General features: G+C 32.9%; 1 protein-coding gene across 3 annotated transcripts; it reads left to right on the top strand.

Moving 5' to 3' along the window:
• The first annotated feature begins 16347 nt into the window (after window positions 1-16347).
• Window positions 16348-64313, top strand: LOC118195091 (leucine-rich repeat-containing protein 14-like). 3 transcript variants are annotated; one of them, XM_035366326.2, is made up of 8 exons: window positions 16348-16452; window positions 22936-23227; window positions 23366-23608; window positions 30354-30425; window positions 41034-41212; window positions 48622-49070; window positions 57747-57866; window positions 61583-64313. In XM_035366326.2, the coding sequence occupies exons 2-8, from the start codon at window positions 22978-22980 to the stop codon at window positions 61788-61790; spliced, it is 1521 nt and encodes a 506-aa protein (XP_035222217.1). In that variant the 5' UTR covers window positions 16348-16452; window positions 22936-22977; the 3' UTR covers window positions 61791-64313. The 3 variants fall into 3 exon arrangements, with proteins under 3 accessions (XP_035222217.1, XP_035222215.1, XP_035222218.1); XM_035366324.2 differs by lacking the exon at window positions 16348-16452 and adding an exon at window positions 16546-17045; XM_035366327.2 differs by lacking the exon at window positions 16348-16452 and adding an exon at window positions 17553-17998.
• Window positions 64314-110077: the final 45764 nt, after the last annotated feature.

The following is a 110077-nucleotide window of genomic DNA, read 5'->3' as shown; positions in this document are numbered from 1 at the left end:
CTCAAAAACAGCAAGATTGCAAGAGAGGATAAGAGGTATAATAACAGTGACATCAGAGAACTGATTAGAAGACGGAACCACGCACGTAAACAGTGGCAAAAATTCCGATGTCCTTCTGATAAAATATTACTAAACCAGCTAAATCAACAAGTCAGGACTCTATTAAAAAAACATGCACAACTTGACTGGGCCATACATTTAGAATCGCTTTCAGCGGATGATAATTCGATCTGGAATGCTCTTTCTAAATTTAAGAGACGCAACACCAATATTTCGCCCATTAACGGCCCCAACGGGATCGCATACACTGATTTTGAGAAAGCTGAGTCTATTGCAGAAAACTATGCTTCTCAATTTCGCACACACAACATCTCTCACCCACAAACAGAACACTTAGTTTCCTCCCTCAACACACAATTCCAATCAAGAACACGCACAAACAACACACCCTTAATTATGCCTTCAGAAATTAGTAATTATATCGAGAAGAGAAAAAATCGTAAAAGCCCGGGATTGGATAAAATAAGCAACAAAATGATAAAAGAAATGGGACCCAGATGCTCTGCAAGTTCACGAAAATCATCAATATTATGATTAAAATACAGAATTTCCCGACCAATTGGAAGACAGCAATTATAGCCCCAATTTTGAAGCCGGGTAAAGATCCAACCTGCGCTGCCTCCTACAAACCGATAAGTCTCTTATTGACTTTAAGCAAGATTGCGGAAGCTGTTATCCTGGCAAGAATTCATGATTTTCTGCAAGAAAACAACATCTTAATTCAAGAGCAGTATGGATTCAGACGGAAATACTCTACCACACATCAACTATACAGAGTTACAGAGTTGATTGCAGATGGATGTCAGAAAAAATTAATCACTGGAGCTCTCTTCCTCGATATATCGAAAGCTTTTGATTGTGTATGGTTACAGGGCCTCACTTACAAACTAATCACTCTGGGTTTCCCAGATTACATCATAAATATCATCAATTCCTATCTTTACGATAGACACTTTGTCGTTCGTTATAACAATACCCACTCTACACGTAAAGCAACCCTTGCGGGCTTACCACAGGGAAGCTTACTCTCACCCACTTTATTTTCAATTTATACGAACGACATCCCACACAACCCCCTCACTACACTAGCACTTTACGCAGACGATACTGCGATCCTTCACCAAACAGCATCTATGGCCGCAGTTGTACAAACATTACAAGAACACATCCACGCACTAAAGTTCTGGATGATAAAATGGAAAATTAAGAAGAATGGAGAGAAATCAGAAGCTGTTTACTTCACCTACAAAACCAACCTGGATCTGGATATCACCCTCAAAATGTATGGTATCAGTATTCCCTGGGGCAAGCAAGTTAAATACCTTGGTGTCATTTTAGACTAAAGACTCACATGGGCCCCACACGTTACATATACTTTAAACAAGTTTCAATGTGTTAAAGCTTTACTCAACCCCCTAACTACCCGAAACTCGAGTTTGTCTATTCAAAATAAAGTTCTTGTATTTCAATCCATTTTGCGTCCCATCATCACTTATGCCTGTCCAGTCTGGGGTTTCCTTTGTAACACAACTATGAAAAGAATTCAATAAATGCAAAATGTGACTTTGAGACAGATGGCAAATTGTCCCTGGTTCATCAGGAACAATGCAATTCATCGTGAACTCAGTGTAGAAAAAAATCAACGTCTGCTTTGCAAAAATTGCAAGAAAAGTTTTCAGGAATATTCATAAAGTGAATAACAGCTCTATCCCACAGCTGGACTCTAATTACTAGAATAGAGGCAACAGAAAACGACCGAAAGCGGTCCTTATACATCTAAATACGTAAACTGTGATTGTTTTCTCTATTCCCCTTGGTAACTTACCTTAAAATCTCATTTGATCATCTAATAATGACTTATTCTCAATTAGTTATACTCTGCTTTATATTGCGACATAGGTGTCGCCATCTAGGATTCAATTTCATAACTACTGCTAGACTTTGAAAAATATCTGTCGCCATCTGATTGAAAGCTCTGCCACACAAGTTTTGCTATTATGTTATCTAGTAAATTAACTCAGTTATGTTGTATCTCATCCAGCTTAATATCTATTTTAATTTAATTCAATAGAAGTAACTCTTATTACCTTCCATGATCCTTTTTTTTTACTTCAAAATAAACTCACACCATTCAATAATATTGTACATTATGTTATTATTTTAACCCCAACCCCGGCCAATGCCTGTCTTGTAAGTAGATGCACTTCCTTTTCAGATTCACCATTGGTAAAGACGACCAGTAGCTCCGCCCACTTCACTCAAGTACCTCCAGAGACAACGATTTCAACTCAGACGAGCTCTCGCCATTCTGAAGCTAGCACGCAGCATCTGCATTTACACCGCCGGACATCTATAGAAATAGCTCAACGCCTACTGTATCTGAAGACTCTAAAATTGCACCTATACGAAATTTTTTATCTCAATTACGAACTTTGCCACGTTAGGTTAGAAAAAGATATGCCTTTTTCGTACGAGTTCTACACAGAATGTGGTTCTTATAACCCGGATGCCTGCTGACAAGTGTTTCTAACACCTGAGTCTTGAACTCCATCCGTACGTCATCCGTCATCGCACATCGACAGTACCTCCTACATACTAATATGTAGGAGGTACTGACATCGACCGTATTGCAGATGTCAATCAAAGTGAATTCGCTCGCTGATTGGAGAAACGCATACTCACCGCAACGCATACGCAGCAGTGGAATCGCGGCTTTAAACTCACAATCTTTGCTCAACTGTTTTATTATTTGTAAATATTCATTTACAGACTCACCCGTTTGTTGAAATCTGGATGCTAAACAGTGCAGGGAAAATGTTTCACTTCTTTTAGCAATGTACAATGAATCCAGAACATTGATTGCATTATCATAGGATTGTGAATCATTAATATATTCATAACACTTGCAGATACGAAATTGCATAACAGCTGTAGTTTTCTTTCTTCAGTTGCTTCCTTCACTTGTATGAGAAAATTTGAAAAAGTTCTTTTCCAGTGTTTCCATTTAGATTCCGCTCCAACACAGGCAAGGTCAACATCAAATCTTTCTCCTTTCAATAGGTTTTCCATTTTGCAAAAAAAGTAAAGTATAAATTATTTTTATTTGATTAAATTGTTATAAATGTAATAAATCACTTTCTTAGAGAAGCTCAAATGAAGCTTTAATCAACTAAAATTGCACATAAAACAATTGTTACATTGTAAGAATAATATTTAAACTAACAATGACTGTTGCCATTCATTGTAGTATAATTTTAGTGCTGCCAACAATATAAAATATTATACCACAGACTGCCCGATCAAAATTGAACTTTGGCTCTTTTTAGACATGAATTTAATTAAAAAGACCTTCTATGACTTTTTAATCTTTTTCTCATGCGGAAGGCATTATCTGAAAAGCTTTTATTTTTTATAATTTAGGCTTCAAAATTTTCGCTTATGAGGTGAACCCCTCTTTTGATGTAATTATTTTTATCTCTGATGATGTGGAATTAAAGGCTTAGCCTAGCGCACTCCGTAAATTAACGTCCTTGATCCTTGAATAACGAAAAGTGTAATGGTTTCCATTATCAGGTTCAATGTTTCTTCTAACCTTCTTCGGAAACATACAATGACCTGACTAGAACAGAGAGCTTACTAAAGCTATGTTCACTAATTGTAGTAAGTAGACAGGATACAGACGAAGGGTATACAAAACCCTTTATTTTTTTCTTTATATACAATGACTTCCGTACTTCGGAATACAATGACCCTCCACTCGGGGTCTAACTTAAAAGATATCAAAATGAAACTAAACTCTAATTTAACTTTAGAATAAAATTGTCCTTATAATAACAGGAAGCGTATGTAGCACAGAGACTGTGAACACTACAATACGTTTAATTTATCAAGAGGATTAAAACCTCTGGCCTGGAAGGCAAAGTAGCAACTGCGTAACTTCTAAGGTAAGCGGCCTGCTTCGAACTCACGGCTTCCTCTCTTCTGCTTGGCAAAAAGGCCACACTTAAATACTTGGCGTTCGCCAGACAACTTTGCATAAATAAGTTAAAGGTTTTAATTCTGGCCGGAAGTAGAAAATAAGAAGTGATAGTAAAGATTTAAAATAAAATAAACGTTAGTAAAACTTAAGATCCTTGCATACTTCCCGCCAGAGTTAATTAGTTTGAAACTGAGGTCTAAAACGACCTTGTTGAAAACTTTTAGCTCTAGAAACTAACGCGAGGCCAACTTTTTACAATCATAACTTAGCTAGAAACTAGAAAATTTTAAAAGAAAGAAATTTGTTACAATAGCAGCTCCCGGAATATACAACAATCTTTTTTCTTTTTCATCTGTACTGCATCAAAACAGGAGCTTTATTCAATTCTGGTTCCTTCCAGAGATCTGGAAGGAAAACTAGTTTAATGAAATGTTACAGAATGACATTGCAAATAACATATAGAATATACTTCTCTTAACCTTCTTATTTCATTCATGACTATTTTAATTATCTCTCCCCGTGCTCCCTGACATGTGTTGTAAAAACACCAAACACGAATGTGTTTCTGTCTATGTGTGCCACACTTCCTCCTACAATCAAAACACTAACGTGTTAAAATTCAACATACGAGACCTCTGAACACACCCTAATTTCAACTCTAGACCCTGAGGTACTATTCTGAAAGTGGCTAACTCTAAAGTGTAGCGTCAGAGAGCCTAACTACATCATTCAACCTTTAACACATATTCACCATGATTTAATCTTTACAGTCACACGAATAACAAATTTTTTAACATTACTTTCACTTTTACCATATCACGGTATTTCTAAACATTCAAAATAACAGTTCACATGTATACAAGAACATATCAAGATGCCGTTAATTTTACACATTTGAAAACATACATTAGTAGTACATTGTTAACTTCTATTCTTTTCAAAGCAAGTGCCAATTCTTTCTACATTGAAATAATACTACATTTCAAAAAGTCTTTCAGACTAAAACTTCTTTCTTGTTAGAATGTTTTAAATAAAATTTATACAATAACTTTTTACAATATTTAAGTCTTTATACAACGCTATTATACATCAACTTTAGTTTTACGCGCGAGTAATTGAAAAACATAATAAGAAAATCGGTCACAACTCATTTCTCGCCCTTTTGGCGATAAAGGTAGACCTCGCATGAGGTAAAACTTCTTGAAATCTGCCACTTGCAGTAAGAATGAAAGATTAACTTAAGTTTGTAAAGTAACATAAAATTTTACTTATCTTTGTAATATTCAGACATCCTTTTCTGGGCCCAGTCCTTAAAGGTGCTGCAGACCGTAGCTTGGTTGATCCTCCTTCTTGTACGGGCTCGCCCTTCAGTGCTTTCCTCTGGAAGCTTCCGTTTTTCACACTACGGCCACCCTTGAACATCTTCCTTCTGTCCTCTGCTTGTGGTCTTGGCCGTTTGAAGGCAGCTGGTCTTGGTGGAACCGGGAAACTTCTGTCGTGATCCTGCTTGGACCTCGTTGTTGGCCGTTCAAATTTTTCTTGTACTTTTTCCTCCGCCGCTGATGGCCCTTCCGCAGTTCGGCGACTTTTGCTGCGGAGAGTTCTGTCGGATGAGTCAATCTTCCGTTTCACAGCCGGGTTATAGTTGCCGTCCTTTCTCCCGGTCTTTTCCACATACGTCGTCCTTCTCCCTTCTTCATTCTGGGGGTGTTCGTGAACTCTGTTTTTTGGACGGTGGAACGGCTTCTTTTTCTTTGTACCTTCAATTTTTCCGCGGGGCAATTTTCTTTTCACTTGCTTCTGTCTCTCATTGGCTTGCCCTTGTACTTGTCGTTTTCCCACCTCTGGAACTTGTACCTGCGGTGTCTGCCGTACCGGATCCTGCAAAAGATCTGAAAAGATTTGCATTTTATTACGATCGAAGTAGGGCTTGATTTGATCCATATTTGCGGAACAGGTTTCACCATTTCTTGCCTTTAACACTACAACAGCGTGAGTTATTTTTTCTATAACATATGGTCCTTCAAAGCGTGGAAAAAATTTGGCAGTTTTATCTTCTGGTGCTGAAGAAAGTGAATACTTAATTTTTAGTACTTCATCCCCTACTTTATAAGTTACTCCCCGTCGTTTCAAGTCATAATACAATTTTTGTTTTCTTTGTGCTACTTCCGTATTCTTTTTTGCTTCTTTTATTAGTTTTTCTATATCACCCATTTTAAATTCTGGGGCTCTTTGTTGCACATAAAATAGTTTATCTAACGGTGTTATAACCTTTCTGCCTAGAAATAACTCAGCAGGAGTTTTGCCCGTTGTATCATGTTTTGCGGTCCTAAGGGCGAAAGCAAATTCATTGACATAGTTATCCCAGCTTTTATGAAAATTTTTAACATAACTACGGATAATTTTCACTATATTTCTGTTGACCCGTTCCGCTATATTTGATTGCGGCCGATACGGGACCATTTTTAAATGACGTATGCCCAGTTTTTGGCACATGTCTTCAAATATATTACTTACAAATTGAGGACCATTATCCGATATAACTTTTAGGGGCGCCCCGTATTTTAAAATATATTTATTTAAAATAGAATCGGTAACTAATTTCGCGGAGGCTCGTTTTAAGGGAACAATTTCGGTCCATTTACTAAAATGATCAACTATAACAAGGAGATAGCGACTTTTGTTTAACTGACTTTTTGGGAAAGGGCCCAATAAATCGATGCCGATTATTTCATTTGGAAATTCGGATTTAATACTATTTAGAAACCCGGCCGGGCGGAAATTAATATAATTAACGGCTTGACATGTTGGGCAGGACTGGACATACGCCCTTGTTAACTTTTGCAGTTCAGGAAAGTAGACTGCCTCGCGTACGCGTTGAGTAGTTTTTCGAATACCAGCATGAGAAGCTAAAGGGCTGTCATGGAGCTCTTGCAGGATATTTAATCTAAGACTAGCTGGGATAACAGGTCGAAATTCGTTGTTGGAATTCGTAGTTTTTGTATAAAATAATAGACCATCTATTAGTTCGTAATGGGCCGCCCTATTTCTTATCGCCACAATATCTTGGTGGCTAAAATTTTCAGGATCCTTCAAATACTCATAAATACTTCCAAACTCAGGATCCTTACCCAGTTCTGTTATTACAGTTTCTCGGGAATTTATTGTACACGCTGTCAGCATTGCAACTTTTACGGTATTACCCTGTTCGTCTAATTTAATTCGTGACAGGGCATCTGCTACGATATTTTCCTTTCCGGGGTTGTGCTTAATTACCAGATTATATTCTTGCAGCTTGAGTGCCCATCTTATTAACCTTGGGGATAAATTTTTTCCAGAGTACAATCTAGTTACCGCCGCATGATCAGAATATACTGTTATCGGCGCCTTTCCAAAATAGACTCGGAACTTTTGCACTGCTAACAGAACTGCAAGTGCCTCTCTCTCGGTCGCGGAATAGATTCTTTGTGTTTGATTTAAAGTTCGGCTAAAAAATGCCACTGGCTGCTGATTTTGCGAAAGTACCGCTCCTACCGCATAATCCGAAGCATCCGCTGAAATTTCTAAATTTTCATCCTTTTCAGGAAATTTCAACACAGGGGCTTGCGTTAATGCTTGTTTTAATTTTTCGAAAGCACTATTGGCTTCGGCCGTTCACGAGAATCTTGCCTTTTTCCTTTTTAATTTTAACAATGGCTCAGCGATAGCCGCAAAATCTTTTATAAAGGACCTATAATATGAACAAAGTCCTAGAAAAGAAGAGAGCTTCTTTGCCGTGTTTGGAGTCGGATACTTTTGTACAGCGATTATTTTTGATTCATCTGTCTCGATTCCTTTTTGCGATATTTTGTAACCTAAATATTTTAATTCAGGGGCTGCAAATTTGCATTTTTCGACATTAACTTTTAGACCGGCCTCATTTAATAAAGAAAACACCTGTCTTAAATCCTGTACATGTTGGTCTAGATTATCACTAGTAATAATGATATCGTCTAAATAGATAAATGTGGACTTTCCGAGAACAGGTCTTAACACAATGTCCATGCATCGCTGAAATGTTGCTGGGGCGCCTGAAAGGCCAAACGGCATTCGCAAAAATGCATAAGTGCCAGACTTGGTTATAAAAGCAGTCTTAGGCACGTCCTCAGGCCTGATCCCTATTTGAAAATAACCATTCGTTAAGTCTAAAGTTGTCATAAATTTGGTTGATTTTATGTTCCTTAAAATTTCTTCTATAATCGGTAACGGATATACCGGATATTTCGTTATGGAATTTAATTTACGGTAATCAATAGCGAATCTCCACCTTTTTGGATGCTCCAAAGGATAATCATTATTTTTCTTACATAAAACCACCGGACTAGCATAACTACTTGAGATAGGCGTTACGATCTTTTTACGTAGCATATCGGTAATATGCCATTCTATAATTTTTTCCTTATTCTTATCATACCGGTATGGTTTTTGACGAACCGGCAATGCATCTCCGGTGTCAATACTATGGTTAGTAACCTGGGTAAATCCTGGAATATCACTAAATAAGGAAGCAAATTCACTTACCACTTGTCGGATTCTATCTTGCTCGTCATTAGGCAGGTGGTCAAGATTTAACCTCGGCGGTTCAACCTTTTCTACACGCACTGGTTTCATCGTCAGCTTAAGAGACGCTTCATTAAAATCCAGTGTAGCTTGTGCGTCTGAAAGAAAGTCTATTCCTAGTATTAAGTGTGCTTGCAAATTCTTTACTATAAAAAACATCACCTTTACTTGTTCGTCCTTGATACGGATGTACAAAGGTACTTTACCTACGCACTTACATTGTTCTCCTTGCGCCGCTAATACTGTTGTATTATCCGCATCATATATGCGGTATTTGCGAAAATACTTTCTAAAAAAGACTTCTGCCACACAGGAACACTGCGCGCCGGTATCCAGGAGTGCGGTGGCCGGGATATTATTTACCAAGACTTCAATCTTCGGAAGAGTTAAATTTTTCACCATTACTGTATTTAACCTGTAGGAAGAGGGGTTTTCGTGGCCTTCGGATTTCCGCACCCTCTCGTCAGCAGAAATCCGTTTTAGTTTAAATTATTTTTTCTTTCGGTGCTTTCCTTCTTTCTCCACTGGCCTTGAGACTTTTTTCCTGGGTTGCTATTGAACTGTCGACGTTCGCCGGCTGTTTTTGAATGCTCGGGTTTCCTTGCCCACTGATTCGCTTTTTCTCCGTAGCCATGTGCTTGAGTTTGCTGTAGTCTTGGCGTACCAAATTGGTTTCGCTGTTGATATTGGCGTCTTCTTTTGACGTCCGCCGTTCTTCTACTTTCAAACTGGATTGCTAGCTCAAATAATTTTTCCAGTGTAGTCGGATTTCTCAATTCAATAAAGTCTTGCACTTGGGGTAGTAACCTCGGCAAAATCACTTGAATTATTTCAGGATCCGGACGGTTTCCATACAAGAGCTTGAAAACGTGAATTTTTCTTAAAATAAAACTCGAGAGGTTTTCCATTCTTTGTTGATATATACTGAAAAGTTCTGTTTCTAATTTCGCACGATCCCTTACAACAGGGAAGGCTTTTAGTAGGGCAGTCTTGAAATTTTCGTAGGTATAGGTGGGACTTCCTGCTTGACCCAAGAGACTTCTGCCGATACATTTGAACCAGTTAAGCGCTTGGCCCCTCAAAGCGCTGGTAGCTAAGGTAACTTTTTGAAACTCGTGCACGGGGTAGAGCATGAAGTGGTCATCCAATTTTTCCAAAAAACTGGTTACCTGTGAGTTTCCATTAAACGTTGCTTCTGGTTTCATCGAAGCGCGCATGGTCTGGACAATATACCCAAATCCTTCCAGGGCGGCAGCTGGCATTTCTGGATTCTGAGCTGTTTCTGCAGGCAGCACAGGTTCTTCTTGAAACTCGGCCATGGTTATTCTTCGTCGGGCGCCACTATCAGGTTCAATGTTTCTTCTAACCTTCTTCGGAAACATACAATGACCTGACTAGAACAGAGAGCTTACTAAAGCTATGTTCACTAATTGTAGTAAGTAGACAGGATACAGACGAAGGGTATACAAAACCCTTTATTTTTTTCTTTATATACAATGACTTCCGTACTTCGGAATACAATGACCCTCCACTCGGGGTCTAACTTAAAAGATATCAAAATAAAACTAAACTCTAATTTAACTTTAGAATAAGATTGGCCTTATAATAACAGGAAGCGTATGTAGCACAGAGACTGTGAACACTACAATACGTTTAATTTATCAAGAGGATTAAAACCTCTGGCCTGGAAGGCAAAGTAGCAACTGCGTGACTTCTAAGGTAAGCGGCCTGCTTCGAACTCACGGCTTCCTCTCTTCTGCTTGGCAAAAAGGCCACACTTAAATACTTGGCGTTCGCCAGACAACTTTGCATAAACTCCTTCACGCTTATAATTCTGGCCGGAAGTAGAAAATAAGAAGTGATAGTAAAGATTTAAAATAAAATAAACGTTAGTAAAACTTAAGATCCTTACACCATTATTGCGCAATTATTCCTGAATATGAAGCAAGGCAAAAAGACTGACTGCATGCAAAACAATAAATCGGCTGTTAAGTTTCTTTTGGTATAAACAGTGTTTCGTTTTTAGTCTAAAATTAATATATTTGTGGTTAATGTATATCGCAATTCTTGTTAATATTAATTCCCAAAATTGCGGCAGATTTGAATTTGAAATGAGTGTCATAAGTCTGTATTAGTTTTTAAAATTAAATATATCTAAAATCCTTTCGTAATATAATTGGTGTGTATTTAAATATTCATCTTTTTCTGTATCTGTAAATTTATATTTTTTATGTATGATGCCATGAAAAGGTGAAAAAGTTAATTTTACTGACAATAGTGACTGAATGATCATCGGATCTAACCTGCTTGTCTAAATGGGAGATTCGGGGAAGAGGTTTCTATGTCAGTTATAAACAGAAACTTTCAGCTTCACTGGGATTGTTTGTTCATAGGGTTATGAATTCCATATGCTTTAAATTAAACATTGAAGGTAATTTCTTATTTGTATATGCTTGATGTGATATATTTCATGACATGGTTTCCCAAACTAAGTTGAAAAGAGATTTCATACATTAGGGAGGAAATGTAGTCAGACTTTTATTTGAACTATTAAGTGCTAGCTTTAGTCTCTGATTTTTATTTAAATTTTGATGCTTATCAACAGTTTTATTGCTAAGCACAGTTAAGATATAATCTAAATCTCAGTAAATGTATATGTATTTTTCGAGTTTTGGAAAGGAAGTGGGCATGATCTAGTAGTGTTGAAAAGGGTGCTTGGGGAAAAGAGGTTTTTGACAACTACTGTTTTAGGAAATCTCTGAACTGAGAAAGGTACATTAGATGGGGACCGAAATTCTTTGTATAATATTATGTACATAACTACTCTGTTTATTTTGGTATTCATTAAAAAAATGTACAATATTTATTTACTGAAAATTTTTTATTTATTCTTTTACATAAGTAGTAGCTTCTGAGGAGGACTCTAAAATATTGTCTTAAGTGTTTTATTTATGAATCACTGATTTTATTTCTTTTATTGAATATCTAAGATTTAGTTATGCATTAAAATTAGTGATTTTTGAATATTTGTATGATTTTATGAATAAGTGGAACATGCTTGTTTGGTTAATTTTAGGGTGTACTGTTCTGTCCATAGATTCTGACAAGGATAGCAAGCAATATAAGTACTAACATATTACCGCTACAACCTTAGTGGAAGTCAACAGATTTTCAGAATGTGGCAGACTCTGGGAACTGTGCATATAATACAGTACAAAGTCTGAAAGCTGAATGTCCAGTATCTAGAATGATCTAAAATTGGGACTACTAGTAACTTCCTTGTTGAAAATTTTTTGTACACTTAATGCTTTACACAGCTGCATTTGATGTTTTTGCATAATAGAACATGCATATAGTCCTGCTTTCTCATTTCCCTTTGTTGCTAAATAAAATAGCTCTATGTTGAAGAACACAAATCATTTATTGCCATAAATCTAAAAGTGATCATGGTCTGATCAATAATTTGTAGCAACCTTTTAGCTTGGCATGCATCTCAAATCAAAACATTGAGAATTTTAACCTACTGAATAACTCATCTGCTTGACACCAACCTGGTGAAATAATTTTATATTATCTTTTGCTTTCATTGTAGGCTTGTGGTTCTCTTCGACCCTAGCATGATTTCGGCAGCTTTCTGAATAGGTCCTTCAAGACAAGGATTCAGCGTTTCCAGTTGAGGATCCCTTCTGATGATGGATAGCCATGCCCTCTGAATCTGAAAGCAATCTGTTATTTTTGAAGTCTAAGAAAAAATTGTATTTCCTTAAAATGTCCTATCTGAGTATGCAAGGATCTGTAATATCCACCACATATGTCATATGATGGTAGGCGGCACTTCCAAACGTGATGCTCACGTTTAACTTCCCATCTATGTAGATTTTATTGCGAAACATAGTCTAGAGGGTAACACGGGATGGTGTCCAAATGAGTTTATCCTTAAATTGTTGAGCTAAATCTTTCCAAGTGACGGTAACATTGGCTCCTGTGTCAGCGGTCATATTGCAAGGAATATTGATATTCCCATTGATGGACAGTCCGTTATTGTTGCCACTCACCACAGAAATCTTGAGTGCTTTAAAACAGGGCTTTTCGTTATCTGGCAACTCCCCCTCCTCAATATGGTCATTAATTAGTTTCTTGCATCGTTGCAGGGAAATGATCTTATTTTGGTACCCCGGGTTGTTTCGCAGTTCCATCACTTTTGTTTCTGGTCACTCCTTTTTTGTCTCATGGCATTTAATTGTCTGTTTAACTCGTCTGTCTCATTTTCCATGCGCTAGGGTGTTCTGTAGTTCCTTCGTATGTGGCCTTCAACACCGAAGTTCCAGCTTTTTAGGATTGGTAGCTTTTCATTCTTATTCCATCTCAAGGCACTGACTGGTCTTGTAAAATCATCTGTTTTATTTTCCGTGCCCTGGAGCATTCTGCAATGCTGTTGCATATGGCCTTCAGTACCACATTTCCAACACTTTAGAACCAGTTTGTTGTTTACTTTTTCACTATTGAAAATTGCATCTTATACACTTGCCAAGAAGTCTTCCCATCATATGTGGATAACCTCAGGGAGGGACGAGCAGGGCATGGGTAAAAGTTTAAATCCATCAGAATTGCTGCCTGCTGTCGCTATGAATTTCTTTAGAGTATCAACTTTTCCTGCCACTGCAGAAACTCTGTTATCAATTTGGTGTTGGACGGCAGAAACTCTTCCTTCAATTCATTGCTCCACAGCAAAAACTCTGCCTTCTATTTCTCCAACCTTACTTTCAACTGAGTCTATTCTACCTTCCATAGCCTCAAATTTGTTTTGTATTATGCAGGAGATTTCTTTTTTTATTTCCTCTTGGAAACATAAGCATTTTTTTAGAAAAATAAGCATTTCTTTTTTTATTTTCTTTAATTGCTTCCATCTTTTCTTGAACCACTTCCATTCTTTAACGGACTCCTGTACCGCTTTAAACTGTTCTTTAAAGGATGCTTGGCAGGCTTCCATCTTTTCTTGGAATGCAGCAAAAGCAGTGATGAGCTGTCTCAACTGCTCTTCCATCGCTCTTGTGATTGGCATTCAAAATCCCGCCTCTGACACCAAAAGGTGTTGCGTACGTACGAGTTCGTTATGAATTGAATGCACAAGTCCTATGAAAAATGATTAAAATTTTTTATTATCACAACAAATAAAACAAAGTGCTTAAATTTCCACAGATATGCCTACAGTATTGCAATATCTCACAGTAGTTATCTTTTAAACTGCTCAAACATTCAACAGAACTGAATTAACTGCACGGAAAGCTAATCCGATTTCACCGCGAATTCGCTACAGTAAACAAGAACAGTTTTCTAAACAAACTCATAAAACAACTGAGCTGAGGTGATCTTTCTCTGGTTTTTATAAGCTTTCTAATCAGCATGAGTGTAGTCTTATATTTTGTGCATGCTCCTGCATTTTTAAATTTTTTGACATAGATTTCTCTTCAAATAAGTCACGTGCAACATTGCACGAGGAAATGAAACAATTTAATAGGAATGCTTTTGAAAATAGCAAATTAAATAAATCAATACAAAAACCATAACAGTATTTAAACTCTTTCATGTTGCCATTCTTCTATTAAAAATCGGTACATACCGCAGAGGTAGTTGCACTAGTACAAAAGTACCATAGCATACATTAAAATTACTTTAAAATTCGCATTTACACTGAGTGGGCAGTTTATTATGACCACTCAGTCAGTATTTGTTGGGCATATTTTGCTTTTAATACGAACTCATATTATCAAGTGCGATTACGATTGCAAACACTACGTATTATAATAATGAGGTAAAAGTTACTTATAGGGTCAAAGTTTACAGTTTTGCTACTGTTGAGTAGATCGTCGGGCTATCGATATGTATCGTAAGTCGGAAAGCATTATAAACATATCAAAACCAAAACATTAAAATACAATTTAAATGAAAAATGATGTCTTAAATATAATTCACAATTAAAACAACAATACAAATTTAAAATACACAAACGATATGTTAAACATTGCATATAAAATACATAACATTACAGCTTGTCATCACACATTATCTCGTTTTCCTTTGTAAACAACGATCCGTATTCGCCCGAAAAACATCAAAGCTCGGTGTCCATGTACACATCCATCTATTTCCCCTTAAAAATATCAGAGAATTGCACAACCTCGGCATTGCGCACTACATTGGCTCTGCCCATGTACACATCGATCTATTTTCACTTAAAAAAACATCCTATAATTGCACAAACTAGGCGCCGCGCACAACCTCGGTATTGCGCACTACATTGGCTTTGCCCATGTACACATCGATCTATTTTCACTTAAAAATCATCCTAGAATTGCACAAACTAGGCACCGCGCACAACCTCGGCATTGAGCACTACATTGGCTTTGCCCATGTACACATCGATCGATTTTCACTTAAAAAAACATCCTAGAATTGCACAAACTAGGCACCGCGCACAAACTCGGCATTGAGCACTACATTGGCTTTGCCCATGTACACATCGATCGATTTTCACTTAAAAAAATCCTAGAATTGCACAAACTAGGCACCGCGCACAACCTCGGCATTGAGCACTACATTGGCTTTGCCCATGTACACATCGATCGATTTTCACTTAAAAAAACATCCTAGAATTGCACAAACTAGGCACCGCGCACAACCTCGGCATTGTGCATTACATTGGCTCTGCCCATGTGCACATCGATCTATTTCCACTTAAGAAACATCCTAGAATTGCACAAACTAGGCATCGCGCACAACCTCGGCATTGCGCACTACGTTGGCTTTGCCCATGTACACATCGATCGATTTTCACTTAAAAAAACATCCTAGAATTGCACAAACTAAGCACGTGCACAACCTCGGCATTGCGCACTGCATTGGCTTTGCCCATGTATATAGCGATCTCTTTTTACTTAAAAATCAGAAATTGAATAAACTCTGCATTGCTCATATACTAAGAAATCTTCTTTCACTTAAAAGAAATCGGAGAATTGCAGAAATTCGCGCTTAAGCAACTCTATTGATTCGCGTTGGGGAAAAAAAAAAAAGTTTCTAGAAAAATTGAGCTTACTACAGGTGAATCAAGATCTTAGCCTAATTGATTTCTCAGCCGTACATTTCTTGCAAATACTACCATTCGATGACTTTTTCTGACTAACTAATCAGCATGGTATCTTACATTTTTCACAGAAAACGTTATCCTTCAATAATCGACAATCCATCAAAAACCCTCTAAAAAGTTCATACTCTATTGTTAATTCAAAATACTTCTTCCCAAAATTTTACGCTTGTTTGAAAACTCCCACCTTAAATTTTCCTTTATAATCTCCTGATATTTAATTAAAACATCACTAACAGCAGTTTTAGAGCAAGCAATAACTAAACGCAAAAATATCACCTCAAGTAGCCAAAAATATATATACAAAATAGTATTCACGGTATCTGAGCGTTAAACAATCGCCAATAACAATGTTACGAATTGTGTATTTAGATATTAATTTTAGTAGAATTCTAATTTAAAATGTTGTATTTCCTCCTACAACGCAGCGTGAGACAAATTTTAAGAGAAATCTATACCGGAAAAGTAAGAATACAGGGCACGTGCATTAAACTTTGAGTAAACGGATATGTCGGTAATTTGTATCGAAATTGAATAAATGTGACTGACTACTAAATTAGCTGTAACCGTAATTCCATCCTCTTGTTTACATTGCGTTTGGCGAATAGTATGGGTTACCAGATCATATTATTTATCGCCGCTCTTGGTGATATTTTTTTGTTTAAAATTCCAGGTGGGCTATACTAAAGCTGTGCCCTTTTTTGAATATTTTATAAAAGGAAGCATTTTTCAAACTGCATATAATTTTAAGATTCGACTTGCAGCTGATCTTTAGAATATGGTAACTGGTAGTTTGGCGACATTTTGGAGGCGATAAAGGTTACTACGTGGGACTTTGGTAATGTGAGCAGTAAATACTTGGGATATGTCAAGTGATATTAATGGACGAATTACGGTTCTTTAATTGGAAAAGGGGGGAAATCGGGAAAAATATCTGGAAATTTTGTATTTGGCTTTATTCTGTGTTGTGTGAAACAGTGTTCGTTAATTTTTGGATCCCATGGCCCTAACTAAAGTGAATTCGAAATGGGTATTTAGTGGGATTGAAAGGGGTAGTAATAAGTGTTTCTTTAAGGTTGTGCGAGATAGAAGTTTAGTTTGTTTCGCGAGTTTTATTAAGTTATTTATTTTACTTGGTACCTTGCTGTGAACTATAAGTATGATTTTAAAGATCCTGAAACAGGCGCACATACGCTTGCTTTTTATTTAGCGGATGAAATAAGAAAAGTTTATCGGACACGTAATCAAGATTCTGAAGAAGATTAGGTAAGTTAGTATTTTTAATTATTTGAGGATTTTATTTTTATGCATTGTTCTAAATGTAAGGTGGAAAGGAATTTGGTATTATTGGGAAAATTGTTATTAGCAATGATTTAGTTTAAAGTAATTAGGATTGTAAGGTAATTTTTATTAATTTAATGTATGTGCTCATTTATATTTTAAGTAGTGTTTTTGAATTTATAGTTATTTTGTGAATTTTATGTTTGTAGGAATTTGGTATGCGTTTAAGTTGAAGTAAACGTGCATGGAAATAATTTAAATATTTGATACTAAGTATTTGTAATGCTTGCGGTATGAATTCGTTGGTGACGTGTATAATGTAATACATGATTTAGAGGTAAAAGTTTTTGGATATTTTATTTATTTTATATGTGGAAATGTTCATATTTGTAAAGGGTAAATACTTTTTTGCGATCAGGTAATTTCATATATGTTCTTTTTACCGGGTTTAAAGATTGAGAAAATTGTCATGTATTTTCGTGAAATTTTTCTAATTTATGAGAAAAAAAAGCAGTGTACATGGATATAGTGAAGAGTGTGCGCAATGCCATTTTTGTGCAATTCTGGGATGTTTTTTTAAGTAAAAATAAGTCGGCGTGTACATGGTTTATGTGTATGTGTTATTTTGAAAAACGCGTAAGGAGTATGGTATTGTGCACTTTTTCCCAATTTTGCAGTGAATATTTGTCATGATTAAGCAGTTTTGTTTGATAAAATTTCTAGCATAAGTGTAATTCGGCTAGTAGATTGTTGGAAGAAGTGTTCAGTAGATAAAAAGAAAGGAAACATGTCTTTACTTCGTGAAAACAAAATGGCGGCGGGGAAAAAAAAATAGAGGGTTGCTGTAGGAGAGTTGGTTGCCAAATTTTCGCCAAAAAATCGCCAAGTTACCATAATGTAAAGATCAACCAAAATGTCTTCTTTTTAATTTTTTCATAGTAAGCGTTTTTCCCATGCAATTGTCTTGAAATATTCAAAATTCTCAGAATATGCATCAGTTTTCTCTAAAAAATTAATTTTACACTTTTTCTCTCCTCCTTTTTTTTTCAAAATATTTCTGACTTTTTGCTGTTACAGAATTGGTAGGAATAATTTTTCTTTAGTATTTTAGACATTGCAGCGTGGAAAGTTTAGAATGGTTTGTATCAAGATTTATAGACCCATGATTCTAGAAGATTCGAGAAATATGTGAGAAAATGAAAAATGTCTCCTTGATATCGACACGTAATGGATGTATTTTACAGAAAGTTTGCGATGAATTTCTTACCTTTTGGAGAACGTCTGGAAGAACAATGAAAACATAATATTTAAATGTTTTACATCTGATACTAGAATCTTTTTCTTAACATATTTATCTTCCCTTTATTTTCTCTACTTTTCACTAGACACAAGCATCAAAAATAACAAAAGTGCCTTCTAATCTTATCACTGGGCAGGCATTATAGAAATCGATTTTTTTTATTAATAAAGAAATTGAAAACTTACAATTTAAAAGATTCATCTAATATGCCTTAATGCACCATACACAGAGCTGGCACTAGGCATTTTCCCACCTGATGCAATCTCTGTGGATCCTAAATTCTAAACGTTTTGCTATTTCTAGATTTTGTTGTTCGGTGTGTCACTAAATTCTAAAAATTCTGCCACACCAGCTTTGTAACTGGGCTTTACCATATATATTTCATATTTCTTCTGAATGTTCATATTACTAAAGAAATAGAATTAGCCACTTTTTCTATACATTCTAAATGCATTTAGTGTTTTTTAGAATAACAGAAATAATTAGATCCAAAAATTATAAAATGAAAAGGAACCATGTTGAAGAAAGAAACTGAATACATAAAGAAAATTACTCCTCAAAGATATGTGCAGTTATTATTATCTAACTTAGCCAATTGTTTATAATTTCAGCCTTTTGGTTTATGATTCAGTCGGGGGGGGGGGGTTGGGACTATTTAACTTTTACCAGATCAAGTAAACCCTCATAGGTACCTTGTGGAGATGTTGATAAGTTAGGAGATAAGCACGCAGAAACTAGCGAGAGCATTGGTTTGCATATTGAGACAACTTTCTAATTGTTAGAAAAGATGATTAAAGAGAAGGAAATCGATATAAACTAGCCAAAATGTTTGGAAAGGCTTCAAATTAAAATGAAGGATAAATATTTTGTTGAGTGTTGTTACAAAACATAAATGTTTTGTAGCTTTTAATGTGTATCCTAATACCGTTTAAGAATCAATGTCATAAATTACATGTATTTTAAACTGTGAAATTTTATTAGATTTTGATTTTAATAGGCTTTTTTAACAGATATTGTTAAAAAATATAATTTAATAGTGGCCATGTAAATCCATAATGACTAAGGTTATCTAATTACCTAATTTAATTATTTATAACTAACTACTTACCCTTAAAAGTTATTTCTACATATTAAAGCGAGTTATTGCCTTTCATTAACACTTACTGTGGTCACAAGATAAAACACAAAAATTTTAAAATTAAAGTAAAACTTATTCTTTGCATCTAGTGAAACTTAAAAATAATACAAAACAACTTATCATCTCTGGTACTTTAATCGCTTATTGGAACATTAAAGTATATTAACTGGGCTACAATCCCTTGGAATTCTACACAAAGCTATGACACAAACTGCATCAAACAGAGCTTGGCTAAGTTTCAACACTTGCCAACTGTGTCTACATCGGACCTTTCAGGTTTGTTCTAATGAGCAGGTCTCTCTCTAGGCAAGCAACAGCGGTGACAACATTCAGTCTTTTGTTATGAATCATGCTGATTATGGTCTTACTTCTCATTTTAACCTATACCATTTGACATAAAATCTACCTGCTATTTACTAAACCTCTAGACTGACTAAGTATGTAACAAAATGAGACAAATAAAAAAATCAACATAAAGCTAACTATTAGTAAAACATAAGTAAATGGCATCTTCTTTCAAATATGTCCAACTATTATAAGTGTAAAATATTTAGTCCTACTCGATAAATTGTAGTATAAAGTTTATTTTATTCTCAAACTTATTAATCATTATGTTAATTAATTCATGTTTAATAATAATGCATACTACTCAGGGATCTATTTTATTTTTAGGATGGTATTACAAAAAGTGAAATTCAGGCATAGAATAGTATTTTTAATTGAATTTATTCAGTTCCCATTTGCTCATAGGTCCTTAATTTTTTCATTAATGGTCCTTAAAAGTCCTTAAAAGTACTTAATTTCTGTGTGCAGAAATGTGTATGAATCCTGCATAGACCTAACCTTGCAAAGGAACAGTGGCCTATATGCTATTCGTAAAAGTCAGGACATGAGAGAAAACAAATGTACCTGTCCACTGAAGAACTCAGCAAAGCACGTGACCAAATCCATTACATCTGCTTTGGAGTTGGAGCAGTAACCAAATCCCTGATCCTCTCCACAGCTGTGCTCGTGAATGGCTTTAATTCCTTGGAGGTCCAGATTGGATGATTGTGAATCTGGAAATCTCTTTCAATATTATCTGACAAATGCTGAATGGAATTGAGACCTGGGGATTGTGGTAGCTGCCTCAGCGAAATAAAGTCTTTATGTTTGCAAATCAATGCCATGCAATGCCAGCTATATGGCAGGACACATTGTCTTGTTGAAAGTCACTATCACCATTGAGATGAATTATCATTACAGTAGGATATACTCGGTCAACAACGATGTTTATATATGATGATAGGTTCAGGCTTACTGAACACAAAGGGTCTAAAGCATGCCAGGAAAACAACCATCATATTGCCTGTACCAGCTTGGATGGTTAAGGCAATGCACTTAGCATCCATGCTTTCATGCTGTTTTCTCCAAATTTTCTCTTGTTGATCTGTATGGTGACACTGAAAACATGATTCATCTGATCGCATAATTTATTTCCAATTATCCAAAGTCCCATTCTTGTGCTCCTGAGCAAATATAAGATGTTTTATCGTGTTACGGAGTCGGGTAGATTTTTGGGTAAAAGGAGTTAGGGAGTCGCTAAAAAAACACGTTGACTTCGACTCCAGTTTTTGTTGAACAGTTTGAATTTGAAATGAAGTTTAAAGGGAATTGAAAAAAAATTAACGATAAACTGAGTTAATATTTTTATTTATGAACTATATACATTAATAAATAGTTATTTTCTATTTTATTGACATATTAATAAATAAATATAAGGGAGGAGAATAGATGTGATATTTGCCATTATTGATTAAACTGCTTCATTTAGTTACAATTTAGGTAAGCAGCAATAGCAGCAAGAACTCCCAAAATTCTGAGGAAATGCCATTCTGAGGAAATGAGCAGGAAAAGGAGCAACACAATGGAGAAGTACATATTTGATGATATAGTGGTTGTTAGAATTAAGAACTTTTTCAGAAGATATAAGTAACCCTAATGTTTCATTAATAGAAAGACTGTGGAATGATCTTGCAGAATTGGAAACTCTTCTTTCTGTACCATATATAGCCACCAAAAAGCTACAATCTGAAGAATTAACAAGAGGCAAGACTGGAAGTATGTGATGTTTGTTCTTTCTGAAATGGAGGGTTTATTGCAGAAGGAATCATTTCTTCAATGAAGAAAAGAGAAACTAGTTTGCAATAAGATCAATAAGACATATAAACTAGAAACAGTAAGATCGTGCTGGGTTCAATATATGTAGATCCAAAACCCTGAATTTTGTTGGATGACAAACAAATTAAAAAGGCAAAGGCAAAACGAATGAAAATAAATAATCAAGATATAAAGATAGATATAAAAATGAAAAAATACATGCACGGCCTTTGAAGAAATAGATAAATATGATTGCTCTTGCAAGACATCTCTTTTAGAACTTATAAAAAAATTCTATCTTGAAAAGTTAAAGGAAGTAGCCCTAGTAGTAACAGCTCTTTTTCCTACTGAAATCAGTGTGGAAAGACACTTCTGAGTTCTGAAGTTTATCAAATTGGATCTATGGTCCTCCAACAAAGAAGATCTTGCCGAAGTTTTACTGTTTCTTAGAAATTACTAATGCCAGTTTTTCCATTTTGTAATAAATGCTAATTAATATAAAAATTTGCTATGCATCAATTTTTTTTCTGTAGCATCTGTTACTTCTTTTATATTAAAAAAATAAGCTGTACCCGTGTGTATATGTTTACATATATATGAAGGAGTCGGAGTCATTAATAAAATTCTAGGAATCGAAGTCAGTCATTTTCCTTACCGACTCCACAGTCTTGGTTACGGCAATGGTGTTTGAACTGGCTGGCATCCATAACCCATATGATGCATTGTGCAATGCTTTATTAGACCATTTGAGACAATCCAGATTAAGATTTGCTGCAATTTTGTGCATTGTTTATTATTCTATTGTTTTCTACAAGTGTGGAAACTCTCCATTTCGCCAGAGCATTCACTAGTTGAAGATGACAGCAAGTTATGCATTGAAACCCAGTTTTTTTTCCCTAAAAGTTCCAGTCTTTAAGCACTTTAACTATAGCTGCTCTTGAACTTTTCACAAATATGGCAGTTTAACTGATACTTGTTGTATATGTGCAAGCTCCTATACTCCTCTTTCTGAGTTTATCAGAAGATGTTTTTTCTTCATATGTTCAGAAATGATTCACGTAAACTATCTAAAGGAGCTAAAATTTCTTTTTTTTTTAATACTAGTCTAGCCCTATAGTGGCAACAATATAATGCCATAATGAATTTGCTTCAAACTGTCAGATGGTCGTAATAACGTAATCATTCAGTGTGTAATGTTGGATAGCTATAATAAAAAAGCATTTCTTTTTTTTTTTTTAATTTTCTAGTATTTTGTTAATTTGTCTCATTTTAATTCAAAACTTTGTTCCTTTTTATAGATTTACATCTGTGAATTCAGCTTCAAATAGAAAGGGGAAAAAATGAAGAAATTCAGTGTGTTTGATCTTGATATAGATTATAATGCAGAACCAGCCAGGATATTGCACAAAATACCTGATGTTTGGGAAACAGATTGTTTTGATTCTTATGAAATAGTAAGTCCAAGCATAAGCAGTTTAATTGAATTATGTGCCAAAAAACTCTTATCGGATGTTTGTATGTTGCGAAACATCAGCAGCCAAGTTCCAAAATCTATCCAAGCTTTCTTATTGAATAAAGCCATAAGTTTAAGTAAGTAATTATAACATTTGGTGTGAAAGAAATGGAAGTTTTGCATTATATATTTTATTTTTCCATTATAGATTGATAATATGTAGAAATTTCTGTGTGAATTTTATCAAAACAATATCTATTTTTGAATTATTTCAGAGAGAACACTTTCAATAGCGTTTTTGTTAAAATGCTATCCATACGAAAAATTTGTTTATCCATCACCTGTAAATTGGAACACATGGACTGTATTTTGTGAAAACTTCAAAATAGGAGCAAGGGATATTGATGTTATCTTTAGAGATAATGTTGAGATTATATTCTCTACATTTTGCTCATTAATAAGAGAAAAAAGATTAAATAATCCATTACGTGTTGTTGACATGCAGTATTTGTCTGTAGGTAAGTATACCAGTTTCATAATTTTTAAAAAGTTAAATATACACAGATATTGAGTAAATATATTGAAAAACATATATGTGATCTAAAAATTACATAAATCATTTTCTTATTATTACAGCTTCTGTAAACTTTTCTTCAGTTTCGCTGAACTAGTATCTTTGTTTATGTTGGGTAAGCATAAGTTAACCCGTGGGGCAGATGTGGCCCTTTTAATTGCTTAATCCAGCCCATTATGATATCCTGTGCTGCTACATTTTCATCACTTTCCTACCTGATTTTATACATAAAATATCAAGGTGCTCCTGTATGAGTATGTGTCTTTTATTATGCCATATATGTTCATGTGTGACTGTAATAGCTGTTCAACCTAAGCTGAGATACCAGAAACCATATGGATTTGCCAAATATATAGTTTTATTATTTTTAACAGCTTTAATGTAGAATTAAATATTGGAATATGAATATTGTTGAAATATGTAGTTCTGTCATTTTTAGAAGCTTTAATTTAGGAATTAAACAGTGAAATATGAATATTGTTGAGATTAAAAAAAAAAAACTTATCAGGAAAGGGAGCTTAGGAAAAGGACAGTTCACTCCTAAAATTTTATTTAAAAATGAAACAGTACATATGTCAGTCATTTGATGATTAATAGGAGCAAATCCCGTCTTTTGGCATATTGAATGAAACTGTAAATTATCAGTAAATATAGTATTTTTATTACAAAATTGCTAAAGCAAGGAATAAGATATGTGTGATAGTGCTATTAGTAATGCTGAAGTTGTGCATGATGCCGGGTTTGTGTGGTTCTCTGATGTTTTTTAAGTGAAAACAGATTGCGTATGCAGGAAGATCAGAGCATTAAAATTACAAAACGATTTTATGAAAAAAGTTTTTTATATCATATAAGTATTATTTAATAATTAAAATATGTATTTTTAAAAGTGTCTTTTATATATCATATACTTTTTTACATATTTTATATTTAGTATTTGCTGATTTATGATAAATGGTGATAGTTTGGGAATCTTTAAAAAATAAAAGTTGCAAAAATTAGCAACTTGCATCCAATAAGTAACTGTTAGCTTTCCATCTTGCAGAAAATAACCAAATTATGCCAGGGAAGTTGCATTAATATGTAAATACCCAGTTCTTAGTGTTACGAATTTGTCTTGTGACATTTATGTGCAGTAATGTTTAGAATGAAAATGGATTTAAAATATGCTGGAATATGTGTAAGTTGAACACCTCTTTAGAACAAATGATCAATTTGCCATTTTTCATCGTTATGTTGTGTATGTGTATATAAATATTTATGAATAGAGATGCTGTAGATTTCCCTATTATAAATTCTATTGTGAGACTTAAAAAACAAACCTTGTTGTGAATTGTATCATATTTTTAAAACCTGAAATAAATTTGTGGAAGTCACTATATTTACATTATAAACGTTATGCTAGAAACAGCTAATATTACATATGAATCATGTTACGGTAGTGTTTTGTTATTGGAACTGGATTCAGAAATGTATATATGTGTTCATGTATGCGTGTATACAAGTTCATACATGTATTTATGCACACATATACGTACATACATACATTTCTGAATCTGATCCCAATAACAGAAAAGTATCTGTTATTTAATTCCATTTAAATTAAATGTATGAAGAATTATGTACTTTTCTGTCTGAAATATTTATAGAAATAAATTGAAACATAAATAATATTAAAAAGGGAAAACCTCTATAATATATTGAAACACGTCCATTGCAGTGTGTGAAGCTGATCAAAATGTATAAAAGCATTTAAAAAAAATCATAGAAAAGTTTGATGTTTCAAATGTTTACACAAAGATTTCATTTTTGTATAAATATGAATTTTGTACATTTGGTTGGTAAAATGATCTATTATATTAGAAATAGCAAGATAAAATCTGTGTTTTAGTAGTGGGGATCGGAAAATCTCTGATTGCTTGAATCTTGGCCTCACTAGGCGACCTTTTCCCAGACCCTACTTCATGACCCAGAAATTTCACATGGTCTTGTGCGAATTTGCATTTCGAGGGCTTAACAGTCAATTTAGCCTTCTGAAGGCGATTTAAAACCACATCCAAATCCTTCATATGCCTGTCTCAAGTCGGCGAAAAGACTGCGATGTCGTCAATATACGGTAGAACAAAATTGTCCAGCCCTCCTAAAACTTGAGCGATCAATTTACAAAAATAGAAAGGCGCATTTAAAAATCCAAACATCATTTTCTTCGGGATGAAAGATCCAAAAGGCGTCACAAATGCGGCATACCTCCGTGCACGCTCTGTGAGTGGTATCTGGAAGTATCCTTTGGTTAGATCCATGATTATGATAAATGGAGCTGCGCTGACTTTTTCTACCACTTCTTCAATATTGGGAAGAGGGAAAAATTCGGTCATAATTTTTTAATTTAATTTTCTGTGGTCTATACAAGGATGAGGATCTTTACCAGGGACCTCTGCTAAGATCATAGGCGAAGCATAATCAGATTGCGCGACTTCTATGACTCCTAACTCAAGCAACCGCCTAATTTCCTCTTTTAGGATGTCGGATTGTCTCGCCGACATTCGATAAGGCCTGACTCTAACCGGAGTCTCATCCAACAATTTAATATCCATTTCGACCAAAAACGTACAGCCGTGGTCAGATGAAAACACCGCTCCATACTTCCTTATAACTTCTTGGAATTTTCCTATTTCCTCTGCCGAAGCTCTTTCTTCTAGCTTAATATCTCCAACTATTTTCCAAAAATCTACCTGAGTTGGATCAGCCAAGGGATAAGAAATATCCACTTCTCCCTCAATATCTTCTATGACCTCCTCCATCACAAGATTCACAAACTCGGGGCGCTGATAATAAGGTTTCATCAAATTTACGTGATAAATGGTGTCACTGCTACGCTTACCCAGAATCTCTACCGTATAATTGATTTCAGAAATCGCACTAGTTACTTTACCTGGCTCTATCCAGAGCCATTTTGTGTGGTTTAGACGTGGCTAAAACAAGCATGAGATCTCCGACCTTAAACCTTCTCATAACAGCGTTGCGATCATACCAGAGTTTCCTTTTACTCTGACACTCTTTCATCCTCTCTACACACAGCTAGTGACACTTCTTTAATCTGTCTATTAAGTCTAGAACATACTCGACCACAGTGGGGTCTAAACTTTCTTCCTCTAGCTAGTTTTCATACACAATTGTTTGAGGCATTCTCAAATTTTTTCCATGTACTAACTTACAGGGACTAAAACCTGTGCTCTCATGGCTAACAGTTCTGAGGGCAAACAAAGCACATGGCAAACATCCTTCCCGCTTTCCAAGCACAAAGCCTTCAATACCCTTTTCAAGGTGGAATGCAACCTTTCAACAGAATTGCTTTGAGGGGGACACACAGAAGAATGATACACCTTAATTCCGAACTTACTAAAAAACTCAGATGTAAGTTCACTGGTGAACAATCTACCCAAATCACACTGAATTTCCTTAGGGTAACCTGATCTAGATTTGTATCAAGGCTTGAATCACACATTTAGAGTTTAAATTCTGTACAGGAATGGCATCTGGATATTTGGAAGCAACACAAATAGACGTAATTAAGTATTTATTTTCATGTGAAATAGCGATCAGAGGTCCTACTGCATCAATATTTAATCTGCTAAACACTTCTGATATAACAGGCACAATCTTCATGTGGGCTTTCTTTTTATCCTTATTGTGACCTACACGCTGACAAATATCACATGTCCTCACAAATTCTTCAATTTCCTGGTAGCAATTAGGCCAGAAATAGTGTGTCAAAACTCTATCCTTGGTTTTTGTTACCCGTAAATGACCAGAGATTTCCTCGTGGCATAACTTCAAGATCCCTTTCTTAAAAACAAGAGGCACACACAGCTGACGCTTATCTTCCCCTTTTTTAGAACCTGCCACTCTGAATAGTCTTTCCATGACTATTATAAACTCTTTTTCATTTTCACTTTCCCCTTTCTTCCACAGGGTCGTTAAACTAGCGCAAGTTTTTTGTGCTTCCAAGAATTCTGCTGGCAAAACATCCACAAGGATAGACCTTTCTTCTAAACTGATGTCTGCAATTTTAATTGCCTCCTTCGTATTACTGGTTAACTTCCTTTCTTCTGAATGCTCATTATTGATGGCCCTTTCACTTATTATCTCTTTCTTTTCTTCCGATCTGGAATCTAAGTCATTTGCACTCGCTCTCTCTAAACTCCTGCACGCATGCGTTTGACTACGAGTCTCCACAGCATTCAAGAGAACTGGTCGTTCCCTAATTTCCTCAATCAACTGTGCAGTTTTATTCCCTAACAAATAGTACTCTTTATCTAACTCTACCGGAGTAACCGCTGCCTTTGTGGTGACCACACCAAAATCACCTTCAATGGTGACTTTCGCCAAAGGTAAACATTTACATTCTGTGTCCAAAGGCTGTTTTACCTGTACAGTTTCCCCTAATAAGTCACTAGTATTAATCCAAGTACTATTACACAGATCTATACCAGCTCCAGTATCTCTCAGATATTCTCTCTCTGTCCCATTAATTACTGCTTTCTTGAAATACGGCTCGAAACATTTTCGTAAACTCTCTGTTCCTAGATTATTCACCAGATTAGCCTTATTCTTTTCCAGCGATGGACAGTTAGGTCGGATATGTCCATCCTTTCCACATTGGTAACACCTTATTTTCCGCTGTTTCTTGAAACCTGCTTCATTGAAAACTTGCCTTTTTTTAGGAGCCTCCTCTTTTCTATGCTCCTCTGATTTAATTCTTTGATGACCACTACTTTTCTGATTATAACTACAGTTAGAATTTATATACCGCTCTCTATCTTTCTCAAATGGTTTCTTTAACCCTATTCTCTGTTCTAACTTCCTCGTATCTCTTCGCAAAGCCTCATACTTGTCGCATTTCTCTGCTAAAATGGAAGCTGTTTTAAATTCTTCCCAATTGTCTTAAGTAGTGCCCTCTTATTTCTAGAGGGACTCGCCGCTTAATTTGCTCAGTGAGCATAAGTTCCTTAAGACTTTCAAAATCTTGAACTTCTACTGAATCCAACCAATTCTCTAAATACACTCTCAATTCATACACTAAATCCACCCATAACATTCCGTTTTTTCTAGAATGTTCTTCAAATTTTGTTTTTAGTGCCCAAGAACTAAGCTTGAATCTCTGCATGAGTAATTTCTTAACATGCTGATAATCATCCTCTTTATTCGCTGGTTCTTTCACTATTAACTGGGCTACATCGTGAGGTAATAAAGGAATTAATTGTGAGACCCAATCAATCTCATTAACGTTCTCTTTTTTAGCTTGTTTCTCAAATAGCATAAAGAATAATGAAATATCTATATTACTCGGTTCAAAACGCGGTACTAGATCTTTCAAATTAACCTTTTTTTCTCTAGATTGTTCAACTTTCGAAACCGTGAAGCTAGCCTATTGAACCACATTCATCAGTTTTAACCTTTCCAATTCAACAACTCACTCCCGCTCCCATTCCGCTCTCTCTTGTTCACGTTCCCGTTCTGCTCTCTCTTGTTCACGTTCCCGCTCTGCTCTCTCTTGTTCACATTCCCTTCTGGCACACTGTCACTTGTCACTGAAGAGGCTTCACCACACGAACTATCCTTGCACGTAAAATTAGATCGTTCTTGAAGAGAAGAAAGTCTTGACTGTTCACATAAAACTCAATGTTCGCAGGCGAAAAAGTCCGTTCCTAAATTTACTCTCAGGAACAATCTCACCGCTGCCACCAACTTTTAATATTTACTGCTGTGGTGTAGTGGCCGAAACCGCTATGCGAACCCTAGGTTGTGACATCAGGTTGAAAACGAAACACAGCGTAAAAAAATTTATTGAATGCTAAAAAATGGCTACATACAATTCTGAAGAGAAAAACTTATCTTTTTCAAAAATCAAATTCTATACATCAATCGTGCGAGAGCCATACGTGGCTCTCGAGCCTGCGTTTTTAACATTGCCAGCAATTTTATATTATTTTAATAACAACTATTTTTTTACAACTTAATATTATTTTAATAACAATTAAATAATTATATTTAGTCCCGTGATTTCTTCACGTATATTGCACTCTAAATTTGCAGTTTGAAATCATTCGTCGTAGATTTATGCGACCTTATCACACTGTCATTTTGAAATGTTTTGTTTTCGGACATTAAATTATCATCTTTATTGCTCCACAATATATCATTAGTGTCATTTAATTCAGTATTTATGTGACATTTTTAAAAACAACAGTGTGGAGTGCAGGTCAGCAGAAATAAAATATTAAAATGCTCATTTTGAATTTAAGCCTTGCCTTTATTTTTCATTTAAAAAATAGAAGAAAATATGGCTTTCATTTGAAGTACAGTATTATTTGCAGCTATGTTACTGCTAGTTTTCAAATGGGGATTTTTTAGAGTGGTATATCAAACATTATAAAAGAGTTTTATAGTAATGCCTCCCCTCCTTCTCAAAGAATGTTGCTGGGAATATGGTATATTTGTGTTATTTTTTTTTATTTTATTTATTTATTTATTTATTTTTTTAAATTTTTGTTTTGAATAAAATTTTTGCATTTTTCTTCTGGAAGATAGCTGTTGTGAAGAGAAAACTTTACATGCAGAATAGTCTCTAACAATGTATTTTAGAACATTAAGTATTTGATACATTTTTCTTATGGTAATTTCTATTTTAGATGCTTCTCGCATTTGTGAAAAGATGTGGGCTGAAAGTGTAAGGTGTACAGAAAGTAATCAGCCAAGTCCTTGTAAGTACTTTTTATTGATGAAATTTTTAGTTATTATTTGTTTTAGCTGTAGTTTCCATCTTTATATTAAAATAAAGGCTAATTCTTTTAAAAATTTTGTGTTTCTTTAAAAAATGATGCTTTTTACACACCAAAGCTTAATTTGAAATTTAATTTCACTTTTAATTAGAGCATCTGAATTTTACAGAGACAAACTCACCAAGCTTTCATTACTTCTAAATTAATTTGTTATATAAAAACATAACTATCATGAGGAGGTAATCTTAGAAAATGGATATACAGTACATGAATTTATTAGTGCTGAATATTTTGTAAATCCAGTCCGTGCATTGTCATAAACTATCGATTTAATTGATGTTTTATTCTTATTATTAGTTTAAATCGATGTTTTATTATTGCTAACAAATCAAAGTTGCAAAATTTGTATTTGATAATACAGGGTGAATCTGAACAAGTGGGCAAAACTTTAGAGCATGATAGAAGGCAGCTATATGAGCAATATTCGTCATAGAATGTGTGGTCAGAATGCAAGGGGTGAGAAGTTAAAGGGTAGTTCTTCACTGTCACATTTAAAGAATTAACACAATGAGAGGACATACTTCAGAAAACATTTTATTATCAGGGATGTAATTGATGTACGTGCTCCAAAGAAATTACTGTAATGCAGGCTTCATACCTGCGCGATAGGGACTGATGCACATTTGCAAAGACTCCATTTCCCATTTCATGCCAGGATAGAAGGCTCATATAGCTGCCTTCTATCACTTTCTCAAGTTTTACCCACATGTTCAGATTCACCCTGTATAGTTTACCATTTTATTTATTTTTTTTTTAAAATAAGAATCAGAGTCCTCCCCATTGGTGGTACCAAAGTGAAAAAATTAATCTTTAATTCAGTCACATTTTAATATGAAAGATGTACTGTATTTTGGTTTTGTTGAAAGAAATTATTTTTAGTATCTGTTCCACTTTAGTAACTGAAATAAATGCTTTACTTATAAAAATCTATTAAATAAATTATCGAAGTAACTTTTTTATAAAATAGTTACATAATTTTTCTGTTCTTTTGGATGAAGTTTAATAATATCCTGTATTAAATAATTGTTGCTTTTGAATATATTTTAGGTAGAACTTGTACTGACTGTATTAGCCTTTTATTTGCTATTTGCTATAAACTGCCTAAAATGTACATAATACAAACAGCATTGAAAATTTCTGTAAAATTAAATTTTCCCTGAATTTTTATAACATTTATTATCATAAAAAACCTGCCCTTGGCTAAGTGAATAAGTCTGTTGAAACACTAGTAGTTTATCCAGGTTTGAATCCCAGGGAATGGAAGTTTGTTTTGTATGCAGGCTTTTGTGCTTCTTGCATGTGTAACCTAAACAGGAGTTAGTTCCCTTAGGCATCTCTCTACAAAATTGTACCTTCTCTTGGGCTGATAGACTGGTAATTTTTTATTAATGGCATATCAGTCAAAATTGTACGTCAGTTGTGTTAGCCTTTTAATTTATCCCCTCAAGCAGTTATGTCCATAAGAATCAACAGAGGGAATGAACATCAGCTGAGTAATTTTCCTTTCAACATTTTCAGTTGCCTTTTTGTTGAAATGCTGTTAAAAAAGAGAGAGAATCAATATGGATAGTACAATTTGGAAATTACCAACTATGAAGAATCATGGTTACATTTTTCCAAGAAAAAATGTGTTATTCATTCTTAAAGATTGTTCATAAAACCACAAAACAAAATTGTATATTATTAGCACTGAAGCTCTAAAATGACACTGCCAGAAGAGTTGATAGAAAAAATTGTTGTCACAGAAATCATTGTATCACAGAAATGTACAGAGTAGATGTTGAGTTGAAAGTTCATGTGCTTTTTTTTCAGTGGCTAATTAATTTACTTCCTTTGGCTGCAGGAGCTCATATTGATGGGGTTATGTCAATTGAAACTAAAAAATGGACCATTGTATAAAACCACAGATTAATTGCATGAGTTCTTATTTGAAAATTTCTGTATTTGTCTTCATTTTTTGTATTTATTTTGATTTTAACAAAACAGTCATTCTTTTCATGAAGATGTATATTTCATTAGGGTTGCCATTTCAATCTCTGATTAGATATTTTGCCTATATTTATATTTCCTGTTAATAGAGAAGTACTGATAGTGCATAATGTGCTCTTCTGTATTCAATCAAACTACTCGCTACCCCTTGATAAAAACTCTCATCATGACATCTGCCGATCATTGTCTATATCAATGATACTCAACTGATGGTATACTAGAGAAAAACAGGTGGTACACAAAAAACAAAGTAATATTTTTAACTATTAAATTCAAAAATTAAATACCTCAATATCCTGTTAAAGTTTTTTTTCTCCAACACTTGTAAATTTATGCCATCTGAGCTTTGTTCAAGGCCAATAGCCACTCACAGACTTGTGCAAAATAATCTGTTTTTATTTTCACAAATATTCTTTTAGCCGTAGAGATAACAAAAATTGTCATAAATGATGCTGTTTTTTTTTTTTTTTTTTTTTTTTTTTTGTGTGTGTGTGTGTGTGTGTGCTTCTTATTAGTTTTCAGATCGAGTAATCAGTGCAAGAAATGTTATGGAGATACTCAGTCCATTTTTCATTATTGTTGTCATAGTAAAATCGCTTGATGTTATGAATGGCAGCATTAAATTTAAATTTGATGATGAGGTAGCACATTCGAGTGTAAATTTTACAGAGCTTATTTTCCTCCTCAAATTTTCTCAAGATGTTATCAGAGAGTTTAAAATTGGGTTGCTTGATGATGAAGGAGCTCTTCTTGATACTTTCAGAGATTTTGTTTTGTAAGTATTCTGTGGCAGTATCAATTTCTACAAGGCTTTGAGACTTTTATCAAAAGATTGGTTCAATAGTATCTACAGTTGACTTTGACAGGGTAGAACTGGAGTCCGGAGTGAAAATTACAGTGAGTGAAGAGAACTGGGAAGTGGTCACTGGAGAGCCTGTTGGTGACTGGTAGATCTGGATTGTAGGAGTGTTAATTTGCAATCAAGATATCAGAAATGTCCATGCCGCCTCTGGTGTTGGGTGGAAGCTGTGGGACCTGTGATGCTAGAGAAGTTGGTACTAGCATGCTGATGATATAAAATATTTCTGTTATTGTTTGAAATGAACAGCATCTTATCCACGTCCAGTCACCAGAAGAACTTGAAAACCTCATGGAGCTATTACTAACTGATATACAAAACTGATATACGAGATACTTACAATGAAATCCTTCCCCAGCGTCATCCAAAATAGTTGCAATCACTAAAATGGTGGACAAAAGAAATGCAGAACTCTCGCGCGTAAATTCAAGTCTGAAAGACTGTACATGGCCCAATCAAATGTATTGCAAATTTATCAAAGAGAAAAGGCACTTTACAAGCGAATGATTCTGCATGCAAAAAATAACTCCTGTCATCAATTTTGTACCAAAAATTAAAATGTATATGGTCTGCATCGTAAAATTGCACCAGTTCTTCAACCAAGAATTTCCTAAGGTTCCAGTCTTTCAGATGTAACTATCAATCAAATTTTAGATACAGTATTCCCAGAAGATGACATCGCTAATGATACAGCAGCACATTAGTAAAACAAAAATACACAGTGCAAAAAAAACACAAAAACAATGGACATGCTAACAAAATTGGGCACAGATTTATATCAAGTAATATAATTTCATATAAAAAGTTATAATAAAACTGTCATAGTATAATAAAATGCAATCTATAATAGAGTAAAGCAAATAACAGCAGTGCTTATCATTTGAAAAAGTGATTAATTTCTAGTAAAAAATATCTTACATGTATTTAAAATGTACATGCATTCAAATTACGATAAATAAATACTGACTTTTCGCAATTATGAAGACATGACACATTGGTAGTTAAATTGTCATAAATGTATTATAAACTTGAAAATCAGGTTTGATTCGGTGGGATCAATGAGAGATAGGATTCTGTGACACACAAAAGGAAAAGACGAAAAAATTTTGAAAGAAAAAGTACTATTCTGGAAAACATTAGCACAATATATAAGGTATAATATGAGGAATACAATAGAAACCTTGAAACTGAGAAACTCATGAAAGAACTGCAGCAAAGTGAAAGGAATTTTGCAAGACGACTTAGACAACATTCTAGTTGAAAGGGTGCAAATAACAAAAGAGAAACTGCACGATAAAGAAATAATATATAGACTGTTTAAAAAATTACAAAAGAAAGAAATTCATTAGAAAAAATTCTCCAACCAAAATTTATGTAATAAGTTATGTTAATAATGTGAATGCAATTATTGTATACACTTTATTTGTAAATCAGCCACAATGTATGGCAATGTAAAAATTTTATAATTATTAATAAATACTAGACAAGGGCGGAGGTGGGCAGAACCTATTAACCATGATGGTAGAGGGATGGTGCCCACGTCCTCCATTACTACTACTACTACTACTATTGTTTGAAATGAAGGAATTCTAAAGTTCGTGTTTCACTTTCAAATCACTGGCAGTAATGGTGTTGGGACCAAGGCTCATCAAATCAAGATCTCGAGTATTTACACAGGTATTATAGACTGCAAGGATGTAAAGGGAAGTGTTATTTTGCCAATATTTTTGCTGCTGGTGGCTTCTACTGAAGTCAGCTTTAGGATGATAGTATCATAAAAAATATGATTTCTAATGAAGATGATAGTCCCTCTGCCCTTATTGTGCAAACGGCCATTTTTGAGAATATTTTAGGTTCAGTAGATTGATTCACAAGGTTTTTCCAGGAAAAAGGATGCCTATTTTGTGACATTAAAAATTGCTTTTCTTCGATCAGCTGTCCTCTGATACCATTCATTAGCTTTGAAAAATGCTATACTGAGATAGCAGTTACCTGCCTTGTTTAGTTTTTCAGCTAAATTATGGCTTTTTAAAACTATAATCACTGTGCTAAAAGTAATTGAATGCTTTAATTGCAACTTTAATTTTTCCATAAAAGCCTTTAGCTCTTTTGAATTTTTCGATGAAAATTTTTGCAGTTATATGAAGACTTTTAACATTATTGAAAAATAAATTTGAGTTTTCAAAGTTGTTGGCTGGTTTCTTCACCCATATGGGGTCTTTAACCAGAGCAGTGACATTTTCGTTCAGAAGAGGAAATTCATTTTTGTTGGGAAGGGAGCTTAACAAGCTAGATTTTCTGTTTGGTGGTTTTTTTTTTTTTTTTTTTTTCTGTTACTAAGATGACCAGGATAGTTTGTGTAGGATCTATTATTACAGAGGTGTTCAACAGAACACTGAGCACAAGTGGGGGTGATGTTTTCCTCCTTGTTTGGGAAATCTTTGTTAAGATGAAAAGTACTGCAAATAAGGCAGCATGGTTTATTGTGGTAGCTAGATTGTGCATGTCCATATCTTTGGCACTAATGATAGTGTGGCAGACCTTTTTTGAACTCTGTACAGACAACTGTTGTGCATCATAACATTAAGCATGCCAGATATGAGATCTCCTTTGAATCTTCTGTCCTAGCTAACTCAGTTATAAGAATCAGATTGTTTTCGATGTGGCCGTTATGCATGCAAGCAAATTGCTGGACCTTAATTACATGAAAACCAAGTTCTTTTAGTTCATTTCGATATCTTTGATCAGTATCTTTAGGAAGACATTTAATGAGTGCTTTAGCTAACTTGTTTTCAGTGGCGAATCTAGGATGGGATAAGGGGGGATATCTGATCCCAGGCGTAGCATCCAGGGAGTGCCAAATTGATGTTACAAATTTTAGAATGAAATACGGTCAAAAGTTTTTAATCCGGACTCATCGGGACTTCGGCGATTCCAGATTATAGATCATCAGTTTAAATCTGGTAAGATGGCATGCAGAAATTATAAAATTAAAAATATGAAACCATAATTTATGAAATAAAGAGCAATTATGATCTAAAGGGTATCAAAATTAAAAAAAAAAAAGAAAGCTTTTTTTAAACATTTCTTTCAACGCGCGCATGCGTAAAGCATACATTACGCATAGTCGAAAATTAGACAATTGCAACCAGAAAACTATTTGATGTGTATTCGTGATATTTATAATGTCGAGGAATTTGATATTTAATTTAAATCATATCAAAAACAGAGTACATCGAGATGAAATACTACATTTAGTAAGGAATTATAAGCCGAATAAAATAAAAAGATCTGCCCGGAAGAAAAGGATAGTGCTGACAGATCAACTTCCAGTTCATTGCGCGCCGCGTTGCCCCCCCCCCCCCCCGCAGAGCTGCGTGAAATTCATAAACATATTTCGGAATGATTAGAGAATCAAAGGATATGCCTTTATCCATTTTTTGCAGCAATTCCACTTTTTTTTTATGGACATCGGAACATGCTTTTGCTTTGTAGATCCTTTGGTAGCTCCAGAATCGGAAATTCTTTTTGACATAATCAAAAGTTCAAGCTTACTTTTATAAATTTGCTCTAGCAGTCAGTAAAAAATAATAAGCCGGATCCAATTAGAAGATTAAGGAAGAACGCAATCTGCAACATTAACTGAAATAGATAATTAGATAATTTTAGCTTAGCTTGTACCGTCTGTTATACATTAAACACACATGCGTAAACGTATTATGCACATGCGTAGACGCATATATGCATGTGTAAAGGTATTATGCGCATGCGTTAACGCATTATGCATTGATGCATGCACAGAAAGTATGTAGGATTGAGGTCCGGATTGTAGATCATTCCGGATTATGGACGTCCAGATTAAAGACTTTTGACTGTATTTTGCATTCTTGGCGCACATAAGGGGACGCAAAATCTTCAGGTGTCCCCAGGAGCTGAAAATCCTAGCTATGGCTCTGTTTGTCATCTTTCAATTTCTAAGAATAAAATTGAATTGTGCTTCTTGGAATTTTGGAGTGAGTGTGTGAAAATTATTTGAGGTGAAAAATTATTAAATTCGTGGCTAAATCAGTAACTCTTTCTGCAAGTGTATTTCAAGACAATGAAATTGATTGAAAAGCCTTCACATTTCCAGGACAAACAATTTCTCCAGCTTTCATTAGGCATTCCGTGATGAAATCACCATCAGTAAAAGGCTTCGAATGTTTAGCTATCAACTTGGACAAGACGTAGCTTGCATGTATCGCCGCTTCACTTTCTTGCAATACTTTGCTAAACATGGACTGTTGCTTTTTCACTCCTAACTTGAGCTCTTTCAATTTTTCTTCTCTCATTAATCCTTCGTAATTGTTATATTTCGATTTGTTTTGTTCGTAATGACGTTTAATATTATATAACTTTGGTACATTAATAGTATTATTACATATCAAGCAGATTATTTTATCTTTTATTTCACAGCAAAAATATTCTAATTCCCATTTTACTTCGAATATTCTATGTTCGTCAGCGATTCTTCGTTTAATTTTACTACCACTTGGTTTTGATATAGACATACTGAATACAAAGGGCTGGAATAAACACGGTTAACGTTAAAAAGTTAACAAAAATTTATTCTTTCCACAAGAGATAAATCAAAAGTCTAAAATATTTCTTCAAAAATATTCTAACAATATCAAAATATCAAACGTTTAGCAAAAATCAATTCAAAACAGAGAAACTAATTCTATCTCCCAGCGAAATCGCTACAAATCAATCACAGCAAGTAAACAAACTTAAGTAAACACTTAAGTAAAGTTTACTTAAGTAAACAAACAGTTCGCTAGAACTACAGCTACTACTGAGATGAGTTGTTTGTTCTTGGCTTTTATAAGCTGTATAATTAATTTCTCGAATATACTGGAAACATCTATAAATATCTGGATTTTTGTGGATGGCAACAGCAATTACGAGATATTTATTTATTAGGTATTAAATGCACGCGCTGTTCTATTTTTAACCTTCCAATGCAGCTATCTTTTCAAAAATCGTCTGCGTTGCTAAGGCAACATGAAGCAAATCTAATTACAATTCTAAATAAAAAAAACTAAATAAATAAATAACTATGAAATCCGTAACAATATGAATTAAGTAATAATTAATAATAAAGCAAAGTGCATGCACAGGCATGTACCAATATATCGTATAAAACTATGATTGGAAAACTGAGACCATGAGTTCGGCCACATTCGGCTATCAGGGGATGCGTACAAGTTTTGAGTGCACGTGTTCCCCAAAAGCCGAAGGTAGCTGAACGCAAGCTACTCACACGCATTTGTAATTTAAGTAGTGTATGTGTCAGCTCGCTGTGAGTAATCTAACAACACTGAATAAATTATCGTTAATTACTTAGCAGTAAACATTTCATTTTTTTCTTCGTCAATATGTTATTTTATTATTATATATTATTATTTGCCAATATATTGGGCGGATCGCAAAAATATTTGTTGTGGGTCACATGTGGCCCGCGAGTTTGACATCCTTGGTGTATGGGGTTAATGTTGGGTTTTTACTTTTGAACTAGGTCGTAATCGAGTGTAAGAGATTCTATTTCTTGATTAATCGAGTGCAAAGATTCAATATCAGCAGGGTTTTCACCACTTTCTTTTAATCGCTGTTCGAGATTCTTTTTTCTTTCCATTAGTTGTGGAAATGTCTCTTCTAACACCAGAGTTTCAGCCATGCTCACTGTACTAACTGCATCAAAAAGAAAAGAAACACTGAATTACCTATCCTTATGAAGAGCAGGAAGAGAGAGCTCAGAGGAAACAAACAGGCAAAAAGATGACATAATCCAAACAGCAAGGGGTTGGATGACCTTCATACTTCAACGAACAGTGAACGCAGTGATGACGAATCCAATGAAAATGTATTATTGACCGTGTTTATGATAAGAACATTAGTCGGGCATGTATCACCATGTAGCAGAAAAGTTTACTTTTTTTATATAAAGCAAGTGTAAAATAATTAATATTGTTGCATTCTATGGGTTTGCGGATTTGGAGTAATTGATTATAACGCTTGATGAACACTTGATCAAAACACAATTTATTTACCAGTAAGCACTATTACATAGGTAAGTTCCAAAGATATAATTACACTTATCGAAAATGACGACAAACATACTGAAACAATCAGCAGCACAGGCTTCAGGCTATAACGGTGAAGACAGCTTCACAACAAAGCACTAAGTACAGCTCCCGACTCGGGTGATCGCTGTTAAGCTAATCTCTGAACTCAAGACACTACTTTCTTCCTTGTACAAGCAGAGAATATATAGCTGTAACATACCTTCGAGAATATTCCTGAGAAAACTGCTAAGAATGCATTCTAGAATGTTCCACTCCGTCTATGACATATCGCCAAATGGGCAATTTTGCAACCCTGCATTTCTCTGTCACTTTCTGGCAGCCCTAAGCCCATAGTTTTCTGCATTGCAGAGAAGCTATCTCACTGTGCATTTTGCAACAAAATTTAAAGAATTTCTGAACTTCTGGATTTTGAAATGGTTTCTTTCCAGGGTACACATAGGTTTCATCTGCTATTTTTCATCATCCAAATAATGTCAAATTACACTTTTCTAAATTAAAAATATATTACAAGATAACAGACATGTTAAAATATAACTCTCTTTCTCTGTATAATAGGATTCCTCAAAATGTGCTAAAATCTTGCATCCACATACATAAACATTCTTTAGGGAACCTTGCTGATAACAGTCCTCTAGTTAACCAATGTCGTCATTTTCATATGCTTTCTTTTTGTTGCATTTCTAAGTTTCAACAGTTTTTTTGAATAAATAGTAAGTTTTAAAATACCGCTTGTCTGATTTGTGAGTGATAGAAGAAATTGCAATAAAACTTATGTAGGAATACAGTATTTTGTCACAAAATACGTAAAGGGAATAATCATGAGGTGCATTTGGTAGATAGTCGGTGTGCAGTGTCAAGTTTCTTCAGTTCTCTGATGCTTCTAAAGCAAAAATAAATTCTTGTGTACATAGGGAAAAGAACCGCACTAAAAAAAATTAAAGAAGTATTTTGTGAAAAAGGTGGGTTATTGAATGTATCATGTAATCTTTATTTAATAATTTAAACTTGTATTTTAAAATTTTTTAATTATTTTTCATTAGATATCCTTACGAATATTTGGGTAACATTTTCTGACTTCTGCTAATATATTCTTCTGATATATTGATAGCAGAGAAATGTTTCGTTAAAAAAATGGTGAATATTGCTGGCTTGCACATGATAAGTTAATTTTTGCATTTTCATCTGTAAAAAATGGTCAAATTGCTCCAATATAGTCACATTAATAATTAAGTATTGTTAATTTAACTGGAAATCTTGATGCCATATAGCAGCATTCATAACATTACCAATGTATAACTGATTTGTAAAGATGTCAGTATTAATTAAAATGTATGATTGTTAATTATTTACATTTTACTTGCATTTATATGTTTTTACCAGACCTTTTTTGAAAGGATTAGAGTTAATCTTAGGCACAAAATGTTTTTGAAAACAACTGACTTCATAACTTTCCTATGCATTTTTCCTTTATTTCCTCCTCTGAAATTACCAGTCTGTTTATGGATATTAAACTTATCACTGTTTTGTATTTATAGATATTTTTGAAAATTTTTACAGACATTTTGAAAATCCATGTAAACATAACATCCGATGTGGAATTAAAATCTCTCACTCAGGTTATTTACAACTCAACTTTTGTTTCAAAGTTGAACCTTAGCATTACTGGTCTGAACTTCTGTAACAGCCTGTTTGTTGATAAGAATGTTTTAGCTCTTCTTGAACAAGTAGATCCTGAAGTGAGTTGAATTTTTAATGTATAATTGCTTTTTTTCTCTTTTACTTGATTTTCCATGTGCAAAACCTGCACTGTAGAGAATTTTGAATATCTGTCTGTGTCACAGGTTATATAGGTAAGAAATGTCTTGCATTTTTATGTGCTTTATAGATTCTTTTCTTGATATATGCAAAATAATATATATATAAATGTTGAGTTTTTATTACATTAGCCAATAGAGAAAGTGCCACACCATAAGAATTCGGTTGTCTAATTATGAAAATTGCAAGGAATATGCAGCTGAGCAATTTGTGTGAATGGTCTGAAATTTTAAGTTTGTGACATGATAAGATAAAAGAGAAGGAAATGTCACATGAATTAACAGTTGATGCTCTCTGACATCATGGAAAACCTCTGTTTTGAATTGTTTTTCATCTCAGAAAATACATATAACTGAAGAAATGCCTCTGTGAGTTTCAACAATGAGATGGAAGGGTTCAGTTTTAGGTCTATGAATGATACTTGGCCCTTCTGCTGTATTGCAGCTTAAAAACACATGCATGCATCTACTATGGAAAGGGTTTGGAGATGTATTGAAGGGTGTATGAATCTAGGCTGAGATATCGAAGCATATAGAAGCACATCAACACATTTGAATATGTGCATGTAAAAACATGTGGTGGCAACTGTACAAAGCACAATTTTCAAAATTATGCAGAATGTCTAGGGAGCTTCAAAAGCTTCAATATCAGCAGGAGCAATTTCTAGAAGATTGATCAAAAGCAGCTTCTGTCATTCTACTCTTTATGAAGATTGCCACTGATGCAAAGCCATGATGTTGATGGTATCAACATTTATATTGATATATAATGATGTATGATTATAATGATGTTGAGACAGAGCCTCTTGTATGACTGAATGGCACAGGGTGTATAACAATGAGTCTCACTTCTATTTCACCAATGGCAGTTGCTGATAAGAGCATGAGGCCACGTGGTATCAAGTCTAATCCCGCTGCTCCTGTTCTTCATACTGTTCACCAGTGGGGGAACATTTCCATCGATAGTCAGTTATTTGTGTTTTGCATCAGAGACACAATAATGGCACTATATATGAGTGAAGTGCTGAAGATTGGGTCTTGGTTGCAAAATGCTGTTTTTCAGAAAAATAGCACTCGGCCACACACTGCAATCAGCAGATAAGCCTTAGGTAAGGAATACTTCCTTGTCCACTGTGGTCTTCAAATGTCACACTGATCGAGCAGTTATGGGACATGATTGGCTGTCATTTGCTGAAAACTGACCCATTTACAATCAAAGGACAGACTGGGGAGGATGGTGGAAAGTATATGATTATTCATTCCTCGAGACAGTATCTGCAGGCTGATTTCATCTCTATCTTGAAATATTGCTTCTTATATTATTGCAAGAAATTATCTTATTTCCTATCACTCCCCCCTCTATATATTTAGTTGGAGTATTGCATTTTCTTTTTTAAAATCAAAATATCTTATCTATGTATGATGCATTTTGTGACTGCCTGCATTTTCATCACATCCTACTCAAGCTTTCATGGTGTTGCATTTCCTGTGTTAGTTCTATATATAAAAATATCATGTTTTAGGATGAGAGTAAGTGTTTTGTATTGATATTCCTAAACTTTTGTTCATCAAAATAACTTACAAGTTTCAGCGATTTGCTGTTGTAGGACTATGAATTGTAAGTCCTTAATAAGCCTTTTTACATAACATTTGTATCTCTCAAGCTGGTATATTAGCTAGGTAAATGAGATCTTTTCAGTAAAGGGATGACACAGGCCAGTATTTGAGAGAAAAAGATATAGGCATCAAAAGTTAGCTAATGACCACATTAAATTTAATTTAGGTATTATCTGATTATTTACTTAACCCTCCCTCCAAATTTAACAGTTGGTAGAATTGCCATATTTTTAGAGTAGCTTCAAGCATGTATGTGACAGCACTCATACAAATCGACATATGCATGCATTATATGCTTGTTTAAAATACATCTGGAATTTATTTGGTAGAAAACTCAACAAGCAAAAGACACTGTTTTGAAAATTTTTGAAGATTGTTGCATCTCCTATAAAAATGCAAATAGTGACCTTATAGATTTTTTTCCCTCATAAAATAGCTTAATAAAGTGCTTTATTATTATTATTATTATTTATGAACAGATCTACACCTGTAAGCTGTAATAATAAACAAACATTTTTTAACTAACAAGTTGGTGAGTTTTTGAAGACGTGCTTAAATTTCTAGAGCAGAAAATACTAAATTTTGTTCTTATTGCTTTTAACAGTGCACTTACTGCTCTTCTTTTCAAAGCAAGTATTGTCAGCAATAAGTTTTAAGTACAAAATAAATAAATAAAAGTTAATATTTATTATTTTATGCCTTGTCACTGGTAAAACCAACTACTATATAAGTTTCTCCAGTGTAAATAAATAATTTCCATTGGTCGTTTGAATCACAAGAGATATGCAGTAAAAAGTTCTTACTAGGTATATGTTTTTACACTAAGAATTCAGATACTAAATTGACCATGCGACTGAGAACGTTGTTGTGATTCAGTATCTGTTAACTGAGTTGTGGAGGACTTTTAGCAAATGTGCTCCATTTCTCTTATTTTCCATCTCTGCTAAAATTTATAGCACTTGTGCCTAGTATGCAACATTATCAATGAACATAGTTGGCAGTTTTCTGTTAGATGATGCACAAGTTACCAAGGAAAACAATCATTGTGACTCGAAGCATTTTCATGTTGCAGTACATGTCATGTGAACGAAGGATACTTTTTCTTTATATACACCACAACATGAATTACACTGATGCACGTGATACACTTTATCTTAAAAAGAATAGTCTAATGCCTTCTGACAATCAAATAAAATTACTGCAAGCTTCATGCATATGCTACTACTTCCTTTTCTGGAAACTTTTTTTAATATGGTGGTGTAGTATTATAAGAATATATTGTCATTACTGTAAAAATTTATAATTAAGAAAATTTTTTAAAATGAATGCTCTGTTCAATAGAAAATATCTAAATCCATCTTATATACAAAAAAGTAGAGCGTAAGTAGAAGCATGAGTAAATATCTCCCATGTGGCTAAAAACTGGTACTTGTGTATTAATGCAACCACATTTGTAAAAGTCACGAAATTTTCAGAATACACCAAAATCTAATAATCACATGGGCATAATAGTTCTTTAGTTTTTACCAGCAATATTACCATTTTCATATGTATTTGTTTTGTTGTATTCAAATTCTAACAGAACTCAGAATTTTATTTATTTAGAACTCAGAATATTTTTTGTCTCAAACTCAGTTTTAACATGTGCACTTTTGAGATTTGTTTGCATTCGAAGAAATTCTGCTGGAATACAGTATTTTGCACAAAATTGCTAAAGCTAGCAATTACTTATACCAGCAATTGAAATTTCCTAAATTTTCACCAGAACAAATGGGAAAAATACCTAATTAAAATGTAAAATATTTATATAATAATATATATGTTTGCAATAAATATTCTTTTTCAATTAAAAACCAACTTCTTTTTTTTTTCTTGTAAAAAATTATTGGAAAGTTATTTTTCTCCTCTTTTTTGGTTTAACGCATTAGCCGCTGGTGTTGCGTTGAGGCAACGGTCAAATTAAATGCGTATATAAATATAACTACCTAAGATATTTTATACCAGCAGATGATTTTATGTAGGGAATATTATAAAGATTATTTCTGTAAAAAAATATTTTCCTTCAACAATCATTCTGTTTATAATAATTAATTTCATACTTTAAGCAAAATTTTCGACCGGGTGTTTTTGCAGAAAATATTTAACCAAAGAATCGCCATCTTTATGAGTGATCTATTTTTAGTCTCACCGTTTATCAGAACATTACATGGGTAAGATTTTTATATTTGTGTTGAGAACGAAGGAAAAACAGGTGTTGCGCTGACGCAACGTCAGCAGAAAACGGGTAGTCTATCTCCTTTTTCACTCATTCCTTTCGATGTTCTGTTTCATGTTCTGGTTGTTTAAAAATGCCTAGAATGAGGTATCTTACATTAGAAGAAGCCCTTCAAAGATTTTTTGATGAAGAAACAGATGATGATAATGTTAATAATGACCAGAATGAAACTGCTATTGTTGTTGTTCCCCTAGAAATTGCTAGTGACGAAGAAGAAAGGAATGGCAATGTTTTAAATAATGATAATGATATTTTACCAAATGATACTGCTGGGAAAGTTGAAATTCATGTAAGAAGTAAGTTTTAGCCTTCTAAAAGCAGTTATAGTCATACTAAAAAGTTTAAAAAGCAGAAGACTGAAATCTTGAAGTGGATAGAAAAGGAACTTTTAGTTATTTCTTAGTAAGAACATGAAGAAAAATTTAAAAGAGAAATTATAAAAGACAAAATACAAGGTAAAACTAGTGCAAAGATTTTCGATTTTCTTTTTGGTTTACACATTTACTCTCTTCTCGTTGAACATACAAATATATACGCTCAGCAAAAAAAAAGCCCAGAATTTATTGCATCTGAAGCCTATATGAGAAGATTTATTGGAATATTATTGCTTACAGGATATCATTCTTTACCTCAAGAAAAAATGTATTGGTCTTTTGATAAGGACATTTCTGTTCCTGTTGTACGAGAATCGATATCACGTTTGCAGTACAGGAATATGAAGCAGAACTTGCATTTGACAATAGTCAAATTGACAATACTGATAAATTATATGAGGTGAGACCGTATCTAAACTTACTGAATATCACCACTTTTTACTACTGGAAATATAAAGTATCTTTTAGATTTCAGACGCGAGAATGCATTATTCCTTTTGAAAACTCCTATTGAGAGTGTAGAATTAGCCAGAAATAGATCAGCAGCAGGATGCCCTAGTAAATTCAGCATTCAAAAACCATTGCATGGAGATGGTAGACATTTTATCATAAAGTCCGTTGATAACAAAAGACTTAGACCATAGGCAGACTGTTTATAGATGCGAAGTATGTAATGTAGCTTTACATCATGGTTGTAATCAAGCTTTTCATGCTTTAATCTTTCAATTGAAATAATCTGTATTTGTAAAAGAAATACAATGTATATTTTAATATTAAATAAATTACAAGCAAAGTGATTTGTAGATTTATAAAACGTTACACAGCTAAAAAGTAATCTTGCGCTCCACTCAAAAAAAAAAAAAAAAAAAACATCACACAAGTACAATTCTACTCACTAAACATCTGTAGTCTTATTCTGCTGACGTTGCGTGAACGCAACACTCGCTTTTTCCACAGGTAAGAGCATTTTTTTTTAAATTTTCAATGTAAATTAATGTTATAAATGCTTAATTTAATATTTGTTATTATTTTCATGAGAAAAGAAACATTCCTTGTAGTTTTGGCGGTTAATGGGTTAATGATATTTTGCAATAACAGTGGTAATGTGCTGTTATTGAAAATATTTACATTATTTCATTGAGTTATTGTAATTATTTAGTGTTATTACTATTATTAAATACACTATCTATGCATACAGTACTACATACAGTATACAGTATCTGCTATTGCATACAGTACAAAGTTCAAAATCCGGACTTCCATTATCCGGAATGATCTATAATCCGGACCTCAAAACCACCAACAAGGTTTTTTTCTCATAGGCTTTACGCATGCGCATTTAATTCAACCATCCACACATAATAAAACATCTGAAGATTCCCAATTCTTAATTTCACTAGTATGGATATTCCTCAGATAGTCTTTAGTGTCAGACTGTAAAATAGTGCTAAATGTGATTGTCAATTAAAAATAAAAATCGCCAAATATAATTTTGAAGCTCTGCAGTGTTCAGTAATGGTAGGAGACTCTTTAGAAACACTCCGGTACTTTTCTAGGATTCTGTTGCTAACCATGAAATATGCTTATTGTTTGGTATTCATAAGTATTTTATTTATAACATTGTTTATTATATTTGGTTCATATTAGGCTTGTTAATGATACTTTTGTGAATGATTTATTATATTTCTTATATATTAGTATTACTGGTTACAGTTTTATTGGCTTTATTGACTTTGTTACATGGTTACTGATTTTATATTTGGTATTTATTAATATCTTTCAATGTACTTCCAAGTTTGTAACACATATTTAACAATATTGTTATCAGGGAAAGAGCTTGTTAATCTGTTAACATGAGAGTAATTCTATTCCATTCTTTAATAAAGATTCTGCAGGATTATTACAGGTTCTAGATTTGAATTTAAAAAAAAATAATAAATAAATAAAGTATCTTGTTATGCTGTTAAGAATTGAAGCTACACTTATTATGGTATTTTATATACATATACTGTGTACATGTATAATATATATTCAAGAATTATTGATCTTGTAATATTTATTGTGGTATTTTATATACATATACTGTGCACATGTATAATATATATTCAAGAATTATGGATCTTGTAATATAAATTTAAAAAGAAAATTGTTAAGAATTGGAACATAAGATTTTCCTGTAAATGTTGAAATTTTTTACTATGGGATTCTCAAGCATAATCACTAATTTTAGTCAATAAAATAAATGTAAGATATAAAAAGAGGCTTATTGCCATATGTAATATTGTATGTATAGTACAAATATAACTTTTGTATGCATTAAGAAACCAGAGGACATATGTGACATTGTTTATTGCAATATTCACCTTATTGTGATTAGCTTGAATCAAATCTTCAATAGCTTGAAATATGTTTATCCAGATAATTTTTTCTCGGTATATCTGTCTTTAAAAACTTGATGCAAACTGTTGATATGTATATATGAGATGTGTGCTTGACATGAGAAGACGTTATTTTGCAGTCACAAGTGGATTGAGGTTAAAAAATCACTGAAGATATCCATTTTATAGTAGAAGATGTGGAGAACTTTTGAAGAATCACAAACTCATTTGATAATCCGAATATCTCATTATTACTTTTTGATTGCCCTATGGCATGGCACATCACAATGGGACCAAACTCCACCCCTCAAATTTCATGATGATGCATTACATTTTAAACAGAAGCAGCCAAGTAAGAGATGTCCTTTGGCTAGCAAGCATAGGCAAAGAAAGAGGGAGGGTAGTTGGATTTCAATGGTATTTATAGTAAAAGTTTTCGTTAATCTGATTGGGTAAAACTTATAGTGCAGAAGATTAAGATGACATAATGCTGAGTTAGTTTTCATCTATGACGCAGTTTAGAGAAAATTGTTACGAGAGGGGAAGTACCCAAATTTAAAATGAGCAATTAAGAGGCTTTTTAAATTATAATTTTTATTTACTTATTTTTACCTTACATATATATTTGTATTTGTGCTTTTTGTCTCAATTTTAGCATGTATTAATTTATTTATTTATCATTTTCAGAAATTGAAAGTGTGCCAATTTGATTTTTGTAGCATCAAACCTAGTATGAGAACTACCATAATGAAATTACAGAAATTTCAGAATTTGAAAGCTCTTAATTTAAATTATAGTTCTATGGAGATCAGACATTTTCCTTCTCATCTACAAACATTATCAAAAACTTTGAACAATTTACCTATTTTAGAGCGTTTAAGTTTAAAAGGATGCTCACTGAGAGGACATCTGCCAACTTTATTCCATAATGTCTGTGAAACTGTACGTTGCAATGTTAAGAGGCGAAAACCTTCTTTACATTCGGAGTGCTGTCTTAATCATCGAGGAACACTCAAGTACCTTAACATTTCTAGTTGTGATCTTGTAGATGGAGATCTTGTCTACTTCAGAGAACTAGAGATATGTAAACTGCTTCAAAATTTAGATATAAGCTGTAACTCATTTAGTGCGGAATGGTAAGTATTTACTTGTTACTTTTATTTTACATTCTGTATCAAATGAGATGAAATTTCTTTTGAGGTTTTTAATACTGTAAAACAAGCATCAGCAATATAAGGCACTCGTGCTAGATTTGGTATGAAGTACAATTCTCAGTGGCGCTCTACACCACACTACAAAGTTATCACATAAAGACACATCTCTCTGTCTCTTCTCTCCTCACCGACCCACCTCGCGCCTCTCGCATGTTTTCGCCTTTCATTCGGTTTGTAGTGCTGATGCATGTGATTTTAATCGATGCACATTGTGCAGTATAGGTTACTTTTAACTTTACAGCACATTCTTAGTTTTATTGTTAAAACTTGTATTTTGTTTGTTTAATTATTGTAACAGTTCATACCTACATATTTAATTAAATGTCTACTAAAATAAGAAATCCTGATGTTCCCAGTTTTCAAGACTCTTGGACATATTCATACATAAAAAGAATCATGTTGTATGTATGTTATGTTGCAAAACGTTGCCTGTTGCACATTGATTATACAAAGATATTTTCAAACTAAACGTCAATCCACATTTCAGAAATTTGAAGTTATAAAAAGAGCTGTTTCTGAATATAAGAAACAAGTTACATTTTTTTGTCAAACAATTGGAACCAAATCTAGCGATGAATGTAGTTTTGTAATTTCTCACTGTGTGTAGTTGCCAAAGGCAAAACTTTCAAAGATTGCAAAAATATTAAAGGGCACATTTTTAAAAAGTGATGAAATATTGTTCAATGATTTACCAGATCTACAAACAATATTACCCTGAATTAAAGAAATATTGGCTTCTGCACAAACTACTGAAAGACCAATAACTGAAATAGCAAATAGTAAAACAGAATTCTGAATTATAAAGAACTGTTGCAATTAGCATTGCTTTTGATGAAAATACTGAAGTGAATCATGTTGCATGTCTTATTTTCTTATAATGTTGTAGTTCTATGTTGTTTATTTTTTATTTTAATAAATATGTTTAAAAGACTAATGCACAATCTATGTATAATTTAAATTGATGGAATAGTTATATTTTATTTTGTTTATTTTATATTAATAAATACCTTTAAATGTTGCATAATTAATATATAATAAAACTCTAAATCTGTATTCTCGACCTCTATTCCCTAACTATGCATACATTGCTTCGGGAATCAAATTGTTTCACACCACAACTACAAGGTTGCCGATTCCTGCCATAAAACATTTGTACGCTTCCAGGTACTTGTATATTAGCCTATACCTATCGATATATCACCAAAAATACTTTCTTTGATCAATTCCTGTGAGCAATAAGATTCTTCTAGAAATTTCTCTCGTTTTCTTTTTTTCTGGGGTAGAGATCTATGATATGTTAGGGATCACTTTTTTCAGGAAGGTAGGAGATATTATCATTTTCAAGATAATTATTTTCATCATGTCTCAATTTTAACTGCATTTTGCATCATATGTTTACTAGATTTATTGACTAATGAAGCAGAAATAGTCTTGTTATTTCTTGGAGTGTGGTATTTTCCCAAAAAATCGCAACTTTTTCCAATTCTTACTCGCAGAAACTATGGAAGCTGTTTGATGGAAATGAAGTATCTACAGCTGCTAATAAAATACAAGAATAAAAAGTGGGAACTGGTTTGAGGGGTTTAATTATGGAAGCTGTTTGATGGAAATGAAGTATCTACAGCTGCTAATAAAATACAAGAATAAAAAGTGGGAACTGGTTTGAGGGGTTTAATTATGGAAGCTGTTTGATGGAAATGAAGTATCTACAGCTGCTAATAAAATACAAGAATAAAAAGTGGGAACTGGTTTCAGGGAAGCCGTGTGCTTTCTTTTAAGCTGAGTTCTGATGGAGGCAAAGACAAGCTGAGAATAGCCGTCTGTTTGATGTGCTATTGAATGTGATTTCAAAACAATACTGTTCAGAAATTAAGAGGATCCATTTCTGTTTATGTAGCAAATGTATTTCATTACCAAAAGGCAGCAATACATTATTGGTAATTTATCATGGGTACTAGTTAATAAAAGAGTACTGACACAAAAATAAATTTGGAGGAGATTCTGTAATTCATATATGTGGTTATAGTTTTGTTTATAAATAGTCCAGGCTAGGGAACAAAGCTAAAAGTTTTCACAGATTTGCTGATTTTGATTCAATTTTTAATTAATTTAATCCTGTTTAAAAATTTCACATAACTCCTGATGGGGCTTACTGGGTGTATGTCATTTGTATAATTCAAGGTTAATAGAGTTAATGCAAATGAAAAAAAAAAAAACCTGCATCAGCATAAAGTTTAAAATGTCAAATTAAAAATACAAGCAAGAAAAAAATAATTTTATTGGATAAAAAGCATAGGAAAAGTGCAATGCAAACTATAAGCTAGATAACATGTATGGTAATGATGCTTTTCCTTAATTAAAAGCTTAGTGCTGAAACTTCGAAGATAGTAATTTTTTATTTTATTTTGTTATGTAATACCTTGCACCATGTATAATTTTGAAAGCAAATAGTAACTTTACAGTAATAATTGATAATATTTTTGGTTATCTGTTAACACTGATTGATACATCCCCAAAAATATATTCATTGACTGTGATTCTTACGAGCTTTCAGTAACTCTAGAACCTCTTCTGAAATCTTCTACCTTTCTTTTTCTTCTTTTGTTATTTTTTTAACCTTTTTTGAGAGGGTTTTAAGCAAGGACTTTTTTTTTTTTTTTTGTATGGTCATTGTCAGTTTTGATCCTTAAACTAGCACATGTAAACAATGAAACACACATGCATGGAAATTGGCAAAATGAGGGGAATCAGTGACAGTGCAACATCTTGTCAACACTTGTCTTCAAATTTCATATAACGGCAGAGAATAACAATCTGTTTGATGCTATTTTGAATTGGTTGCCAAGCAGTGCACGCTAAAGACCAAAATCCAGATTTTGAAGCAAAAATGCAACAGCATATCATTTTTGTGTATGAGATTTATCACCCTTATATAACCCACTCACATGTCAAATGTATTAATTGTCTTATTTGTGTTAAGACCATCCAAATATAAAGTGCAGGGTTTTCCAAAAATTTTTTTGTGACCTGATTGTTTGAATATGTTATCTTCATAACCCAGTGAAAATGTTTATGGCTTATTGCTAAATTAAATAAATTGTAATGTTACAATTTTTTTCTTGTTGTGAAAGTTACAAAAAATATATAAAACAATGTAAAACAATAAAAAATGTTTTAATTGTGTGATGCTGTTTCTCGTTAATTAAAACTTTCAGGTCCACAGAAAAAGATGACAACTTTATTCTTAAATCTGGTTTGACTTTTAATTGGTTCCTGTATTTATTTTTTAGAAAATCAAGTGTTAATGGGACTATTTCACATTTGTATATTTTAACAAAAGGCATTTCAAACTTACTTGTTTTTTCTGCCAAAAATGGATAATCTTCCCGACAGGATAGCCAAAAATCTATCAATGATATGTCATTGAAAGTGTCTTTAAACACTGTATCATGAGACAGTTAAATTAGGGATTCAGTTTCTGAATCGGAAAGGGTTTCTTATCTATACTTTATTGGTATGAATTGGAGGAAAATATTTTTTCAGGTTTGTCTGCAGCCAGTCAGTCAGGTAAACTAATATTATATACTTTTTGCTCTAAAATTATCTTCAGTAAAGCATTATAACTTTCTGCTTCCACATGAAGGATCCACAAACTGAGCTTTATTATTTCAACTTTCATCTTTTCTTGCATTTTAATTACAACTGCATTGTTGCCTTGTAATGAAATATAATTTTATCAACAAATTAACATCACTAAAACTGTTTAAACACATTAAAACTTCTTTCATTTTCAAAAGTCTTCGAAACATTCTTTAAGGATAACCATCATATTTCTCAATGTAAAGGATTTTCATGTTGACTGCCCATCTCTTTACATATGTACACTGAACATCTGGAATTCAAAGGAATGATGACTTAAATTGACTCTCTTCAGAATACTTCGATAAAGGTAAGTTGATGAGAGGAACCTTTAAAGAGAGTCAGAAAGCTGACATGGTAATAACATTTACGTGTGGTGTACGGTGGCTTTTTGGTACAAAATCAGCCTTAACAACAGTTAATTGCATGCCTGTATCTGCTGCTGCATTAATTAATTTACCATCACAAATAAGTTTAACAATCAGAAAGCCATCAATTAATCCACTTCTAGCTCCTTGATTTGCATCAAAATGATGAGAAATTTTTGTGGTTATGTCATTAGAATTATTCTTAGTTTTATCCTTATCAGACATTTTCTTATCATCATGCAACAATATAATGTTATGATAATTAGAATTACATTTTGATTGGGAAGAGCAATTTTTTGTTCTGCAGCTGCTTTTGAAACAAAGGATTGATCAGATTCTTTTAAACTCTTTTCTTTCTTCTGGTGACATAACATATTTTTTCCAAAACATGATCTTCCTGTCCACAAAATGAACAAGAAAAAGTTTGAGTAGCTGTAGTTTTGTTTACATTATGAGAATGATTGGCACCAATAATTGGGTTGGCATTGAAAGAATAATGAGTATGGAAATTGTTTTGTTTTCGATTAGGGGAAATAAAATGTATTTCAGGCAAGTTTGTATAACTCTTAGAGTAAGATAATGAAGTTCTTTTGAGACATTTGTTTCCCATTTTAGAAATTTCATGAGGTCTTATTTTTCTTCATCTGTTTTCTGACAAGCAAAATGTAGCGTTATATCCCTTGGAATACATTTCATTAATAAAGGATAAAGTACCCTTCCATATGACTCAGATTTGATTCCTAATGAATTTAGTGTCCTTACTTATATGTTACAGGTATCATATAATTCTCTCAAAGCATGAACATCATTTGAACTTTGGACAGGTCGTAAATTTAACAGTTTAGGCACGTACAAATTAATAAGATTTTTCTGACCAAATCTTTCTTTAAGAATTTTAAGCATTTTGTCATAATTCTCTGGAGATAATGAAAAATCCTTTGACAGTTTTTAAAGCTGCACCACTGAATAAATTAAGCAAATAATTGAAATTATAAACTTGAAGATAACTTTTCGTTTTGATTTATTGCCATATAAGAATTTATGAAACGTTTACTACAATGCAGCTTTTCCATAAAATTTATCAATTATAGTTTTCAGCAACTTAATATTTTAATTGGAGTTTCTATTAATAACACCAGAAATAATATGTATGTTACTACTTTACTGAGAAGAACCATTTGAAACTAGTGAAAATCTTTTCTTCGTATTCCAGAGTACTTTTGATTTCAGTTCTATTACATCAGCTAAATTTTTAATTTTTTCCAAAGCTTTTAAATGAACCGCTTTTAAAAATTTCTAGTTGTTCTTCTATATCATCAATATTAAAAGAAGCAATTAAAAATTCAGTGGAAACTGTTACTTTAGTTATGGCTGAATGACTAACTCTTTGTTCTTTTTTAAGTTTCACAAGTTCTATTTCAGTCATTTCTGTTATGGTTAAACTTCAATTCCAACAAAATAAACTAAGTAAAAGCTTACTTTTTCTGATGAATCGCGTATACTTCATGATAATCATGTATACTTCAGGATATTTATAATCCAATATAAATATATTCCTTTTCTCTGGCATCACTGTGATATATCCGTTGTGAGGTGGATTCAAGTAATATTCTCTTCTATAGTATCGACTCTGCGTCATGTGAGAGAGAGAGGTTAAAATGTGTGCCATTCAGCTTAAGTGCTCATCAAAGAAAAAGTCCTTAATAAATAGCAGCTAGGAATTCTCAGATCAATAACAAGTTTAGAAGTGTAAAACCTGTAATAGAATACTGGGAATCAGTCAAAAACCAAAGTGAGGAAGTTATTTTAACTCGTCTTCGTATTGGTCACTCTCGAGTTACACATAGTTACCTGTTAAAGGCCAAGAGATAATCTATTTGTTTGCATTGTGATAGTGTATTGACAGTGTATCATTTTTTAATTGATTGTTCATATTTTAACCCATTTTATTGCTTCTTTTGAAGTATTAGTGAATTATTCCTAAATGAAGTATTTTAGTGACTTGCCTTTTGATCGTTTAGTCGGGAAAGAGGCGAATGCTAATTTATTTCATTATTTGAAGGAAACTGGGTTTTATAATCTAATCTGATGTTATTTCTTTGTATTTTAATGCCTCATTTTTTACAGTTTTACTCTTGCTTCACCTCCCATATCATTATTTAAATTATAAGTAACTTCATCTCAATTTTCACCATTTTATTGCTTCTTTTGATTTCATTTGATTTTTGATTTGATTTTAAATTTGTGATTGTATGTAATTGTACTGCTTTAAATGTAACTTGCGTTTAAAAGACGTGTTTGGCGCTAATAACCTATCCAGGTTGTCCACCATTAAATTCACATACATCAGCTGAAATGCACATGCACTGCAGCTCAATGGTAATCATCAAATCATCACAGTAAAATTTAATGTTTGTTTTTTAAATGTTTTCAGTTGTTGTCCGACTTCAGTTGCAGTACATATAACTCAGCTAAATTTAGCCCACTCATTTGTATAATACATTTTTGCTGAAATAGTTACAATAGAAAGCAACCAGAGGAAATTTTTTTTAAAACTAAACAATATCAAAAATAAAATTCATCGCATGACAGCATGCAAATAATTATTCTGTGACTAATGTAATATTGAGTATTAGGGCTATTTTTTGTAAACTCCTGTGATGGTTCAAGCATCTATAGATTTTTAATTAGATATATTATAAATCACATCTATTAGGTATGTTATATGTTGATATAAATTAGATCTATTATTAAAAAGTAAAATGAGTAATAGTATGTTGCAGGGAATGTCAGCATCTTGGCATTTTCGAGGCCGAGAATGGTAAATATAGTTAATTGATAATATGGAACTTTACTTGTGCTGGATTATCGGGCTTAAATTGTATGATGGCAAAACAATATTTTAATTATTGTTGAATGTCTTTGAAGAAAGAAAACGTTTGCAGAGATTAATTCTGTAAATATATTTAAAGAGTAAACCTTATTAGTAAATAAATTTATTCAAAGTTTAATTATAATTTGCTTTTTGCTTTGAAATCATTTTTATTGTCAGTGCAAGCTCATGCAATTACTTTAAATACAGATCAAATGTAGTTGAATACTTTCCACTTTTTTCGAAATACCTATTCTCTAGAAAACAAATAGCCATTATTTCTTCAATATAGTTTGTATAGGTGCTTTCCATGATTTTACTGATGTGTAATATGTAGACAAACTTGTTTCCTTCTGAAAGTTCTCCAGAAAAACATTTACCGTCAAAAGTTGTTAATCCGGACTCGTCAGGACTTCGGCAATTCCGGATTATAGATCATCAATTTAAATCTTGTAAGATGGCATGCATAAATTATAAAATTAAAAATATGAAACTGTAATTTATGAAATAAAGAACAATTATGATCTAAAGGGTATCACAATTTACAAAAAAAAAAAAAAAAAAAAAAGCCTTATATTTATTTGTTTACTTTATTAAACATTTCTTTCAATGTAAGTTGTTTAAGTTGCTTCATTTTATGTGATGACACTTTCTCTTTAATTCTATAAACAGACATAATTTCTTCTTCAGTTACGAAGTTCCGCTGTTGAAGTCCTATAATTGCTGTGTCGAGAATACCGACTAATTTGTCAGTCGAAATTGTTTCGTTTTCAATAACCTCTGTCTCACTTTCTTCACTATCGGAAGCGAATTATAATGACGAGGAATTCGATTTAAATCATATCAAAGATGGAGTACATCGAGATGAAATACTACATTTAGTAAGGAATTATAAGCCAAATAAAATAAAAACATCTGCCCTGAAGATAAGGATAGTGCTGACAGATCAACTTCCAATTCATTGTGCGCCACGGCGTTCCCCCCCCCCTCGGCCGCAGAGCAGCGTGAAATTGACAAACAGATTTTGGAATGGTTAGATAAACAAAGGATTGTGCCTTTATCCATTTTTTGCAGCAATTCCACTTTTTGTTTAATGGACTTCGAAACATACTTTGTAGATCCTTTACATATTACTAAATATATATCGGAAATTCTATTTGACATAATCGAAAGTTCAAGCTTACTTTTATAAAATTGCTCTAACAGTCTGCAGAAAAATAGTAATAAGCCGGATCCAATTCGAAGATTAAGGAACAACGCAATCTGCAACATTAACTGAATTAGATAATTTAGCTTAGCTTATACCGTTTGTTATACATTAAACGTGCATGCGTAAACGTATTATGCGTATGCGCACATGCATATTCGCAGCCGTAAAGGTCTTACGCGCATGCGTTGCGCAGAAAGTTTGTAGTTTTAAAGTTCGGATTGTGGGTGTCCGAATTAACGACTTTTGACTGTATTCCCTCAAATAGATATCCTTCATATGCTTAGGTGTAACATAATCTGAGTGGGGGGGGGGGTAAGGAAAGTTTTCAAAAAAAAAAAAAAAGAATGATTTATCGATCATTTAAGTATTACAAAATGATTACATGTATATGAAATAAAAGTTACCAAAATATTTTTGTATGATTGTATTTTTGTTAATTATGATATATATTACACCTTTGTTACTAAGCATGTTTTTCTTAAGCTGTTTAACACATTTATATTTTCTAGCATGGGTGAAAGTCTTGAATTATTGGCTTCTAATTTAGTTGTACTTTATATGGACTATAGCATATCCAAAACAGACTTGACTCCCTTCATATCACAAATACATAAAATGAAAAAACTGAAGTAAGTATTTTAAGTTTTACTTAAAAAATTAATGTTGTTTTAACAGCATGAACCAAAACTGTAGAAGTACTTCGTTATGCAAATTGTGGGAAGAAGCAAAACAGGGTTTTTTTTTGGGGGGGGAGGGGGATATTAAACTTGAAACTGTTGCAGAAATGGTTGTGAGCATGACAATTGTCATTTTAAATGTTTCAGTCTTTCAGTTAAATCATTTTAATTGGGAAAAAGACAAATAATGTGTTTGTATGAACTACAATTTTCTCAAAATCACATTAATGTGTTTAGTTTATAATGTATCTTTATTTGTTAAGATGATGGTGGTCTAGGAAGTTCATATGAATAGAATTTAATGACCTATTATTTCTTCATGCCGTATGTTTTAGTATTATTTGGCATGAAAAGTATCTCAGATAATCAATGCTGTATCCAGAAAATGAATAGTCATTTTAGACAAAACTTGTATCTTATTGCCTTAAATTTTTTAGAAATGGCTTTTTGCCCTTAAAAATCCTTACTTTGGGCGCAAAAAGTCTTAATTTTACTTATCTGACATTTCCGTCTGATTTTTATTTTATTTTATTTTTACAACTGCTATTTCGAGTGTGAATTAACATTTTGGAGGAATATTTTTTGCCGATCCATTGACAAATACGTACAGTCAAAAGTCGTTAATCCGGACTCGTCGGGACTTCGGCGATTCCAGATTATAGATCATCAGTTTAAATCTGGTAAAATGGCATGCAGAAATTATAAAATTAAAAATATGAAACCGTAATTTACGAAATAAAGAACAATTATGATCTAAAGGGTATCAAAATTTACAAAAAAAAAAAAAAAAAAAAAAGCTTAATATTTATTTGTTTACTTTATTAAACATTTCTTTCAATGTAAGTTGTTTAAGTTGCTTCGTTTTTTATGTTATAATACATTCTCTTTAATTCTATAAACAGACATAATTTCTTGTTCAGTTACAAAGTTCTGCTGTTCAAGTCCTATAATTGCTGTGTCGAGAATACCGACTAATTTGTCAATCGAAATTTTTTCGTTTTCAATAACCTCTGTTACTTTCTTCGCTATCGGAAGCGAATTATAATGACGAGGCATTTGATTTAAATCATATCAAAGACGAGATGAAATACTACATTGAGTAAGCAATTATAAGCCAAATAAAATAAAAACATCTGCTCTTAAGATAAGGATAGTGCTGACAGATCAACTTCCAATTCAATGCACGCCACCGCCGCGTTAAAGATAAACAAAGTTTAGATAAACAAACGTTAAAGTTTAGGTAAACTTCATCCATTTTTTGCAGCAATTCCACTTTTTGTTTAATGGACTCCGAGAGATACTTTCGCTTTGTATATCCTTTACATATTAGTAAATATATATCGGAAATTCTATTTGACATAATCGAAAGTTCAAGCTTACTTTTATAAAATTGCTCTAACAGTCTGCAAAAAATAATAATCCGGATCCAATTCGAAGATTAAGGAACAACGCAATCTGCAACATTAACTGAAATAGATAATTAGATAATTTTAGCTTAGCTTATCCCGTCCGTTATACATTAAACGCGTATTCGTAAACGTATTTTGCGCACGTGCACACGCAAATTAGCAGCGGTAAAGGTCTTACGCGCATGCGTCAACGCGACGCATGTGCAGAACGTTTGTAGCTTTGAGGTCCGGATTATAGATCATTCCGGATTATGGGTGTCCGAATTAATGACTTTTGACTGTATTTGAATTCTTTACTAAATGTACTGGATATCTGAGTTTTAGGCACGATGCGCTGCCTTGATTGAAACTTAAACATTTAAAAAATTATTTCTTTTTTGGGGAATGAAGATTTCATAAAATATTACATCAAAAAAAACTTTTCCTTTTTTTGAAATATGAGTTCTTTTATTATGCGGTGCTATCAACATTTTGGCGATTTCAAGATCAATTTGTTATATGTTTTAAAATTTATGTATTTGTGCAGCGATGCATGTTAGCACACTCTGAAATAATATCTGCGTAATTGCAAAGCAGTGGGGTTTTTTTTTTTTTTTTTTTTTTTCATTACTACAGTTTTCAAGTTCAATTTCTTTCCTTTTCTTTTTAGTCCTCCCCCCCCCCAAATTTCTTCAGTATCTTGGGTGAAATGTATGCATTCTAAAAGAAATCAAAACCTGTATCTGTGACTAACCTTTTGTTTTCTGATGTTTAAGGATATAATTTCAGCATTAGGCATTAGATGGACATTTTGCAGTCTAAGTTCTCAAACAAGGTTGCATTTGAAACATCTTTGCTAACGTGAGCAAAGATGTGCCATGAGCATTTTGAATCAGTATACTCACAATGTACAGTATATTAGCAGTTAATGTTAAAATCACTTTTGTGAAGACTGTTCTGTATTATAGATCCATAAGTAGTGAAAAGTCTGCAATCTGGAATGATTGGGATTTCGGTAAATTTGGAAATTTTCAGATTTTAAATTAGTAATTATATGGAAAGGTTGTTCATAAAATAATAAGTGCTTTCATGACCTTAAGAAAACCAAAATTTAGAGAATAAAGTTCAGTCTTAACATTCATTTTGTTTTATTAAAGCATTTCTTTCAAAATAAATTGTTTAATTTTTTTATCTTAATAGAAACATATAATTTCATGTTCATTTGCAACATTCTACTGTAATTTTTATCAAGGGGAGAATTCCAGTAAATAGTCATTTGAAATCTTTTCGTTCTCTACTGCCAAGCTTCACCAGTGGCCAAACGGTTAAGGTTTGCTAGTTCTCAGGTTTGACCACAGGTATAATACAGAACTGCAAAGCTGGCTCAAGTTCTAAAATATATTCTTTTTTATATTTGTTAAATACATTGCAGTTTGCAAATTGTGAAATTCTAGATTGTTGCATAACTGATTAATGAGATTTATTTCTATTGGAACTCATTGTTCGGATAAATGAATTCTTTACACTTCCTAACTACATAAATTCGCAATTAATATTAAAAGACATTTGTAAAACACTTAAAATTATTCATTTATCTAAAATGAAAAATTTGAAAATTCATGATCTGTTCAAATTTGGGATTAATCAACTATTACTAGACAAAAGCTTACACAGAAGATGTAAAATAACTTCAGTAATAAAATAAATAGCTTCTTTAATCGAAGTATGTTATGAATATAGAGTAATTTGTTTAAATTTTGATTTGAATATTGGAAAAAAATTATCAATAAATTTAATATGCTAAATTTTCTGAAAATCCGAATTTTTTTTTTTTTTTTTTTTTTTTTTTTTTAATTTAAGGTTGAGTGTGTATTATTAAGGGGCTGCAGATTATCGGAATAGTGCTGTGTGAGGAACTGATTTTAAATTCTCAAGTGACCAATTAATTTTGTCCTATGTCATTTCATATGAACTAACCCATATCTCTTTAAAGCATTTGCTTTAATTATTAAAATCCCAAACTGTAGAATTGTTGACATAATAAAATCATTCAAATTCAGATTCGGTAACTTTTCTTTTCATTTGGATATGAGATTTGGTGAATTTTTCTGGATTATCTCCTTTATTTCTGGATCTCCCCCCCCCCAAAAAAAACTTTGGGAGAGAATTGCTATTTATAGGAATGTACTGCAACTGTTTAAGTTCTCACTTATTTAGCTTATGGCATACATCATGAACTATTTGGAAGTTAAGTTCTCATTAAGAAAATTGCATTCTTAGGTGCCTACGAATGGGAGGAGTGCCTTTTACTGTTGAGAATATTGCAAAACTAGTCTGTGAAATACGTGCAATGCCATACCTAAAGTGTGTTTCTGCATCATTCACAAAACTCAGATCAGAAATTTATGAAGACCAAGATTTATTGATAAAAACAGATACGACAACAAGAAAAGTTTCACTGCATGTATTAGATTATTCCCCTGATTAATATAACTCTTGCAATTTAGAAAAATACAATTGCTGAAAATTTTGTTTGTTTGATACTGTAGACTCTTATTGCAAAATTTAAAAATGTTTGCTGTTTATGCCTGTTGTTATTGCTAGTAAACATAGAAGTTATTTCATGGAGAATATATAGTGTAAAAGAAGAATAAGATTATTAAATAATTAATAAATTAATGATTTGAAAAATATGTATTTTTGTAAAAACTGCAGTTTGTGTAAATTAATAAATGTCTTTCATACATATGTGTTTTGTACTGTATTTTAAAATGGTGCTTTCCAAGTGTAATATATGCCAATTTCACCAAAGATATGTGTGTGATTTAAATACAGTAGACACTGCTTAATGTGATTGTGATTAATGTTATCATTTGAATATTGTTATCGAATTTCTAAAGTCCTGTCTATTTGCTTTCAAAAACATGAAAAATATATCACTTATTGTGATTAGCAATTCGGTTTATATGACCAAAATATTATAGAATAAATTTTTCAAATTGTAGGAAAGTCACCAGAGAAATTCAAAATTGGTTATAAAAATTACCAAGTGACAAAGAAATGTTGCCAAGTAAGGATTAATTCACCTAACAGCTTAGTTTATAGTCCAGTCAATCATTTAAAATCAGCCCCCCCCCCCAATTTTTTTTTTTTTTTTTTTTTTTTTCAATAACTCAAATCCAGTTTGAGAACAATCAGATGCCAGTCATTCTTCTTAAGGAGTAAAATAAAATTCTACAGAATCTCTCCTTTCCAAAAACATTCCCTAAAAACATATATGCCTTTAACTAAGGTTGCTTTATTTGCATAATTTAAAATTTTGCATTGGCTATTTCTCTTCCAATGATGGGTGCACTCCGAGTATTAAGATTAGGGACATAGAATCAGTCAAATAATTTTCAGAAACTTTAAAGAAATTTTTTTAAAGGCCGTTACTTTTTCATCTTGTAATGTTATCATTAAGTTAATATTATCAAAATAGCCATGAACAAGTATGATCACATTATGTGGCACCTACTTTGAATTTGTTAATTTTTATTGCCTTTTCGAAATACATATGTGTAATTATAAATGCGTTTGTGATTATAAATAAACTATCGAATAACATGCAAATAGTTTTTAAGAGCTCTTAAAAAGAACGTTGTAAAGGAAGAGCATAAAAACTGCAAAAATTTCTATAATTACGCTCTCACCATATTATAGGGCCCATTGGGGATGGAGAACTGATGGTTTCTTAGTTTTAGGTATAACTTGACAAAAGTACCTTTGCAACAAAATTCAAAACATTTAACTTTGGCATGCCTTTTTGGATCTGATCAAGATCCTTATTTGAATGGCATTCATTAATTAAATTTGTATAATTATTCGTTTTAGTCTCTGTTTTCACAAACTTTCATGAATTAAAATATGATATTTAAATCATTAAAGAAAGTAAGAAAGCAAGATATTTTAAATTATAAGCTAATGATTAAGGCATTATGTGATTTTATATTACATAATAATTCATTATGTTGGTTTTAACTTTGCTGTTATTATGTATATAATTAAATATGTATTTTATCATTATAATTATATACTTAAAATTAGGCATAAAAGCAACCTCAATTTGATGTAGTTTTTGAATAAAATTACTAGTTTCGAGGACAATCAAACATTGATCTCTTTTCTTTAAATTTGCTCCTAAATCGGTAACTGATTGTCTTCGAAGTCCACAGAGTAATATTCAAAATCTAGATTAAACTAAAATTGCTTTTTTACATAATTTTTAAATTTTAGATAAATAGATTGGAATATACATTGTGTAAGTAAAAGAACAGTATTGAAATTAATTGCTTTAATAATGAATAATACAATAATATGGTAATTTAATAATAATAAACCAATGCAAATGTATGTTTTAACATCCCATATGTCTCGTCTAAGTCTTTCCCTTCAGAAGTGGTATATACTGCATAATAATCTGTTTGATTACCAACAGACTTACGAGGGAGAGAGGAGAATACATGAGTAAATACAGTTAAGTAATGCTTGATTGTTTAAATATTGTGAAGTCCTTCACTTGTTATAAATTTCAGATTTTGCATAGGAATATTATACAAAGTAAATTTGCAATGCTCAGTATATTACTGTTTTTATCATTATTAGGTTAATTTGAAGTGCAGTTTGTCTTTAATGCCTAGTATTTAATAAATGTTTATATTTTGTTCACAAAAATTTCCATCATGTAGCAGTTACTTTTATGTGATGGAAGATTTCGTGGTCTGCTAAATCAAATTTACTTTTGTGTGAACTGAGGCACCAATAGTAAATCTGTTTTGGCCTATTATTAAGAATGTTAAATGAAAAATTTATTGTACTGTGAAAGTATGATCAACTGATGTTTACCTTACAAATCAGTGTCTTATAGTATTGTAATGACTTGCAGGATTTTTCATTAGAGTGTTATGTACCATGATGTAAACAGTATTTTTTTTTTGAGATGCTAATAAAACCAGTGTATTTTATTTATTTACTTATTGCTTTAGAAAGATTTTGAATCAAGGCTTTTTACTCTCTTTCAGTATGCATATAAAACTTACTTACATAATTAAGCTATATTTTTAACATATTAATGAGATATATGTAAATGAAATAAGTCTCTTAGGTTAGCTTCTTCAATAAAAAAAGAAATAAACTAAAATAATATACCTTAAGAACTTTTTATTGAAAACAAGAATACTATATTAACAGATTTGGCTAAGATTTATTCAGAGAGTTTTTTGCATTTATTCTGGCATCTCCATATAAATAAGAATTCAGTAAGTAGGACTAATATCATTCTATATAAATGATTCGTATTATGGAAAAAATCGAGTTACTGAAGCATGTTTTAATAAAATTTGAATATAATGGAATAAACTGTACTACGCTAGAAAAAAGACTGAAAAAAATTACAATTTTTGCTTTACTGTAAGTAGATGTGTTTTATATATGTTAAATAATATTTTTATGTTTTTACTTATGCAAATTAATTAATGAGAAGATCTGTGGTTTAAGCACTGTTCTTGCAGTGATATAGATTGAATCTTACGTAATGGAATTATCGGTAGTCTTCTGTTATCAAGACCGGATTCAGAAATTGTGCATATGTATATGGATGTATGTGCATATGTATGTGTGTGCATATATACACACATACATACATTTCTGATTCTGGTCCTGATAACAGAAGAGTACCAAATTATCATTAAATATTAAAATATGCATGTTTTTTCCCCACATTTAATGCATGTAAGTTCTTAAAAATTTATCAGCATTTTTCTTCTATTTATTATAAAAAGTAACTATCAACAGCAAATAAATATATTAGTAAATAGTATCTGTACATTCAATATGGAAAGGTATAATTTTTATTTATTTATGTATATATGTGGGAAATAGTCGGTGAATAGCCAGCGAGATGTGATGTCATCTGCCACCATCTCAGCACAGCTCGCAGAGGTGTAAAGGTGCGTAGATGATGTTTAGACTTATAAAGGGGTTATCACATCTAGCGACGGTCCTGCTAGACGGGACTTTTCTCAGAAACGAGATTCTCGTAGCACTGGTTTAAGCGGGGGGGGATTCCTAGAAAAAACAGCTCCGCCTAGCTACGGAAACGATGTACCAGCTACGCAGGATTTTTTTTAAACCTCGCTGAAAATGTTTCGTCTACAGCTCTGTCCTGGGTAGAGATCAAGCAATCAGACGAAAGTTCTGCGTCTGAAGGATCATGTGATCTCAGTCAGTGATAATCGATTACTGTTTGGCATTCAAGTGTGTTTAATAAGTAAAAATGGTAATTTAGCTACCTAAGTTTCATGGAAATGTGTGGGTTCTGCAAATTGTCCCTTTCGATGTCCAGTCCCACGTAACGGAAACTTATGTGTTTGAGATTTAAGGGAACGGACAGGTTTCCCTGTAAGCAAAGCTGATGTTTTATGAGACAAGCACAGAGCTCGTACTCCAGAAGTTCTGCAAAAATGTTATTGCTTTATGTATCCCGGACAAATTGACAATCCATTTGTAGATAGCTGAGAGATTTCTGCCAGAGATGATGGACTGCAGGGATCGCATGAAACTATCCTATAAACTGTATCTGGATTGACTTTAGGGTTACCAACTGTAATATTCACTTTCATTATTTATCATCCTTTCATTCATCTTAGTAAATTCATAAATAAATTAGTTTAGTTTATTCTTATCTCATGCTCCATGTGCTTTTCGTATGTATAACCCTACATGTATTTATTTTGTTTTTAGTTAAATTAAGAACAAAAAAAGTGTTTTTAATATGAAATTTTTGCTCCACTAAATCTATATAAAAACTTATTTTTTTTAATATACAATTCCACTGTCATCAGAGCTTTGAAAATAGTTTTTATAGTTCTGCATTTCATTCTACAAACATTATAATTCAAATGTGTTTGCTTGAATCAGTATTTAAAATTATAAAGCCTTTAGCTGCCTTTTGCTGGAAACACACATAAAATAACATTTTTAACGAATTTGCTACAATAATTGATATTTAATTCTATGTGAGCAAACTTCAAACTGCTTATTAAAAATAAAAAACAAGAAGTAGACTTAAAAATAAGAAACAAGAATATTATGCAGATAAGCTATTAAATTTTTCAGAAGTTTAAAATTTGAACTGGCTAGATACATTAAAGTATCAGCATGCATTTATGTACTTATCATGTAAAATTTGTTTGCTATTTTAGAAAAGTATTTGTTTAGAAACTTAAAAATTACTAAAGTTGTATTCATATCAATTTATATCCACAACTTTAATGTCTTCTGAATATTTTAATGTGGAATATAAATAAAAGTAATATGCTTAACTCCATCAGTACTGAAATGCCATTGTTGAGAAATTAAGAATTATCATACAAATACTGTATTGAAAAAGCTTATAATTTTTATATAACACATGAAACTACCTTGAATTATAAAAGAAAAGCAGTTAAATAAATATGAAAATGTGATTTCAAAACCAGTATAACCTCATGCAAAATTTAGATTATGGTTGCGAGAAATTTCTTGTCAAAAAATACATTTTGAGATGCCTTACATTATGCATGAATTGAAAAGTAAAAACAGAAATTTAATAAAGGAAGTCAAAAAGAAGTTTTTTTTAAATTAATATATAAATTTGAAATATCATATATGAAAATGTTTTAGAAACTTAAAATAACTTGAATCATATGAGAAATTTTGCAGTTTAAAAATTTCAAGAAAGAATATATGCTCTTCCCAAAATTCATAAAAGTGGTATTTCTTTCCACCCTATTGTATCAAATTTAGGTACTGCCTCGTATCCATTAGCTAAATATTTAGTTTCTAGATTTTTCACTCTATTAGACAATAACATTTACACCATAAAAAATTCAATAGAGTTTGTAAAAAAGGTTAAAAACATTTCTCCTAGTAATTTACACATGGTTTCTTTTGATGTAAAATCATTATTCACCAATGTCCCAGTGGAGGGTGCATTAAGATGTCTAGAAACCAGACTCCGCGAATTTCATTTCTCTTGCATCGAAATTGATGAGCTAATTTCTCTCGCTCAACTCTGTTTGAAACAAACACATTTTGTTTTCCAAAATAAATATTATAAGCAAACTGAGGGATTAGCCATGGGAAGCCCCCTCAGTCCCATCCTGACTGATATCTACATGCATTATTATGAATCAAAATTGTTTGAAACTTTAAACTTCCCGGCATGGTTCCACTACGTAGACGATACTTTTACCCTGTTTGAAGGTAATAAAGATGATTTAAATAGAGTTCTTTCAACAATGAATTCTATTGATCCTGCTATTCAGTTCACTTTTGAACTTGAGACTTGCAATTCTCTTCCGTTTCTCGACATTCTGGTCACACGTAACACATCCAACTTCAGTACTACGGTTTACCGTAAACCTTCATCGGTTGTCCTTCCACCACACTTTAAATCATGTCATCCGACTAAACAAAAGTTAGCTTCACTTTATTCCTATGTTTTCCGTGCTCCTCCAAACTAGCCCTTGATGAAGAACTAAATTATTTAAAAGCAATAGCTATTGACAGGGGCTTTTCACCCAACATTATTAATCAAGCAGTTAAAAAAATTCTCATCTCAACACACTAAAAGGCACACTCTTCTTTTAGGAGATTATAAAAATTCTGTTGTCATTCCCTTCTTTCCATCAATTAGCTATAAAGTTGCACATATTTTGCAGAAATTTAACTTTTGGGTTGTTTATTCTCCCATCAATAAAATTCCGAGTTACCCCATTCCGGTTATGAATTCCTGGGGTATTTATAGGATTCCTTGCCAGTGTGGTTTAATTTACATTGGCCAAACTAAGAGAGCCTTAAAATATCGCGTCAAGGAACATGAGGCATATGTTAGAAAAAAGGAAACACAGAAGTCTTCTGTTGCTCAACATTGTTGGTCCGAAAATCACACTTTCAATTTTTCTGCTGCCAAAATTATTCAAAAAACATCTTCCATTGGAGAACTGTATTTTCTAGAGGCATTTGACATTCATAAAAATTTTTCTGCTCTAGTTAACAATCCTAATTCCAATCCAAATTTGCCTTCGGCCATTAAAGAAATTATGTTTTAGTTCTGGTTTCACCAACAGATGGTGCCACTTGCTTATTCTTGTCCAGGCTTTCTTATCCTATCTAATCATTATTTCCTATCTTGTTCATTTGCGGTTTTGCAGCTGAGGATAGTGGTTCGGTAAAACCATCAAAACTAGTCCTGTGAAAATTTTGTAAATATAACGCTGATTTTTGTTGTTTGACTTCTGAATTAGTACGAGAAAGAAGCTAAACTGCAGATAAAAGAAGGGGGAAAAGGGCACACATCTTTAGAGTGCGAAAAATCAGAAGTCTGGATTATCTAGAATGTTAAATAATAAAGTTTTAGTGAATACCGCTAAAGAGCCAAAGATTGCGCCCCAAACCTAAATTGCAACCCTAAGCATGGCTACAACATGGCTGACTATTCAGTTACAGAAAATGACATTATCAGTTGTCAAGTCACACAGTGACGTTTCATGGCTTCATTTTCATTGCATGCGACATACGGAGAAGGCTTACTCCATCTATTCTAACCTCCATGGTTCGGAGCAGCTGTAGAATATTTCAGAATTGAAGAAACTGGGAAACTGAAGAAGTCCGCACTTGCCCTCACCGGAGTGTTCCATGTAGTGGAACACTCCGGTGAGGGCAAGTGCGGACTTCTTCAGTTTCCACTACATGGAACACCCTTCATGGACACTTCTGTTCCACTACATGGACTTCATGGACTTGTAGGATTCCATGTAGTGGTACACTTCTGAACCACTACATGGACACTTCTGTTCCACTACATGGAACACCCAACTTGAATCGCATCTGAAATCGTTAAATTCAACCGTAAATGGATAAAAATGCCTTTATAATATACTTTGAACTTTTCTTTTTAAATAGTAGATGGCAGCATATCACAAGGAGACCCAGAATTTTCACCTATGATGTGTTATTAAAATCCACTTATTTTCAAGTAATTTTATTTTTTTTTATTATTTATTTATTTTTGTGATTAAAAAAAAACAGTTTGAAAAAAAATTTCTGTATTATTTTAATGGCTGGACTCTATATTATTTGTTCTATATATTTTTTTTAATTTTTCACACCAAAAGCATGCGCAGAATCATCAAATAAAACAGGGTGTTCCATCAGCGGGAACACTGCGCCTTTAGCGATCTCATGCTATTACGCATCAGAACATCTGTTCTTAGGAGAAAACATCTGTTGTACATGTTTTCTGTTTCTGTTGTTTGGGGGGGGGGTGAATGAATTCAAACAAAGCAGTATTAAGGTTGAGGTGTGGTTTGTGCTATGAACGCCCTAATTTGGGGATCTTGAAATTTTTGTGAGTTCAGGTGGGAATTTTATCAGTAGCTCGAGTCATCCTTTCAGCAGCTTGAGTCATCACAAAACAAGTTTTGTGTGCAAAACCTGCAAAGTTGGTTTGTGCTTCTATCAAAAGGATGTGACATGCTTTGAACAATTTCATGAAGCTAAGAAATCGAAAAATTTGTAAATATATATATATTTTTTATATAGGACTTGTGTGTATACATATATTTATCTCATTTATCCATATATATTCAAGAATATTGTGTATATCCAGAAAAACATGTATACAGCCATAATACATTGTTTTTTCATTATTATACCAAAACTTCTACTAATTTTCGTGCTTCACTGCAATGCTCGTGTAGTCGCACTTTAAGAGCTCTGGCGGCGCAAAAATGGTAAGTGCAATATTTACAAAATTTTACATCAATACTTCTTTAGGCCTTAATAGACTGAATACAATTTTTTTGTTGAAATTCTGAGTTTAAAGTATAGTGCGCCACAAAAGGTTATACAAGCTCATGTGACTTGGTATTTCAGCTAACTTCGTGCGACTAATGCACTCCTACCTCATTAATAGAAATTTTTCAGTTAAATTAAAAAACTCTCTCTTTACGCCCAGGCCTATCCTTGCAGGCGTCCCTCAGGGCAGTTTACTTGGGCCTTGCCCTTTTAGCCTTTTTGTTAACCATATACCTCAAGCACCATGTGTTGATCTTGCTCTTTATGCAGATAACACAGCCATCATCTCACAACACGATTCACTACATCTTACTTTAACCCACCTCCAGCAATACCTTGCATACTTAGAATCCTAGCTCATTGCCTAGAAAATTAAAATCAATGTCTCTAAGAGTGCCGCCACTGTTTTCCTATCCAGAAAGAGGAACGTCCACTATCTACTTCCACCACTCAAGCTCTTCGAAGAAGATATTCCTTGGGTGGAATCCTACAAGTACTTGGGAGTACATCTAGATGCAAAACTACTCTGGAGGATTCATATCTCCGAAACTCTCTCAAAACCTAAAACTGTAAGAAACCAATTAATGAAACTCATCTCTGAAAGAAGTCACATCTCTTTAAAAAACAAGCTGCTACTGTACACAAGTAAAATCAGACTTATCCTGACATATGCTGCAATAATCTGGTCAACTGCTGCCAATTCTCATCTAAAGAAAATTTTAAGTGTTCCAGAATGTTATGCTCCAGTACTCTCAAATGCTCACTGGTATGTGCGGAATGAAGTCCTGCATTCAGATTTCCAAATTCTTCCCTTTAACGCCTATTTCCAGCTAAATTCTTTAAGCACTTAGCGCAGATAGACAATCCTATCTTGCACAGTATACCTGCTTATGATCCGGCACAGCCTCGCTCTGCTAAGCGACCTAAGGCTGTCATGGACAGAACTTTTAACATCCCATCTAATTTATCACCTTCCGCTAGACCTAATCTAGCCACATTTACCAGTAACTAGTTCCATGCTAAGCATATGTTCATAGCCCTTTAGCTAGACCTCTCCTCTGACATCTCCAGCTACCACCATGAGTGTCACCACGCCAGACAACCTTAACTTGCCTAGCAACTTTAATGTAATGCACCTCACTTAAAGTTTAATCTAAGTGCGTTATGCACAACTTCTTGCCTTAAATTTAATTTTAATCAAACTTATCTTAACGCACCTTACTTAAATTCTTAATAATTCCAGTTAAAATAACTCATCCAGATTTAGACTCTTAAATTATTATTTATTTGTTGTTGTTGTTGTTACTTAAATCTCTAGCAAACGCAGCTGCCAATTTAATGCAAATTCTGTAGAATAAACTGACTCTGTCTCCCCGCACTCTGTACTAAAGCTCTTTCCCCCCTTCACGCTTCCGAACTTTTCAGGTCAACGCTAAATCCCCAAATGTGCAGGAATGATCACTTGACATCCGAACTACGTATAAGATGATGTCACATCAAAGATAGCCTCTTACACTCAGTAAATTTCTGCGCATAAATTGAAACATGCTTGTGCAATATGAATTTCAGAAGCAGAGAAAATTTTTCTCAAAATACTACAGATGCTAACTAAATACATACCAAATATTAACATTTTAGCATGTACAGCTTTCCAATATACTCTTGTGTTTATTTTAAATCACTGAGAAACATACGAGATTTCAGTTTTAAATTCATTCACTTAATATTTCCAATACATTTCATCTAATAATTAATGTTTAGTGCTTTAATTTCATCATTGTATTAGGGAAAAATTAATTTGTTACTTTATATATTATTCAAACAAATAATTAATGAATTTAAAATTATGAACATTTTGTAATAAATGTGACAACTTGTATTATTTTATTGTATATCTGAAAGAAATCTGGTTTAAATATAAATTATTTACATAATCTTTGGATGGAAAAACTATCATGTAATATATTTAAACAAAAGATCTACTGGAAGATTTTTTTTAGTTTTTGCATGTTCAGAATTTTTAATGTGTATATAAGTTTGTTCTGAATAGTTTTGAAAAATATATTGCACTCACACTAAATTAAAATAAAAAAAATTTATCCTGTGAAATACACTCAAATTTTAATATGAATGAGCCCTTGTGAAGCTGCCAAGGTATTTTCATAAAAAGCTAATATCAATTTAAGGCTTAAAAATGACTTCAAAGATGGATTCCAGGCTTTTCTAGTGTAGATACGAGCCAGTTTCCCCCAAAAAGTCCTTCACAAAGACATCCATCATTTTAGGTTGATTGCCCTTACGTGCTATAATCAAATAAATTAAACCAAGCTTTCGTAAGGATGTGATATTCTTTCTTCCTTATTATTATGGATCCTGTTTTTTAAAGGTGTCAAGATTTTTGATAAATCGCCAATGTAAATTATTCTGAAACATCTGGCAGGCCCAACAATGATGATTTACAGTTTGCTTATAATGAGAAGAGCTTCAAGGAGACCATGTGATCATATTTCTTACCATGCAAATGTTAATAATTCATAATCACTCAGAATTTTCTCATCACAAGAAGAGCTCTCAGTATTCTATATGTTAATGAATTTTATTTATATTTTAATCTTAAAATTCTTAATTTACTGAGAAGTGAGGAAGATGCTTGCTATATTTTTCTTTTAAGAAATGAACATATTTGACATCACATTCGAATATGCAAAAATGGACATTCAATAAAATTTCACATCAGTGAAAGCATTTAGAGGCGCAGCTTGAAAATTTGCAAATGAAAGAAAAGTATATGTATTAACAGCTGGTTTAGTGGTTTCAGAATACTGTTTGTAACAGCATAAAATGAAAGAAACACTACAAAAATGTGACTATTCACTGAAACATTTTTACGAGAGAGATGTATTCTCTGCATATGATCCGCCAACCAAATATGTGAATAGGTGGCTCTGAAAAAATTTTGAACTTAGCAGAAAATCTGTTCATACAGCAAAAGACCAAAACTGGCATGATTTTTCCATAATGCTGTATAAATGACAAGTTATGCCAAAAAATTGAAAAATTCTTTTCGCTCAGTTTCTAAATAGAGAGCCATCCACACTCATGCCAAAAGTTGTCAATCATCTACAAGAGAAAGTGACAATTTATTCAAACTTCTGGTGAGAATATAAAAGACAAGAACTGGTAAATACCAGCTTACAGATATTTTTTTGCGGACAATAAATTTCATTTCTTGATCTAACAACAGCTGCTCATATATAAAATATCGAAAGACTGTGGAGCTTCGCTAAGTGGTGGAATAAAAATTGAAGAGGCACGTTTCACTGTCATCATGAATCTTTCTTTGCAAGTTACTATAGCAAAAATCTTTGAGACCTTGGAATGCTTCTTATGCCATATTAAAAGCAATTGAGGAAGCAGGGCAGTAACAAAGTGTACATGAGACATGAAGTTAGCAATAATTCTGATGCCAGCTTGATGTTTAAAAAAATGGAAGCTGCAATACTAAAGAAGTATCGTAACATTTTTAAAACTAAGGTTCTGTTTATATTTCAGTTCATTTCGTTGCCATATCAGTATGTTTTCAATTTGATGTCCTCCAATTATGAATGTCTTAATTTTTTTTTAAAATATAGAAATGTGTCATTACTCTGTATTATGTATGTTTTAGTTAATTTCATAAAACTCTACATTACACTTGGACTTGGAAAATTTACTGATGTCTCCTCACAGGAAATTTCTAAATCTATAAATGTCTGAGCAGAAAGAGGCTCTGTTGAAGTAGGTAAAGGATTTTTAACTGGTTGATAAGGGCGTTATTTTAATAGCCACTGTATTGTCTATTAACCACACAATTTATCTATTTCTGTATAATATTTGGCACTGTTCCTTTATCAGGACCTAATTCAGAAATGTAGATATGTATGCATGTATATATGGATGTATGTGTTCATATATGTAAATACGAATGTATGTGTATACATATACACATATATCTGTACATGCATACATTTGTTAATACAGTCCCAATAATAGATATAATACCTAATATTTTGCCAGTTGATTTTTTTCGTACACCTGCACCCATAAGCCATGAGAATATATTGATGAAGGAACACACCATGTCGCCAAAAAGCATGTATGTGGCAACCCGTGATGTCACCAAAAAATATTTATTGTTCAACCCAGGCATATGTATAACATTCTCCCAGATGGTTTTTCAGTAGAATGACTGCAGATTATGATCCCTCCAATGGGAATTTTAATGTTTTAGCTTAGTGGTGGACAGCATAGTGCAGTTTTGATTGTTTTCGGCAAAATCTCATATTTAGCCTTCTGCATGCAGACTCTAATGTGGCTTGCTTTAAAGACATCATGTACCTCTTTCTTCTTTTTGATTTTAGAATTTTAATAGCAAGTTTATAATATTCTCAGATGTTTCCTTACCTGAAAACAGATGACTGTGTATATGGGAGAACAAAAGCACAAAAACTTAGACGTATATGTGTGTTATATAGAAAAACAAGTGGTAGTGGATGAATCATTGCAATAAATATAATGTTTCTTTCCAATGATGCAATTACAGTTAGTTGATGTTATTACAGCTAAAGGCCTAATGACCTTACAGGGTATGGATGTCTAGGAATACAAAACGATCAAGAACACATATTACAGATAATGAGTAATTTTCTCTATAGTTCAAAAATTTTTTTAAAAATACCTTAAAATGTATGATTTACCATAACTGTGAAAATTGCATTCAAATTTAAGGTTAGGTTATTTTAATATGGCACAAGTACACAAAGGCTACATGCCTAAGGACAGGGATATCTTTGTGGAGAACTTTCTAAGGGAAACTAGCTCATATTCATGTTACACTTGGAGAAAAACAACCATGCAGCTAGATCATTTGAGTGTGTTCAAACCTGGGTTGAACTACCAGTGTTCAGTAGTCATAACTTCTCAGTGACTGGTGGGACCCATATTTAATGTGTATTAATAATAGTTTCCTGCAACGGAAATGGTTCACAATAGGCAATTGGTAAAACTGAGGAGTGTTGTTAGTTCAACCCAGTTTCAAATCCCAGCAAATGGATTGATTGTATGAGAGTTTTGTGGTTTTTTCCATGTGTAAAATGGAAGCGAGGAACTTTTCTTATAAAAAGTATTCCACAAAGGCATTCTTCCTCTTAGGCAAATAGCTGTTCAGTCCTTTGTTATAATCTAAATAATGCAGTGTTAATTTGTAAGTATAATTATGATCTAAACAGAACTATATTCAATAATTTAAAAACTTAAAATTGTAATTTTAGAAAAAAGAATAGCTTGTTTATAGACTGTACCAATTGCATTAATAGCAAAGTACAGAATAATTTCTTTAAAACACGAGGTATCATACTTCAGAGTTTACACTCTATAAACACTAATGTAATAGTAATATTAAATACAGCAAAAGTTGCTTAGGAGTACATAACAAATCTTTCCAAGTTTACGTTATGAACTATCAAACAGAAGTGTTTACAGAGAAGATAGTTCATGCATAGTGCAACAAATTTTGACGAGACTGATTGCCTGTATGATGCAAACTGTTTTGTTATATTATTTGATACAGACTAGCCAAAACTAGATCACAAAAGAAGATATACCTGTTTGGCATGTTAAAAATTTGAAGAAATTTTTTATATACCACAAGGCACGTTTTTGCAGAATTTGTGATAGTTAACTATAAATTTTTGTAACCCTAGTCCGACCTTGGCACCAAATTAACACCATTGCTGTAGAAGTACATGCCGGCCATCTTTCGAAGTATATGCCAGTTACCTCATTGTGATTGCGATGCATGTGTTGCTTTCAGTGATAATTTATTTGAACAGTTCTTATAAACGTTAAACATTATTCCTTATAAATATTCATTATTAAAATCATATTCTGTTCTCCACACTTTCTTTGAGTATTTAAATTTTGAAACAGTCATGGATTTATTTTTTGTTTTGTAGCTTTGTAAAATTAAAAAGAAAGAAAAGGAAATGTATTGTTGTTGAAAATTCTCAAATAGCAAATTATATTATTCATTGGTTTGTTGATTATGTTGATTTGTCTATTAATATATAATTTATGTCCTTTAAAACAATTCTTTTCCTGCATGCTTATATATCTTTAGCAATATACTATTGCAAGCATCTTACTTACTAATATTCTTTTAAACTAATAAAACTAATTCCATGTATGCATATCTGAGAGTTAAAATAATAGTTTAATACTAAATTAAGTTTTGTGATAGAAACACAGATTGTAAAGATGAATGCTCAAAACACAGAAAGTAAGTTGAATGGTTGATATATGCAGAAAAAAACACGATTCTGGCACTGCTACCTATTATTTTCCAGTTTGGCAGAATCTGCATTTAATTTGTCTTTCATAAAGATGCAGCCTATACAATTGATATCTATTTTTTTAATATTCAGAAATGCAGTGTTCCATAAAATTATAGCAGAGGCAACACTGCAGAACAAAAGTGTGTTGAGTGCCACATATAAAATCTGATATTTATTAATTTTTTTCAGTTTCACTTGTGTTATTAAGATGCATGATAAAAGTACACAAACATTTTAAAAACATACTTATTAGAGAAAAAAATGAGCATAAAATTTTTAATAGGAACATTGTGCATGATTTTTTTTTTAACACATGTGGGCTTCTTGTTTGAAAAATATGATAATGATGGAAATAGTATTACAAGATGTGTGCCTGAAATTTTGCTCATTTTATATTTTAATTGCATCATATAAAAATTTTACTCAAATGCACCTAATTTCAGCTTGCAATAAAAAACTGTCATTTTTTCTGTAATTTCTTATTTATGTATCTGTTGGATTTGCGAAGTCAGAAAATAGAAACTCTGTACTTTTTTTTTTTTTTTTTTTTAAACTTTATTGAATTGGCAAGGAAACTATTTAAAATTAGGTAAAAAAAAAAAATAAATAAATAAAAATAAAAAAAAATGAGCCTAGATTTTGAATAAAACTAAATTGATTTTGAAAGCGTGGAAACACAAATCCCAGTTTGCCTGGAGCAAAGAAATTCAGTTTCTAATTGTGTTGATATAATTATAAACTGTTATATGAGAGTCAGATATTTTATCCACAAGTATGAATGGTGGCATAACAAATATCTGTTATTATGCAAGTATCATAAATCCAATAAAACACACTGATGTTTTAGTAGCAACTATATAAATTTTATTCACAAGTTTGCCCATGATGATGAATAATAGCAAATATATGGAAATGCAGTTGATTGGCATTTTCGAAAACTTAGAATCCTATTTCGGGGTTTTCATCCGCAGAGAACCCGTTGGCGCTTCGGGAAAGAACCCGTTGGCGCCGTTGCATTTTTACTCGCCAAGCTCGCGGTTAATCGACGATGAGCAGAGCCGTAAACGTGATTTTTAGTGCATGTAAATTCAAGTTTGCAGACAAAACAATATATTAAGCATATCGTAGTAAAAATTCACAGATAATAAGCATGTAGATGTAAAACTAACCCGTTAAACGTGATATACGAAAATAAATTTGTATTAAATTCAAGTTAGAACAGAAAAGAATATATTAAGCATAAGACAATATATAAGCATTTATAACGGAAATAATAATTCATTTAAAATACATAAATTAGTATTAATGTACTGAAATTAACCGGTTAAATGTGATAAACGAAAAAAAAAAATTGTCCTAAATTCCAGTTAACACAGAAAGCAATATATTCCTTACACTAGCAGTGGTTTGCTAATTTTGCTGACCATGGTGATGCATCAAACTATTCTGTCATCTTAGATAATCACACAGCCGATTGTATCAGATAATCAATGTCTTTTATTTCAATTTAATCATTTATTTATGTCACACCTGCCATCCTCTGAAAGGTTATTGTTAGAAAAGCATTAACAATATATTATCTTGTTAAAATTTTACGCCATAAAAATTTATTTATTCTCATAATTTTAGATGACAATCACAATAACCAATAATAAAAATAAAAGCATTACTTAATTATTTAAAATGCACATTTTTGCGGCCTACGGAAATAAATTATTTTAGAGGTTGGAAACCTCATGGTTCTTAGAGCTGTTCATAATTAAGAACACAAATGTTACAAATTAGCATTAACCCCCCCCCCCGCCGTATTTTCTTCCCGAACCGAGAACCGGCATCATCTGCGAAAATATTTCTATCTATTCGTTGTTAAAAAATTCAGAAAAAATAATAAATAAGAGAATAATAATATAAATCTGCATATGCGAACAACGACAGCTTGAATTCAACAAAATGAACGCAAGAGGAATGGTTGCAAACTTCGAACAAGCGAATAGCATAAATCCACTGGGTTACCAGGTTTGAACTATTATCGCCAAAGATGGCGATATTTACATTTACCGGGTTCTCTGCGGAAGTGCTACCTCGATTTCTAAGGTCTGATTACAAAATAACAGATAACACTGTTTATTTATATATGTATTTTTTTTTTATTTAAACACAGTTTCATTGTGAATTATGTTATTAATCTTACTGTGAGGTTACCATAATCCCAGTTTTATTCTGAATATTCTTTGAAAGATAAATTTATAGACTAAATATGCCTAGTTTGTCTTAATCAGTGAACTTGACAAAGCAATCGTATTATGTAAAAATAAGATTAAAAATATCTGATACTAGAATACTAACTGAAGATTTTTTTTACGTGTACTACATTTTTTATATCAGACCAATCTAAAAAAGTATCACTATTTATTCTATCGCTTTCTTATACGGAGAAACATAACCAAGCGATTCAGTTGTGTAATGCACAAAATCGTTCAAACATACATGTTCACAGATATCCACAAAGACTTATTTCAGATTTCCGAATCAAAGTTGGGAACCATGTTTACATCGATCGAAGTTGTTGTTGATGCTGGGCGGAGTTTCGTTGTGGCGTCGGCTTACGCATGAAGTGACGACCGCGTGACCTCCCTGCGCGTTCGGGGATTTAGCGCTGATCGAACTTTTCGCCATCTTGGTTCTTCAGTTCAATGACCTTTTTCCTCACCAAAGCAAACGCTGTTACGATTGAACCTGTTACGATTGAACCACTGCCGAAGCAGTCTTTCGACTCGCTTCTCCCTCTGATATTGTTACTCCTGCGCATCCATTTTACGCTGGCGCGTGCCGGGTTTGCTGTGGTTAACAACAAGTGAACATTTCTTTGTCCGTAATAGAGGACTGCCTTATCGACCTCTTTCTTAGCCCATCGGCTCTCTTTCCCTTTATCTCAGCGTATGCTTATTCTTAACCGTTTCATTTCTAATAACGAAGATATGGAGGTTATTGCATTAATTTGCAAAGATACTCATAAGGCAATAACATAGCGCCTTGGTCCTTGGTCCAAAATGGAATGATCGTGTGCCATTCCGTTTAAAATTAGAATTATTCATAAGTTACTTCAAAATGCGTAGATCTGAAAACTGGATCTATTTAACAATGAAAGTATTAAAACTCACTGGCAGTCTGCAATAAATTTGAATTAATGTTTAGCAAACATTAGCTACTTCAACTTTGGCGTATTCTATACCGTGTAACAAGTAATATGACTGGCCCAAACAATTTAAACGTCTTAAACTGGGTCAATAAACATGTACATCATTTCTATGGCGCTATATGAAAATCTTATATCTAGGCTTATGCCAGTGGCATAATGCGATAAGTAAGTAAGTAAAACGTTCAAGAACAGACTAAAACACTTATTTAAATTATATAGTATCATTTTATTGTGAATATTGATTAAAGAAGAAATATTTTAGTCGCGTGCCGGCTGATGAGGCTTTGCATGCCATAGGTTCGCCATCACTGGCGTATGCTGATGCATTCCGGGGCCCAATGGACAAAAAAACAGAAAAAGGGCACTAATAATAATTAAATTATTAGAAATATTTTGGCCACTAGGGCCAAAATACGTGGCCCACTAGGGCTGTTCCGCAACTGAGTTTTTAGTTTACTTATACCGTAAGAGCACACACGGACGAATGTGGAAATTTCTTACATTCTGTCTCACTTAAAATACGACTGGGAAGAGAAACGAGACTCAGTTCGACCAAACACAGGTAGTAAGAGTTATTGTCTACCAAATCTTAGATCACTTTCGAGAGCGAAAAATGTAAAAATCCAATTGTGCCCCTGCCAGTATTAGAGAAACGGATCTTTCTTTCTAGATGCATGTCGTAACCGCTTACACTATACATGGACTCGCGAAAGAATGCGATAATTCTCTACATATATACTATTTCTATCCTCGTATCTGCTTTCATGTATATAGTTAAGAGTTAAATTTAGTTTGTAAAACTTAATAAATTATAAATTTTAAGTAAATAAACAGTTATCAAAATGCCGCTTTCATTTAAAAATATTTCTAATAATTTAATTAATTAATTAAGATTTTGGTTAATTAGAACTTGGGTTATTTTTTTATTTCTCGTTAAGGATACATTTTTAATATATGTTATTCAAAAAATTATTTAATCAGTTAAAATTAATTAAATAAATTAAGATTTAATTTTATGTTTTAAATTAAGGTAGGTTTTAAATTTTAAAGTCATTTAAATCAAATTTAAAATTTAAAAAAGATAATCGCTTCGCTTAGAAAAACATTTAAAACTGTATTTCAAAATAATACACTTCCGTTCAGAAGTTTACTTTCACTGACAGACCCTACTAGAAGATGAAATTCAACAGTCGTCCCATTGTTTGAGTAAAAAAGAAAGGATTAAAAAATATAAATAAATAAAACAGAAAATTATATTAAAGCTTTCAGATTTTACACTGCGCTCCAAAGAGGAATTTTTTTTAACGTTTTGTGTGTTACTTTTATTTATTTTTCTTCGGATATAAACCATAAAATTCAGTTCAACAGCAGTATCGCAAAATAATTTTAAAATGAGCATATCTTTAAAATTTTCGATACACAGTCTCGCGCGCTGTAGATAATTCCCCCTCTACCCCCGTAGAGTATTGCCATTGCTCGCTTTGAAATCGTTGAATTGGTTAATGAAAAATTCCTTCCGAATATGGACTTCCATATGCCCATATTCGGAAGGAAACGTATGTGTTTCAGAATTGAATGGCTCTAGGTACCGTTGTTTTATCACAATGTGATAAACATATATACATTTACGCAGATTCTTCATTATTTAATTTCCTTAAATATAATACAGAGCTCTAATATTTGTTAGCAACAATTTGAAAAGCGAACCGACATTTATAGTAAACCAACGCAAAATGCCAAAACGAAATTAATAGCCCTTTGGGCTAAAAAATCTGAAAGTTTTCAGATTTTATATTACTCCAAAGGGGCGTTTTTTAACGCTTTGTGTGTTACCTTTATTTATTAAATATCATGTTTTTCGCACTTAAATCATAAAATTCAATTCAACAGCAATATCACAAAATAATTTAAAAAGAGCATATCTTTAAAATTTATTATCCAAATATTTTACGTAATTCATATATAGATCTTCCTTTTATGAGAAACATCAGTGCTGAACTACTGAATTATGTTATTATATTTCGTATCAACGACAAATTTTACATAAAGTTTAAACTACTCGATGTTGTATTTAGGAATAATGTTAAGAAATAAATTATTAGTAATGCATTACTGTTAGTTTCATTTTATCTTACTCAAAATTTCTCTTAACATTCATTCTTTAAAGTAACATGTAAAATGAACAAAACACTTAATCAATGAAATAAAAATATGGTAAGATTTCCTATGCAACTAAAACCAGCAACCGTTTGGAACAAATGCAATAGACAGCCTCCGGTAATTTTGTTTTTAAATTATTGCTTAAGATAGATTACTAAAACATTAAAAAATTTTATATTCCAGAAATCTTATTTTCGTGTAAATATGGCAGTTTTAGTATTTAGCGTAGTAGAAACATAAACAAGTTTATTATTTTTAGACACTAAGTAATTAATTGACTTTTTTGTTTTGTTTTAACTGAAATATAAATGAGTATTTTTTTAATTTTGTTTTGCAAAAATGTATTATTAAAAATATATAAATATAGTATATTTTGTTATATTTTTAACTGTACAGTTTGCCAAGATATAACACATTAAATAAATAATTAAAATGAAAAAAAATAAAAAACTTGAATGAAAATGTATTCAAGTTTAGAATATGTTGAACGCAATTAATTTGAATACATAAGTTGAAAGTTAGAAAATGTAACTACAGGGATGAAACAAAGCATTAATACGAATTTTCTGTATCTCCAAGTTGTCCATAAAGAGTTATTTAAATAGATTAAATTTAAGACAAAACTTTTCATAAAATATTGAATTGCAAACATATTAATGCACTACACTTAAATAAAGAAAACATTATAATAATTATGTTACAAAGCATAAGACGTAAAGGAAAATAATAAGAACTGTATATGCTTTTGAATTATTTTAAAATTCCATCTATATATTAAATATATAATAAAAGATAAAAAAAAATTATATTGTTAAGTACTTAAGCACTGGGTAGAATTAAGTAACCAAACCGGACTAAATTGGATCTAAAATAATAAATTCCACTAAAATAAACAGAAGGAACATTTTAGCTAGATTATTAAGCATAAATCACACTAGCAAATGGTAATTTTTTTCTCTTTAATATATTTTAGTTATTTTCGAATATCAATATTTCAGGGCATTGCTAAAACTAACAATTAAATTTGTAATTATATTTAACCTACTCCTGCAACTCTTCCTTTACACCGGAAAGGAAATATTTAACAACACCCCTAGGTGATTTTGGCTTAGAAAGTATCACATCTTGCAACAGTTTCGCCCCTAAATTGCCTTTTGTTATTTTTTTCCACTTTTTGCCAGAAAACACTTCTTTTGCATGCCCTGAAGTGAATTCCATTATGCTTTTGTGCAAGTCATTATCAGAATGTAAATCAGCTAATCGGAGAACATCGATAACATTCCACCGAGCAAGAGATGATTTTAGAAAGGATGAGCACTTTTTCTTGAGAGAGCGGTAACATCGTATTTGGCAGCTGCTACGTATAGTAGCTTAACATCTGAAAACAAATATTGACTTAAAGGTTTTTGAAAATTGCCGGAATATAAAAACTCAAGCATTTCATCCATAACATGGGGATCGACGTCTGAAATCTCAACTCTGTTCACCTCGCTCATTTCGGTTTCAAACATTTTGGCAAATACCGAAGATCTTGAGCAAAGAATACTTTTATGTGCGAAGAATGTTTTGAAACCGACGGCAATAGTGATATCAGAAAACTTCCCAGTTTTATAAAGATTTCGAAGATCATTGCTGAGGTAATGATAATTAATAGATGATGGAAAGGTACAAGAAGATTCAATAATTTCTGAAAAATTATCGCAATTTGAAAATTTTAAGTTGCAATGCATCCTCTACTGAAGATCCTCCGAAATTACTTCGTGTAAATGTAGCACACAACCAGCTTTCCCTTTCACGAAACAAATGTTCACTCTCAAAGCAAGGAAATTTTTCGAAAGCTATTTTACATCTCACAAATATTGGCTTGGAATCAGAATCATACAGCCCACAGAGCGAAACATTAAAATCACAAATATCTTCCTTCTTTTCGCGAATACGAAGGATTAAATTCCACTTATAAGATCGGAGAATACTGACAGAAAACATATAACTTTGCAACTCTGTACTAACTGGGAGATTAGCGAAGTTCTTGATTTTCCAGTCAAGTGAAATGACCTCCGCATTAATGCGCGTGCGAACTTTTTGCATCACAACATCCATACACTGCAAATTGGAAAATTCATATTTGTCTGCAGCCGCGGACAGTTTCACTAGCAAATCGGATGAGCTGCAATCCAATTTCCCAGTGTAAGCATATTCGATCACTGCCTGCAGCACATTCGATTCAATATCAAAAATTATCTCACAAGTCTGTTCCGCATCTAATCTTTCCACCAATTTCGGCCATCGCGCAAATACTAGTATAGCTTTGCGCATTTTTAAAGTTTCGCCGTCGGCTCGTAACACGACATCGGTGAATAATCCATTTTTATAAGAAAGCGCTGGATGTTCATTTTCATCAGCTAGTGGTTTCATACTACATTTTATAATCAAAATGTCGTTTATGAGTATTTGACGAAGATTATTCCTTAGACGAGCACAGAAACATCCCAACCAACGTTCACTTTCACCTACGTGTAAAACATCCAACTTTTCATCGCTGCTGAAAATTAACTCTTCGTTGCAATTTAGTACTTGAAAACTACATTTTATATTGCATTTATTTTGAAGATGATCAACTCTGTCGAGATAAACGCTTACACAGGTGTCGGAGGTATTATCTCGGGAATGTAATCTTAGACGCCAGTTGATACCTAGTAAAGGTAAACTTCGGGCTACAAAGATATTCTTCCATTGAGTGATAACACATGCTGAAGTTCTCGATGATCCAAGTAAAGGTAAATATACCCTTTTCTTCATTCTCCATTTTGCGACATAAAAATGCAGCTTGTTTGTCACAAATACGCAGCTAAGCAACGCCGAACTAAGAAGTCATTTTGGGGAAAACGGCCTTGGGTGCTGTTTCACACTGTCTTGAATAAAAAGCGCAAAATGTCTCTTACGTCAGTTTGTTACATCCATGGACCTTATAAGAGATAGACTAACCCAGTGGGCGGGGCGCGCGTCACCGACATGTCGGCAAGAAAGAGTAGGGACGATCTGGTGTACTTTAACACTGAAACGTATGGTGTTTGTATCACATAACTCTTTTTAATTATTAAATGTGATACGTTGTATAGTGATGAGATTATGAAAGCCACAGTTTTTTCCAAATAGTATTTAATATATCTCATTAAAGCACTTTTTACTGCATTTCGCACAGTTTTTTCAAGAGTAATTCCTGTACAAACATCTTTACTTCGGTAAAACGGTAAAAACTCTAGGCACAAAATTTATGAACTTAATTTTGGGTACAAATAACGTAAAATTAAATAAGATTGATAGTACGCGATGCTTTGAAATAAATAAGGTAAAATTAAATAAGATCTGATAATTTTTTTAAAAAAATTTAATGAATATTTTCATATAGTAATTTTCCAAACTATAACAACATTACAAAACGATCATATTTATCTGATTATATGATCATTAAATTATTAACATTAAAGTGGATTAATTATTTTAATAATTCATAAATTTCGGAGCATAAAATTTTCTGAGCGTAATTAAGGGAAAGAAAAAAGATAAAATAAAATCTAGAAGCACTCAGATTTTATATTACGACCAAAAGGAACATTTTTTTAAAGTTTTGCGTGTTACCTATATTTATTGATTATCATGTTCTTCGCCCGTAAACCACAACATTTGAAAACAGCATATCTTTAGAATTTCCGCACTGGGAGATAAAACTGTTATTTTCCGTACTGTGCTCTCTCTGAACTCGTTGAGTTTGTTAATCAAAAATTCGTTAAAGTTTTACAAAATATGAACTAGATTAAAACAAATTCAAAATTCGGCCGTCCAGATGCCCATGTTCGGGTGGAGGATTACATTATTCAAACTTTGATGGCTCTAGATACCGTCGTTTTTGTCACAGTGCGAGAAACATACATGTATTCGTGCAAATTCTTCATTATTTAATTTCTTTAAATATAATACAGGGCGATAATATTTGGTAACTACAATTTGCAAGAAGACACGGACATTTATAGTGAAACAGCGCAAAATGCCGCTTCGAGCTAATAAATTAAATTAACAGTAAATAAATAAAAAAATCTTATGCAGAACTAAAAATAAATTTAAAAAATAATCACTATAAAATACAAGCAAAATTAATTATTACGGTTTAATACAATTTTAATATTAAAATTAAATGTATAAAAATTAAGATGTCAAAAGTGTTTATCACTATGATGTATTATGAAATATAATTGAAATAAAATTCCTTTACAGAAATTGTGCTATAATACTCATCTGTAATTTTAAAAAGCAGCACAATTTAGAAATTTAAACAAAACTTTCTAAAATTCGTTTTTAAAGATTTAGTATTTTTTACTTATTTACACTAATAAAAAGCACAAAAATTGCAAGAGAAAATTGCTTGTTTGAAATTTCTATTAGTTCAGATTTAAAATAGTATTTTCTAAAGTAGTTACAAATTTCTTTACAGCACAGAAAAAGCTAAAAAAATATCCAGCCCTGAAAGCATGCAATAACTTTATAATTATTTGGAAAGCTAATTATGCTTGATAAATATGCTAAAATTGTTAAAAGTCAATCTCAGTTTCAAAAATAAAAATGTGTAGAAATCTTAATTTGTGAAATGAGGCGCTACAACCAGCTTTTCCTTGACAATTATATACGCTGCAATAGGCAATCACTGTTAAATTTCTGCAGGTCGTCCCTACTCCTCCGGATGTGATCAAGGTGACAGCCGGGAATGCGTCAGACGAGGGAGAAAACCCATTTGGGTTGATCTATTTCTTATAAGGTCCATGCTCTTCTAACACTGTTGCAAGTTTAAGTTGGAATTCTAATATTCCTCTTTTCTGTCTCTCCACGAATTAGCGCATTAGTTTTTGGGATCCATATGTATCCTTGAAACTTTAGTCTAAAACAGCTTTCTCCTAAAAAGTCTTTAAATGGGTGGCGTTATGAACTTTATGAAACAATTAAACAATATACACTTCCATGAATGTTCTTACTCAATCTATTTTCATATTGATTGGCCATAGGCATATACTCCCAGTTACAAAACTATTTTAAATGGTACAAAAATTGATGTTTTTGCATTTTTAAATTTAAAAAAAAATTGTACAGATTATGAAATTTATTTTTTATAGGTATGCGCCTTCTGAACTCTGTACTTATATTTAGAAAAGTTTAGACTCATAGCGTTTAGGAAAATTTTATAATTCATTATTTGCTCACTTTTTGATAAACTTTCCCTCACCGAAACGTTCTCAGAACAAGGAAAATTTATCATATGAAAAAGTGCGGAACTAAGTCGCAAAATATCTATACTTTTCTGATTAATATTGTGATTGCGTATAGGTTCGCAATGTAAATCCGATGACAGCTTGATAAGATTTATTTTCGCAAAAGAAACACTTTACACCACTTCTGGAACTTTTCTCAGAAGTACTCGTACATAAGACAGCACAATCAGTATTAACCACTTCGAAATACTAAAACCGTTAAACACAACTCAATGCAAAGTACATCTAACTAGATCGGCCGAGCCTGGAGGATGACGAAGCGCGGCGTCCAGATGAGTTCACCTCCGAATTGTTGAGCCAAATCTTTTCGGATGATAGTAACATTTGCTCTATATCGATGATAATACTGTAAGCACTGTTTGTCCCCTAATGAAGAATCCATTATTGCCGCCATTCATAGCAGAAATCTGATAAGCTTTCAAATGGGGCTTCTTAATAGCTAAAAACCTCCGCCCCGCGAGATGGCCAGTAGTTAGTTTCCCTCTCTTTTGTTGGGATCGGCCTTAGCTCCCGTGCTTTTGGGTGTTCTGCAGTTATTTCGTGGCCTTCACTACCGCAGGTCGAACACTTTACGCTCGATTTGTTGCAACTCCTATTCTGCCTCAGGGCATTGACTTGCCTGGTTAAATCGTCTAGACGAGTACTCACTTGATCCACTGTCTCCTGAACATGAGCAGTCTATTTGGGTGGCGATCTGTACGGGTTGCTTGCTCTGTTGCCTCGAATTTCATGGCGTACACTAAAGCACATTTTGGATTCTTGACATCCGCTGTTCACAGGGCTTTCTGTATATCAGGATTTCGGATGCCATCGATGAAGTACTGCAAGGATAGGATGTCCCTTGTTTCTGTTGGGTAACCCGAAAAAGCTAGATGAGACAGCCTTTCGTCATCCGTGGCGAGCTGCTGTTGTGTTTTTCCGTGGGCTTCTGTCAACATGATTTCAATTGAAGTCTGCAAGTCTGCAAACATTTCTTGCTAAAGCGCAGCTCCTATGCCCTGAAATGCAGCCTCTGGTTTTAGGGTAGCGTTTGAAGGATATCCGATGCGTCTGCTCTCAGAGAAGAAGCGAGATGGCATGCCTTCTTTTCGGAATCCCATCCATTTTTGTTTGCCACTACAGAGAGCTGTGCTTTGTGCACTTGCCAGGAGGTCTTTCCATTACACGTCGATAGCCTTAGAAAGGGACGGGAAAGCATGTATATGAATTTAAAGACGTCAGAATTGTGTGCCGAGTTCACTATGGATATTTTCAAACTGTTTTTGGAAGACAGCTCTTAAAGCTATCAAGTTTGGGTTCTGTCTGATTCGATTTATAATTTTTTTTTTGGTTTGTTTGTGCGTGTGTGTGTGTTTAAACTATACAGCGCAAAGAAATCTATTTTAAATACATTTAGCAGAAGAAAATACCTTTATTTTTTTCGTTTGGAATAGGTTGATCATACGTAACGTTTTGAACGAAATAATATTATTTTTACGACATTTTTTGTTGGCTAATCTCTTGATGAAAAAGCGAGTTATGTATACGTTTTTAAAGAAAGCTACAATTATTCTTCCTTACTAGTCAAACATTAAATTATTGCTTCTTAGTCAGACATAAATTAAGCATAAATTAGTACATAAATTTCCTAATTTATGATTAGCTAGTAAACTAACCAACACATAAAACCATAACAAATAACTAGGAGCGTATCCTGAAATTTCAAAAAGGGCTTGTTGCTTAACATCAAATTTTTGTAAATTATATTCATGAATTTAAGTTAACAACACATGCATTTGAATGTAAGCTACAGTGTTTGCGCATTAACATGGGCAAACATTGCGCAGCCTATAAAACAATTAAATGCAAATAACACACATTTAAAGTTCAATAGGTTTTAATCTGAACTAGAAATTTTTCCAGTTGGTTTATAAACGCTTTATATCGGCAGGTCATAATCCAGCTTTGCTTGATTTATGGGCTCCACCAATGGCAAGTGGTTAAGACAGCAGAGTTCTGGTAGTTCGACCTGTTTTTGGTTCGATCTCAAGCGAACTGTCTGTCTGAATGGCTGGTTTTTGTCATTTTCCTTGTACGAGCCATTTCCCTCAGAAAGTTCTCTCCGGAGCCAACCCTCCTCTAAGGCAAATAGTTCTTCTGGTTTTCCCATATTCAGATAACCTAACCTAATCTTGCTTGTCTTATGTTTATAACATTATGTATCATCAGTTAACCTGTAAGGATCCTAAGTTTTACTAACGTTTATTTTATTTTAAATATTTACTATCACATCTTATTTTCTACTTCCGGCCAGAATTAAAAGCTTTAACTTATTTATGCAAATTTGTCTTGCTAACGCCAAGTACTTAAGTTGTGGCTTTTTGCCAAGCAAGAGAGAGGAAGGAGTTATTAGAAGCAGGCGCTTGCCATAGCAGTTTTACTCGGTTCCTGGTTGCCTTCAAGGCTTCAGAGTTTAATCCTCTTGATAATTTTAAACGTATCGTAGTTTTAGCAACTCTCTGTACTACATGCGGATTTTGTTAAATAACGGCCAATCTTAAAGTTAGGCACTTGTATATTAATCCAAAGTTAGTTTTGGTTAGAGTTTAGTTAATAGTTTTATATTCTTACGTTCAGACCACAAGTGGTTGGTCTCTGTATTCCGAAGTTCCGGAAATCTCTGTAAAGATAGAAAAATAAAGGGTTTCGTATACCCTTCCTGTGTGTATTGTCTACTTCACAATTTATTGAACATAGCTTTAGTAAGCTCCCTGTTCCGAGTCAGGACAGTTCATGTTTCCAAGTCAAGTAAAGAGGAATAAAAGTCCTGATAGTGGCGCCCGACGAAGAAGAATAATCATGGCCGAGTTTCAAGAAGAACCTGTGGTGCCTGCAGAAGTGGCTCAGAATCCAGAAATGCCAGCTGCCGCCCTGGAAGGATTTGGGTACATCGTCCAGACCATGCGCGCAACGATGAAACCAGAAGTAACATTTAATGGAAACTCACCGGTAACCAGGTTTTTGGAAAAATTGGATGACCACTTCATGCTGTATCCAGTCCATGAATTCCAGAAAGTCACCTTAGCTACCAGCGCTTTGAGGGGCCAAGCGCTTAATTGGTTCAAATGTATAGGCAGAAACCTCTTGGGTCAAGCGGGAAGCCCCACCTATACTTACGAAAATTTTAAGACTGCCTTAGTAAAAGCCTTCCCTGTCGTAAGAGATCGTGCAAAATTAGAAACGGAACTCTTCAGCATATACCAGCAACGAATCGAAAATCTTTCCACCTTTATTTTAAGAAAAATTCACGTTTTTAAACTCTTGTATGGAAACCGTCCGGATCCTGAGATAATCCAAGTGATTTTGCCAAGGTTACTTCCCCAAGTACAAGACTTTATTGAATTAAGGAATCCGACTACACTGGAAAAGGTATTTGAGCTAGCAATCCAGTTTGAAAGTAGAAGAACGGCGGACATTGAAAGAAGACGCCAGCATGAGCAACGAAGCCAATTTGGTGCGCGAAGACCACAGCAAAGGCAAGAACACGGCTACGGAAGCAAATCGAATCAGTGGGCAAGGTAACCTGAGTATCCAAAAACAACCGGCGAACGTCGACAGTTCAATAGTAAGCCAGAAAAAAGTCTGAAGGCCAGCGGAAAAAGAAGGAAGGCATGGAAAGGAAGAAAGAAAATTTAAACTAAAACGGATTTCTGCTGACGGGAGGATGCTTAAATCCGAAGGCCAAGAAAACCCCTCTTCCTTCAAGTTAAATACAGTTATTGTGAAAAATTTGACTCTTCCAAAGATTGAAGTTTTGGTGAACAACATCCCAGCCACCGCACTCCTGGATACAGGCGCGCAGTGTTCCTGTGTGGCAGAAGATTTTTTTAGGAAGTATTTCCGTAGATACCGCATATATAATTCGGATAATATGACAGTGTTAGTTGCGCAGGGAGAAAGATGCAAATGCATAGGTAAAATACCATTATATATTCGCATCAAGGACGAGCAAGTAAAGATTATGTTTTTTATCGCAAAGAATTTGCAAGCACATGTCATCTTAGGGATAGATTTTCTTTCAGAGGCAGAAGCAACGCTGGATTTTAACGAAGCGTCCCTTAAGCTGACGATGAAACCAGTTCGAGAAGAAAAAACAGAACCACCAACGTTAAACCTCGACCACCTGCCTAAGGAAGAGCAACAAAAAATTCGACAAGTGGTAAGTGAATTCGCTTCATTATTTAGTGATATTACCGGATTTACTCAAGTTACTAACCATAGTATCGACACCGCAGATTCACTGCCAGTTCGCCACAAACCATACCGATATGATAAGAATAAAGAAAAAATTATAGAGTGGCACATTCGAGATATGTTACGTAAAAAGATCATAACGCCCATAGTTATGCTAGCCCGGTTGTGTTATGTAAGAAAAATAACGATTATCCTGTAACACATCCGAAACGGTGGCGTTTCTCAATTGACTATCGTAAATTAAACTCCATGACTAAATATCCGGTATATCCGTTACCTATTATTGAAGAAATGTTAAGGAACATAACTTCTACGAAATATATGACTACGTTAGACTTAACGACTGGTTATTTTCAAATAGGTGTTAAACCAGAAGATGTGCCTAAGACTGCTTTTATAACCAAGTCTGGCACTTATGCATTCTTGCGTATGCCGTTTGGCCTTTCAGGGGCACCGGCAACATTTCATTGTGCTAAGGCCTGTTCTAGGAAAGACCACATTTATCTATTTAGACGATATCATTATTACTAGTGATAATCTGGACCAACATGTACAGGATTTAAGACAGGTGTTTTCATTATTAAATGAGGCCGGGCTGAAAAGTGCAAATTTGCAGCCTCTGAATTAAAATACTTAGGTTACAAAATATCTCAGAAAGGAATCGAGACAGACGAATCAAAAATAATCGCTGTGCAAAAGTATCCGCCGCCAAATACGGCGAAGAAGCTCTCTTCTTTTCTAGGACTTTGTTAATATTATAGGTCCTTTATAAAAGATTTTGCAGCTATTGCTGAACCATTGTTAAAATTAAAAAGGAAAAAGGCAAGATTCTCGTGGACGGCCGAAGCCAATACTGCTTTCGAAAAATTAAAGCAAGCATTAACGTAAGCCACTGTTTTGAAATTTCCTGAAAACGATGGGAATTTAGAAATTTCAGCGGATGCTTCGGATTATGCGGTAGGAGCGGTACTTTCGTCGCAAAAGCAGCAGCCCGTGGCATTTTTTAGTAGAACTTTAAATCAAACACAAAGAAATTATTCCGCGACTGAGAGAGAGGCACTTGCAGTTCTGTTAGTAGTGCAAAAGTTCCGAGTCTATTTTGGAAGGGCGCCAATAACAGTGTATTTTGATCATGCGGCGGTAACTAGATTGTACTCCGGGAAAAACTTATCCCCGATGTTAATAAGATGGGCACTCAAGTTACAAGAGTATAATCTGGTAATTAAGCACAACCCCGGAAAGGAAAATATCGTAGCAGATGCCCTATCCAGAATAAAAATAGATGAAGAAGGTAATACTGTAAAGGTGGCAATGCTCACAGCATGTACGATACATTCCCGAGAAACTGTAATAACCGAACTGGGTTAGGATCCTGAATTTAAAAATATTTATGATTATTTGAAGGATCCTGAAAATTTTAGCCACCAAGTTATTGTAGCGATAAGAAATAGGGCGGCCCATTACGAACTAATAGATGGTCTATTATTTTATACAAAAACTACGAATTCCAACAACGAATTTCGACCTGTTATCCCAGCTAGTCTTAGATTAAATATACTGCAGGAGTTACACGACTCCCCTTTAGCTTCTCATGCTGGTATTCGAAAAACCATCCAACGCGTACGCGAAGCAGTTTATTTTCCTGAGCTGCAAAAGTTAACAAGGGCGTATGTCCAGCCCTGCCCAACTGTCAAGTAGTTAATTATATTAATTTCCGCCCGGCCGGGTTTCTAAATAGCATTAAATCGGAATTTCCAAATAAAATAATTGGCATCGATTTATTGGACCCTTTCCCAAAAAGTCAGTTAAATAAAAGTCGGTATCTACTTGTTATGGTTGATCATTTTAATAAGTGGACCGAAATTGTTCCCTTAAAACGAGCCTCCGCGAAATTAGTTACTGATTCTATTTTAAATAAATATATTTTAAAATACGGGGCGCCCCTAAAAGTGTTATCGGATAATGGTCCTCAATTTGTAAGTAATATATTTGAAGACATGTGCCAAAAACTGGGCATACGTCATTTAAAAATGGTCCCGTATAGGCCGCAATCAAATATAGCGGAACGAGTCAATAGAAATATAGTGAAAATTATCCGTAGTTATGTTAAAAAATTTTATAAAAGCTGGGATAACTATGTCAATGAATTAGCTTTCGCCCTTAGGACCGCAAAACATGATACGACGGGCAAAACTCCTGCTGAGTTATTTTTAGGCAGAAAGATTATAACGCCGTTAGATAAATTATTTTATGTTCAACAAAGAGCCCCAGAATTAAAAATGGGCGATATAGAAAAATTAATTAAAGAAGCAAAAAAGAACACTGAAATAGCACAGAGAAAACAGAAGCTTTATTATGATATGAAACGACGGGGAGTAACTTAAAAATTAAGCATTCACTTTCTTCAGCACCAGAAGATAAAACTGCCCAATTTTATCCACGATTTGAAGGACCATATGTCACAGAAAAAGTAACTCAGGCAGTGGTGTTAAAAGCCAGGAATGGTGAGACCTGCACCGCAAACGTTGACCAGATAAAACCATTTTATAATCGTAATAAAATGCCAATATTTCAAGATCTTTTGCAGGATCCGGCACGGCAGGCACAAGCTCCAGAGGTGGAACAACGATGATCACAAGGGCAAGCCATTAGTAGACAGGAGCAATTGAAAAGAAAGTTCCCCCGTTGGAAAACTGAAGGTAACAAGAAAAAGAAGCCGTTCCACCGACCAGAAAAGAGAGGGCACGACCACCCCCAGAATGAAGAAGGGAGAAGTACGACTAATGCAAAGAGAGCCAGGAGAAATGACAGCAACTATAACACGGCTTCAAAACGGAAGATCTACCCATCGGATAGGAGTCTACGCAGCAAATGTCGACGAATTGATGAAGGAAGACCAGCTGCAGATGCAAAGAAGCAAGAAAAATTTGAACAGCCAGCAACGAGATCCAGGCAACAACGAGAGACAGTTGTCCCGGTTCCGCCAAGACCAGCTGCCATCAAACGGCCGAGACCACAGGCAGATGCTAAAAAGGAGGTCTTCAAGGGTGACCGCACTGGAAGAAAAAGAAAGCTCATGGAGGAAGGAACCGAAGGGCGAACCCGCACAAGAAGGAAGATAAACCAGACCGTAGTCTTTGCCACTTTCCAAGACTGGGCAGAAAAAAGGATGTCTGAATATCGCAAAGATAAGTAAAACTTTATGTTACTTTGAAACCTTAAGTTAATTTTTCATTCTTACTGCAAGTGGCAGAATTCAAGAAGTTTTACCTCATGTGAGGCCTACCTTTATCGCCAAAAAGGCGAGAAATGAGTTGTTACCTATTTTGGTATTGTTTTTCAATTACTCGCGAGTAAAACTAAAATTAATGTATAATAGGAATGTGTAAATACTTGAATATTGTAAAAGCATTGATAATCTTTGAGAAAGGTACCTTAAGAAAATTGTAAAAATTATTGTATAAAATTTTATTTAAAAGATTCTGGCAAGAAAGAAGTTTTAATCTGAAAAACTTTTGAAATGTAGTATTTCAGTGTAGAAGAATTGGCACTTGCTTGGAAAAGAATAGAAGTTCACAATGTACTACTAATGTATGTTTTAAATTGCGTAAAATTAACGGCATGTTAATATGTCCTTATATACAATGTGAACTGTTATCTTAAAAGTTAAGAAATACTGTGATATGTTAAAAGTGAAAATATGCCAAAAATATGCCAAAAATTTTAACTTATTGGTGTGACTGTAAAAAGAGCAAATTATTGTGAATATGTGTTAAAGGTTGAATGAATGTAGTTAGGCTCTCTGACGCTAGACTTTAGAGTTAGCCACTTTTCAGAATAGTACCTCAGGGTTTAGAGTTGAATATAAGGTGTGTTCTGAGGTCTTGTTATGTTGAATTTTAACACGTTAGTGTTTTGATTGCAGGCGGTAGTGTTGAACATTTGTACATAGACACGCTCGTGTTTGGTGTTTTTCTTTACAACACATGTCAGAGAGCACGGGGAGATAATTAAATAACGTCATGAATGAAATAAGAATTTTAAAAGAGAAATATAAATATTCATGTTACTTGCCATCTGATTGTGTAACATTTCATTAAACTAGTTTTCCTTCCAAATCTCTGGAAGGAACCAGATTTCAACTAAGAAACTCCTGTTTATAGATGCAGTACAGATGAAAATTACTTGTCCATGGAGTTGATAATGTAAAAACGACTTTTTAATTTCCAGTTTCTAGAGAAATGTTTGTAAAAGATTGGCCTCACGTTAGATTCTAGAGCTAAAAGTTTTCAACAAGGTCGTTTTAGACCTCAGTTTCAAACTAATTAACTCTGGCGGGAAGTATGTAAGGATCCTAAGTTTTACTAACGTTTATTTTATTTTAAATCTTTACTATCACTTCTTATTTCCTACTTCCGGCCAGAATTAAAACCTTTAACTTATTTATGCAAATTTGTCTTGCGAACGCCAAGTACTTAAGTTGTGGCTTTTTGCCAAGCAAGAGAGAGGAAGGAGTTATTAGAAGCAGGCCGCTTGCCATAGTAGTTTTACTCGGTTCCTGGTTGCCTTCAAGGCCAGAGGTTAATCCTCTTGATAATTTTAAACGTATTGTAGTTTTAGCAGCTCTCTGTACTACATACGGATTTTGTTAAATAACGGCCAATCTTAAAGTTAGGCACTTATATATTAATCCAAAGTTAGTTTTGGTTAGAGTTTAGTTAATAGTTTTATATTCTTACGTTCAGACCACAAGTGGTTGGTCGCTGTATTCCGAAGTTCCGGAAATCTCTGTAAAGATAGAAAAATAAAGGGTTTCGTATACCCTTCCTGTGCGTATTGTCTACTTCCCAATTTATTGAACATAGCTTTAGTAAGCTCCCTGTTCCGAGTCAGGACAGTTCATGTTTCCAAGGCAAGTAAAGAGGAATACAAGTCCTGATAAACCAACTACTGATTCTTCTTAATGCTTAAGAGTTGATTTTGATAAATCGAAGTTTCATGCTTAAAATTATAATTGCCACATGAAAGTGATCAAGTATCTGTGTTTCTAGCTCAACTAGGGGACACCACATGCAGCTGTGGCACAAAGTGCGCTGAGTTGATTCAGTCGAAGAGACGCTCAGGACTTAGGAAGACGTGTGGCTGTCAGATTATGATTCTCCATAGCATCGGTTTAGAAATGGTTGTTACGTCAGTTAAGTGTTCCACTCGTTTTAAAATGCTTGTTATAGTGTCACCATTCCGGATTACAACATGTGGACACATGTTCGCACCTAAAAATTTCTCGAACACTATTAATTTTAGCTAAAAAAAGGCCACAGGTTCAAAGTGACTCATTTATCTAGAACTCTGTTAATCTTAGCCCCAAGAAATAAGGCCCCTTTGTGCCCTTGGCAAACCCAACAATTTCATTTTGTTGCTCATTCGCCGAACAACAGGTGATTTGAATCCCTCAAATTTTATCCGATTCTGTATCCAAGCAGAAGATAAGTATAAGCCGATAAGTACTTCCCTCATGACAGTTTCAACCCTAACGGTTGAAAAGATTTTGGCTGCCGTTCAAATTCTTTTCCACTGCAGTTCTCAGATGTATTTCTGTTTTGCATATCACAGTCTGGAGATTCAGTTCCTTCAGGCTTTTCATCCACAGGAAAATCTAAAACAATTCGTACACCACTCTGTAGATCATTCGCAGCATGCGTATAGTTCACTTCGGTATCATTAGCAGATGGTACATGCTTATTTACCTCTATTTCCTGAAAACCAGTTCCGATGTTTGCACCAGGGTCATGAATAGAATCCGTGGCTGTCAGGCTACGATTCTCCATAGCATCGGTTTAGAAATGGTTGTTACGTCAGTTAAGTGTTCCACTCGTTTTAAAATGCTTGTTATAGTGTCACCATTCCGGATTACAACATGTGGACACATGTTCGCACCTAAAAATTTCTCGAACACTATTAATTTTAGCTAAAAAAAGGCCAGGTTCAAAGTGACTCATTTATCTAGAACTCTGTTAATCTTAGCCCCAAGAAATAAGGCCCCTTTGTGCCCTTGGCAAACCCAACAATTTCATTTTGTTGCTGATTCGCCGAACAACAGGTGATTTGAATCCCTCAAATTTTATCCGATTCTGTATCCAAGCAGAAGATAAGTATAAGCCGATAAGTACTTCCGTTCAAATTCCTTTCCACTGCAGTTCTCAGATGTATTTCTGTTTTGCATATCACAGTCTGGAGATTCAGTTCCTTCAGGCTTTTCATCCACAGGAAAATCTAAAACAATTCGTATACCCCTCTGTAGATCATTCGGTATCATTAGCATTCACTTCGGTATCATTAGCAGATGGTACATGCTTATTTACCTCTATTTCCTGAAAACCAGTTCCGATGTTTGCACCAGGGTCATGAATAGAATCCGATCCTCTACAAGCAGAAGTATCCGGGTTTGGAATCAAGTCCTTGTCTGCCAAATCTGCACTATGAGGCACACACATAGGAACGAGATACAATTCCGCAAATCGGAACCCGGAAGTGTGTTGTACGTCATCACCGGAAGTGTAACTACGTCATCGTTACATTATCTTTGCTGACCAATGGCATACGAGCAGGGTTAATATAGTTCTAACGGTAGTTGCCCTAAGGCTCCTCTAAACCAGGCTGAATCACTAACTTTTCTCTCTTGGCGAGGGAGGGACCGCGCTACCAATTTTGGCGCGTTTATCGCACACGCTGGCTGAATGTCTGCTGTTTTTCTAGAGATTTATTTTATAGACGCGCGGCATTCAGCGCACATAAACTTTTCGGATAATTTATTAATTCTCGAATAGTATATAGACGTTTTCACTTAAATAAAAATTTCGCGTATATTTTGTAAACATATTCAAAATAACTTATTCTTTAGATGTTTCAGTTTTGTTAGCAGACTAAAATAAATAAGATATGAATAAAAACTTTCAATAGTGTCAAATGGGGAAATAGTTAAAGCGTAGAGTGTGCAAATAAATTTATCTTAATGACATTTTAACAAAAATTTCCATAAAAACACTAAATTCATACTAAAAAAATAACTTAAGAATATGTTGTCATTTTAGTCTGAGGTATATGGAAATAATTGTGCAAGACTCTGAAGAAACACTTTCTTTTAAATGTGTGAAATATTTCATAACATATATGGAAGAAGAAAGTACAGCATTCTGTGTTTTGGATGATTTTCACCAAATAAATACGAACTAGAAACCGTAATAAAAAGTCCTTCCTCTCCAATCAGATCACCTTTGTGTTGCATTGTATTTGTAATACTTCTTAAAATCCAATTTTTACCTAAATTAAAAAACAGTTATTCCATAAAAGATAATAAATTTGAACGTATATAGAATGAATTTTGTAATTTGAGTTATGTTACAAAATAATTCCTAGTTTATATATTTTATACTAATAATTTAGATAAAACCTGTAAAAGGACGACTTAACCCCACGTAATTCATTTCAAAGCATAAAATAGCTTATTTTCTAATATTCAAAATTTCTAATAGTCATAAAATAGCTTATTTCTATCTTTCATAAGCTTATTTTCTATTTTACACAGCAACAGCATTTTCATGCAGTCAAGGTTTTTTAATTGCTAGTTATTATACATAATACTTAATTTTTAACACATTCTTATTAGAAAGCATAACTAAGAAACTTCTTTTTAAAGCACCACAGTGATTGCAATGAATGTCGTTAAATTTACAAAAGTATTGAAGATATATTGAACAGCATTATAACAAGAAACTACTGTACAAAATATGTAAATTTAGCATAATTTCTTTTTTAGTATTTGCATAGTTTCCTCCAAATGAACCTTAATGGGAAGTTATCTTGCAAAAATTTAAAAGTATTAAAATGGCCTCTATTTAAGATGTAACTGCATTTATAATTATTTTGTAATTGTGAATAGATTATATTATTGCAATTAGATTATGCACTTACAACAAACATAATTGCATAAAGTAATGAAATTAAGAGTTCACAGATACAATGTAATATAATTACAATGCAATTATCTAAATTGTAATTATAATCACTTATTTAATACCACAATATTATTATAATCACAATGTAATTTAAATTGGGTACTATATTTGTATACCCTCCACTCAAATGGAGGTACTGATAAGCCTGGAAGTTATTATCAACAAAAAGCCTGTTCAGGACAGTTTGATGACAATTTCCACCGGGCGAAAAGTACATTCTTAAGCCCAGGCAAATCATGACAATAAAAATCATTTAGTCTCATGATTCACTATATTTCAAACCCTAAATTTGAATTCTGCACCAAATTATTTACCTATATTTTAACATACTTTATGAATTATTAGAAGCGATATGGCAAATATCTTCTAAAAATAACTGTAAAATATTTGTATCCATTAATTGATTCAGATACACACTTTTATTATTTAAGTATATCAAAATAACAGTTTCATGTTCCTGAAATACAAAAATTATGAAAAAAGTTAAAAGTAATATTCTTAGAAGCATATGATATTAGTCACCAGCTGCAAAATAGTTAATTTTTTGCCCTAAATACAAGTTTATTACACAGTAGTCAAATGTGTAACTTAATAACATGTTATATAAAAAATTAATGATAATAAGTTTATCAGAAATGAATTAATTCTGCAAACAAACTTTCTGCATTTGAAAATTTTCTACACCTGACGGGAGAAAGAGATCTAGTAAAATTAGATTTATTATAACTTCAGTTGGACCAAATACCTTCTCTCTATATATATGCATCACTAAAGAAATAAATAAAATTATCATGCTTAAAAAACAGATGTACCATACCAGTTTTTTTCCCCTTGTTACCCTTTACATTGAGAAATAACAAACAGTACAATGCTGAAAAATACTATCCTTGAAATTTTGTTTAAATGAAGAAACACACACCATCTTTTTATTTAAGCATTACACTTCAAAAACAGATACACATACCAATTTATTTTCACTAGCCTTTATACTGATAACATGCCATATAAAAATGAAAAGAATTATCCTTGAAATTTAGATAAAATGAAGTAACACAATGGGAAAATTTATGCACATGGACAACTTTTCTCTATTGCATGTTGTCTGACATGATCCACAAGTGCCTAAAAATGTATCCAAAGAAACACATTTCAATATTAACATAAAATTGTTTACAGATTAAAATTCATTTATTTCATACCAGTATTATAAAGATCATGCATGAAACAAATCTGCTTTCCCATACTTTTAAGTAAAACTTAACTGAAATTTTATACTGGAAAATATGCTATATTTCTATATATTAGAAACAAGAAAATAATACCATAATAATATACTCATAGCCTAGGAAAAAGTAATACATATTACATAAAACACATAAATTATTTAATATAAAACATACATACCTTCTAAAATTATTTTACTTTTTGTTTCTTATTGGCCGATGCTGATGAATATGAAACGTTATGGGCTCTTTTGTTGATAAGATGCTGTGTAAGGCCTTTGCATCTAGTAATAAAAAAATTATCAATAATTACTTTCTTAAGATTACAGCATTCTGGCATGGCCACATGCGTACATTTATCAATTATTCTTTCAACTAATTCTTTTGTGATGGCTGATTGTAAACGAAGGAGTACATCTTTACATTTTTGAAATTCTCGTTCAGCTTCCCTACATATTCGATACATTCCTGAAGAGATGACCTTCAGTCCACCTTTATTGCTGTGTTTTGTAAGAATTGTGCGATGCTCGGGTATGTCAGGTTCCAGCATGTCCTCTGAAATGGTCATAGCTGTTTTACAATTTTCACATATGCTTTTTTTTTTTCAACAACTTATTATATATGGCTCCTGCGATGTAATGTATATCATTTTCTTCCACAGCTGGGGGCAAGCGACGTTTCACTGCCACTGCAGAAGAGGTAGATGGCACTACAGAATTGGAGATAGGATGCAAGACCTCCTTTCTGATAGCAACCTCTAATTCAGAAGCATCAAAGAGGCTGTGGTCACTTTCAGAACAATAATTTGGATTATTGATAATCCGAAATGAACAGTGATAGGCACACTAATTTCAGTGCTCTCTTGGCTTGCAAAGCAGTAGGCTTTGCACCCGACTTTCGTCTAATCTGTGAAAAGGCATTTTCCAGCGCATCTTGTGTCAACCTGCCTGGTAAGAAAAATGTAAACCCCTTGGAAAATAATTCTTTTGAGAGTTTCACAACACTCAATGTGCTCATAATAATGCGAGTTTGAAATGGCTTCCATGCTTTTCCAAACTGAACAGTTTCAGTCACATGAATGAATTTCAATAAAATATTAAATTTCTCATCTTGATTTTTGATAGTGATGCCTTTTTTTGGATGCCTTGCAGTCATAATTGTAAACCATTCTGCTACAAGTCTCAGCCACCATGCAGAAGTTAATGCTTCTTTTGCAACTTGGTGTAAAATAACTGCTTTTTCAATAGCAGCAGCTGTTTTTACAGAAAACAATTGCACAGCAGATGCCACATTCATCGAGGAAAAGTGTGTTGGGAAGAGATGAACTCTGTTCAAGTGATGTAGAGATCTTAGGGCAGCATCTGATTCTATCTCACTTGACCAGAGTCGTTTCACATACACTGAAGATACTATCCTCGATGGCAAGGCATGCTGCTGACGAAATTCCTCTGGTAATATCATAATACTTGAAAGAAATGCACTTCTCATGTTTTTAATGAGATGTGGTACATCTGCAATACTGTGAATGAAAACATCAGGTCCTCCAATATTGTAATTTGTCTTCCTATCTGTCCTAGAGACAGATACATCCAATGACGACCACATTGCTCTGTTATTGCTTCCCATATCTGAAACAGAGGCTCTTACAATTAAACCTATTTCTGTAGCTGCTACTACAGTTCTATGAATTAGATCTTTCATGTCAGAACCTGATGTTGAAGGCCCTGTTAATTCATTGGCAACAATCTGTTTCCATGATGTTTTAAGGCCTCTAAGCATTACAATAGTGTAATGCTTAGCAACTGCAGGTTTTCCTAACATAACATTTCCAATGAATGACTTAGATGATGTATCAAAATCTTGATATGAAGCTATTTCCATTTCGTCAACTAAAAGGCAGCAGTTCCTATCAAGAGCATCCAATGAATGAACTTTTGTCTTGAGGAAAAAAAAACAAATTTTCTAAAATGCCGAAATTTATTTTTATTTCCCTAATCCTCCTGTTCAAGGTACTGTACGATGGTGCTGGATATCCAGTACTTCTGAGGTAATTATATCCATGTTTGCCCAAAGCAAATCGCATCTTCAGTCCTTTTATAATGGACTTTTCTGACCAGTTCCTTTTTGACTGCACAGCAAGGGCTCCTACTTGCTCATCGGACAAAAATGATGTCAATTTTGCATCTTTTTCTTGAAGCTGTTGCTCAAGGAATTCTATTTTTTTTAACAACTCTTCATTTGAAGCAGGTAGAGTTTCCTAAATTCAAAAAGAAATAGTAAACATGTTATGCTGTGATTATTTTTTTAAACAATGGTTGGATGAATTAATATATTTGTAATAACAATGATTTTTTCAACAATTTTTTTGGAGAATATTAAATAATTTACGACTTCAGTATTTGGCTTAGGACATCTTACTTCTCTTATCCTCTTGTCAGTTACAGATGGTGGTGGATTTGGAATGCTAAAGAGTGTTGGTACTGCAGTTTTTCTTAGTTTTTTTCTATCTTTGCATAGTGACTCAAATTGAGATTCCTCAAAATGATCCTGTAAATACATAAAGTAATAAAAAAAAAAGTACACAAAATAAATAAAAGTACAAAAAAACAAACCACACAGTGAGGTTGTGCCAAAGGCAGCAAGCATGGACTGTAAGTAAGTATAGGCAATAAATAAATATGCAGGTAATTAAATTAGGCCCAGTATTATAAAAAAGTGAAACAATAAACAAACCATGTCTAACATATCAGCAGCAGCATCTTGTAAGCTTGGACAGAATTTAATTATCCAATATTTATTTTTTGCCTATAATTTAAGGTGTTCTTTAGAACATTATCCAAAAATTAAATGAAGTAGTGTTTTGCTATAACATTAAAAACAACTAAAATAAAACTTTATATTTCTTGCTATAGTGCTCTTACAATAGATAAGAAAATAAGAGTTCACTACACCCAACTTTTAAGATACTAGGCCGATAAATACATTTATAATTAGAGCAGACTATGATTCTTGTTATAATTGTAGTAATGTTTATTGCTCTAACTGAAATATTTAATTTTTAATTCTCTAATCATTCAAAACATAGCCCTAATTTCGGAGCACAGTGCCAACATGCATTTTAAAAAGCATCAAGGCCAGTTTAAACGACTATTTTTTAAATTACATTGGCACAGACATATCCAATTAAAGTTATTAAAAACTCTAGAACGTAGTTCAGTAGCTTTCTGAATTTGTAGGCAATTTTTTATTTAGAGATGACAACACAAAATAACGCTTCAGAAAATATTATTTATCATGTATAAAAATCTGTTTTGTAACACAGATCAGTAATAACTGTTTATCAATGTCATGAGGATTTAATTTGAGGAGATCACATTCTTTAGAAGTATCAAATTCATGAAAGAATTTTGGCTTGGCCTTTGAAATTCATCATTACAGGCAGATTTATTTGATTGTTATGCATGCATTAAACACTACACATGCATTAAAAACACTACACATGCATTAAAAACACTACAATTATTTTTGAAAAGTACACATGCAGTTTCACAAGTTTTCTGTGCTTATTTGAATGTTCTGCATTCATTTCTAAATCTTTACTCTTATTATCTTTTTAAAATTGCCAAATTGTATAATACTGTGATTATAAATATATGGTACTTGCAATTATTGAAGTCAGATTATATATATTTTGTCTCATACTATTCAATTTATTCTATTGACTTCAGATGTCAATGTCAAAATTCTGGAAGTTATTTTAACCAAGAAACAGTAGTGGGCACCGTGCATAAGCAACTCATCTAACTTTTTAACAACAGTGATTATAAAATAAAGAAAAAAATTATATATCATTCCAACGATATTGCAACTATAGTATAATGTTACATATATCTTTAGCAAACATTCAGATTTTATCTTGACTTTCCAAATTATTATTTATTTTTTAATAAATTTCAATATGCTAATGATTTTCATGTTACATTAGTATAAATTCCACAATTAGCACAGGAAAACAAAATCTGCGCTTTATATTAGAAGAGAAATTTCTTTTCCACATTCAAAACATCCACATTGGCGATGTTTGGCGACGGGTACATTAACCCTAGACTAATTTAATTATAGCTATTATTACAGAAATTAGCAGATACTCAGGTTATTGTACACAAGAATTTCACTTTACTTGCACATTATAAACATCAGAGAAGATATAAACTCTAAATGAAGGCGTAATTAACATTATACTTACTAAGCAAAGTTCAGCGCCTGGACCAGGTTTCCAATTGTCTCTTCCGCAATTATTTACCCATATTTTTCTTCTTTCTTCATTTTTAGGAAATTTTACCAATGTATGACCTTTCCGTGAATGATTTGAACAATTAATAGCTGCACATCCGCCCATTTTACACAAAAAAACACAAAAAATTGTTGCACCGTAACTACACAGCCGCCATTAAATCTCCCACTTGGGATCGCGAATGCCTGATGATTCAGCCTGGTATATAGGAGCCTTAAGTTGCCCTACTCTTTGATTTATCACGGCTTGGCAATTAGAATAGGTAAATAATATCGTAAACAAGCACAGCAGTTATCGGTAACAATTTGCTATCGCTGTTATATGGTATGCACTTGAACTTTAAGGACATAGGAAAACTGTTAAACTCTTGAGTGTTTTTTAGGCAGAACATTTTTAAATTCACAGATATTGTTCTTAGTTTGTAAACATTCCCTATTACATATAATTCACAATGTTTGACAGAAAATTTACATATGATATTACTCTGTGTCTTATATTGAATTAAATTATTATAATTTGAATACTGTTGTTATTATATTGCTACGCATCTACTTGCACTCTAAGTGAAATAAATAACAGTAAGAAAAAGTAATTAAACGGCATAGAACAACATTTTGGGTCACAGTATATTTCATATTTCGGTTATTAGCAAAACAGTTATTTGTAATGAATGAAAAGGAATAGAAAATCGAACTAATTCTTAACAATATTTATATACCACATGTACGAACTGCTAGGACAATAATATTTGACTTTTATTTTTATGGATAAAAACTCTACAAGAAATTAAGAAATATTATTTATTTTTTCATAAAAAACGTACTGTTTTGCAAAAACTTATAAACATCTTCAAGTTGATTCTGTTGATATTTTCATTAGATCTCATCAAAGAGTTTCATATTTTTCTATCAGAATGTTTTAAAAATCATTTTTTCATCATAAAATGTCTGTATACATCTAGGTTCAGCAAAGAATTTTGTGTAGCTGGTACTCTTTTCATTCACATTTTTCACACTTGGGATCTTTTGTATTCCAAACTTTTGTATACTGTAGTTCTAAATTTGATGTACTTTGAAGTAATTATCTCACAATTTTGTGCATTTATTGAATTATAATAAAATTACTGTATTATTATTTCAGTTACATTTTAATTAATATTTTCATTCTGGGATATACAGTCTCAAACCTTACCTAGTGGTGCAGTGTTCCAGATTTAGAAAACATTTTGAACAAATAAGATCTTACTTCAAAATAGCTTTCTGTCCATCTTATCAAAAGAATGTAATCTGTCACTGAATAACAAATTTTCTAAAATTCCAGTCTTGTCATTTCATCCTTTCCTCTATATTCTAATTTATATTAATAACTTCTTACAATCCAAGGTACCTTTCTAAAGTTTTAATCTGATGCTATACTGTAGGCTGTTTTCATATTTCAAATAAACTAATTTTCCTGTAATTCTATATATTCTTTTATTATAATTTGTCTTATCTTGATTCAGATTTATTAATTTGATTATATAATTTTATATTACTTGTCACAATACTAACAGTTTTGGCTCAGATAATTAGACTTTTTTAATTCTTTCCAGACATTGTTTAAATATTCATTGTATAACTGAAAAGCTGTAATACTAAAGGTAAATAAAGGAAGAAACTAAAGCATATTTCATGCATCTTCTTCTTGTCCCTCTTTTTTAATTCATGCAGTGTATATATTTCTCGTTGACTGTTCATTATTTGGCTCTAGTGTAGAATTGGGTGCCCCTTCGATTAGCGCAGGGGCGTAGCTAGAAGGGGCATCTATCCCCGGGCGCAGAATCCAAGGGGCTCCAAACTGATGTTACGACATGTTAGAATTAAATGTTTTCCATCCTTGGCAAGCAGTAGGGGGCGCGAAATCTTCAGTTGTCCCTGGGCGCTGAAAACCCTAGCTATGGATTAGCGACAATTTTTTAAAAAATTTTGCCGATGAAACCTCACTTCTGGTTACCATGATAGTTTTAACTGTGTTTTAGCTTCCTGAATTTATTTAAATGAAAATAGATTGATGTGTACATGGACAAATTTAAGGCAGTGTGTAGTGCCTAGTTTGTGCAATTCTAAGATGTTTTTTTTTTAAGTGAAAACAGATTGATGTGTACATGGACACAGAGTTTGTGCAATTTTTTGACTTCTTATTTTGGTTTTGTGTAGCGGCCATCTTGAAATTATACCTTCCTGGCACCGATCTTGGCGTCAAAAAAGAATCCCCAAAAAACAAAGGGCACCCAATTGTAAACTTTTACCCATTATTTTTATAATTTGCATGTATTGATATGCATATTTTCGTAAATTTTGCATTGTTACTCATTTCATTCTGATATTCTGTTTATTTACTACATCAATTAATGGAAATTTATTTGTTTTGTCAAAGTTTAGTTATTGTTTATTAACTCCCAGTAAATTTAATGTGAAACAGAGTTTCTTTGAGTACTTTTCTCTAGTGCTGTAAATATTTATACATAGCTGTCTGTTTCTATACTTATTTAAGGATTTTGATTTTCCATTAAAAACAAGAATCAAAATTCAATTTTATAAAGCTAATTACTACAATTAAAATATTTGTTGCAAATAAATGCATTTAAAATTTTAAAATACTTAAAAACAGTTTTAAGTTTGCTTGTTGGAATTTCAAGTAAAAATGCAATTAATTTGAATATTTTTATGCTAACTTAATTAAAGAGTTTAAAGCATTCAATATAGTAATATTACATTAAAAATTCTGCATTATTTAATTTCATTGAGAACACAATGAACCTTCATTACAATATTCAGTTCATTCAATATTTTCAGAAATGTACTTGTCCTAAAATTGAAAATATAATTATTTTTTAAGAAAAACTTCATTAAAAAATTTACTGATGGCTATTTTATTCATATTTCCCTAATTACTTATTTTATGAAGCTGTATTTTTTAGTCAATTTATGGCAAAGCACACAAAGGCTATCTGCTTAAGAGGAATCTTTTCCTTCGTGAAAGATTATGTAACATTCATATTCACTGTGCACATAGGAAAAATTATGAAGACAAATTGTGCGCCAATAGTCTAACCTGGATTGAATTACCAATTCTTAGAGATTAATTTCGGGGTTCTTACTTTAAAGATAATTTCTGTACTAAAATTGTTGAGAACATAGGGGTTATTTAAATGTGCAGCTGTTATAAAGTAACACTTTTGTAATAAAATAGTAAAATTTATCTTTGAGATTCTTGTAAGAGATAAAGTTCATCATTATTATTCTTAATGGAGGCTTTTCTTAAGTTTTAGTTAGAATCATTAATATGCATGAATCACATATATGCAGAAACCACACAAAATTTCATTTTCTTTCTGAATTTTGAATTAAAATTCTGAACAGATTTTATTTGTTTAACAACTAGTGAAGAACCTTTGGTATGTTTACAAAAATTATGCATTTTCTATATTAAGGTCTGATTAATAGATTTTTATTTTTTTTATATACTATGAGAAGTATAGACATAATTATTTCTTAAACCTGTTCATGACTTTAGCCATTAAACAAATCTATAATAATATTAGATTAGATATAACCACAGATTCTCGTAAAGTTCACTATGCGTTTCTTGTAATTATAAAAGTTGAGTTTTTTTTTTTTTTAATTTACTAGAATTTTATGTGTCAGATACTTAAAGATAAAAAATTATAGTTTAGTTAATTAACTTTGAAAAATGGCAGCTCAGTATCCAAGCATGCAAAACTGAAGCATAAAAATATTTATTCATGAATACATGAAAAAATCCAAAAAGCAGTATCCATTTAGGAATAAAATATTTAAAAGAAAAAGATAGAGACTGTTAGTTTAGTAAAATCTTTTTATATTAAAAGTACCTAACCTTATATTAAAGGCAAACAGGCTGGCTGCATGGGTGTTTTTGTGGTTTTCCCCATGTGTAATGTGTATACGAGCGAGTTTCCCTTAGAAATGCATGTCATCTCTTTCACCCAAGAACTTTCCATGTCACTGACTCAATTTTGAATTTTTAACAGGTCAACTTCATAAACTTCCGTAATTTGATATTTAATTTCACATGAAAGAGTATTTCTAGCGAGTAAAAATCAAGCAGGTGTCACTTCATATAAATAAGAACTTAAATTAGCACACATCATTGACTGATAATGGATGATTTTGATTGTCACTTGCTTATTGTTCAATCAATAGACTGGTGACAGAAGTATGTTACAAAGTAGATATGAACTCTTGTCTCCCACTTCAATTAGTTGCTCAATACTATGAATGTTTATATGGAAAATAGCCTGGCTTATGCATTTTTAAAATCAAAATGTTTATTCAAATAAATTTTTCCATTCCTTTTTATTGTGAAATAGCTATAACATTTTGTGTATGGTATACAGTAAATTACATTAATATTTTGCTCTTCATTTTGTATTCAACCAACTGTACACATACATGTATTAATTTTCATAAATTTTCTGAAAGGTCATCATTTATCATTACCCATTAATAAAAAATTACCCATGTTTTACTGTATTAGAAAAAAAGGCTCATCATGGGTAGAATGTTGTCTAAAGCCATGGAATGCTATTAGTTTGTTCCAGATTCAATAACCAGTAGATAAATAGATTGGAAACACATGGTTTTCAAGGCTTTCCCATAAAAATACAAATTACTTAACTTCAAAAAAGCTGCATTTATTCCTAGAGAAATTTAGGCTAACTGTATTTAAAAAATTTCTCATAAAGGCATATCTTTTATATAATTTGTCACAATAAATTATCTATCCACCTGCTTCATTCAGACTAATGCAAAAATGTGCTAAAAATCTCAGAATTCATCATTAATATGAAAAAAAAAAAAAAAACTAAATGGTTTTCTGCGAATTGCTGAAAGGTACTATGCGCAATGTCTATTTTTGAAATGACCTTTGTAAGGAAACTAGAGACACTGTTGAATGCATCATGAAAAAATATTCAGCAAATTCTAACTATGGAGAGGGACTAGATGCTGTAGAAACAGAAGTCATTAAATTGTTTGTTTTATTTGTTCGAATATAGCAAATTA

The sequence above is a fragment of the Stegodyphus dumicola genome, chromosome 8 (genome assembly GCF_044657685.1).
Source record: "Stegodyphus dumicola isolate Sdum_Otavi_A_Nest chromosome 8, ASM4465768v1".
Classification (NCBI taxonomy): domain Eukaryota; kingdom Metazoa; phylum Arthropoda; class Arachnida; order Araneae; family Eresidae; genus Stegodyphus; species Stegodyphus dumicola.
The sequence above is the reverse complement of the archived record's forward strand: the minus strand, read 5'-3'. Positions and strand labels throughout refer to the sequence as shown.

What these genes read in the sequence shown, in the direction of transcription:
- LOC118195091 (XM_035366326.2), top strand. Translation starts at nt 22,978, where the DNA reads ATGAAGAAATTCAGTGTGTTTGATCTTGATATAGATTATAATGCAGAA. An exon ending in CATGCAGTATTTGTCTGTAG is followed by an intron (nt 23,609 to 30,353) that starts GTAAGTATACCA and finishes TTTCTATTTTAG; the next exon opens with ATGCTTCTCGCATTTGTGAA. An exon ending in AAGTAATCAGCCAAGTCCTT is followed by an intron (nt 30,426 to 41,033) that starts GTAAGTACTTTT and finishes AAATTTTTACAG; the next exon opens with ACATTTTGAAAATCCATGTA.